Source organism: Mustela erminea, chromosome 5 (assembly GCF_009829155.1).
Source record: "Mustela erminea isolate mMusErm1 chromosome 5, mMusErm1.Pri, whole genome shotgun sequence".
NCBI classification, from domain to species: Eukaryota; Metazoa; Chordata; class Mammalia; order Carnivora; family Mustelidae; genus Mustela; species Mustela erminea.
The window spans coordinates 138,196,874-138,338,104 of record NC_045618.1 but is presented as its reverse complement, the minus strand read 5'-3'; the positions used below and the strand labels follow the sequence as shown (position 1 = coordinate 138,338,104).

Below are 141,231 nucleotides of genomic sequence, written 5' to 3'. Positions count from 1 at the left end.
CCAGCCAGCTGGAGATCCTCTCCATAGCCAGGGGTCCCTGGGACCACCACACAGGACTCATGGGACTTACAGAAGCTGTTACGTGCCTTATACAGTGACAAGCTAGAGACCATTTTGAAAGCAAAGGTAGAAGGCACACAGGACAGAGTCCATGCAGGATGAGGCAGGAGCTGGCAGCTGCCCTCGCCAGGTCACCCCAGGGACAACGCCTGATTCTTCCAGCAACCATGTGACATGGCCCGAGGGCTGCCTGCCAGGTGAACTCACCGGAGCTGGGTACCAGGTCTGTGGCGCAGGTGCTTACTCCTCAGCCCCTCAGTCTCCAGCCCCCGGGGCCCCGGGCACACAGACACACTCCCAGCAGACAGGAGTCCCCGGGGCCTGGAGGTCCTGAGGGCTGCCGGCCACTGCAGGAGCCGGAGTAGAGCCCCAACGGGACACTCGAGTGACGCCCTGGGCTCTAGCAGCGAGGGAAGGAGGGCAGGTGGCAGGTGCAGGCCTCCCTGGCCCAACAGCTCCCATCAGCTCTGTCCATCACATGCGCCCTCCTCTGCGTTCCGAGAGTGTCCTTGGCTCCACTGGCTTCTAGACCAGCTGCCCCATCTCAGGCTGGAGCCTCTGCCTGGTCTCCCCAAAGCTCCCCTCTGTTCCCCCATGAAAATTTGACAGCCATGTGTGACATGAAGGCTGCTCCTGGGACCACCCCCCCCCATTCATGTCCCACTACTCCCTGCTTCACCCCTGCTTCTCCCACGCCCCTCAATCTTCAATCCTCGCACACCGATCACCAGGGGCCCCCCGGCCTCCTTGGCCTCACTGCAGGCTGCTTCCTGTAGCTGGATGTCCCCCCGGCTGGGGACACTTACTTGTGGATGGTCAGGGAGGGTCTCCCAGAAGCCCCAGCCTCCCCCACTATGGGCTTTGGCGGGAAGTGAAGACCGAATTCAGCGGCAGGAGAAGGCCTTTCTCAAGGCTGTCTTCCTAGACACAGCTGGCACCACGCTGAGCACGGGACCACCTGGCCAGGCCTCTGACGTGTGAGACAGCGCGAGGACCTCCATTCACGTCCCAGCCCGGCTACTCGCCAGGCAGTGACCTTGGACAAGTCACCTGACCCATTCTGTCTGCTTTATCACCTGTCGCAGAGACCCTCTCCCACATTTGCAGGCTTTTTGTGACCAGTATATTAGGGGTCTAAATGCCTGGCACAGGGTAGGGGTTCACTAAATGTTTGTCCCCAGACCCCTGGCCACTCATACCAAGTGGCGCCTCCCACACGAATCCAGCCGTATCCGTTTGCTGCAGCTACTGTAGCAGATATCCAGACTCGATGGCCGGAAACAACCTGAAATTTATTCTCTTACAGTTCCGGAGGTCAGGCATCCAAAATCAGTCTCACTGGGCCAATCTCAAGGCGGAGGTGGCGGGGTGGGGGGTTTCCTTCTGGATGCCCCAGGGTAGAAGCCACCTCTTTGCCCTTCCCAGCTTCTGGAAGCCGCTGACATCCTCGTCCCACACCCCCTCGCCGTCTGCAGAGCCCACCTCTCCACGCTCTGCTGCTGAAATCCCACCTCCTCTCTGACCGTGACCCTGCCTCCCTCTCCCAGGACACGTGAGACTGCGCCGGGCCCGCCCAGATCATCCAGGGCCGTCTCCTTGTCTCAGGACCCTGAACTGGACCGCATTGGCAAAGCGCCCAGTAATACAGTCACACCCTCCAGGATTAGGACACGGGCACCTCTGGGGCTCCCTTATTCCAACCACCAAACCAGTTCTTCCGAAATTCTACCCAGACTGTGGTGGCTTGGATGGGTGGGACCAAAACCATCTTCTGTTCTCTCCTCCAAAATAGTGTCTGCTCTCCCAAAAGTCATTCTAAGGAGCGTTTGCTAAGGAATTGTGGGAAAAAAATAAAAAATAAAAATGAAAATGGAAAAAAGCCAGCATGGTGGGAAATATGACGCTAGGTTCTCAGGATTCCAGCTTCCTTGTTCAGGTGCTGAATCACCGCCAAGGTCTTCTTCAGATTCCAAGTACTCTGACACGCGTGTCAGACACCAGCCCCGCCGCACTTGACCCCCAGCGGAAGGCTTTCTGAAGCAGGCCTGGGTCCGGGGCAGGAAGAGCTCCCCCTGCAGAGTTGGGGGCTCAGCATGGGCTTCAAAGCCCCTGCCTGCTTTAACCCCTGCCTGTCCGGTGACGGACACCAGTCATCTGGAAATACTTTCTGAACTTCATCACCTAATTTCCTATGAGCCGGGGATCATTTCTTTTCTCCTTTTTTTTTTTCCTGGAAAAATGATCCCTATGAAAACTCTTAATTAGGTACAAGACAATCTAGTATCACAATCCTTGCTGTCGGTACATCAGAATTGGCTCAAGGTTTGACGGTGTTCTCTGAAGCATAACTCTGCACAATAAAAGCACAATCTATGGGTGAAGACTTCCCACTGTAGGAAAGAAAAGTAACACTTTTTAAAAAAATTCTGTAGTGAGACATAAATAGCGAAAGTGCATTGTGACTCTGGGAGAAAAAAAATCCGGTAGTTACTGCCTGTAGGGTGGGGGTGGCTGTGGGGGTGAGCTGGGAGTGGGATGAGATCACCCGGAAAGGGCCAGAGAACTCTCGAAGGCATCTGATGTGGAAAGGTGCGCCTTGGAGTCAACGGCGACATTATATATGTTTTACCTAAAAATCCCCACCAACACAACCTGAGCGCTGGTGAATGACGCGTGGGCTGAGGCATTTAGGGGAAGGAACAGATTTCCCAACAAGCTCCACAGCCTGTGCAGGGCCCTACTTGGGGCTCAATCTCATGACCCTGAGATCAGAACTTGAGCTGAATTTCAGAGTCAGACGCTCAGCCTACTGAGCCACCCAGGCACCCCAAGGCCAAGAGACTTCTTAAAATTTCCCTTCTGTCCCAAAGTATCTCCAACACTCATTGCTTAAATGAAGTGTGATGACATTTATACAACGACCAATTCAGGAAGCAAAAACTGCCTGAAATCATGCAAACGTTTAAGCTTCTAAAATAACTTCTGCTATTTCTAAAGGGTCTATTAACACAGCACTTGGAAGCTGAAACAGTAAGCCAAAAAATCACGAGGATACAAGCCGAACATACTATGCTGAAAGGCTATGAAGCGGACCTTCCATTTCATAATAGATGGCGTGCGACACCGCTGTTTGTACAAGGAGCTTTGGTGTCACTGTTCTAATCATCATAGTGAATTCTGATTATGCAGATCATTACAATTATTCAGGCTGACAGAAGAGAGCATCTTCAATTTTCCACTTGGTAAAGACTCGTTAAGCATATAGAGGAAAAAAGTATTAATTAACTTCTGCAAAGAACATTTCTGTTTCTGGAGAGCTCAGTGATTCCTTGAACACTGAGGCTCTCTGGCGACAGACAGCGTGTCACCGTGAGTCACGAGCGTCGGTCTGAGTGGGATTGTTCAGTCGGTGGCCGTCCCCCAGTCCTGCTCTCCTGGGGAGGGGTCTTACACTGGTGTTTCCCTGATGAGCTTCTCGTCGCTTCATTTTTCAGGTGAGCCCTACAGGTGTGTAGGCAGATCTAAGGAAAAGCCAAAAAGGCAAAATTGTTAAGTACCAACTACACGTCAGAGGTGAATGGGAAGAGTGTGTGTGCCGCACACTCACCCAGGGACCGTTATTTGACCGTGATATTCTCTCCAAAGGCTAAGGTTGCAACCTTGGCTCCTGGCCTCCTTACGGCAAGTCAGGGGAGACCTTGAGCCTTCCTTCCTTCTAGTGGCCACACTACCATTTGCAAAACAAGGTCACTTGGCTGAGTCCCAGCCCTGCCTAGGTGTCCATGGAATTTTAGAGCTGACACCAAGGTATTGATGGGATGCAGGGCAGAACTCAAGTCATAAAAATCCTTTCTATGAGAACGATCTGCTTTCCGATCCCAGAAGCCCCTGGCTCTGTGGTGGGCTCGGAGCGGTCGCTAATCCGACGGGGCGGTCTCCACTGCAGTGGGGCTGGGGCTCCCGCTTCCCTCTTTCCTTTCTTCTGGATCCCAAAACCTCTGGGGCAGGGATGGTGGCAGGAAGCCAGAAGGTCAACCCTACCTACGTCGGTCTGTTTTCAGAGCTTCTTCAAGAGGCACTCAAGCCGACCAAGTACAGGGAACGAGCTTCTAGAACAGCTCTGGGGAATGAGCCATCCCTCCTTCCTGTCACTCCCGGTCTGTTCATGAAAAACCGCTTTCTTCCTCCTACTTCTGCCCCCGGGAAGGTACAATTCCAACGGACGTCCGGCTGAAGGCCCTGAGAGGAATGAAGGCCTCTGGGGACCCAAAGGCACCTGGTGACAGGATGGGCTTTGCGCCCAGGACCTGTAAGGCTTGCCTCCAGCTCTGCCTCCACAGTCCTGCCATAGAAGCCCCTGGGGCACTTAGGCAGTGAAGCGACCCACTCTTGATTTGGCTCAGGTCCTGATCTCAGGCTTGTGAGATCGAGCCCCAAGTCACCTTGGGCTGGACATTCAGCTGGGAGTCTGCTTCTCAGCCACGGCCCCTCCTGCCTCCCCCCTGCTCACGCTCTAATAAATAAATAAATCCTAACTTAAAAAAACAAAGATACTGCATATCGGACGAGTATCTTCTGTGATTCCAATTATCCCTTTTGTAAAGACCTTATCGATTTCTCATGTGCCAAGTCTTTTTTTTTTTTTTAATTCCAGCATAGTTCACAGTGTTGTAGGAGCCCCGGGTGTACAACACGGTGATCCACCTTCCATACACTTCTCAGTGCTCGTCATCCCCTGCACCTATTTTCCCCATGCCCCCCAGCAACCACGGCTTGTTCTCTATAGTTCAGAGTCTGGTTCGTTGCGTGGTTTTCCTGGTTTGTCGCTCCCTGCCCACACCCCCACCCCACCCGCACTTTGTTTCTTTTTCTTCCCTTTTTTTTTTTTAAAGAGAGGATATGGAGTTTTGCACGCTTATTGCTTTTTTAGATCACAGGAACTTGAATCTGTTTAAAGATTTTATTTATTTGTCAGAGAGAGAGAGAGCTCACAGCAGGGGGAGCAGCAGACAGAGGGAGAAGCAGGCTCCCTGACATGGGACTTGGCCCCAGGACCCTGGGATCCTGACCTAAGCTGAAGGCAGATGATTAACAGATGGAGCCACCCAGGCATTCCGCCCCTCCCCCCGCCCCGCTTTGTTTCTTAAGTTCTACGTAGTAAGATCAACATAGACGAACACGTCTATTTCACTTGGCATTATGCTATCTAGATTCATCCCTGTTGTTGTACGTGGCAAGATGTCGCTCTTTTTTATGGCAGTACTACTCTATTGTGCACATACACATCTTTATCCACTCATCTATCAATGGGCACTTAGGGTGCTTCCATTGTTGGACTTTCGGAAATAATGCTGCCGTAAACACGGAGGTACATATACTCTTTCAAATTAGTGTTTTTGTGTACTTTGCGTAAATACCCAGTGGTCTGATTATCATAGGGTAGTTCTATCTTTAACTAGAGGCACCTCCATACTGTTCTCCACAGTGGTCGCACCCGTTTGCACTCCCACCAACAGTGCAAGAGGGCTCCTTTCTTTACGCATCCTCTCCAACATTTGTTCTTTCTTGAGCTGTTGATGTTAGCCAGAATTCCGACTGGTGGAAAGTGATGGCTCATCATAGCTTTGATCTGCATCTCCCTGATGTTGAGTGACGTTGAGCATCTTCTCTGCTGGCCATCAGGATGTCTTCTTTGGAAACATGTCTGTTCATGTCTTCTGCCCATTTTTTAATTGGATTATTTGTGGAATTGTAGCAATTCTCTACGTATTTTGAATACTAACCCTTTATCAGACATGTCATTTGCAAATACCTTCTCCTCCCATTCAGCAGGCTGCCTTTTAGCTTCGTTGATGGTTTTCTTTGCTGTGCGGAATCTGATGTAGTCCCAACAGTTTATTTTTGCTTTTATTTCCCTTGCTTCAAGAGACACACCTAGAAAGATATTGCTAAGGCCAATGTCAGAGAAATTATTGCCTGTGCTCACGCCTAGGATTTTTATGGTTTCAGGTCTATTTAGAGCCTTAATCCATTTTGAGTTTATTTTTGTATGTGATGACAGGAAGCGGTCCAATTTCATTCTTCTGCATGTAGCTGTCCAGTATTCCCAACACCATTTATTGAAGAGAATTTTTCCCATTGCACATTCTTAACTGCTTTCTCGTATATTAATTGACCATATGATTGTGAGTTTATTTCTGGGTTTCCTGTTCTGTTCCATTGATCTCTATTTTTATGCCAGTGGCATACTGTCATTGCCTACAGCTTTGTAATATAACTTGAAATCTGCAATTGTGATATCTCCAGTTGTTTTTTTGTTTTTTTTTTTTTTTCTTTTTCAAGATCGCTTTGGTTAGTTGGGGTCTTCTGTGGTTCCATACAGATTTAGGACTATTTGTTCTAAATCTGTGGAAATTGCTACTGGTACTTTGATAGGGATTGCATTAAATTTATAGGTTGCTTTGGGTAGCATGGGCATGTTAACAGTATTTGTTTTTGTCTTTCCATTTCTTTGTGAGGTCTTCAATTTCTTTCATCAACGTCTCAGAGTTTTCAGAGTACGTATCTTTCACCTACCTGCTTAAGTGTTACTCCTAGGTACTTTATTTTTGGTGCAAGTATAAATGGGACTGGTTTTTTTTTTTTTTTTTTTTTTTTATTTGACAGAGAGATCACCAGCAGGCAGAAGAGGCAGGCAGAGAGAGGGGGAAGCAGGTTCCCTGCTGAGCAGAGCCCGATACAGGGCTCCATCCCAGGACCCTGAGATCATGACCCAAGCCGAAGGCAGTGGCTTAATCCACTGAGCCACCCAGGTGCCTGTTTTCTTAACTTCTCTTTCTGCTGCTTCATTATTAGCATACAGAAATGCAACAGACTTTGTATCCTGAGAGCTTACTGAATTCCTTTATCAGTTCTAGAAGTTTTTTGGTGGTCTTTAGGGTTTTCTCTACACAGTATCATACACTGTATTTCTTAAGAAAGAAAATGCTGTGTGGATTCCTCTTTGGAGGCCTGCCGGTGACTTTTCCCCAGCTGACGGCAGTGCGGCTTGCCAAGCACCAGCCCTCCAAAGTGGGTGAGCAGGGTTACCTCCCCTAGCCTCAGCCACCTCACTTCTGGGCACGACACCCAGGCCTCCAACTGCACCGTCAACAGCACTCAGTGTTGACAACACTTACCTCCCCTCGAGAAATGAGACCATAGTCTGATGGCAATTTCTATGTCCAATTTAATGGAAGAGTGTAAGAATCACTCTTGATTTCTAGAAAGAGAAGGTCACAGGCATTAAACATCCTTAGTTGCTGCAGATTGAAGGTCTGTGTGCCCTCAACATTCCTGTGCTGACACCTAACCCCCAGCGTGGTGGTTTGGGGGGTCTTTGGGAGTAAGCAGATGAGAGCGGATGGGAATGGGATCTGCGCCCTTCTAAGAGGAGCCCAGAGAGCTTCCTCGCGAGGACACAGGGAGAAGAGGAGCCTACGAACCAGAGACCTAATCTGCTGGAGCCTTGAGCTTGGACTTCCGACGTCCAGAACTTGACGAAGTAAACACGTGTTGTTTACAAGCCAGCCAGTCCGTGGTATTCTGTCACAGCAGCCGGAGGAGACTGAGGGACCGACTTACCGCCACTCAGAATTAACAACTCGCACACGGTATCCCTCAGTTGACACTTTATTTTTAAAAAACAGCACCCCAGCTCCCACATCTTCTTCCTTGGCCATCATTTTTCTTAACAGAAGAAGCTACGAAAAATTGGGGGGTGGGTATTATCTTTGCCGACTGACACATTTGCAGAGGATTCATGAATAATGATGATTTAAAAACTCCTGGTTTTACTTCTGAATCACGCAAAGAGCAGATGACAATATGAGAACAGATTTTGCTGACAACAATATCATAATACAACAGTGAATTATTATAGTGCAGTGGTTATAATTATGTTCACAATCGAATATTCGCAGCCCAAACCCCAGACACAACAAAACCCCCCGACTGCTGACAAGCATGGGGACCCGTACAAGCAGCGGCCATCCAGAGAGTGAACAGCAGACTCGGTAAGGCTTTGCTGGCAGCGGCTCTCAGCGCCCACAGCCCCCTGCCGCACTAGGAGGCCCCGGGCCGCCCTCACTTTGAGTCTTGGTCTTTCTTTTCATCCAAAAGGGCTGAGCGGATCCCCAGCTTTTTCAGTTCCTCCACCAGGTCCCCATTTTGGTGCATCTGCAGGAGGATGTCACAGCCGCCCACGAACTCGCCGTCGAGGTACACCTGCGGGATGGTGGGCCAGTTGGAGTAGTCCTTAATGCCTGCGGGGAAGAACACTCAGGCGTCACTTAGGTGCTCGGAGCTGAACTGTGCATGGGGCAATCCGTTTCCTCCCGGGGTCCCCCACCGCGTCCCCTCCCATCCTCGGGGAACCATATGTCAGCCACGGAGTGGGAGCTTTAGTGAAAACCGGACCGCTATGTAAACCCTACCATTTCCGATCACCAACTGTGAGGTCGCCCCAAGTCACTCAACTGTCTGCCTGTTTCCACCCCCACCTCGCACTGTTCTCCTGAGCATTGGGGAGGTGAGGCTCTTCCCGGACAGAGGACAGACAGTGAACAAGGAGGGACCCAGGGCAGAGAACCCGATCGGTGGATGCCCTGGTCCCCCTTCCTCTGCAGTCAGGGATTCCGTGCAACAAAACTTCAGCACTATGACTTCCTTTCCAAATAGACCGTCTAATGTGGGTCCATCCAGGGAAGTCTGCCAAGCGAGGCAGGCCTCACTCAGGCTTCTTGTGCCCGTCTGGGTTGGGGAACCAAGATGCTGCATCACTGGGTTTTATTTTTAATAATATTTTTATTTTTAATAATCCTTTTGCCCAAAGAACAATCTCTTTCCTAGGGCGGCCTGCAGCCTTCACCCTCTTCAACCCCTCGGATGGGCTCTCCATGGGGCAGGCTGATGGGGCTCGGCCCAGAATTCACAGTCACTGAGTCAAAGCAAGGAAAGGCCCAAAGCCCGGCTAATGCCCATGTCCTGGGCCACGGGGTGAGAGAGACCCCCTCCCTGTCCTCAAGGACAACAACCTCAAGAACCGTGCGAACAGTTGTGAGGACACACAGAGATGTGGCACCTCCTAGAACCCCCAACCGGGCGACCACTCTGTTCAGTTCCAGACCATAAGGCTGATGGTCTTAAGAGAGGAGGAAGTAAAATGTGGTTTCAGGCTTAAGACAAAAGATTACTCTTTCTTCGTGTTCTTCTACCTCCTTCCTACAGATGAGATACGCTTTTAAAAATCCATCCATCCATAAAACACCTGTGTTGGTGCTATAAAGAGAGGCTGAGCAAAAGCATGGCGTAGGAGAATTAACCGCTATAGACCACAGTTGCTATTTTTATACTTCTATAGATAGGAAGGTATTTTTAAAAGGGCAAAATGAGCAGACAAAATAAAACAGAAAAGTCAAAAGATTTCTTAAATAAACTAAAAATACCAAAACTGGTCTTTGATATCCTATCACTTATGATCACTGATTTTCCAAATAGAATCAGCCATTTGACTCATATCACAAGTCCTAAGATAATAATGTTTTCTCCTCTTTTAAAAGTCACTACCTTCTTAAAAGAAATAGTGACTTTGCTCTAAACAGAGCACCAGAGAAGGCCCCCCACAGAGGGCTTTATCTTTCTCCTCCAGACTTCCTCTAGGGAGAAAGGGTTACAATCTCAAAGGGCCCAAAAAACGTACTGTTTTTTTAACTTTTTTTTTTTTTTGAGGTGTAATTGACATATGACATCGTAACATTTCAGGTCTACAACATGACGACTTGATATCTGTATATATTACAAACTGATCAGCACAGTAAATCTCGTTACCATCCGTGACCATAGGCAGTTACAAAGATCTCCTCCTGTGATGAGAACTTCTGAGATCTAGTTTCTCAAAAACTTTCAAATGTGCAATACAGTATTAGTAACTACAGTCATCATGCTGTACACTACACCCCCAGAAAAGGACACTTCTAAGCCACTTTGGATGTCTTTAAAAATAAATAAATAAATCAGCTAGAGGTACGGGGGTTACTAAAAAAGGGAAAATTCCATTAACCATTAGAATGCCGTTATAGTACCAAATACCTAGATTTACTAGAATTTCTCAATGAATTCAAGTTTTTATCTTGAATTCTGATATTTGGTGCAACACAGATGACTCAGCATAGAAGTCATAATTCTTGGAAACTTTCTTAAGTATCTTCTATATTGTGTGCATAAACCCTTTATGTGCATGATTTTCTATCTGGATCTTTTCCAATTAGTAATACGTTGTGTTAAGCCTTCCAAGACAACGAATATGATTCTTTCAGTGACTGCTTAAAGGAAACACAGCAAATTTATGAGACACACCAAAAATGAAAATAAATTTGCCATCTGAGGTTCACTCCAACCACATACATCCAATCCTAAAAAGTCGTTTTTTAAAATCTCTGCAAAGTTGAATACTTTGCTCTCATCAATCATGTTTACAGTCCCACACTCACTCAAAGCTTTAGGCTTGTCTCGTTCATTTAGGCAGCACATCACTACAGATCACATGTCCAGACTAGAGGGAAGAGGACACGTCACCGGAATCAACGGTCACCATTAAAACTACCAAACAAGTAAGCTTTCCAATCAACCTGAACATGGGACACAACACAGCCATGTGCGAGGGAGACAGACACCTTCCAGATCCTAGGGCCATGCTCTCTTGCCTAATAATTTGTATTTCAAGAACTCAGGAGAACCTGGCCTCAGAGCCCACAATGGCATGTGACAGTGGCTAAGGTGCCAACTAGCAGATAGTTTATCAAATTAAACTTCCCTGCTTCTTTGGTTTTATTTTTATTTTTATTTTTTTAAATTTATTTATTTGACAGGCAGAGATCACAAGCAGGCAGAGGGGCAGGCAGAGAGAGGGAGAAGCAGGCTCCCCGCTGAGCAGAGAGCCTGATGTGGGGCTCGATCCCAGGACCTTGAGACCATGACCTGAGCCGGAGACAGAGGCTTTAACTCACTGAGCCACCCCAGTGCCCCTGCTTCTTTGGTTTTAGGGGAACAAGCGTTATAGGCAGCTGATATCAAGGCAAAGAGCTCTGGCATCTTGAAAATATACTATTTTCTATTTTTAAAGGTCTGATTACAGGTTTGAATATTTAAAGAAATATTCAAGTGATTCCTATAGCACAAAGCAAGTAACTTCCAAGAATAAAAGACCACTGTTCCTAAGTTGAAAATGAAAAATGAATCCCATCAATTCATATGTAATCGTTTAAACATGGCTAGCTTCTCTTGCTTTTTCATTTTCAAGAACTGTAACATACAATGACAGCTCTTCCAAATTTCACTCCAAATAACTCAGAATCAGAGAGAGAAACTCTGAAAAATTAGGAAATCGTATCCAAGAATGGATTTTAATGGTAATCCTATTTTACAGATGACAAGTGACGATTCAATTTGGGACAAAAAATATTGACTGCAAAGTTATATAACGGGGTGACACTAGAAATTGGGAGTAAGGAAGGAGGTGGTCTTATAAAATCAGTTCTACAGGCACCTATTGCCCCACTAAAAAAATGAATATTCCAGAGGATCAAACCAGAGTGCAGGGGAAAATAAGGGTATTAGAAAGTTCCCTTCCAGAGCTTTCAAAAGGGATTTTTCAAAATTCATCATGTTTCAGAATATTAGACTTCGTCCCCAGTTTGGACAACAAAGGACAGGAGCACCACAATCACGGTTCTCCTTTTTCCCTGGAAGATTTTCACCGGAGGAGCAGCTCGGAGCAGCTCGGGAACCTGATGCAGATCAACTCTGCCTCGGGCACGTCACAGGGCCTCCTCTGGCTTCCTAGAGAGAATGACAGCACACAGGAGATTATCTGAGCTAAGAGTAAGGGAGAGGCAGACCCGCCGGGGGCCAGTGCCAGAGAGAACAGAGTGAGCGGGCTGTGGCCTGCCAGCCTGTAAAGGAATGCAGTGTCAGATCGATCTGCTACTCTCTTCGCCTCAGTTTCCCTGCCTGTGAAGTGGGAATAACTACTTCCGGATTTACCGCGAAGATGAGATGAGGTCTAACTGGTGATGGGGTTAAACTCCCCCAATTCCAGGTACCAGCGCAGATTCTGTCCACCGTGATATCCCGTACGCCATCCTTCCGTCCCGCTCCTCTGAGAAATACACACAATGGGGACGAAGGCAGAAAAAAATACGAATCCTGCGGCCAGGCGGCACGAAAACACCCATGTGCGGAGCTAAGGGTTACTGAATTTCATACTCTCTAAGAATTTTACACACGTAGCCTCACTTAACCTTTGCAAAAATCCGACAGGGACTGCATAATTTTCTCTGTTTTACAGATGAAGAAACCAAGGCTCAGGGAGGTTATCTGACCAAAGTCACAGCGCTGGCAAGTGGTGGAGCCTGGATTTCCGTCCAGGTTTCTACGAGTCCGAAGGCCGGGTTCTAGACCAACAGAGATGGCCTCTGGCCTGTGGCTGCAAGTCACCCTTGCCCACGAACCATACTCACACTGCACGTGTATCCAAGACACGGGGGACCGTCTCACACCTTTAACACAAACGGCATTGTGCCATAGTTACTTTTTTTGCAATTTACCTCATGACTAAACACTGCATTCTCTGGGACACAGTCACATGGAGAACATCTAGATCCAGCTTGTTTTAGCCACAATTTCGTTTCGGCTTTACACCTCAGTTTGTTTATCCAGTCTGCTAAGAGACCAAGACCCCCTCTTGCTAATTTTTCTTTATTACAAGCAACATGTCAATGAATATCCTTTTATCTGTCTTCTAACTCAAACGCAGGGGCTTCCTCTCTGGAGAAAAGGGTGGCCAACTATGGCGTTTGGGCCGTCTGTGGTCCACTTCCTATTTTTTTAAATAAAGTTTTATTGGGACTCGGCCACACCCACCTGTCAGGTACTGTTACAACCGCTTTCACGCCACCGTAGCAGAGCAGAATCCGTGCCATGGAGACTGTGCGGTCCACACAGACTGAAGTATTTCCTCTCTGGCCCTTTACAAAGGAAGTCTGTCAACCCCCACTCTAGACTGTGTGCCCAGGAGTGAAGCAGCTGGGTCTTCAGCCATGTTCACCTTCAACTTGACCCGGTACTGACAGTGACTCCTCCGATGTGCTGGTACCTTTTTATACTCTCATCTGTGGCGTATGACACATCTGCCACACGAGCCCAGAAACACCACTTGTTAATGTGACTTCCAACATTTGCCAGTGCCACAGATTTGTTTCTGTTGCTTAAACTCCCCGATGCTCAGCATAGTTTCAAATACTTAAACACTCGACAATAGGATAATGGCTATTCATTCTACAGAAGATGTGAACAGGCAGAAATTTCACAGTGTTTATGTTTTTAAGAGCATGGGACAGAGTTTAAAAGAGGTATATATAAAAGAAGGATTTACTTATTCATTAAAACATTCACTGAGGGGCATCTGCGTGGCTCAGTCAGTTAAGTGTCCCACTGGTTAAGTGTCTGACTCTTGGTTTCAGCTCAGGTCAACATCTCGGGGTCCTGGGATCAAGCCCTGCATCAGACTCTGCGCTGGGCAAGGAACCTGCTTAGGATTCTCTTTCCCCCTGCCCCTCCCCCTACTCATGCACATGCGCACTAGTGCTCCCTCTCTCTCAACATAAATAAATAAAAGCTTTTTTTTTTTTTTAATAAATTAAAGCTTTAAAAAAAAGAACCACTGAAAGCTCGCTCTGCATAAGCAATATACAGGGTCCTCAGGCAGTGGCATAAGGCAAGTTCCCTCCTTTCGTGAGGGCAAAATACTATGCCCAGACATGCCTGATCTCAAATGCAGTTTTAAAAAATAAAAGATTAGAAACTAGATCCAAATGTTAATAATGGTGGATATAGAATTACAGGTAATTTCCCTTTATTGCCTTCAGCGTTTCCAAGTTTCTTCAATGAGCATGTCAGGTTTACAACAGGAAATGAAAGAGATTCTTTGTTAGACCAGGATTAGGGTATGCTGACACCTGTCCACGGGACCCCGTCCCTCTGTGGCCACCTTCTGTGTTCTTCCAGGTCAGCTGGAGGAAGAAAAGACCTGAGGAAGACCTCACACTCGTCTCTGCTCCCTGGGTCACCGGCCAAGCTGTCTCCGCATCACACTTCAGGGACCCGGCCCCCAGAGCAGGAAGACAGCTTCTGCGGGTGTGCCCTGGGCTCTGGGCCCTTTGTAAAGCTCTGGCACAAGGGAAAAGGCAAGGCAGTTTTGCAGGAGCCCCTCTAGTTACAAGCGATGACCTTGGCTCTGGGAAAGGTGCACAGATGTATCTGTGGCTAGCAAAAGCAAGCATCAGACAGCCTGTCAGCTTCTCTCCGTAAAACTCAAGGGTGCAGGGAGCAAAGAGATGAAGAGTGTTTGTGTTTTTAGCGAATCTTACCCTGACTAAACTCATCCACACCGCGGGAATGAGCTCACACCACCCTGCCCCAGTCTGAGGGTTAGTACTGGCATGCACCAAGCCACAAAAGACGTGTGTGTTAATGTCCAATATATACGCAACACATTTATTGACCAAGATAATAATCTGGTATGAAACAAACTAGGAATAAAAATGATGAAACTCAACGCTCAAAAAATTTAAGGGCTAAATTTTTGTTGCTGTTGCTTGAACACCGGCACGTGAGCCTGAAATACGAGACAGGAACCTCAGCGCTACGTGTAAACCTGCTTACTTCTGCTCCTACTTTCTTCCTACACTCCAGGACACCCCATCTCCAGTTAGGTGAAACAGGAAACACAGGGCACCTGGGTGGCTCCGTCGGTTGACCAACTGCTCAGGTCGCGATCTCAGGGATCGAGCCCTGAGTGTGGCTGCTCACTCAGATGGGGGGGGGGTCTACTTGAGAATTCTCTCTCCCCCTCTCTCTCTGCCCCCTCCTCACTGCACATGCACACTCCTGCACGCGCTCTCTCTCTCTCTCTCAGATAAATAAATAAATAAATCTTTAAAAAGACTGGTGTTATGAGTTGAATTGTGTCCCCCGAAAAACTGTTCAAGTCCTAATTTCCCCTGTCCCTCCCCTCTGCGTTCCCTCTCTTAAATAAATAAATAAATTTACAAAAGATAAAAATAAACAGAATAGAAACCACAAACCAAAGACCCTCAAAACCTTATACTAAGCAAGCTATCAATGACATGACTTTTTATTAACAGCCCTCCTAGCCTGCCCCGTGGCAAGGTCCCTGCTGAAAGACTGCAGAGTAGTTTCTCCTCTCTTATCTTCGAAGCAGAGCAGCCACGGCTGGGTGAAGACTGCGGCCATCTCCCACCCCCCCACCTTATACGAAAAACACAGCCCAAGGCCTGGGCACCAGTGCCCCGAGCCGCCAGTGACACTCTAGCAGGCAAACTAACAAGGACCACGAGGCTCCTACAGGGTAACATCACACAGAGCGGGTCATGGTAACCTGCCTTCCGTCCTCCTAGTTTCCACCCATCCAAACCGAGAGTTTTCCAGGAATTAATCTGCGGAAAATATACTTCCTCTGAGAACCATTAAGTCCCAATGATAAAATACCTCCCGCGGAGTGGGTCCCTTCTGTGTTCCGGATAAAATGATGGGCACTTTCTAAAAAGATTTACTTTCTCTATTTTTCCTCATCAAATCTTTGTCAAGTTTGGTTTCATTATCATCCCATTACCGAAAAAGAAAATGCAGTAATGGGACCTGCTTAGGGTTGCCCGGCTGACTGGCTGCGGCGGGATTCCAAGCCCCAAGTCTGACCTCCACACCAGCCTGTCTGGTCAAGGAGGGAGGACTAGGACTGATCATTTCAACTGCAGAATAACAGTCCTAAGTACATAATAACAAACTCTAGAATTCTGCGTGTAGAATAACAGGGAACCTGCTGCCCGGTAAAACTGTTTTCAGAACTCTGTAACTAAAGAACAGCAGGGCTCAGAGAGATGCCAGGACCCCTACTGGAGGTCTCTAACTGGAATGCAGGATACTAAGCCACCCTCCAGGAAGCGCAGGCACCGCCTCCCCATTTCTCCACCAACTCTGACCAAGGGCCCTGGCCAAGGAGATCTATGTCCTCCACTGGCCCGTCCTCCTCCCCCACTGAGATACTTACAAGGCTCCTGGCACGGTGTTCGGCAGAAAAGGTTCTATTAGCTGTCAGGGCCCTCTCTCCTTCCCCGAAGCCAGCGACCAGCCACGGGACCTGTTGCCATCTGGCCACACACCCTGATTGGCCCCAGGTTCCCTGTGATCCACGCTGGAGTTATCTGGGGCCCAAGGGTCATTCCTCATCCCGCTCCGCACAGGCCTCTCTCTCCAAGCCCTAGACCCCCACAAATCCCTCCCTGGCCTCAAGGATCTAAAAATAAAGTCCATGCCTTTTCCTTCCACACCAAGTGATCCCAACGAAGACGAGTCAAAAAGCTGTGTCTACCCGCTCCTTGTAGCAACACAGGATAGCTCCTGACACCCGCAGCCCTGAGGCACCAGGCTAGCCTCTGACCCCACCGCCTCTGACAAGGGCAGCTCCGGCCCTTCCTCTACCATCAACAGCACCAAGAGACAGGCCGACTCACTCAACGTGTCCCCCAAAGTGCCTGCCTTCTAGTGGTTCTTACAGGATCCCTCCAGGCCCCGCTTTCCCCACCACTCTCCTCGGACCGAGCCTGAGCGATCGGGCCCCCAAAGGCCTCTCTCGGCTCCGCGCGGGGACCGCGGAACCGCTAGAACTTCCCCAGTGTCCAAGCTGACAAGAGTACCAGATGCCCAGATCCTCAAGACCCACTTCAAGTCAACGATGCCCCTACCCGACCCCGAACACAGCGCAGGAGCCGGGGCCCCGACCCCCCTCCAACCCCCAGACTGAGCCCGCGCCGCCCAGCCCCGCCCCGCCGAGCGGCCTCGGCCCGTCGCCCCCCACCCGGCGGACCCTGACCTTGCCGGAGCTGGGGGTCGTCCAGCACGTTGTAGGCCGCGTAGTCGCGGACGCCGTGCAGCCGGAGGATCTGCACCACCGCGTTGCTGAAGCCGCACTGGGGCTGCTCCGGGGTCCCCTTGAGGAAGACCACCACCTTGTCCTTCTTCACCAGCGCGTCCAGTTGCTCCGCCGAGCCGCTCCCGCCGCCGCCCGAGCCCGCCGCCCGCACGCCAGGGCCCCGCAGGCCGCCGCCGCCCGCGCCGCGCCCCGAGCGGAGCAGAGCCGCCGCCACCCGGCCCAGGGACCCACTCATCCCCACACGCTAGCCGGAGCCCTCGACGGCCCGGGCCCTCGGCTCGCCCCCCGCCCCCGGCCCGCGGCAGCCCGGCCCGCCCCCCGGAGGATCTCATTGGGCCGGCTCCGAGCTGCTCCACATGATTGGAAAATGCTAGCCCGCACTTTACTCGATTCTACCAATCATGTGGCTCGGCCGGCCCCCGACAGTTTGGAGGCCGTCCTTAACTCAGAGCCGCACCCTACGGCCTTCCTATTGGTCGCTGCCTGTCGCTTTGTCAGTTCATTGGAGAGAGTGAATGTCCATCAGCGTCACGCTCCGAGGCAAGGAGAGGCGAAACCAGGAGGAAGACGACTTCCTCCGACGGTAGATGGGCCTGCTGGGATACTCCCGGACTAGGGAAGGCCGTGGGCGGGTTTGGGCGTTCCGGGGAACGCCGGGACGGGGTCACATCCAGGCGGTGATTCCGGTTCCGGTGTAGGCGGTAGTTGAGTTGCCGTGGCAACGCGGTAGCCGGGCGGCTGCTTCCAGCGTCTGGGATGGCGGCGGGGCTGGAGCCGGTCCGGTCCGCCTTTCCCAGCCTAGGTGAGCGATCCCGGTGCCTCCGTAAGGCCGTGGCCGAAAGCGGCCGTTCGTGGTGGGGACGGGCCGGGGCCAGGTTCTCGCGGCCGGGACTCCCGGGTCGAGGCGGGGGCCGCGTGTCCCGGCCGTCCGTCGGCCCCGCAGCCCGCGTGGGAGCAGAGGCCCACACCCGGCCCCAGGGCTCCCGTCTCCACCGCACGGTTATTTCTCCAGAATAACTATTACCTTGAAAGTGTGTGAGGTGCCCTCGTGTGCGTGATCCCCTCCGGGTATGTGGCTTCGTGGGCTTTGCAGGCCTCTTAAGTCCTTGGAGCCTAAGGCCCAGGAAAGCTTTGTTGAACGGGGAGCTAAGAGGGAATTGGTTCGCGGGACAGAGGTTTCCTGGGCTGCTGCTGCGCCCCGGGCACGGTGCCAGCGCGGGATGCCCAGAGCCGGTAGTCAGCGGGGGGACCTCGAAGCGGGTGCAGAAGAGGGCTCGCTGCTTCCTCGGTTCCCCGTTGTACGCATGGCCCCTGGGCATGCCTTCATTCTCTGGTTTACTGATTTCCCTCCCAGGCACTGGAGTGAACTCACTGCTGCATCCTCACCGCGGAGAGCGGTGGTTGGGACGTGGCACGCGTGCCTGCTGGTGGAATGAGGGGTTCCGGAAGCCCGGGACTCCGGCGAAACCCGTGCCCCATCTGTGGTCTTGGAGCCGCGCAGGGTTGGTGGTACCCTGGGGCACACCAGACCTGCAGAGAAAGCATACTCCGGAGGAAGCTGAGGCATGACTGCTCAAGGGCCAGCGGTTCTATGTGCAATTTTCCTCGGATAGTCCTGGGTACTGTTGCCACGGTGATAATGACTCTGCCGTGTCGTTATCTATCCACCGACAGTAAGAGAAGCCTCGCAGTCGAGATATTGTTTAACAGACGGAGTGGTTTCTGTTGGACACTAAGTACTGCTACAAATTACTTAAATTTAAAAAAAAAAAAAATTTTTTTTTTTTAATTGTTGCTGGAGGTGACCTGCTTCTGTTTTGGAGGTTCTCAAATTTAAAACCAGAAAATGAGCCGGAGTGCTGATAGCAAGTACTCTTGGAAATACTCATTCAGCATGAAAGTTGAACCTTAGTAACAGGGAATAAATTCAAGATGCTACTCAGAAGTGCTCCTCAGTGACCTGTTTATTTCAGCCTCATTGATGTTGTGGATGTGTGATCGTTTTCTCATGAGGGACCCAAAATTAATCAGCTCCTTACAGAATGCTTTTTGTTTTTCTCCCCCAGATTCGTGGATTCCAGGTAAATCAGAGGAACAAGTGTCCTGAACAGGAATGTGTAGGAAGTGTGGGGATGCTGAAGCCCAGGCCTAGTTGCAGAAGACCTGGCCTGGGGCCCTCACGTTAGAGAAGAGATTACTTCCCAAACCACCTCACTTGTTCTCAGGCTTATGCTGTAGTAAGTTTGGGTGTGTTTGTTTGGTTATTTTAAATAAATGTTGATAATCCCTGAAAATCTCAAACTGTTCATTTCCTGCTCTAAACTGATCGAGTGGAATAGAGAGGAGCTCGCAGACTTCCCGAAGGCCGAGTCGTGGCCAGCGACGGGGAGTAAGCTGTCCCTTCCCTGGTGTGTAACAGTGCCTTGGAAGCATAGTTGTCTTTCTTAGTTATCACACATTATTTATTCAATGGCGAACAGAGCTGCTGTTAAAGGTTACAAGTAAACCTGGAGCAGGAACAGTACAGAGCCTGTGTTCTTCAAACCTACAGTAAGTTGACTTCCCGTGTGCAGTAGAGCCCAAGAACATGAGTGAAACCTTAGGATGTGGGAAAGCATGTCTGTGCCCCTTCAGGAAGCTCAGTGGGCAGCATTGATGGCAAGATCAAAGGCAGGAGGACAAATCAGGTAGTTAAACCAAAGACATGAAAACTGTAGACCTAAATTTTAAGGTTTTTTTGTTTTGTTTTGTTTTGTTTTTAAAGATTTATTTATTTGACAGAGATCACTAGTAGGCAGAGAGGCAGCCTGAGAGAGAGGAGGAAGCAGGCTCCCCGCTGAGCAGAGAGCCCAATATGGGGCTTGATCCCAGGACCCTGGGATCATGACCTGAGCCGAAGGCAGAGGCTTTAACCCACTGAGCCACCCAGGCGCCCCCTAAATTTTAAGTTTTTACTAAAGCATCCACAAATATAAAATATTATGTATGTTGAACACATTCCTTTCTGCCTTTAATCTCAAAGCCACCCTCGGAGTATTGGCATCAGACATGGTGATTGAAAGCACGTGGGTGGCATCGGACTCTTGATTTCCGCAGGGATCCTGATCTCAGGGTCACCAGACCAAGACCTCTGTCCGGCTCCACGGAGTCTGCCGGAGATTCTCTCTCTGCCCCTCCCCCTGCTCATCACACTCTAAATAAATAAATAAAATCTTATAAATAAATAAAGACGTGGAAAAAAATGGTGTTCAAAATATTTCTCTCAAAGCATCAAACTCTTATGTATAATTTGGCATTTCAGTTTTGAGGATTCTCTTTACAATTTTTATTGTAACTGAATCAGTATATTGCATACCTGACCCTAATATAACACTAAGTTAACTATGCCAGGATTAGAAGAGAAAAAAATTCTGTAATGAAAACACGATAAAAATAGACCTCTTAAGCAGTTGTCAGAGATCTGCACTTACACTCCCAAGTGTTTGGGTGTTTTGAACACGTAAGTCAGTAATCTCTATCAGTTCGTGATCTCCCACCTGGACATTAGTGAGAAGCTGCAGGTGGGAAGAACACAGGAACTTCGCTGAATCCTGGGATTTGGGTCACAGAGTGTAATTAGACCGCAAACTCAATAACCATGCCGTGTATAAACATGCTGACTCAAGCATCCTAAAATGTTTTTCTCCCTGTGCTTATTTATAGATAATGTTTTGCTATATTTGGAAGAATCTCTCCTTTCTACCCACCCCTCCGAAGGCAAATTCACCATGAAACCTATGGTTAAAAACCTTACAAATGTGAGCTCATTTCTTCTATATAACAGCCCTCAATGAAGAGTCAAGGTTGTTGAGCCTAAGACGACCCATTATTTGAACACCCAGCATTATTTGTGTCTGTACGCTGACCTCAGTATTACAGTCCCTGCTTCATTCCTGTGAAGAGGGTGTGTTTCTGTGCCTAGCACATGTGCTACAGACATGGGCGGCCCAAGCCAGCCGGAGCATTCTAGAAGAGTCATTTTAAGAGAGAAGTGGCTGCTTGGACTCCACAGGGGGTTGAACCACCCAACATTCCTGAGTTAAAATAGCATTTGAGACCCGCAGTTCCACAGACATGAGCTGGAACCTGAACCCTTTCTTGGCGTGTTTGGCTATTATCCAGTAACTTTATAGCATCACCACAATCGTGGAATTAGCTCGATTCCCCAGCTCCCCTAAGAATAGTGAAACGTGTGAGAAACCCAGGCAATGCCCAGCCTTTTGAGAGCATTTTTGCCAATCCCTCGTGCCAAGATAGAAATGCCTTTCGGGTGCTCACTCCCTCTATCTGACCAGACAGCTGGTTTTATAAATCCTGCTCTGGCCATGGGAGTGGCTTCAGTCGTGCTAATCTCTGTCCCACGGCTGGGGGGCTCCGCCTAGAGACAGGAAGGCTGGCCTCATTAGGGCCCCCTTCCATTGGTCCAGCTCTCTTCGTCTGGGTGAAAAGAGAAACAGTGTGCTGTGAATTGGGTTCGCTGAGTTTAGAACAGACCTTGGGAGATCCAGGAGGAAGCGGATTCTTTGAAGCAGCATTTCTGAGAAGCCTGGATGCCACAGCAGCCCCCCGATTCTGTCCTGGGATTTGGACGGCAGATGTGTGAGGCCTGGGTTCTAGGGCTGACATCGCTTAGACTTAAAAGTTCCTTCTCTTGGAGTTTTCCACCCCTCCTATCTTCCCCTTCCGGGGTTTGGGAAAATTGTGTTTGTGACGTCTGCAAAAGGTTTTGTCTATTCCAAGATGTCTTTCTATGAGGGCTGCAGGGTTTTAGGAAAGGTATTTGTACTCCTTTCTGCTCCCAAAGTTACCCCCCCCCAGATAATACCATCTTCTTCTTGCATGTACGGCATAGCCTGTGTTCTTGTACATGAACTCCCTTGAACCCTTCATTAACTCTAGTGGTTCCCAAATTATGTTCTCTCCAGCATTTGTTTATAACATCTTTTTTGGCAGACTAGAGCCCTTTGGGTTCCTCTATGTGTTTTGTTGCCTTCAAAGCACTTTTTTTTTTTCCCTTGCTGAATCATAGTATCATCAGCAAGCCCTGAAGAAAATCAAATATTCCTGAATTATCTTTGCCGCATGTGTATCTGGGAGATACAGATGTGATTTGTAGACTCTGTGAAACTAAAATGGCCACAATTTCAGTCCAAAAATCCTTTGGCAGGGGGTAGGGATCAACATAGCTTTTCACTTCGGAAGTTTTGTGGTCCTTGGTCCCATGCTGCTTTTCTACAGGCCCAAACTCTGCTGTAGGCTTTTAAAATCAGGCATGGGCTGCACTATGCTTTATTGAAAACTTCATTTTATTCAGAGGAAAAGAACCCAAATCATAACCTCCTCAAAGGTAATACTAAGAAATAAATGTTAATCAGGAACCATGTGAAGACTTCATTAGAAGTGATAGAATGATTGTTGATTTTTCCTCAACTGTCTGTTTAATGAAATTTTTATGTTTTGCATTATGTGGGGTGTTGTTTGTTTGTTTGCCAGGAGGTAGTTTCCAGAGCACAAACTGTTACTCTATTCCAGCAGCTTCTGAGAAGGTCCCTGGACCCTAGGGTGTGAAAAGCAAGCAGCCAGTGTTGCGTGTCAAACCTGTTATGAGATTTATCTGTTCGCAGAAGGTCTTCCTCTGATGATCACCCAGGGTTTGCAGCCAGAGGAACATTTAGAAAAGCTTCATTGTTTTCTTTTGAATGATTGCTAAGATGTATTTCCAAGGCCATAAATACTCTTGAGGATGCATCAGAATTTCACTTTGTACTTCAGCCTTTGAGTCTGAATAATTTCATGCTCTCAATTAAATCTTGCCAACGTGGGGCTCCTTTGCTCCAAGCCTTCTGCAACAATCCATCAGCTAAGGAAGGGAAATCACCCCAGTTTATCCGAGAAGGGAGGGGAAGGGGGGCCGTGGCAGGGGTTGGAAATGGGAGGAGACTTTAACTGTTTGTTTTCCTTTACAGAGAAAAGTTAGAGAATTTTTTTTTCCTTTATGGCCAGAAAAATCCCTTTTGTTAATTCTAACTTTATACTTTCTAAGAGTGTAGCCTACTGAGATATAATTAATTGATATCAAATTTCTGTAAGCTGGAGTTGGAGAGTTTTCATAAAAGACTATGTTATAAACCAATTATACTCTAAAAGAAAAAAGGAAGGGGAAGCGCTTTACAAAAATTGGGTGATCAAGAGAATTGTGTGTGAGAAGCCTTGAGGACAGGTGAGCGTATTTCAGCCCCCCCCCCCCTCGCAGATCTGCAGCCACATGGCCTTCTCTTCTGCGGGGACCTCTGTCTAGGAAGCCCTGAGTTTCTGGTACAACCCGTTGGGGATGAGAGAGACTCCTGTGGGTTCGTCTCCCTTCATCCCACGCACCTGCTGCCCTGTGATAGTTCACCCATCCTGCTGGCCGGGGACAGGGGCAATAGTATCTTTTTACTTGAAGCGACTTTTGCTCATGTGCAAAAGTAAAACATGTGTTCTTAAAGATCATTGTCTTTCGAGAAACTCGGAGCACTTCCCGAGTGTCTGCCTTTCCCGGCCGGGCCGGTAGGGGGCGCTGGTCTACTTGGGAAGCCGGGGCGGCGGGCGCCCGCCACCCGGTCGGTCCTCGGTCCTCGGTCCTCGGTCCACACACGCAGCGTCTGGGAAGCCATCCGCTTGCCGGCTTCCAGGCCGAGTCCCTCCGTCCTCCAAGGCCCCCTCTTGCTCTAGGGAAGGACTAGCTTGCTGACTTCTCTATCATGACGGTCACGACGCATGAGCCGTAAGCTCAAAAGGCTAACAGTAGGGGCAGGAAGAAGCAGGGGCTACCAGGTTACCTGGAGATTGTACAAAAGTAGAAGCGGACTCTGGGGTCTGGTTTGGTTTTGTCTGGTTTTGTTGTTTGTGTTTGGTAAAGCAGCATTCTGGAAGCATTTGATGTAAGCGGGCCAACAGCCATCACATGTCACTATGCCTTGGGCTTTAGAGCCTCCTAAAATAATTCCAAGTCACCAAGAGAAGAACAATATTCCACAGGCTTTGGTTAGGAAGTCAGGGAAACAACATAGACCCAATTGCCGAGGCAAATTACACACACATGGCTTCATTAAAGGGGTGTGTTAAAAAATAAACTTCAGGGGCCGCCTGGGTGGCTCAGTTGGTTAAGCAACTGCCTTCGGCTCAGGTCATGTTCCCCGAGTCCCACATCGGGCTCCCAGCTCCATGGGGAGTCTGCTTCTGTCTCTGACCTTCTCCCCTCTCATTCTCCCTCTTTCTATCTCTCTCTCTCTCTTTCAAATAAATAAATAAAATCTTAAAATAATAATAAACTTCAGGGGTCCCTGGGTGGCTCAGTTAGTTAAGTGTCTGGCTCTCAGTTTTGGCTCAGGTCATGATCTCACCATCCGGGACCCAGGCCCTCTGTCCGGCTCTGCACTAGGCCCGGAGTTGGCTTGGGATTCTCTCTGTCCCTCTCCCTCTGTGTGCACGTGCTCTCCTGCTCACTCTCTCTCCTCTCTCTCAAACAAAAAAAAAAACTTCAAAGGAATACTTTCCTCCATCATTATGCTAGATAAACAATATTATCCGACTTCTATTAGGTACCGCCTATTAGTTCATGGTAAGCCCCTTAGAAATACGAAGTTTAATTAGATGGGGAGGGGCTGAATGTTACTGGCATATGGTTGGATCTTTGCAAACAGTGAACCACATGTTGGGTTTGAGAGAGCTCAGCCAGCACCAGGCCTGGAGACAGCCGTCCGTACCACATCTGAACGCTGCTGTGGCGTGCAATCTGGAACGTGCCCTTAAACACATCGAAGAACATCACTGCATGTCTTACAGCCCAACCCTACTTCCCTGCTGCTGGGAGCCAAGCCCTTCAGACATTTTGTAGGGATCACAGTTTTATTTTTTTTCTCTCCTCCCTACTCCCACTAGACCATCAGGTTTTAGGCCGACAGAATTCATTATTTTGCCCCTGGTCCTTAGCCCTATACCGGGCACTTAGTATGTGCTCTGGGCATCATTCTCGAGAGAAGAGCCTGTAGCACTGTAAGCAATAAGGGACAGTATCTCCGAAATCCCAGATTGCCCAAAACTCTTACCCCAACCACAGATACCACAGGACGCGAAGACACATTCCAGCACGGATGCTAAGGGGAACACAGGGTGCATTGAGGCACTCCCACTCCCAAGGGCCTCACGGTCCTATGGTGGGGACAGATGCAAGAAAACAGCACAGCAAGTCCGTGCCTCGGGGGCCGGAGAGAGCTTGTAGAGGGGACTGGACGGCGCTCAAACTATGTCGAAAACAAGGTGAAGGGCGGCTGTTTGAAAGGGAAGGACAATCCAGGGCAGAGGCTCCGAGGCGCACGCACGCTCAGGAGAGAGGACGGCATGTGGACACAGCTGAGGGCCTCTGGTTCTCCTCCCCAGGGTGGAAGAAGGTCACAGAGAGAGCGTGAGCTGCAGAGCTTGGGAGAGCTACCCCGGCAGGCACATTTAGCAAGGTTGGTGGGGGGCAGAGTGGCAGAGGGGGGCCGGGCAGGGACTCGGATGGGCAGAGGGCACCCATGGTAGCTTCCCTTGGGACTGGCGGCATCTGGTGCCCGGCTGGAGGTGGTGAGCTGGCTGGGAAGCAAAGGCGGGGACTCGGGCTCATCCCCAGGATTCTGGCGTGGCGGCTGGTGGGTTCTTCTTGCTAAGGCTCGGGATACAAGGGAGAAGGGGGACGGGGAAGGAAGGGCGAGTCGTGAGTTGCTTTTGGACATGTTGGGGGCATCGAAATCATTCGATTGTACCTAAAATATGGAGGCACAGGACACCTGGGTGGCTCAGTCTGTGAATCGTCTGCCTTTGGCTCATGTCATGACCCCAGTGTCCTGGGAATCGAGCCCGCCCAGTGGGGAGCCTGCCTCCTCCTCTCCCCCGGCTTGTGCTCTCTTTCTCACTCTATCTTAAATAAGTAAAATCTTAAAATAAAAAACGGGGGCATATCACACTCAGATTGTTGCCTCTACAGGTCTGGGCTATAGATCTGGGCAGGGAGAGCGGAAAAGGAACAACAGGAGAACCCGGAGAACGTGTGCAGTTAGGGAAGGACAGGCCGTGGGACTGGGAGGAGGTAGGAGGAGAGGCCAGAAAGGACCCGAGTGTCGCCCGGACGATCGGGCCACTGAGTGAAGCCTGGTCGTGGGCCGAAGCAATCAGGATGTTCCTTGGACCTCTTAGGGTCTCTGGAACATGAAAGACCCAGGACAGTGGCGGTGGAAGGTGCTTCTGGCCATCACCTCTGCGTCTGTGTGCAAACCCAGGATCTGAAAGCCAAGCACACTGGGTCCAGTCCTGCTGCTGCATTCAGAAGAGACACAAACAAGCGAACATTTCAGTGCGGATGGTGAACAGCCTTGACTCCCCAGGCGTCCTGCCAGCAAGGACCTTTCAAACACCCAAGGACACAGAGAGACATGTGTGCTGCCCTCTCTCCCGCCTGTCCACTAGGCTGCTTCTCTCTGCTGAGCAAGGCTTTTCAGCTAGCCTGGAGGCGCGGTGCACGGCCTTGCCATCCTTCTCCGCGTGCCAACTCTACAATATCAAAGGAGAAATCGAAGATGAAAGTTCTTTAAAATTCCCGGCCAGGAACAGCTCCTGCCACAGCAGGGACGTGCAGCCGTCTGTCTGGAAACACCGGATCCGTGTGTCTGGACTCAGCCGTTTGTGGCAAGATTCTAACACGTTGTGGGTGAGGTTCTTGCAGGGAAAGGGTCTCCCTCTACTGGGGACTCATCTTGGGCCATCAAGAACCGTCCTCAAGAGCAGCAGGTATCCATCAGACCAGGGACCTGTTAGCCACAAGCCCCTGTGGCTGGAGCACTGCGCCCCAAGTACGGGCTTCCCCAGAGAGCAGAGCCCCGCCTGCTGGCGTGATGCTGGAGGGCCCCCCGCCCCCCCAATGCCCTGCCCAGATTCTGCCACCCTCCAGGCGGAGCTCCGAGGCCTCCTGGCTTCCTGGGCACACTGCCTATCACACAGCGTGCCCAAGACTGCCGAGCCTGCCCAAAACAAGCAGAACACAGCACAGCCGGTTTCCAAAAACACGTCTCCAGGGAGCAAAAGAATAAAGCCTCCTCTTCCTCCTCCGGGGAGAAGTCTTCCTCACTCACCGCCTCTTCCGAGTTGGCGTGGGTCCTGCAGTTGTGTCTGCAAGCATCGCAACGGCAGGATCCAATTTCCCACAGGAGCAGACATTCTCACCGAGTGGGTTTCTAGCCCGTGCTTGTTGTCCTTATCCCGGGGACACCTCCTGCGGGGACAGCTCCTACGGGGACAGCAGGGTGAAACTGTCCCCACTTTCTATGTAGATACACAGTGTGGTGGGGGGAAGCACCCGGCTCCGCCGGCTGGAGGGGGCAGAGCCCAGAGATAACCCCAGGTCCTGGTCCGAAGGGTCTCACCCAATGAGCTTTTCGCTCTGCCCACCCACCCTAGGGCCAGCAGTCAACACTCTCAAGGCTGCATTTAGGTTTCAGAACAAAAACAAACAAATAAGCCAGGTTGCTGGAATCCTGTCGTTTATTTTTTTTTAAGGGGGGGCAAGCACAAGCAGGGGGAGCAGCAGAGGGAGAGGTAGAAGCAGACTCCCCGCTGAGCAGGGAGCCCGATGTGGGACTCGATCCCAGGATCCTGCGACCATGACCTGGGCCGAAGGCAGATGGTTGTTTGTTTGTTTGTTTGTTTGTTTTTAAGATGTTTATTCATTTGCCAGGGTGGGAGAGAGAGAGCGTGCACGAGCACAAGGAGGGGGAGCAGCAGGCAGAGTGAGAAGGAGAAGCAGGCTCCCTGCTGAGCAGGGAGCCCAGCATGGGACACAATCCCAGGACCCTGGGATCATGACCTGAGCCAAAGGCAGCCGCTCAATCACCCAGATGTGCCTGAAGGCAGATGCTTAACCGACTGAGCCACCCAGGCAACCAGATATCCTCTCATTTAAACTAAGATGATGAAGCTGTAGCGGCAGGGAACGCTGTGACTGAACAGAAACCACACCCCTGGCGTGTTGGGCAGCCACGGAGAGAGTGAGTGTGGACGTGGCCTTCCAGCTACACAGTCATTCAGAAGACATGAAGCCACATTCACGATCTGAAACGCACTCAGCCAGCCCTGGGTGTTTTACGGGATAAAGCTGGAACCTTGACGCTTTTCTCGCTGCGTACACAGGTACTCAACACAACTGGAGTGCTCAGCCCTGCTGTTTACACACTCGCACCACACATATGGGGCAGACCTCCAGGCCGGTGCTCACCCTCTCCCACACACAGAGTGTACGCAGGCTTCTTGCCTATTGCTAAAGCCCATGCAGTTCTTTGCAAAGTACAATTAATTTTTCATCAATGACCTTGACCCCTAAGGAACTCATCACACCAATGAGATCAGAGATGAACATTTCAGCTTCACGTAACTCCGTATAAAAATAGAACCTAAGAAGTGGACGGGGATGGCATCATGACCAGGAGATGGTCCTCCGCGATTGCTACCAGACTCGCAGAAGCCCTAGGGATTAAACGCAGCCTGAGGCCAGGATGCCTGGATTGGTTCCCGCTCACATCATAGCTGTGTGACAATGGGCAAGTCATCACCCTCTCTGTTCCTTCATTTGTAAAATTAGGTCATAGTAGCTACCTTGCAGGGTGGTGAAAAGGATTAAATGAGTTAATATAAGTAAAAGCTTAGTGCAGTGCTTGGCACATGGTCATTAATGCTGCATTAATCAATGTTAACTGTCATTGAACACCTTCCCCCAAACACTTGGACCTTCATGCCTCCCATTTCTAGATTCCTCTAAGGTTCAGTTCTCTACCGTGCAGTCCAGTATTTGATGACAGGCAGTGCTGTCTTGTGATTCCAGCGTTATTTCAATGTTTGAGTCTTAATGCTGCATCGTTGATAGACAGGAGATCCCTGGTCATAGGAAACATGTCATTTACTTTGACTGGATTCCTACAGTGCACAGCCCCGACCTGGGTAACCGCTGGACACATCAGCACCGCTGGAGTGAGTGCCTCACTACACACAAGCAGGAACAAATCCAGTGCTCTGGCATCACATACGGGTGCCACAGGCAGCAGCTAACACGCTGAACAGGAAGACTTGGAGAGATGCAAAAGTGCCCACAGTGAACGTCTATTGGGAGACAATAGCCCCCAACTGGAAACCAACCAGATGCCCTTCAACAAGCAGATGGCTAGACAAACAGCGGTCTCTCCACTCGAAATGGCAAAGTTGTAGAAATGGCAATGGATTAATGGTTGCCAGATGTTACGGAGGGACTCGGAGCAGCTTGTGGGACCCTTGGAGGATGGGGAAGACCCACCTGCATTTTGATGGTGTCACTGTCGATGTCCTGGTTGTGGTATCCTGCTGTGTGGTTTTGCAATACATCACTGTTGGGGGAAACTGGGCAAAAGGTACAGGGAACCCTCCGTGTAATTTATCACAACCGCATAATCTATAATTGTCTCTAAACCAAATGTTTAATTTTTAAAAAGCCACTTTTGGCATTCCCAGCAGAAGCAGAAAGAATAGACTGGGTTGCCCACTGATGGGAGAAATATGGCAAGTCTCTTCTAGAAGGGTTTTATTTTTTAGGAAGGAAGTTTGTCGATTGTACTTAACATTTTTGTTTCCATTAGGACTTAATCCTTGGGACATATTAATAGCAGTGTTTAGTCATGCTAAACAACATTATTGTCTAACACCATCAGGATTCACATGGTTTTTTTAAACTGGGAGGAGTCATCGAGAGCTAATCTTTTCCGATTCTCTCATTTCACTAATAACTAGCAGCATTAACCAGGACTAGGACCCAGTCATCCCAGGATCCAGGCCTGTATTTCTGACTGCTCTGTATTTTTATTTTCTAAATGCGGCACAATGACTGGATCTAGATCAATATCCTGAATCACCCCGGTGTCCATGCTTAGGGCCTGAGATGACTCATTGCCCTCCAGCAGGGGTGCCCCTGCCCAGTTACGGGGTTGCTGCTGCTGCTGGGGACAGCAACTGACTCTGAGAATAAACCAGACTGATGGGCCCCTCACCCTACAAGCACATGATGGGACCAGAGTGGGAACCGGCGGAATAAGCCTCGGACAACTGGCTAGAAAGAAAACAGAGAAAGAAGAAGCTGGGAACAGAGCGAGGATGAGAACCAGCTCTCCGCACCCAGATCATGGCTTCTCTGAGGAGGGACCCCAGAAATGGTCACCCCAGTGTGAGCTTTTCATCACAGTGTGGCCAGTGGTGTTTATTTAAATCATCACCAAAGGGGGAAGCCAGGCTAGGGACAGAGAAATGGAAACCAAAGTTTCCAGAACACCGATTACCACCTGGGGCCCTGGGCAGGGCCCCTTCTTGCTGCTGTCTTGACTCAGTTTACCCATTCATACAACAAGGGGTTTGGATTAGCCAGGAGAGCCGCTCCAGATTTTGTCCAGAGCTCCTCGTGCGGACTGAACACACGAACAAATAACTAAAACCAGCCTGGCAAAATAAGACTCGTTCAGATCGCCAACCAAGGGCAAATGTGTAACAGACCTGAGTCATTTCCCGGGCTTATTAAATCAGACCCTGCTTCCCCATGGGTGGTGGTGGAGATGCTGGCTCCAGGGAAGGGACGCGGGGAAGGAGCAGTAAAAATTTCACTTTTTGGGAGACATTTTGTGTGTTGCACAAACAGCCCCCACTGCCAAATGAGTCAGAATTTCCAAATGGCATAATTTTAGGGCCTCCTTGTGGTTCCCTCTCTGGGCCACTTCTGAAAGGGAGGCCTCAGGGCGGGGTTTCCTGTGCTCAATTCCAGAGATGCTGGAGGGACTCTCCCCCCAACATCCTTTGCCAGAATTTTCTTTCCAGAGCAGTTTTCGTCTCTACTCCTTTCTGTAGCCGTGGGTAATGCTGAAGATAGAGGTGAAGGTGTACAGCGTCCCTAGCTGCAAACTCCCCTTCTCCCCCACTTTGATTACTCAGCACATTCCCGGTCTGTGTGGACTACTTTGGAGTGGAGGAAGACTGCCACAGAATTAACAAAAAATCACGCCCTGTGTTGATGTCAGGCTTGAGAAGAGCAACGGGAGAGTGTCCTCCCAAGTGACCAAGCCCTATAAAGCTGAAGAGAATCCTAAGGATGACAATAAATCTACTAATATTAGCACAGAAAATATTTTTATCACATGTATTCTCACCCGTGGAATATTCTTGCTATGCCCACTCAAGAGATGAGCCTGTGTTCTAAGAGGCTACACGGCTTGCTGGGGTTCACACAGTGTTGGAACACAGAGCTGGGTCCGAAGTGTGGGTCTCACAGCTGTGAGGTGGCACTGTGTGCTGTGTGGGGAGGGTTTGGGGGTTTGGGGGGTGTCGGTGGGGTCGGGGCATCTCTATGCCCACCACCGCCCGCTCGGGAGACAACCCCCCAGACACAGAATCATTGCATCGTGAGCTCATCCTCTGGCACTAGGCCTCCGTTTCTCACTCTCCATATCCCCAGGGACTCGCACATAGTAGGTGCTCAGGAAATGTCTGATGATGTGTAACAAAACTGTCGTGGCCATGCTCTGCCCAGAATAGCTCATATGAATGGGGGTCTCACACCACCAGGTGCAAAACCATTCAAGATGGATTCTTATTACTGGGCGCATGTAACCGAAGAGGAAACCAAGGGTGAGTAGTGAGCAGAAAGTCGCCAGCTCCGTCAGTTTGACACCAGCTTGAGTTCTTTACCCCAACTGTGCTAAACCATCTCTCCCCGCAGGAAGCTGGCTTCTGCTGGCCCACTGCTCCCCAATTCCAGCAATGCTGGTGGGATCATCTTCCTCCTTGTGCCAAGCACCTGACCTCCATCCTAAAACAGACTCGGGAAACTTTTCCTAACCACCTGGAAGACCCCAGCAGAGATGCCACGAGGAGATACACGTGAAAGTGTTTGGAAAAACAAAGCGCGTTTCCAAATGCCAAGTATCATCATCATTGCGCATTGCTGTCTAGACCTTCAGCTTGGCGGCTGTAACCCCAAGGGTTGTGACAGCCCCTCAGATGGAGGTAGGATGATAATGAGAAACATAATAGGGCCCCTAAAACCGGTCAAGGGAAAGCGTGGGAGAAGCCATCTGTGGGCATCTCCTACGGCCCTGTGCATAATTATAGCTTAATGAACAGAGTTCTGAGTTAGAGGGTATGACTAACACCAGCATTGTGACTCCTGCTAGGTCTACCCCAGTGTTACTTCTGGGCTGTGGCATTCTTGGGCTTTGCCCTTGGTTTGGCAAAGGCACACACACACCCCCGCACATGCATGCGTGAAGTGCACACACACCATTACTATCTGGTCCTGTTTTTCAATTTCATCTTTGTCTTCGGACACTGATTTGTTCAACCAATGAGGATAGAGGACCGGCCAACCTCACTAAGGAACAGAAGAGGAGAATACCCTCTGGGAAGCCATAGATCTGGGCCAGCTGCCTACTCTGCAGTCTTCTACCCTTCCTGTTTTCTCTGCAAAATGGGCATCACCGCACCTGCATTGTAAGGACTGGAACCCCCCTGGTACCCAGTTCCACCAGCTGTGACCTTAGCGGCTCTTATCCCCATGCACAGGAGACAGAACCATGAGCAAAACATGTAATTAGGCTGACAAAGATCAAGGCTGGGGTGGAGAGACGGTTCAAAGGGCCTTGGTGTGCCGGGAGCTAAAAGCGAGGGGGGAGATAAGATTCAGACGGTCTGCGGCAAGGCTTGAGAGTTGGTGGAGTAGCTGAGCGAGGGTGAGAGGACCTGTCTTTGGGGTGGGAGTGCGGCGCGGGGAGGAAACGGAGACACTTCGCGGGCCTTGCCTGGGTGGAAGGTCCCAGTTATGCTAAGAATTCACATCCCTTGCGGCTCACTCACCGTCGCCCCCTCTCGGCATCCCGGAGGGCCCCCATCTGAGCCTGGGGCCCCGAGATCCCGAGCGGTGGCTCCAGGCCCTGGGTGGGGGGAGGGACCGGATGGGGCGCCCCCACTGTCAGGCCAGCTGATAGGTGTCACTTCCTTCTCGGATTTCTCGCCTCCGGGAGAAGTGCCCTGCCGTTAGCCCCACCGCGGCTCTTGAGGGGGCAAGACCTGCCAGCCCCCGAGACTTCTCCCCCAAATCTGGACGCCAGAGGAACTCCCTCCCCGATCCAACTTTCCCCGGGGGAGAGGCAGCTCTGTGTCATCCCCAAGGATGAGACCCCGGCAGAGGCAGGCAGGGGTCCGGAGATCCGGGTGGCTCCCGGGCGGGAGTGCGCAGCCCCGGGCGCGGGGCCGGGGGTGAAGATGGGGAGCCCCCGCGGCCGCGATCCCTCCCTCCGAGGGGACTGAGATTGGGCGCCGGGCGGCTGGGGCCGTGCACCGGGGGCCTCGGCGGAGCGCGCGGAGCCCGGCGCGTCCTTCCCCAGCCCTGCCGGGTGGCACTGCCCGAGGGCGGCTCCCGCGGCGGGTCCCCGAGGGGACTGGGCGGGGCTGGGGGCGAGTGTCCGGCCCCGCCCCGGGCCCGCCCCTCTCCGGAGCCGCCCGGGACGCAGGGAGGAGGGCGGCTGGGCCAGAGCTGCCCGCGGCGCCGCGCTCCTGCACGCTCCGGACCGGGTAAGTGGCACGGGACCCGGAGGCCGAGCCGGGGCGGGGAGGGTCGGGGCCGCAGCCCCCCGCCCAGCCGCGACGCGTCCCCCAGGGGCACGGGTCGCCGAAAGTCGAAGGGACCCGGGGAGGCGCGCCGGACGCGGGGGCGGGGGCCCTGGCGTGACAGCTGCGGGCGGGCGGGTATTTTTAGTTTAAACCCAACCGTTCCCTGCCGCCTGCGAAGTCCCCGAGCCTTTCCGCTCCCCGAGCCGGGAGGTGCGGTCCCCAAGAAAAAGCCCCTAAGCCCTGAGCAGCGTGTCCCAGGCGGGCCGGGCGCCGCCTCCCGTCTTCGCTCAACCTCCGCTTGGGGCCAAGGGACCTGTCACCGCGGACACGCGCCGCCGCGTGTCCCGGGCCTGGGCAGTAAACGCGGGCGGGAATCCCCGGTCGCGGCGACCACGCGCTCTCCCCGTAGTGCCTGAGGCAGCCCAGAGCCCGCGTGCTAGGCGGGGGAGGTCGCCCCAGGCTGCCTCGGTTTCCTTCACACACCTACCTCCTGCCGGCTGTGCAGCTCTGGGCGAGCCCCTTGGCGTCTCTGAGCCTCATCCTACATCTCTCAAGGAGGGCCTAGCGAGCCAAAGATCTCTTGCATGGCCTGAGCGTGCCCCACATGGATGCTGACTCCCCTCAGGGTTTTCAGATCTTGACTCTAGAGGGGGCACCTGGTGGGAGTAACCAGGTGGTCCACCCAGGAGCAGGTGAGGGTCCCATGCAGCTCAGCTGACCTCTGCCTCAAAACTATAAGGCTGCAGTGGGTGATAATGAATGTTCTTATTTTATCACTTTGGTCCTAAACCTCTGGCTCAAGGCTGCCCTGGGACCCTCTCCCAGGTCTCCGCAGGGATCACTTCCTCCTGGCACCAGTGGGGGAGCCCGACATGCCCTGGAAACATGCCCCAGCCCAGGTGAGAGAGGGCAGGGGGAGTCATGGGGGAAAAGAGACCGTCCTCCCACAAAAGGGAGGATGCCACAAAAACCACAGCCCTTCTGAGCACGGCGGGACAGCCTTCTTCATCCGCCAAGGAGAGAGAAAGCAGGCCGGGAGATGAGGAGTGGTTTGCCCAGAGCTGCAGGACGGAGAACAGAAGCTGGCTCTCTCCAAGGGTCAGGCCCTGCCTCCTGCACAGCCAGCAGCCCCCGGGGGTCAGGAGCTGGGAGGCGGGAGGGACAAGCTGGTGCCAACGGGTTGTTTTGCTCTGTTTCCTGTAACCGTGCCCCAGCCAGGCTCTCTGACACGTGTGGGTCTGCACATTCCTCAAGCAGGACCTCGCTGGGCTGCCGACAGTCACAGCTGCGCCAAGCCTGCCGGCCCCAGGGCGCTGTTTTCAGCTAGGGAGGCCCCTCTGGGGGCAACTGGAGGGGGGGAGTGGGCTAGGGAGGCTTATTTCTGGAACTTCTGCCTTGCTGGGGGTCCTGAGGAGGCCCGAGGATTTGCTAGTGGCCCTGAGGGAAGATCTGAGAATCCAGACTCTGGTTTCTGCCCCAGGGTGCAGGCTGGCCCCCTATGGGCACCCGCTTTGGGGTGAGTTTGAACTCCTTGTGTCTCCATGGGAACAACCAACCCTCTCCCCCAGCTGCTTTGCATGTTCCGTAACCGCTGAAGACCTGTCCTTGTCTGTGTGGCAGCGGGGCCTCGTCATGCCACAGCCTGGGGCCAGGACAGCTGGGGGATCCTGGCGTGGCTGCAGGGTGACCTCTGCTCTGGGGAGGTAAGACTGGACAGGTCCAGCATGAGCCCCTAAAAACGGTGGAGCCCCTGAGAGCCAAGAGGGTGATGGGGCCTCCCGTGTGGCCCAGCTGTTACGAACAGAGGTGGCCAGATTAGACCCAGGCTGCCTTGAAAAGCCGAAGATCGTAGTCCAGTCCAGCTTTGGCCATGAAAAAGTCACTTCACCTTTTAGAGCTTGCATTTTCTTCCCCACGAGACGGGGGGTGACCATAATGTCCCCATCTTGGGTGCTGTGAGCGTTAAATGAGGCATTCTAGGAACAGCATTTTGCATTGGTCCGACAGAGCCCATGCAAACAGCTGTCACAGTTTACTGTGACAGGGTCCATGGCAGGGGGATACCTGAGTCCCCTCTGCCCACCACAGCTCTGGCCCTTTCCTCTCTGCCTTGAAAACCCATGTCTGTGCAGTGGCAGGAGGCCCTGGAGCCTTTACACCCCTGAAAGCTGGTCTTTAACCCAGGAAGAGAGATTAGAGGGGGCCTGCCAGGGGACCCCATGTGTCTGTGGGCTCTCAGGAAGCATTTCCCATCTCTCCTATGGCCCTGACCACAGCCGAGGGGACAAATGAAGAAGCTGGGAGCGGCAGAGTCAGGATTTGAACTCGGGGCCATTGACTTGCTGCTCTTCATTACACCCCACAGCGAGTCTCAAAGGAAGGACTGTGTTATCCGCGGACCCTCAGGAGAATAGTATTGACGAGGCAGGACATTGGTATTTGCTGGAAAAGAATGAATTCTGAACTTTTTCTCCTTGCAACCTCGAAACGTAGCTCAACAGGGCCCCCCGAGAGAAGAACCTGGGAGGAGGAGATGGGAGTTCTGGAATTATCTGCTGACCCTCTCCATGCCCCCACCCCCCCCCAGCCAAGGAATCATAGCCTTGGGATCTGGGGACAGCGTTGGTGGGACTAAGCAGCAGGAAGCAGATGGGAGACAGTCCCAGCCGCCCAAGCCTCGGTTTGGTCATCTCTAAAGTAGAGATATGAGGCCCCCACACCTCCCTGTGGGGTTGCTGTGGGGGATAAATGAGACAATGGGGGACAAGGCTCAGTAGAATGCGCCGCAGGGTGGGGACACATCGGAGGACTTGCCGTGGTTTTATCACTACTAATCCTAGTGTAACCAGAACAATGTGCGGCGGCCTGCCCCTCTGGCCTGGATTTCTAGTTTGCATACTCTGGGCAGGGAATCCCAGCATCTCTGAAATGCTTTGAAAGGCTGGGCAGAGAGCTGCCAAGTAGGAACGAACGTCAAAACACAAATGCTAACCGTGAGTTGTTTAGCGATGCGTATATGGGAAGTAGAGCAATGGCGAAGTGGGAGAAGCGATCACCTTTAATGAGTCAGAGATGACCATTGCAGGGGGCATCGGGGCGGAGGGTAAGAGGGGATTGGGAGGGTCATGGGGTCTGCGACAGAGGAATGTCCTCTGTAACTATTGGTAAGGACATGTATGTTTTCTGTGCTCCTCTCTACATAGATCCTGTGCCATAGATTTAAGCAGATTTTATAAAAGGCAGGGGAAAACCAAACCCAGGGTAGTTATCTTCGGAGGGGAAGAGGGCACAGGGCAAGGGAGATGCACCCTTGCTGGCATCCATCACGTTCTGTTTCTTCTGTCAAGTGGTATGCTCGTGGATACTCTTTTAAAATAGTTTTATGCTTCTTCGTTTACAAGTATGTATCTGATTACACACACACACATACACACACACACACACACACATATTCCATTGTGGATTTCAAATCTTACATGCCAATAAAATGAAAAGGTAATATGAAATATGAAACATTTCAGGAAGCCCTCTTAGGAAATCAGACTCTTCCCATGGATTCAGATGTTAATCTGGCTGGATTTAAGAAATAAAACACAGACAAATCCTAGTGTGGGACAGACACATGGTTTCCTCTTCTGGAGAAATCATCTCCCTCTTCTGAAGTCCTAACAGCTAGAAGATGGCGTGAACACAGCAATCTCAGGTTATCAACAGGAGTTTCTAAAGTCTCCGTGTAATGATTTATGCTTATGAATCAGAAAGTCCTGAAATGTTTGAGCCGGGAGGGACCTCGGGTCACCTGGACCAACCTGCTGGTTTTATGGCTAATGGAAGTGCCGCGGCCAAAATCAACATTAGGCACATAAGCAGGGAAGACAGCTCGCTCTGGGCTCCCACACCTGTGTGACTCTCATCAGGGCCCCACCTGCCACACCCAGGCCACCATGGTGACAAGGGTCATGGCCACCTCCTCGGGACAGGCAGAGAAATGGGTGGCATATTCAAGACTAAACTAACATGATCATTTTAATTTTTAAAAAGTCAGAAAGAAGCTACAGTGTGCCATGACCACACACATGAGCACTTCTAGAACTTGCATGAACACAGACATGATCGTGTCCTCCAAGGGTGTTCATAAGCAGTACCCACACCCTCCGCTGCAAAACCCTCCTAGGACAGCGCCTCGTGTTCCTCCTGGTCTTTGGGGGGCACACTTGATCTATTCGTAAGTCATCAAAACAGCTTATTGCCCTGGGTATGCGTACCCCCGTTTTTCAGTTGGGGAAACAGGATCAGCGAGGTTGAATGCCTTCCCCCAAATCCCAGGGCAGGTAAGGGCTGGAGCCGGGGTCCCACCCAGAGGAAGAACTGAAAATACAGGAACTGTTTTGCGTGTGTTGTGTTGTGAATGTGTCCTTCGCTCCCCAGAAGCTGCAGTCATGGGACATGCCCTGGTCGAGCGTACCTGGGCGGTGTCTGCCCACCTGTCAGATCGCAGAAGGCTCTGGAGGCTGCCAGCTCTAACGCTACTTCTTCCTGCTTATGGGGGAGCAGGACAGCAGTGCACTGAGATTTGGGGAATCCCTCCCATTTTTGACCCTGGTGCTCCCTTCAATTCTGGGCCACCTTCCTTCTGCCCAGATCACAGCGGTTCTTCGGGCCTTCCCTCTGCAGAGGCCAATGGGGCTTGAGGCCCCGGGGGATGGTGGTGCAGGACTGATGGGTTTGGTGGTGGTTCTCCTGATCTGCAGCTGGCGCAGAGGTGGCTGTGTGTCAAGCCCGTGTGCGCTCACCTGTGCGGTCGAGACCAGGGCCGGTCCCTCTCCCTGCCCTGTTTCCTGGGGCCAGTTGAGGCGCCGTGAGCCCATCTGTCATGTGCCTGTCGGGGCTGGTGGTGCCTCCCCACCGGGCAAGGCTTATGCCCCAGCCAGGCGGCTTTCAGAAGCTGGGAAACAAGCCCTGCCTGTCTGTGCCCGCGGAGATTGTGTGTGCAGTGTTCACGAAGGGTTTGCAAGAGACAGCTGCGGCGGCGAACAAGAGCCAGCCCAAGCCTTGTCTTCATCTCCTCTGGGTCTCTGATTTTCCCCGTGGGGAAACAGAGTCTCAGTGAGCGGAAGTGCCTGGCCCAGGTCTCTCTGGTGCCTCGGGGCCAATCTGGGATGTGAGATTGCGTCTTCTGGTCCCTGGCTGGTACTATTCCCTCGAAGCCACCTTCCCTAAAAGTCTGTTTCATCTGCATTCGTGCCGTAACACCAGGTGGGCTGGGCAGACGATGTAGACAGCCTTGTCTTCGGGGTTAGGCCATCTGGCTCTTCACGAGGCCTGCATAGAAGAGGTAAGGCCCCTGGAGTCACGGGTGGTCCTCTAATTAAGCCAGGAGCTTTCTTTGAGGCCTGGAAAGGGCTGAGCCCCTCCCTAGTGACATTTGGTGAATTAATACAGCAGGCTGACTCACTGGGGGTAGCCTCTTTCCTTGTTCTTTCAAAGAGCTGGCCCTTCTGTGATGATGGGAGGGGCTGGCTGGTCCCCAGGCACACTGACCTTCACTTGGGCCAGTCTTGGCTCCCTGCCCTTCGAAATGGGAGGCTGAAATTAGGAGAGCTCCCAGGTGCCTTGAAGTCTGGATGTCCTCTCATCCAAGAGCCATGGCCTCCAAGGAGGTGTCTGGGGACATCCGAGTCTCCCGCTGCAATCTGCCCACCGTCGGGGAGACCAGGTTACTTAAGCAGGTGAGCCCATGCCTGTCCCCTCCAGGGACTCCCCCTTGCTTTGAGGACTAAGTCCCAGGCCCCAGGCTGCCCGGCTGGCCTTCTGTGCTTTCTACCATCTGGGCTACCTCCCGGTCCCACGAGACCACAAACCCATCCTGGACTTTCCCTGCCTTTAGACCTGTCCCCCTCCGCCAGCTCCTCCCCACCAACACCTGCTAGATATCTCCTCCTAGAAGCCTGCCTCGGGCCACCCAGCGGGGTTGAGGGTTTGTTTTCCTATTCCTAGTGTACTTTCTTTCCATTTGGTGTTTGAATTTCAGCTTTGGTGTCTGATTTCGCAAGGATTGTGACCTCCGTGGGGACAGATATATGAGGTTTTTCATTCCCTCATTGTTATTTTTTAATTAAATGGCTCTACACTTCAAAATCGCATCTTACAAACTCTAGGGGTGCTGATGCCACCCTAATGAGCTCCCCCAACTGGAGAGGACGGGGCAGGTCCTAGTAATTCCCAGGACACGGAGGAGAAAGGTGTATCCCCAAGGCTGGGGAGAGAAGGTGGGACACTGGTCAACTTCCTTTGTGGCCTTCTTTGGAGACTGTCTTCTTGGAGAGCTGTCCATTTTCCTGAGCTCTCCCAGGCCGGCGCCGGACCTAGGGCCTGTCTGGGATCCAACACGTCTTAGCAACCCCTGGGGCTCACATCTGACGCTCATTCCCTCTCTGAGTCTCCCTTGCACTTATCACTCCCTGAAATCACCCGACCTCTTGGCCCCGGAGCGTATCCTCCATCTCCGCTGCTGGCGGGTCAACTCCGTGAGGGCAAGGATTTTTTTTTCTGTCCCCAGAGCCTCACCGAGGTGGTAGGTGCTCAGTCCCTACTTATGGGATGAATGGAAGTAGAAACTGACAAGGGGCACCGACTGCCCCCCGAGGGGTCCGGCACACTCGATCCTGATGGCTAACATCTGCTCAGCACTCAGGAGTGGCTACGCTGCCCCAAATACCAGCTGCGTTTGCCCCTCTGTGTCCTCCCAGCAGCCCAGGAGGCAGGCTCTGAGGGTCTCCTTTTACAGAGACGTTCAAGACCGGACCCCTTGACTACTTTGCAGCGGAGTTAGAATTCAGCCTGACCCTCTGACTCCACAGCCCGTGCAGGGGACCCCCAGCCTTCTGTGGCCTCTCCACATTCGGTGCGGGGCTTGCACTGGGCTGGCCGCAGTGAGTCACACCTAGAGCTCAGGCCTCCTCCCCAAGCATCGCGTTCTGGAGTTCTTCCTCGGCAACCCCCAGAGGCGCTCAGGCTGACAGGCCATTCCTCAGAGGAAATCCTTGCTGTGGGGCCGATGTTACATGCGTCCAGGAATGCCACAGGTTTTCCAGAGCCAGGGCCCACCCCGGGGCACCCCACCCCGACCACGCCCTTTTGTCCCCGAGGTCCTGGAGCTCCGCCTGCGGCGTGCTCACTCCCTGTTGAGAACTCGGTGACCACAAGCTGGCCGAGTTGCCGGCTGGGTGTGAGCCAGTTGGGGCTGTCAGGTTAAATTCCTCCATTCGGGACTGAGCAGCAGTGAAGCCTGGCTGATGTGATTTGCCTGTTTATCTGTTTGCTGGTTTCAAATGCAGCTTGGCTCAGAAATGAGTTTGGAAAATGGGTTTGTAGGAAATTCCATCTGTGGCATCTCTTGTCCCCATTTCCTTCCAGGCAACACTACCAGAATGCCTGGGCGGGGGAAGGGAAGAGGCTCCCAGCAGTCTTTGCTGCTTCATGGGCTCCTTTGGCCTGGTGAGGGGGTGGCCCTGTAGGTCCCCACGCTGGTCTCCTCTAGGCAGCGGCGGGGTTGGTCACGCGGCTCCTCGCTGGACCCACGTTGCATGGAGAGCCAGAGAGACCCGAGTTCATGGCCAGGCTGTAGCTCTTCGGTGCTGGAAGTCGTGTGCCAGACGTCCGCTGAGCTGGAGTGGGGAGGAAGACTCCAGAGGCATGTCTGTGCCCTGTGCAGTCTTGTGGGGGAGTGCCATCTTGGTAAGTCGCGTCACCTGCATGGGCCGGGCCGATTCACCTGTTCATGGGGCTGGTCACGCATTCCCTGCAGAGTGGCCCAGGTGGACAAGGGATTCCCAGCTCTGAGTGAGTGCGTGGTCCCAGCTGCCCTGGCTCTTCCATTTCCAGCTTCTCTGAGCACTCCCCCTTCCCCCCAGGGTGCTCCTCAGCTGGGGAAGTGACTTTGGTGGCAGGGTGGGTCACGTGCAAGGGACCTGGCCACTTCCGCCCGCCTCTGCTGGGGAAGTCCCAGTGGCTGGATCTGCATGTTGCTGATTAGTCAGCTTGGCTCAGGTGTTCCTGGCGGGGGCCCATTCTCCGGGGGGGCCCAGGGACGCTATGGGTGGAGCTTGCCCCCCAACCCCGGGAATGCTCTTCTTGGGGTGTATAGGGTGCAGACTGTGTATCTTGATCACTCACATTAATGAGGTCCGAGGTCTGAGTTTGGACTGGGGGCTACTGATCACAGACAGGAGGAATGTGGTGACAGGTGCTCAGAGCAGGTAATGACCTTAATTCCCTTCTCCATCTTTCTATCCTCCCCTCTGACTTTTCCCCTTTAACCTTCAGATTATGCAATGTTCTCCTAATCACCTGGACTTAGCTTTAGGTCAGTGTACAAATCTGGACCCAGGGCTGCTTACCTGTGTTTTTTCGAAGCTCCCTGAGCGATCCTGCCACATGGGGTTGTTTGAGAACCGCTGGGCTCTGTCTCGATGGGGTCCCGTCTGGATTGAACGCTTGCCCATCCCTAACGATGAGCAGCCTCGGGCACAAGCTAGCAACAGCTTCAGACGGAGTTAAGTAAACGGTGTTTACATGCACTGTTTATCCCTTATGAGGTTCTGTACGTGGTAATCGGTCCTCACTCTGGTTGTCTCTTTGAGGTAAAGATAAAAATTCTCCTTTTAAAAGAAATCTGAGTGTAAGTGGGAATAATAAAAAGCAAAAAAACACTAATGAGAAAAAATAATCAGAGCGGGCATCCCTAGATATGGCCCGGATTGCAGATGTGATACGCAGATGGCTGAGGTATATAAGAACTGTGACTGTTGGCCTACAAGGGCCCCTCCAGGCCCCACGTCCTGATGGATCTGAGAGGCGCTCCCTGTGGATGGCCAAGCAAAACGGGCAGATGGCCCAGACTGTTCACACCAGCCTCCTGGCCCCTGGGGAGCCAGGGTTAGCAGAGTCGGGGGTGAGAGTGCCTGTGGTGTCCCCCTCTTGCTTTACTCAGTGACCCTCTCCCCCGAAGAGGCCAGCTGGTTTTCTCAGTCACAGTGGGTTTCCATCTCTCCTGGATCATAGCCGCAGCTCGGGAAGCCCCCTGGGACACACTCAGGGGTTTTCTTTTCCCCCCGAGACATTGCTGCATAAACCCAGTGAATGCAAAGTTACCAGGATCTGACTCCATAGGACCCTGGCACCCTCACTGGCACATGGGAGAACCAGGTCTTGGAGGGATGTGAGAAATCTGCTGCTTCAGACCTTGACTTTGCAGATGGAGGAGGGCCCAACCCCCGCCCTCAGTGCTTCAACTCTCCAGAAAGGACCTGGAAGTCGAACTCCAGGAGAACAGACCCTGCCTGGCCCCAGCCCACTTTTCCTGCTTGCATCTGGGGGAGTCACCTCGTGCCACGGGGGAGCTGGCCCATGAGCCCCTCTTTCCTGACTGTGTGAGGTTCCTGTTGTCTTTTAACTGGTCAGCCCGATGTGGATATCAAGGATTGCAGACTTTTGGCTGAAAGGAATAGTATGGAGTCTTCTAGATTTCCACACCTCTCAGGAATGCTGTGCTGATCGGACTGGGAGGGGTGAGGTCTTTGTGTGGAGCTGATAAACAGCATTGGCAAACCTTTTCTGTGACAGAACAGATAGTCAACTATCTTTGCCTTATGGGCCACACAGACTTTGCTGCAATGATTCGGTTCTCCCGTTGTATGCAAGGCACCGTGGCTGTGGCCAATAAAACTTTGTTTACGGAGGTTGGAATTAGAATTTCATGTCATTTTTACCCATCATAAAATATCACTCTCTCAGTTTTTTCCCCCAACCATTTTTTTTTAAACAAGATTTTATTTACCGAGAGAGCATGAGCAGGGGGTAGTGTCAGGCAGAGGGAGAAGCAGACACCCTGTTGAGCAGAGAGCCCCATGCAGGGCTCGATCCCAGGACCCTGCGATCATGGCCTGAGCTAAAGGCAGATGCTTAACTGACTGAGCCACTGAGGCACCCCCTCATTTGAAAACAGAAACATCATTCTTAGCTGGAAAGCTGGATACTGCAACAGGCAGTGGGTGGTGGTTTGCAGGCGCCTGTACTAGAAGCCCCTGCTGCTGGGGACCATGGGTTTTGCCAATTGGAGCGAGTTGTTGTTCTAATCATTTTGGTTCTGGACGCTAGTTCTGAAACAGGTCTCAGTCTTTGAAACCTGCTGCTTAAAATAGAACCTTGGGTCAGTGACTCAGTTCCTGCATTCAGCTAAACCTCGAGTCTAGTGGCGGGGAAGAGAGGAACCTGGAGGGAGAAAACTTGCCCTGTGCTGGCTGTGCAACCTTGGGCAAGTGGCTCAGCCTCTCTGAGCCTCGCTTCTTCCATCTGGAGAGGCACGAATAGTGGGACCTACCACAACAATGGAATGATCAGTGCAAGGCTTAACACGTACCACACACATAGCACACTCTCCAGGAAGGTCAACTGTGTCCTCTCCCCCTGCAACGAGTTCAAGAGCACAGGTGCCTGGGGCAGCTTTTTCCCTTCAGCCAGCAACCCTGCACAGTAGATCTTACTTGGCACTTTATGGAGAAGGAGGCCCGGAGAAGTTACAGAGCTCATCCAAGGCCACAGCTGATGATAAACAGTAGAACTGGAAGGCTGTGTAACTTGAAGGACCTAGCTCTTTCCATGCAATGTCCTTCCAGTGGACCAGAGGGGGGATTAAGTCTAATTCAGCTAAGTACTTGCTGAGCAGTTAATGTAATCAGCATCTTTCCCTTTCTAGTCAGGCTCTGTACTGTGCCTCAAATTCTTTGGGGATGAGCATCATTTGGGGGACCGTACAGACTTCCAGCAGCCCATGGAAGGCTCCAGGCTGAGGGTTTTCTATAAATGTCTTAGGGGGGGATCTTTGTCATTCTGCAGGGAGTTCTGGTTTAGTAGTCCCAGCCTGGAAACAGGCATCTGGAGGAAGTCTTTAACTTTACCAGACTCCCCTTGGGCAAGAACATCTGTGGTGTCTGAGTCTCTGCAGGGTTAGTGGGGAAGGCTCTAGAAGGTTCTAGAAGACTGGATTCAGGGTAGCTGCATATGAAGAATGGAATCCTTGGGGTCTTAGGAAACAGATACTGGCGGTAAGTTCCTAACCAGTGTCAGGCCTCGGTTTTCCCATCTGTAAAATGGGGATGGAAATGTCATTGTTAGTGGCCTGTTGCCTGAGCATGTGTTTGTCCGGGCGCCTGCAGTGGGCCTTGCTCTGAATGCACAAAAGAAGGCTGGGGAGGAAGCCTCACCTTGGACTGTGGAGGCCGCTGGAGATAAAGCCCAGGCAAGGGAGACCGTGGAGGTTAGGCTCTGAGCTGGGGGAAGAGGCCAGCCAGGGTCTCCTGCACTCCTTGCCCTTGTCTGAAAGCGGACACACAGACATTGGGCTCGAGGTTCAGCTGCCCTGCCCGTAACCTGGAGCATCTCCCTCTCCCGGCTACCTGAGGACAAGTGGCCTGGACACAGGCTGTGGAAACCCAGCCCCCACCTGTGCGTGGCTGAGAGGTTGGGGTATGGACAGGGGCGTCAGGACTGGGGGAGGGGTCTTGGGAGAGAAAGATAGATGGGCACAGGTGGGACCAACTGTCCCCAGTTTGCCCTAGATGGAGGAGTCTCTTGGACTACAGGACTTTCAGGGCAGAAACAGGGAAATTGTGGAGCAAACCAGAGCAAACCAGAACAGTTGGTCCCACTTGGGTCAGTCGGTCGCACCGTCCCAGCTGCGGCGTTGGGCAGTCTGGGTCATGGCTGGGCGGTGCAGGAGGGGGTCAGCTCTCCCCTGAGCCTCAGTGTCTGCTCAGAGCCCCTGTGCATGAGGAGTCACTGGGTCTGTGGCACACGACGGGAGACACCAATCCCCCCGCCTGCTCCTGCCTGCCTGCCCCCCACTGCAGGTCCCCAGAGCACAGAGCACTCCATAAATGCTGTGGGGGGACTGGCTGGGGCTCAGGGTCTCCCTAACACTGGGGCGAATGACTCAGAGGCTCATTCAGGCTTTGCTTCTTTGTATGAGTTCTCCTCCGACCCTTGCTCCTCACCACAAGCTGTGTCTCCCAGCCCCACTGTGCCCCTCTGAGCTGGACCTCACTCAGCTCCATCACCGGGCTTCTGTGTTTCTGCATCTCTCTCCCCATATACTGTGAGCTCCTCAAGGGAAGGCCCCCACTGTCGTGTCTCCTCTGCTGCATTTGGCACCTGGAGGCCCGTGAAGGTTTCTTGGAGGAAGGAATGACACTGAACACGTAGAGCAGAGAGTCATTTATTCCTTGCTGAGGACCTACTGTGTGCCAGGCATGGTCCCAGGAAGTGGGATGCGAGCAGTGAACATAACTGGCAGAGTCTCTGCTCTGATGGAACATACATTCTGGAAAGCTCTAGAATCCTCTAGATTCAATAAGCAGGCAAGAACGCCACGGGCCGGACCAGAAGGTTGCACGTGCTCTGAAGAGGGTGTGAAGGAAGAGGGGAGTCGCTGAGCTCCTGCCGGTTGCCAGCAGGCCGGGGATGGAGTACAGGCGGTGCCTTCCCATGGAGGCAGAAAGAAGGCACTTTCCCCTGGGTGGTGGCGGTCCTCCTGTGCAGTGTGGTCCACTCAGGCTTGGTGGCATGTGGGCCCTCAGTCCCTTCAAGGAAATCTGTGAAAGCCGGCATTGTGTGAGAGCAGGGGACAAAACACATTTTAGAAAGTCTGATGGTGTCGTGTGCCTCGTGCGGCAGCTCAGTATGTGTCTGCTCCTCTTCTTGGGGTGGGAGCACCAAGTGCCAGGCTCACATGTGGCCCACCCTTGTCCCCCCGCCCCATTGGGTGGGTGACCTTGCCAGGGCAATGGCCAGAACGGACATGGGCTCACAAAGGGACTGGTGGCAAGAACCCGGGAGCCCAGGCTTTTCCAGGAGGAAAGTCTCACTCCAGCCCTAGGCAGGGGACTGCCAGGGAGAGGGTCAAGGGGGATATGGAGGGTGACAACGTCATCAGATGCCATGGGTTGTCCTTGACAGTGGAGGACTATCCTGTGGGACTGACGGGGCACCCAAGCCCAGACACGGGCCCCTCCAGGAGGGGTGTAGGGTCATAGTGTCCTGGGCCTGGGACACACACCACTCCCCTGAGCCCTGGAGGATGGCTTCTACCTGGTGCTGAGGTCCAGGCAATCTGGGTGGGACCTCTACACCTACAAGGATGTCACTCTGGGGGTCACACCCTCCTGTTGAGATCCCAGAGCAGAGAGGAACGGCAGTGGGCCCACAAGCCGGGTGCCCTTGGCTTCCCACAGACGTATCCTGAACCTGGCATCTTGAAGCCCTGGCAGGAACAGGCATGTGCTAATTATAATCTGCACTGCCTGTTAACAGTTGACCTTGGACTGCAGAGAGGTGAAGGTTCCCTGAGGGGAACATCTCCAGGGTGCCGTGAGGCTTGCAAATACCGTCGCAGGGGTTAACAATACAGGGTGTGGACTCTTCTGACTGTGGAAACCACCTTGCCATTTCAGCAGCACCGGGACGATTTTAAACCTCTTGGGCTCTGCTAAGATGAAAGAAGATGGCAGCAGGATTACTTGCTGTGTAACCCTGGGCAGATTATTACCATCCCCCTGAATCTTGATTTTCCTATAAAAAAGGCAATCAATCCTTCCTGCTCTGCGTCCGAGAGTAGGTGGGAGACATCAATGAGCTGAATGTTCATGAACACTGAACACAGTGCCGGACACCTAGTAGGTATTTAGCAATGTTAATTCCCAGCCCCGCTACCCATTGAAAAATCCTGGAGAGCTTCCTGGAGGCAGTGATGGGTAAATGGAGCCTGGGAGAGAAGAGCATAGAGGGGAGGGCCCCGCCCAGGAAGCTCCTGTTACAGGGAAGGAAGTGGGAAGTGAGGAAGGTAAGGCTGCAGAGATAAATGGAGAAGGACTTTAGGTGTCCTGTTAAGCACTGAGGATTTTCTCAGGGGCTGTGGAGCACTGAAGGGTTTAAGTCCGGAAGGCCCTGACCCCAACCCCTTAAATGCCCTTTTCTGCCAAGAGGAGAGGACTCTGGTCCTGCAAACTTTCTCCTCTAGAGATATCTGAGGTGGTCCTGGGAAGTATGAGTGTTATGTAAAGGACTCTAATCTAAGCTTCTGGAATCTTGGATTTGTTCAGATGTGTGCTGTTTTCCACACACCTGTCGTTTATATTCCCAGTATTGTATTCCATTATGTAGATGGGAATTTTTATCTTTATTTATAAGCCAGCTATCTGTGGACCGTGCGCTCTATTTCTGAAACTTCTGGGGCGCCTGGGTGGCTCAGTCAGTTAAGCATCTGTCTTCGGCTCAGGTCATGATCCCGGGATCCTGGGATGCAGTCCCGAGTCCATTGGGCTCTCTGCTCATCTGAGAGTCTGTTAGCCTGCTTCTCCCTTTCCCTTTACCCCTTGCTGGTGCTCGCACTCTCTCGCTCTCTCTCTTTTTCTCAAAATAAATAAATAAAATCTTAAGAGAGAGACTGGCGGGCTTCTGGGGGAGGAGTTGAAGCACTCTGATGCCTAAGGAGAACAGGCATGGCTTTGGCTCTGTCTGGCCTAGGGTCTCCCCAGGGTTCAATAAGCACAGCCCCCAGGGTTCCCTCCAAGAACTCCCATCTGGAATGAACACTCCCTTCCTGGGGCTGTTCTTCCCACAGCTGGAGTGCCTTTTCTTAATTGAAAAGTGATGGTCAAGTTGTTGTTTTCTAAACCAAACCTGAAAACCACAGCAGGGCATTTTTCTTACCTGGAAAGAAGGCCCGGCTTTCTAATCTGCCTTGTTCTTGATGATGACACAGGCCCAGGGGCAGAGGGATCTGGCTCACGTGGATCCTTGTAGGTCCTGGTGGGTCTGAGAGGCAAGCCCTACTGTGCCCCAGGCTCAGTGCCAGGCTTTTGTGTGCTTGTGGGTGCCGTTTTAATTCTCACTTTATAACTGAGAAACACGGAGGAACAGAGAGGTTCATAAACTGGCCCAAAGTCACACAGAAAACAGACAGAGCCGGCAAGTTCAGTCCCAGACCCACCATACTTCAAAGTCTCTACCTGTTCTGGGCAGCATAACGTCCTCGTTGGGCTTAATGCTCACGTGAACTTGTTTGGAAAGTCTAACAGAACAGCGAAATCTCTTAATGTGTTATTAGAGTGCGTTACATTAAAGCCCTTCAATTTTTTTTAAAATTGTGATACCACCTTAAGGAAATCGAAATTACAACAATGTACCTGTGATTGCTCTGCTCTAAGAGAACCCCTTGTCTTTTTCCACATCCCTTTCAATCTGTATCTCTTTTTTGTTTTGTGTTGACACAGCTTTTGCATAATTTACCAGCAGGAGTTGGCAAACTACAGCCCCCCTGGCCAAGTGCCAGTTGTTTTTATCAACAAAGCTGCTGGAACCCAGCCATGCTGGTGGTTCACGCGTTGCCCCGGCTGTGTTGACACCACAACTGCCGATCTGAGTAGCTGTGACAGACACCATATGGCTGGGATACTCCCGATCCTTTCCAGAAAAAGTTTGCCGGCCCTTGGTCCAGAATGGGTGGGGTCTCCCGGACTCTGCCTCGGTGGGAACCGTCACATGTTTTAATTGTGAATGGCCCAGAATACTCCGCGAAATGATGCCACAAACTTTTCTCCATCATTTCCTCTTTGCTGCACTGTTATATCGCGTCTTGGCTTTTGGTTTGTTTTGTCCTTCCTCCCCCCATTTGTCAACTTATTATTTATTTAAAACACTTATGTAACCCTTGCTGTTTACCTGCGCTGTTCTAACCGCTTCACAACAGACCTCGCCTTTTTCTCAGATCAGCAATAGGAAGTTCATATTATTGTTATTACCCCAACTTTAAAGATTTTTTTTAAAAAAATTATTTATTTAAGAGAGAGAGAGAGAGAGAGAGAGCAGGCAGGGAGAGCGGGGAGGGGCAGAGGGAGAGGGGGAATCTCAAGCAGATTCCATGCTGAGAGGGGGGCCCAGCGCCGGGCTTGATCTCACGACCCTGAGATCCTGACCTGATCAAGTCAGGAGTCGGTGGCGTCACCAGCTGTGCCATCCGGGTGCCCCGCTTCGTCCCATTTTACAGGTGAGAAAGTGAAGTCAGAGAAGTTAAATCCACTTAGCTTAGGTCTGAATCTGCCAAGCAGGCTAGCTCCGGAGGCCGGGCTGCTTTGAGGAAGTGTCCAGAAGAGGCAGGCCTTTGTGCCTGGGTGTGAGGGGGCTCTGGGCAGTGACTCACCAGGACGAGCCCCGCCCTGCCCCGCCCGGCCGCCCCACATCCTCCAGATTTGACTGTTCTCTGGTCTTCCTTGTCACAAGCCAAGGGGACAGGGCCCTGTGACCACATGTTTTGTTTCTTTGTGGAAAAGGGGGCTCGCCGCCGATGCTGGAGAGAAAGAAAGGGCAGGGCCAAGAAAACGATCTGGAAAATACCATGTGTATGATACCAGCAAGAGTCGATCAGAGACTCAGTTGTTAAATAAGTGATACATTTGCCAATTCTCTAGTCAAACTGAGAACAACTCCACCAACAATGCGAAACAGAATGGCTGAGGATGGTTGTGGCATCCACCTGTGGAATGTTCTGGATCACTTACAATGAGAACTGTTAATGGTTAACACCATGGGTGGTATGGGATAGGCTCGGTGCTCGTCTTCCCCAGTCAGGGGTCCTCGTGAGACCTGCAGACCTCACCAGGAGGACAGGCAGGCCCAAAAGGCGACATGAGGTTCCTAGCTCAAGGAGCCCTCGTGCACCACCCCTGAGGGTCTCGGGGGACAGATTAACATCCCTGGTTCACAGAGACATTCTGAAAGGTGAATTCAGTGAGCGCTTCCCACAGGACATGTAAACGGGGGGTTGCAGAGGGTCTCAGGTTGAGAAACGCCGTGTTACAGAGATCGGGGGTGGGAGGGAGGCCGTGGGAGAACGGCGAGCCGCGTGCCCATCTTCCAGAAGCAGAAAGACAGACTGAGCTGTCAGGCCCCCCAAGGGTGCAGGACCTCGGCCGTTCTCTTCCCTTCTGTGATTTTCACGCTGACCCACAACCACAGCGTTTGGTGGAGAGCAGGTGTTGAAACGAGATTTGCCATGAAAGGGACCAAGCCTCTCCCAGGCTTCGGAATGGAGGGGAAAAAAGCCTGGTGTGGTTCTCGCTTAGAAGATGAAATGAGTCCAACCCGAGCACCTGCTTCCTCCCTCCCGGTCCTTTGAGAGCCTGACCTTCGTCTAAGCGTCTGGGAGGAAAGAGAAGGCACAAGGCGGGAGAAGGGGGGAGCCGGGTTCTTCTCAGCCTTGGTCTTCTGGAAGCGCCGGCCCAAGACCCCTGCAGCTGGGACCGGTGACCTCGTCTGGCCATACAGCCAGGACACCTGCTGGGGAGGCGTCACCAGGCCCAGCAGCCGTCACCTCAAGCTATGCAGGCTTCTCTCCGGCTTGTCCCCATCTGAGCCGCGCCAAGTGCGGGGGGCTGGCCCCGGCCGGGGAGCCGCTGGGGTTCACCCCCAAGCTTGTGTGCCTCTGTAGTCAGTCGGGTGTGTGATGGGAAATCCTGTTCTGACTCAGAAAGGAACCCCCCTTCTCTTGCCTTCCTGACTCACTTCCTCATTTTGCTGGCCATTCTGCAGCCTGGCACGGGTGCTGGGGCAAACGGGCCTGAGCTCGCTCCCACCTCTGTGCCTCGGCCGCCATCTGACCTGGGCAGGACAGCTGGTCCCTCTGAGCTTCTGTTTCCCCATTGGAGAAGGGGCGCAGTCACTCCTGCCTTGGTGTCGGTGGGTACGGGATGCCCAGCACCTGCCCAGTGCCCGGCCCACGGCAGGGGGCCTCCCTCCCGCGTACGAACTTCTGCTCCCATCTGTCCCAACCCCATGAGCCTCCTTGGGCATCCAAAGGTCAAGGTCTCTGGTAAACTTGACACCCACCCAAGGGCATTTGTAGGTCATAGATGAGCTGGGTGAGGACAGTAGAGCAGGCAGGGCACCTGTTACCTACCAAACAGCATTGGCCACGGGGCGTGGCCGGGTGCTTTGCTGGCTGAGGGCCCACGAGGACAGGCTTCAAGCACAGACGCTGCTGGGGGCCTGGAGGCCGCTTTCTACAGCTCATCAGACGTTTGCACATTTGATCAGTTGTCCAGTAAGATCTTTTGACTTGCACCCTTGCCCTTATGAGGGGTGCGTTTGTGATGAGAAGGGGAAACGACACGCCAGAAGGCATTTTCCAGCATGTGCCCTGAGGTGCCAGGTTGCAAGGAACCTGCTCAGTCTGACGTCGTTTCACAGGGGTGGGCAGATGCTGTCCGCTGCTGGTGGGGCTGCCCCTGACTAGAGGATGCCACTCCCTCACTCACGGACCCTCACTGGCTCCCTATTGCCTGCAGGGGACAGTCAGTCCACCCCTTCGCATCCCTGCCATTCAGACCCCGGGGCCTGCCTCTCTGACAACTGCCTCCTCTGTCTCCCTTTAACAACTCCCAAGCCCTCTGCAGCCTGCACCGGGCCTTGCCATTTCCCACCTCCTCACTTTTCCGCCCGCTTCTCCGTCCACTCGTCCTGCTCTTTGCCGCTTTGCATCTTAGGCAGAGCCTGCTTGTCCTCGACGTCTCAGCCACGGTGGCCCCTCCTCTCTGAACCCCTCCCGGGATCTCCCATCGCTCTGTTCTCTAGGCTCCGAGAGCTTCTGGTGTGCTTCTCCACTTGGGCACCTGTACCGGCCCCATTCAGGGTTCGTGCTCGTGCAGACCACAAGCCCTGTAACCGGCAGGCCATGCCAGGCTCAGCGCCGGCCTCCGCACTGGGCACATCTGGGTCTTGAAGTCAGATGAGCTTGGATTTGACCCCTTATCGCCCAACTTCTAGCCTTGGGCCCCCGTGCAGGCCGTGCAACTTCTGTCTCAGCGTCTTCATTTATAAACTGGAACTGGGTGTTGAGAGGCCGGCTCTCAAGCATAACAAAATATTTTTATGATTAACTCAGCAGAAGCTGTCACATCAAGTAGCTTCTCACAGGGAGGGTTTGCTCCTCCCAGGAATTCCCAGTACCAAGTGATGTGTCCTTGAGTTGCGAACCCTGGCAAGCCTGCTGGAATGCTTCCCCGGGCCTCACTCTGCTCCGCAGAGTCTGCCCAGTGTCAGCCTGCCGGCCCTGGTGACGTGGTCCTGGCCGGTTGCACCGCCTGCTCCCAGGCCCGCGCTTTGCTCAGCCTGCCGGGCTGCTGCCTTCTGCCCCTCTGAGGGGTGGCAGAGTTTGCTTTCTGTTTGTTCCCGTTTCATGCCGCTTACATAGTGTCCGGAAGCCCAGTTTGGATGCTGGCGAGGTGTCAGGCTCTCAGAAGCAGTCTGGCCCGACTGGCTGGCTGGGTTGCTGCTCTGGAGTCTGAGAGACCCAGGTTCAAATCCCAGCTGTGCCTCTTGGGCAATCACAGTGACCAGTTCTGAGATTTTTTTAATTTTATTTTTGAAAGAGAGAGAGCGCGTGTGTGAGAGATTGAGTGGGGAGAGGGGCAGAGGGAGAGAGAGAATCTTAAGCAGGCTCCATGCTTACTGTGGAGCCCAACAAGGGGCTTCACCCCACAATCCTGAGATCATGACCCGAGCCAAAATGAAGTTGGTCACTTTACCAACTCAGCCACCCAGGTGCCCCTGAAAGTTTGAAGTCAAGTTATTTCACCTCTTTGAGACTTAGTTTCCTTATCTTTGTCGTAGGGGCTATCATAAGAACCGTCAAAGTTACCTTAAGGGTCAGGTGAGGCCATGTGGGCCAGGAGACAAAGAGGTCTCCTGGTACCTAATAAGTGCTCAATGGATGGAATGTATAGGTTCACCATTTTACAAAAGATCTCAGGTAGCCCGTTAACTCCTCATATATGGGCATACCACTGGTAGGGTATGCCCACAGAGTTTGCCCAGTGTCAGCCCGCTGGCCCTGGTGATGCAGTCCTGGCCAGCCGCACCGCCTGCTCCCAGGCCTGCACTTTGCTCAGCCCCGGAGGGAATCCTGAGCTTTGTAAAAAGAGGATGGGCTGCTGCGAATAGGTAGTGAGCCACCCATCACTGGAGGTGTGCAAGGGTCTTGGAGGCCTTTGGATGGGTACATTTTTAAGGAAATTCAAACAAAGATGGGTGCTTAAACTAGGTCTCTTTGAATGGCCCTCTTAGTTTTTGGATTCTGATCGTTTCTTAAAAAGCTTTATTGAGATATAATTCACAACATATTTCACCCATTTAAAGTATGCAGTTTGATGCCTTTTAGTACATTCACAGAATTGTACAAAAGTTACTATGATCATTTTTAGAATATTTTTATTCCCCCAAAAGGAAACCCTACACCACCCCCATCTTTGCCCAACCCTTGCCTTAGGTAACACAAATCGACTTTCTATGTCTATAGATTTGCCTGTTCTAAACATTTCATATCAGTGGAATCAGGTGGTGTGTGGTCCTTTGTGATTGGCTTTTGTCATTAACATCATGTTTTCAAGGGACATTTATAGTATGGCTTTATGATGACTTCATTCTCTTTTCTTGCTGAGTAATATTCCATGGTATGAATGTAACACATGTATTTACCCATTCATAAGTTGACGGGCGTATTGGTTGTTTCCACTTTTTTGGCTATCATGAACACATGTGTACAAGTTTTCAAGTGGGGCCATGTTGTAATTTCTCTTGGGTAAACACTCAGGGATTGCCGGGTCCTCTGGTAATTATGTGTTCATTTAAGGAACCAACAGGCCATTTCTCAAAGTGCCTGCATCATTGTATATTCTCACCAGCAGTATCTGGGGTTTCCCTTTTTCCACGTCTTCGAGCATACTTTGTTATTGTTTATCTTTTTGACTCTAAGGGTCCCAATGAGCACAAAGTGGTATCTCATTTTGGTTTTAATTTGCATTTCCCTGATGGCTAATGATATTGAACATCTTCTGATGTGCTTATTGGCCATTTGTACCCACATCTTCTTTGAAGCAATGTCATTCAGATCCTTTGCTCATTTTATAATTGGGGTTTTGTCTTTCTAGATAGACATCCCTTATTAGATAAATAATTTGCAAAATTTCTTTCGTTCTGTGGGGTTTTCTCTTCACTTTTTTTTCCCCAAAGATTTTATTTATATTTATTTGACAGAGAGAGAGAGATCACAAGTAGGCAGAGAGCTAGACGGGGGGGGGGGGGGGGGGGGGGGGCAGAGAGCCCGATGTGCGGCTCGATGCCAGGACCCTGAGATCATGACCTGAGCCAAAGGCAGATGCTTAACCCACTGAGCCACCCAGGCACCCCTCTCTTCACTTTCTTGATAGTGTCCTCTGAAGCACAGAAGTTTATAATTTTGATTAAGTCTGATTTATCTAATTTTCCTTTGTTGCTTGTGCTTTTGGTGTCATATCCAAGATAACAGTGCCCAGTCCTAGGCCAGGAAGATTTATGCTCATGATTCCCTCTACGAGTTTTATAGTCTGGCTCTTTACAATTTGACCTTTGATCTGTTTTGAGTTACTTTGGTCTATGGTGTGAGGTAGGGGTCCAAGTTCTGTCTTTTGTCTGTGGATATAAAGTTGTCCCAACACTATTTGTTGAAAAGACTCTTCTCTTCTCATTGAATTGTCTTGGCACCCTTGTTGAAAATTAACAGTAACTATGACACTAATTGTTTCTTTATCAGTAGGTCCCCTTCCTTTTAGGAAAAAAAAAAAAAAAGAATTGAGCTGATAATTACCAAGTACCAACTTAAGTGACAGTGGGAGTAAATACTATTCTCTATAATTTCCAGATTTACCTGTCTGTTCACAAATATTTGTAACACCAGCCACGTCTCAGTGTCTGTCCCAGGTACCTTGATCAAGGGAGCAGCGATCAAGAGAGGCAAGGGCCGGGCTCAGATGCAAGTTCACGTTCAAAGGAGCTCAGTACGGTTGGGGAAGTTGTCGCTTTTCATCCCGTGGCAGCCACTGAGTGAGCTGAGTTGCTGAATTGTGTGTGGGCATCCAGGTCCCTTTTGAACTCAGCCCGTCTGAGAGCTCCAGGAGCACAGAGTAGGGCACCCCCCAGAACCCCTGTTTCAGAGCTCAGAGAGACCGTCACATGCTACATGCTTCTGGCTGTTGGTTCAAGGGTTTTGGCCTCAGAGAACCACCTGTTCAAGGAGTCAGCTGGCAGGCCCCTTGGAATTGGAGCAGATTCCTGTTGGCTGTGTGTCCCCCTGTCACTTAGCTCCCTACTCCTCTGGCCTTCAGCCCATGGCCAGGCTGGGAGCTGAGCCAGGGACAGCCTGAAAGGAGGAGGAGCCTGGGAAGTGCTCTGCGGAGCCCGGGAGCTTAGTAAGGGCGCTCCAAGTGCAAACACAAGACAATCAGGTGGTTGGCCTTCTGGACTGCAGATTAAAAGTCACAATAAACTATCCCGGCACACTGATTAGAAGAGGCTAAGATTGAAGACCTGGCCGTGGGGGGATGTGCGGGAACCAGAACCCTCACACACTGCTGTCAGGAATGGCTGGGGGTGTGGCCGCTTTGGAAAACAGCCTGGCAACTGCCAGGCTACCAAAAAGTGTAAACATCACACCAACCACATGATCCAGCCTCTCCACTCCTACGTATTTCTGCAAGAGAAATGAAAGGGAATGTCTGTACACAAGTGTTCTGAGCCACTTTATTCGTAAAAGCTGCAAACGGTCCGTCCGTGCTGTCTGCGCAGAATGGGGCTGTTACAAAGCGCAGGAAGGAATGAGCCATTGAGACGAGCATCCGCATGGATGTATCCCAGAGGAGCTGTGGCGAGGGAAAGGAGCCAGGCCGGAAATTCATACACACATACATAGTGCATCATACGATTTACGTGAAATCCTCCAGAAAAATGCCTAGTGCCCTGCAGTAACCGCGCACACATCAGCGTTTGCCGGCGTTGGGGTGTGGACAGAAGGGAGGGACCGGACGTGGGATCAGGAACCCGGGGCGTGATGGATGTGTTCTTTATCTTGAGTGAGGTGATGGCTTTATGGGTGTACATGTCAAACCCTATAAATTGTGCCCTTTAACAATGCCTTATTCATCAGTTATACTCCCAGGGAAGCCGTTGGAAATGAAGGTGACCCCATCTCCAGTCAGCTAACCAATAAGATGAGTCTGACCCTGCCTTCCTTCAGAGAACTCCTCAGCACAAAGGAGCAATGGAACAGGAACAGCGCGGTGCAGCGGCCGGGTCCCATTCTGGGCCCGTGGCTTACTAACCATGCTGTGCACCTCCCCCCCCCAAGCAAAACCCAATTTTCTTTCCATGAGATGGAAACCATAATCCTAACTCCCTCCTAGGTGGGAAGGAGAACATGGGGAAATCCACAGATGGTGCTTAGTAAACCCATCATCAACAGCAGGGTAGAGTGTCCACGAGCTGCTGAGGAAGGAAGGGTGGTTGGGCAGGGAGGGAGGAAGCTGGAAGGTCTCCGCCTCTCTCGGTGGCTCTAAGTGGATCTTGGAAAGGACATCAGAGAAGTGTCTGTTGGAAGGAGGTGCAGAGGGGTGTGGTAGGAAAGGACTTACCAGCCAGAACTAAGCTGGAGGAGGGGGCAGCACCCAGACTCAAAGCTTCTGGAAAACCCGACAGTGTGCCTTGTGGTGCAGCAAAGTGGAGCTTGGGTTAGGGGGGAGCTCGGTCCTTGAGGGTCACGAGGAGCCCTGGCCTCATCCACCAGTCCAAGCGTTCTCAAATTAGGACCTGAGGGAGGTGTTTCTGGAGGCCACAGGTTGTATGCCAAATCTAGTCTAATAAAAACAAATAAAAAGTTAAAAACTGTACATGTTGGGGAAATGCTCTCAGATTGAAAGGCCAGATTTTCACCTAGCCGAAAGTTCTCATTTCTGAAATCCGTCTTGGTGAGAGTGGGCTCTGAGAATACGTTACATGCAGCCACAGTTTCTCCTTTAAAAAAGTTTGCCATTGCCTTCTTCCATGGGGGAGCCGCAGGAGGCGTGGGGCAAGGTGTGCGTGGTCGCTGTGGCCACACTTCCCGTGGGCTATGGTGCAGACCCTGCACGGAGGGGGCTCCAGTTCTGGGGGAGGTGCTGTGGGAGGTCGGACCAGAGGCCAGGCAGGTCTTGTGGGTTCGGGGATGACTGTGGGATTTGCTGCTCCCTGGGGAAGACTCCCCCACCCCACCACCTCCGAGAGAAGGCGTGAGGCACAGGGGACCTGGTAGATGCCTCAGCTTTGCAGGGCCAGTGAGAGGCCTGGAGGAGGGGCGTGGGGATGTCTGTCACCACCATGCTGTCACAGATCACTTGGGAAGGGAGGCCAGGGCAGGTGCAGGGACAAAGGGCTGATACCTCATCCTGGCTTCCATCCCATTGGGCCAGATCTTCTCAGGACGGGGCCATGGAGCCTGGGGCAGCACCTGCAGCTGGCCTGGATGTCCTCCCGGCCCGGAGCCTTAGAGGGTGTCATCACGGTGTCCTTGGGACTGTGAGCCATGTTTTTACTGCCGGAGCCTAGATTGAGTCATGACCCACAGTGTGAAAAACCAACACCTACCTAACAATCTCTTCTGAATCAGAAGCCAGTAGGACCGCCTTGACCGGCCTGAGCGACCTCGTGCCTGTGGTCTAAGGCTCTCTGTCCCAGCCAGGTCGGACTAGTACTCTGACACCCTGCCCAGTGCTCTCTGATCTGCATCTGACAGCCAGTCCCTGCCTCCTGCCTGGACTTCTCACCGCCCTGCCCACGCTGCCAGGAGCCGGCCGTGATCCTGGGGCCTCAAGATCCCTACAAGGAGCCCACCCCTTTGAGGCCTCTGACTGGTCCCCGCCTGCCCCCTGCCCCCCTGCCCTGCCTCCAGCCGGCAGCTGGAGCCCCGAGCACACCTGTGCCCCAGGAGCCTCTGCCCTACCCCAGGGGTGCATTCTCCCCGCATTGTCTCTTAGTTGCCCTGTGCATTCTCTCTCCATTCCCAGATGTTTGTATTTGACCTTTGAACGTGTTCACTGAGGGTAGCGCTCCCTCGGTAGAAATTGTGGCGTCCTCCGCGCTGTGCCTTTTGACGGAGAGCTTGGCTTCAGTCGATTGAGAGGACTGGGAAACGCTGTTTCAGAATCAGAGTCTGGGGCAGGAGCTGGGCCGGAGAACAGTGTTCACTGCCAGCGGCCGTTTATCCGTCACGGGGGCTGTTCGAAAATCGTTCTCAAAGCCCTCGTTGTGAAAGCCGTCACTGGCCGGTCCCCTCTGGGCTGGAATTGTAAAGTGGACCCCACAAGCCTGGTAGGATGAGGGGGTTTTGGTATCAGCAAATGCGGTGGGCAGAGGGTAGGTTGCGGTGGCCTGTCGTCTGTGTGGCTTTGGGGCTGTCCCTTAGCTTCTCTGAGCCTGTCCTTCCCTCTGAGATGGGACAGAGCCCAGCGATTGTCCCGGCTCTGGATTCGGGCTCGTAGAGGCTGTTAAAAGATGAAATAAGGTCTCTTCCTGCTTTGCTCTCAGAATCACCTTCTGGGCATTCTGGGCAGGAGAGAACTGCCCCAGGAACGTCCTGGTGCTCCAAACGACACTCTTGAACGGTGGCCTGGCCACATCATCATCGCCACACGTAAACAAAAGAGTGCATTCCCAGAATCCACTTGAAATAAACTTTGGGATTCAAACCAGCTGCCTGAAATTCCATCTGCATCCATGAGAGCAGCGGGAATGAGTAAGGATGGAAACTGTGGCAGGGCAGGAATGAGTCACGGGGAAGCTGGGCGAGTCACGGAAGGGGTGCGCGCCCCGTTCCCCGGGCTCAGGGTCAGTGTGTGGTGGGGGCCACTGGCCGGGCTGGCAGGGCAGGCACAGCGGGCTGTCACTCTCCATAGGGTCTGCCACGGTCCAGGGATTACTGAGGTCTGCGTGCTGAAGGCTTCTGGGTTCCAGAACGAATGCCAGTGGCCCCGCCCTGCAGGACTGTGGCTGCCTGCGGCAAGGGTAAGATCTCTAAACAGAGGCCCAGATGTCCCCCCGAAGGAGCCTTCTTGGAACTTTGATGTTCATCAGAGAGGATCCGCGGGATCCCCGCACTGCATGGGCAGCCCTCGCTGGGGTTGGGCAGCTGGGGGCCACGGACAAAGGCATGGAAGCTTCGTAGAACTGTGGTGTTTAAGAGCAAAGGCTTTGGACGCAGGCCAACCTGAGTTCAAGTCCTACACCTTCTACTTAACATCACTCTGACTTTGGGTGACGTTCTTAGTATCACGGATCCTTAATTTTCTCAGCAATAATGTAGGGGTAATGCCGAGTCTCTCACTGGGGCTTTGTAGGATAAATGAGTTAATAGCCATAAGCCCTTCATCCTAGAGTTAGGCACACACACAACACCAGACCCTTGTTGCCTATCGCAATTATTACCCTCAACCCTGCGTCCGCCCCTTGGGACAGGCTCATTTACCTTCCTGGGTCTGTTTCCATCTTTGTAAATTGGAACCAATAATGCCAGCCCCATGACAGCCACTCTGTGAACCTGGCTTTGCCCTTCTCTCTGCCCGGGAGGGGTTGGGTGTCCTGGGGTACCGCGTTCCTCATTGGAATTGGGCGAGGTCCTTAGCAGCGTGACGACAGCGGCCAGATCCCCAAATGGCACGTGTTACAGTGTGTGCACGTTCCCAGAGGAGGCGTTGGAAGGACTGAGCAGGGGACTGTCCCAGCCTGTTCCTTAGGGAGTCTGGTGGCACCGCAGAGCCAGGAGAGGCCTGCACCATACCGCCTCAGCTCTGCAGGTCCTGGGAAGGGGAGGGGGGTATGTGCACCGACTGTCAGGAGACGGGCTTTGAGCCCCGGCGGGCCGTCAGTAGTCAGAGTCAGTGGTTTTGTTGCTGCAGTACTCGGTCCCTGCTGCTCAGTGGCTCCAGTTGCGTGGAGAGGGGGGCCGATCCCCCGGTTCCCTCTGGTCTCCTGGCGGCTTCTGGGCTCCCGCACCCCTGCGTCCGCTGGCCCCGGAGGTTTGCCGCTGGACTGAGTGGATTCGACTCACCTGATAGGATCCTGTCCAATATGGGGTCACTGCCCGCCCTGGGGCACGTCTGTCAGATGCCCCAAGGGGCAGCGAGCTGGACTTGGCTTTGGAGACAGTGTGGTCCGTGGGACGGGCACAGACTGTGGAATCTGACAGAATGAGGTTGAGCTCTCAAGCCTGAAGCCGTGGGTCTGTGTGTCTGGTCTCAGCGTTTTTTTGTTCTTGTTTTTTCCCAAAGATTCTATTTATTTGTCAGAGAGAGAGAAAGAGAGAGAGAGAGAGCACACAAGCAGGGGGAGCAGCAGACAGAGGGGGAAGCAGGCTCCCCGCTGAGCAAGGAGTCTGATGTGGGGCTCGATCCCAGGGCCCCGAAATCATGACCTGAGCCCAAGGCAGACACGTAAACGACTGAGCCGCCCAGACCTCCTAGTCCCAGTGTTCTTACCTGCGAGGGGAGAAGTGAGGGGGCAGCACTGGCCTTGGAGCACCTGCTCTCCTGACGAGTCCCCACGACATTCTACGAGGAAGGTGCTGGTGGACGGGGGAGACTGGGCTGAACTCCCGCCGTGGGGCAGCATGAGTCTGCCGCCCCCTGTGTCCCCTCCCTCTCAGGTCGTGGTGGAGGGTGCCCTGGGCCAAGTGCCTGGCGCAGTGTAGGCCGTGTACCATGGCAGCCCTGTTCGTGCCTTTCTCTTCCCTTTGGGCTACTTCCCGTTTCCAGCACCCTCTACCACAGCACACACTCAACCGCGTTCGGGCCCTCACTTTGCCCTGAGCCTTCCTCCTCAAGCTCTAGTTCAGCTCCCCCCCCTTTTGATCCCACAAGTCCTGCCAGCCTCCTACTAACATGTCAGCCTCTCACACTTAGGGGTTGTGACCCGGGTTCCAGCTGAGCCCCTGATCTGTCCTGCCTCGGCTTTATGCCTGCGCCCTGGCCCAGCTTGTCTGTCGTCAAGGCCGAAATGTCATTTCTCTTCCTGCCATCATTTGTGGTAACCACACAGGAGGCTGGAAACTGGGACGGTTTCCTTTCACTCTCTCTCCTCCTACGGACCAGCCCCGTGCTTGCTCCCATAGCCTTCCCTCTGGGGTCCTCCTGCCCCTGCCCCTTTCGGCCTAACCCCCAGCCTCCGCCCACCCCTGTGAAGGCTTCCCCTCTAGACCCTCCATGGCCAGGGTCACCTGCCCCAAGCTCAGAAATAGTCGTGTAGTGAAGCCCCATTGTTAGCTCTTGTGATTTAATGTGTTAATAAAAAATGTGTGTTTGTGCATGTATATCTCATTGATTTAGTCTTTTGATAACTATGGGTTTTTTTTTTAAAGATTTTATTTACTTATCTATTTATTTATTTAGCGAGCTAGCACAGGAAGGGGGCAGAAGGAGAGGAGAGACAGAAAGCCTGAAGCAGGTTCCCCTCTGAGAGCAGAGCCCTACGCGGGGCTCGATCTCAGGACCCTGAGATGGTGACCTGACCCGAAACTAAGAGTCTGATGTTCAACAGACTGAGCCCACCCAGGGCCCCTGATAACTGTGTTTTCAGACGATTGGTTTTCTTTGTAATTCTTTGCACTCTATTGTTGCCATTTCAAGCCTTTATTCAGAGAAAGCTCTGGAAGTTTGGAGCTGTCCCGCTTCCCTCAAACCACCCCCACGCCGGCCCCGAGCACATTCATCTGCAGCCCACATGCCTGCTCAGTGTGCTGCTTCTCTCCCATGAGCTTTTTTAATTTTTTAAAAGGATTTTGTTTACATGAGAGAGAGAGAGAGAGCCGTGAGCACAAGCAGGGGTGGGGTGGGGGGGTGGAAGGGAGAAGCAGATTCCCTGCTGAGCAAGGAGCCAGACGTGGGGCTCCGTCCTAGAACCCTGAGATCATGACCCGAGCCAAAGGCAGACGCTTCACCGAGCAAGCCACCCAGGCGTCCCTCTCCTGTGAGCTTCTTGAGACAGGCCTCGCTGCAGGCTTGTGTTGAGTTCCCGTGCGTGTCATGGGGAACGAAATGGTTGCAAAACAGGCTAAGATGCCTCCGTCTCCTGAACTCCTCCTGGGACTCCCCGAGCCCAGCCTCGTGAGGTCCCTCAGTGGAGGCCGATCCAGGGGTCTGAGGCCCACCTGAGCCCCGCCGTACCCCACTGCACACCAGGTGTCCCATGTAATGTACATCGTACAACGTGTAACGTGCAGTGGACATCGGGGTCTCCAAATCACCCTGCCTTACAGGCCCTGGGCATTTGCCGCCAGAAGGGCTCTCCCAAGCCTCTCTCGGGCCGTGTGGCAATGAAGAAAGTTCTTGCCAGCGGTCCTGCCCCCAGAAACTCTGGGAGACTCCTTTCTGCCCCTCCCCTGCCTTGCTTTGTAAAGTTACGTAAAAGCTGAACTTTCTGGAAGCCAATCAAGTCCCACACTAGGCGGGAGATTAAAGACACAATGAACCAATTTAAGCGCCCACACATTCTACTGTGCTTTACAAACGGAGCATTCAAAGACAGGGAGTGGCTTCAGGGAACTTATTAAATTGTTAGAAAAAAAAAATCAAAACAGCTCTGAAAGGAAAACAACAGGCTGGGACGCTGAGCTCCTAACTGCAGGCCCAGGTCCCCCGTGCGGACCGCCTGCGTCGGCGGTGAAGGCCCGTCCCCTGCACGCTGGGGACACAGCCCAGCCTGTGCCGGCCCTGGGTGGGAGCTTAGAGCCTCAGGCCCTCCGTCAAGGCTTGTTGGACCACAAGCTGATGATGGAGGACAGAGCCAACACACAGTTCAACCTTGTGAAGAAACTGTTGTGTTTTTTAAAAATTTTTATTTTTAAAGGGGTGGTTGCTCTTTCTAGAAAATTCCCAAAGTGCCTGTGGAAAAATAAGGAAACCGAAGCTTCCAACTCTGTGTTTCCACCATCCACAGGCCAACAGTCTCTACCCGAGCAGCCTCCAAGGACACTGTGCCAGGAAAAGAGAGGCCTGAGGTCACGTGGGATGTGGCTTCAGCCACTGTGGGCCACGCCCCCTGCAGTCAGTCACGTGGACCCGTCGTGGCCCGACTGCCTAACCTTTCCCCAGGAGCTTAGTTTTTTGTGGCTCTGTTTGCTTTTAGTGTAGTGTTGTAACTACTAAACATACAATTTTGCCGAACGTTTTGGTGTTGTTATAGTGTAAAGATTCTCCGTCATCCATTCATTTTAAGCGTACCTTTCTGGGCTGCATAATATCCTAAAGGCGGGGAACCCTGCATCCCTTCACTAATGCCCACTGCTGGGCATTTGGGTTTTTCCAGTTTTGCTTCATTTGCCATTTTAACCAATGCTACATTCGTTTTTCGGTGCCTTAAACTTTATACCAGTTCTGGGCCGTCTCAACATTGGCAGAGGCGTTATGGGAGGTTGGGGATAAGCTACACACAATCCCCTCACGTAAGATGCAGATATAAATAACTTTAATCCGAAGTCGGTTATCGTGGTATAAGCAGACAACTAGAGCTGGAATACAGAATAGTTTTGCCTGGGTTTAGTGGGATTCTAGGAAAGTTAACGGGTGAAAATCTGAGCCCTGGTGTCTGCCGCTGAAAGGTAAGGGCGAGGGAGTGGGGGGCACCGTAGGGAGAACTGCTTTAGCTCCGGGATCCAGGCTTCAGGGCTTCCCTTAAGGCGGCAGAGCAGGTGGGTCAGTTGAATGTCTGTGGCCACCACAAGCTAGGTGGTCTGTGGCTCAGCGGAAAAACACCAGTGATTGTCCCCCATGGACCCAAGTTCGTGGAGAGCTAACAACAAGACCCCTGGCGGATGGGGCCCGTCCCCAGCCCCGAGACGGTAATATTCAGGTGGGATTCTGGGGCTGACCTCAGCTTGCGTGATGCCAAAAATTATTTCTCAGGGTGAGACTACTCGATCCATTGAGATCATGATTCATTATGTGTCATGGACATCTCAGACTGTATGTGTTTTGGGATTCTCCTTTGGAGGGGCTTCAACCCACAGAGACAGGAGAGGGTTGGTCCTGAGTCCCCAGCCAGGGTGAGCGGGAGGCAGGGACGCTGAGAGGCTGGCGCCCAGGGCCCGCTCTCCCATAGGAGAGACCCGGGGGGTCTCCTCTGTGGTCCTTTGGAGGACTGTGCAGCCGAGTGGGAGCACCAGGAGGGGCGCTGGTGGGCTGTGGGTCTGTCCCCAGTGTCGGTTCCATCCCCACCAACACTACCCGACGTTCTCACCCGCCGGCCTGATCTCATGTGGTCCTGCCTTCAGCCCCCACAGGTGCCATGACTCAGCCGCCCCAGGAGGGCTTCGACAGGAGCGTGGAGGACGCCCTCAAGTGGATGAAGTCCGTGCAGGAGCGACTGCAGGTCAACGACAACACCCAGGGGCCCCGGGCGGCCCTGGAGGCCAGGCTGCAGGAGACCGAGGTATGCAGAGGCCGTGGCTTCCGTGGCCCCGTGGCCTTGGCTGAATCCCTCCCGCTTCAGGCCTCAGGTTTCCGGGCTGATAAATGGCAGGGGTGTGTCTCAAACTTGGGTGTGCTGGAATCTCCCAGGGATTTGGGTTGGAGTGCTGATTCTGATCTGGGAGGTCAGGGCAGCCCCCCCCCCCGGGCCCCCCTCCCCGCCAACGGTATTGCTAACATGATCCGGGTGACGCAATTGCTGCTGGTCCTGGGACCATGCTCTCTCAGTGGCCGTCTGGTTCTTCTGCACCGGCAGAGGCTCCATGCGGCCAGGTGGGTCTCTAGCATCCTCCTGCTTCCCTGAGTCCCTGAGCCGGACGTCCCTTCCAGGTCTGGGTGGGTCCAGATCGGCCTTCAGGAGGTTGGTTCTGCCCAGCGAAAAGTGACCCCAGGGCCAGGGTCTGGCCTTGCTCCCCACAAGGCAGGGCTCAGGGTCTGTGGTGCTGTGCCTACTAGAAGTGCTGGTGCCCGGGACCTGGCCTGGCACTGCGCTGCCCCCATCCACGGGCATCTGCTCCGGGCCTGGGGACAAGGCAGGAACATCAGCATGAATCAGAGACCTGAGTTAGACTCTCTATGCTGATGCTAATGTGCTGTGTGACCTTAGTCAAGTCCCTCTCCCTCTTTGGGCCTCAGTTTCCCATCTCTGAGCAAAGCCGTGACGGACACGTCTCTCAGGTCACCTCCATCGGAATATCCTGCAGTTCTAACTTGTCACCTAACAATGGTCACTCTTAAGGGCAGCTGACCTTCTCCGACACAAACCGATCTCCCGACCAGGCTAGAAGTCGAGCTGACCCCACACCCACTGTCCTGGGTTGCTTTCTTTTTTTCATGCAGTCTTACTGATTTGGTGTATCTTTCTGAAAATATCTAATGCTCTTTTTAGAAATGGATGGTCGAAATGAAGAAATTTATATCACCTTTGTAAGGCTGATCATTTAAGGTTCAACACAACATTGTGAAGGAAGAGCCTCAGTTATATATGGGGAAACTGAGGCCTAGGTCATGTGACTCGTCCACATTGGAACCGTCTCTGGGTGGGACATTCTCTCCTGGAATTCGAATCTTCTGAGTCCTTGTCAGATGGGCTTTCTGCTTCCCTAGAGCGTCCTGTGCTCCTCTGATGACCAGAGATGCTATTCACAATAAAACTGTGCCCGGCAGGGCAGAAAGCAGGGCGTTCTGGTTCCTCCGACATTCTTCCCATAGAACAGCTCACTGGATTTGAGTGAGGCCAGGCTATGGAGTCTGGACATCTTGGGTTCAAATCCCAGCTCGGCTTCTTGCTTGGTTGTGTGAGCACCAGCCAGTCATTTGACCCTGTTGGGCCTCCATCTACTTCCCTTCTAGAAAGGGATGGTGCTAATTATCTCAGAATGGTGCTTCTCCTTCAGTGCCTGACTCTGGTGGACCAGAGACCTGCCCTTTTGAGTCACATTTTTTCACTAGCTTCCCCTGCGGCAGGCCTCAGACTATGGCCTTGGGACTCCCAGGTGATCGAATGTCCTATGATCAAATGCTTCCCAATTGGACAGTGAAGTGAGCGGAGAACCCGGGGCTCTTGAAGAACCCCAGGGAGGTTGTGTCTCCCAGCCTGGGAGATCAAGAGCATTCTCTAGGGACAAGCGACTTTACTGATGAAGCTCCAGTACAGAGGAGGTAGTAGAGTGGGGGACTGCAGGGGTGAGGGTGGGGAGGAGGGGGCTCCAGGCAGAGGGAACAAGTAAGAAAGGCCTGGAGGTGAGCAGAGCCCGAAGCCCACACTTGGAGCCCTAACAGGGCTAGTGTTAGGACAGTACCGAGTGTCAGGCAGAAGCAGGGTATGGGGCCAGAGAGGTGGTTAGGGGGTCAGTGGGGGACAGTCTGGAGCACCAAGCTGGGGGGGCTTGGATGTCTCTTCCGCAACAGGGGGGATGGTGGTTTGGAAATTCAGAGGGTCGTGGATTGAAGGACTTCCCCACGGGAGGGGAGCTGGCAGCCCGAAGCCCCTTCCCATGTCAGACTTGGCCTTCCCCATCAGCAGCACCGTGATTGCCACCAGGAGGCACGTATCCAATGATTCGTCCTCCCAGATCCCTGAGAGCGGGGCGCGACCTTCATTCACCGCCTGTCAGTTCCTCCGGGCAGCGCTCTCCGCTTTCACGTTTATTTTACAAAAGCCCTGTGAATGCTGTTTTACTGTGCCCACTTGTCAATAGCAACATGTGATTCCTGGACACAGTGATGAGCCAAAGCTCCAGAGACTGACCTCGTCGGGGCTTGAACCCAGGCATGAGTCCTGAGCGTCGCTGGCCATCCCCATGCAGGGGCCTGGGGCAGTGGAGGCAGGCGAGGTCCACCTTACCCCAGGGCCCACGACCTAAAGGGGGACAGGTGTGCCCAGAATCCACGCCACACAGGGTGTCCTGATGTTATGATGGGATTCTCCTCCTCTAAAACCTTCCATGGCTCCCTGTTGCCCACCAAAGAAAACCCAGACTTCACCTGGTGTCCAAGTCTGCTCTTGCCTACTCGACCCTGCTTTCCGGCCTCAGCTGCTCCAGCCGTCAGCCCGAGCAAGCACATGTCCTCTCCTGTTGGCAGACAGCCTAGATGTCCGCTCAGCAGGCCTCTGGCCTGTGCTCTTGCCTCTACTTGGAACACCCTTTACTGAGTGTGGGTGTGGGTGTGCTTGTGAAATGAAACACCGCCTTCCCCACCCCGCCTCTCCACCCGCAGCCCAGCTCCTGATGCTCTCAGTCCTGGAACACTACAGCCCTGTATGTACCCGCTGTGTCGGTACTACCCATCCCTTTGGACCTGGTACCCGTATACCGGCAGGTCATCACCCTCTGGTGGTGTGAGGCGGGGGTGGTAAGCCGAGGAGGGGGTCGTCCTGAGGAAGAGCCTGTGCCCACCCCTGGAGCCTAGGGGGAGGGGTCGTGTTCTGGGTCCTCCATCACCGGCTCTCCCACGGGGCTCAGGCATGCTCCGTTCTGGGCTCTGACATTTCAAAACAAATTTCGCAATAAGAAAGAAAACATTTCTCTCCTGCCATCTGGGGAAGGGAGCTGCTAGGGACTTTACCACCTCCCCAGTCCCTGGGACCTCTCTCTGGGGTCTCGGGGTCTCCCTTGTGGGCCCCCCCACCACCCCCAGCTCAGTGATCTGTGTTCCTGGTAATCATTTTCTGGAGGGGCCAGGGTGTAAGTTCCAATCCAGCTGTGACACCTCATAGCTCTGTGGCCAGGAGTGAGTCGCATGCCCTCCTGCAGAGTGCAGAGAGGGTCCTCTCCCCCTCGTGCAGCTCAAGGACCCCCAGGGTGGTGGAAGCCTTCTGGGAAGGGAGACTGGAGAGTGTCACTCTGGGAACTAGGGCTCTGGCAGGCTGGGGTTCGAATCCTTGCGTGGCCTTGGTGCCTCGGGAGAGTTTCTGGAACACCTGGGGCTTAAGAGTGTTGGGGTGGAGGTGGGGTGGAGGGAACAGGGAGGCAAATGGCTTACTGGGGCCCTTGGCCAAGTGCAGGCCCCCTGGCAGAGCTGGGCCGGTGGGTGAGGTAGTTTCTTGTGGTTTCGATGCAGGAATGGGTGCGTGCTGACCTTCCCTGCCTGTGCCCGAGCCTCCAGGAGCTGGTCCCCTGGTGCCCAGCATCTCCTCTCTTTGCCCTCTGGTTCCCAGCCTCCGTGGCCCTGCTCTGGGGCCACGCCTCTGCTGGGCTGCTTCCTGGCTGGCTTCCAGACCCCCCTGCCCAGCTGTGGTCAGAAACAGGCTTCGTTCCCTAGGACTTGGCTTCCAAGTGCTGGACGCACTGTGCCTGAACACCTCGTGCTCCTCTACCTCTGCTCAAGCCCCCGTCGCAGAAGCTTGCATGTCACTAAGAGCTGGCGCCGGTGCCACCTCCTCATAAAGCCTCCTTGGGTTTCCCCACGTCCCTCCTTGGAACTCTGGTCATTACCTTGTTGTGTCTGTGGCTCATTTACAGTCCTCTGTGCTCTTGGCTGCAGACCCCACCACACCCTGCAAGCCCTGGGCTGTATTGGTTCATCCTGGACCCCAGGACCCAACACAGTACCCAGCAGAGTACTGAGAGTAGTACCCAATATAGTACCTAGCATCGTACCCAGCATAGCACCCAGCATAATACCCAGCACAGTGCTCAACTCAGTATCAAGCATAGTACTCAACACAGTGCCCAGCATATGCCCAGCGTAATACCCAGCACAGTACTACACATAATACCCAGCATAGTACTCAACACAGTACTGAGCACAGTACCCACCATAGTGCCCAACTTAGTACCCAGCATAGCACTGAACATACTACCCAGCACAGTGCCCAGCACAATGCCCTGTATATTACCCACTGTAGTGCCTGGCATAATACTCAGCTCAGTGTCCAAGTCAGTACCCAACACAGTATTGCACACAGTGCCCAGCATAGCACTAAGCATAGTACCCGGCACGGTTCCTGTCTCATCCTGGCTGCATTGGTGAAAGCCCAGACTGACCCTGTTCCTCCAGCTTTCCTGTCGGGTTGTTCTCCTCTTCCCTGAGGTTTTCGTGCCATCCAGCCCCCACCAGACTGTGACTCTCACTGGCTCCTTAAGCAGGATCATTCTGTAGCTGCAGGTCGAGTGCCCCTTCCCAGCTGGCCAGCGCCTCCTGCCAAGCACTCCTGGATCTTGCCTTTGATCGGCTGTAAAAGAGCTTCCCACCAGCCAGAGAGCGTTGTCCTGACAGCAGTGAAGGAAGGTGGAATCAGCTTCTTAAATCTTAGGCCCAGCCTCCCGGCCCCAGGCCAGGAACTACCCGACTGGGTGATATTTTGGTTTGGGGGCAGATGTTTGTGCTTTGGGCCAGGAGGGGCTGGCATTCTGTCTGCCTTGGGCTTGGCCAGCTCTCCCCTGTTTGGTAGGGAAACCTCAGAGTCCCTCCCCTGCAAAGGGCAGAGGTTTGAGAGGGCTGCCGTGTCCCCTCCATCCAGCCTGCACCTCTCCCAGCAGAGGAGGCAGGAGAGCAAAGGGCCAGAGGCCTATAGGAGGTCACACCGTCAGGACACTAGGTTGTGGGAAAGGGGCCATTGTTTCCTGGGGACTTTCCAGGCCTGGTTGGCGCTCTCTCTCTCTGGGGGTGAGACTGAGCTCAGCGTCTGACCCCCCAGCCACTGGCCCCTTGGGTTTACAGAGCCAGATTCTGACGGAGACCCATTTGGGGGGCAGGTATGAGGAGGCCGCTCCCACTGCTGTGGAGAACTGTCCCGCAAGGCTCCAGGTTTCTGTGGGTTCCCAGCGCCCTTGCCTATGAAACTGCCATTAGCGGGGCACCCCTCTTGTGAGCTCAGGCTGTGGGCATTCCGTCTACTCCTCAACACTGCGGGTCAGAAATTTCAGGTCCTTCATCAAATTAGATCTCTGAGATGACAAGAAATTCATCCTGACCTTCACTGCGGAACCCCTTCTCCTGAGTGGAATGACATGGTCTGTGCAGGGGGTGGGGAATCTCCCTCAGCCCAGAACGTTCCACAGGGGCCCCCAGATCTTTAGTCCACGCTAACTTCTAGGGGGTCTTTGTCTTCCACATCACAGCCTGATACTGAGAGGGACCCAGCAGCTCTGTAGGGTTCTTTGGGGTCCTGCTGTATCCCCCTGCTTGGCCAGGCCCCAAAGCAAACAAAACCTCTTTTCCCCTCTTGGGGTAGCTCCCTGCTCTCCACTCTGCCTGTACCACCGGCCCCGATGCTCACAGACCACAGAGAGCCTGAGGAAGGAGCTTGTTTAATGTCACTCTTTGAAAATACAGGCAGGAGGACAGGCCTCTACCATCGTGATCACCGTAACTGGTAACCATTCTCCTAGGAGGTGACAAGGGCTGACACCTCTGCCCATTTGCACGTGTTGGAAAAGGCCCTACATCATATCTCAACCTTTTACAAAGTATATTAACCCAGCAATGTTTTAAGTAACTCTATTTGTTTAGATTAATGGCCTAACCCTATGAGGTAGACCAAGTGGGGATTGTTGTCACTATCTCAGGGTGTGAAAGGGAGGCCCAGAATGATCCGTTGACCTGCCTGGGGGCACACAGCCATCAGTGAAGTGGCATCTGGCGTCCCTCACCAGGTCCCAGTGCCCACCGCAGAGAAGGGTCCCAGAAAGCCAGCCCCCGGGGGCTTCATGCCGAGAAGGCTGGCAGCCAGGGAGGCAGGTGGGACAGCAAAGCTTGAGCGGTAAGCAAACGTGCTGTCACCGAACAGGGATCAAAGGTGGGAAAAGTCAGAGCTAACAGTGGACAGTTGGTAGCTGACAGTGGAGCATGGTCAGGTGATGGTGTGCCCGGGGCTCTCCCTGCATCAGGGAGTGTGACCATGACCCTGGATGGCGTCAGGCTCGCATTTTACAGGCCTGGAGAGTCTTAAGTACTGTGATGAAAGTCACGAGGTAGGAGGGAGTGGCTTTGGAATTGGAATCCAGTTGTACTTTTATTACAGAGACCACACTTTAGTGGCCACAGAAGTAAATAATGCCAGTTAATAAGGAGACGATCTGCTGTTAATCAAAGGCATGCTAATTGCTACACGTGGTGTATTAATCTGGGTCCTCCAAGAGGCCAGGGCCAAGGTGAGATAAAAGCTCAAGATGGTTTAGTACTGGGAATCCTGGCCTCAGCATCAGGGAGCAGAAAGAAACAAAAGGCACCCAAACTGGCAAAGAAGAAATCACTCTGTCTGTCTTGGCAGATCACATGATTCTCTATGTAGAAAACCTGAAAGCCTCCAGCAAAAAATTGCTAGAACTGCTACAGGAATTCAACGAAGTCACAGGATATAAAATCGGTGCACACAAGTCAGCTGCATTTCTATATACTAACAATGAAGCAGAAGAAACAGAAATCAGGGAATCGACCCCATTTATAACTACATCAAAACCCATAAGATACCTAGGAATAAACCTAACCAAAGAGGTAAAGGGTCTATACTCTGAAAACTATAGAACACTCATGAAAGAAATTGAGGGAGACTCAAAGAAGTAGAAAAACATTCCATGCTCATGGACTAGAAGAACAAACGTTAAAATGTCTGTGCTACCCGAAGCAATCTACATGTTCAATGCAATCCCTACCAAAATACTATTGACATTTTTCACAGAGCTGGAACAAACAATCCTACAATGTGTATGGAATCAGAAAGACCTCAAAGAGCGAAAGTGATGTTGAAAAAGAAACCGAAGTTGGCGGGATCACTATTCTGGACTTCAAGCTCTATCACAAAGTTGTAATCATCAAGACAGTATGGTACTGGCACAAAAACAGACACACAGATCAGTGGAACAGCATAGAGGGCCCAGAAATGGACCCACAAGTCTGTCGTCAACTCATCTTCGACAAAGCTGGGAAGAATGTCCAGTGGAAAAAAGACAGTGTCTTCAACAAATGATGTTGGGAAAATTGGACAGCCACATGCAGAAGAATGGAACTGGACCATTTCCTTACCCCACACATAAAAATAGACTCAAAATGGATGAAGGACCTCAATGTGAGACAGGAAGCCATCAAAATTCAAGAGCAGAACACAGGCAGCAACCTCTTCGACCTCAGCCACGGTAACTTCTTGCTAGACACGTCTCTGAAGGCAAGAGAAACAAAGACAAAACTGAACTATTGGGACTTCATCAAGATAAAAAAGCTTCTGCACAGAAAAGGAAATAGTCAGCAAGACTAGAAGGCAGCCTACAGAATAGCAGAAGATATTTGCAAATGTCTTATCAGAAAAAGGGCTAATATCCAAAATCTAAAAAGAACTTATCAAACTCAACATTCAAAAAAACAAAAAAACCAGTCCAGAAATGGCCAGCACACTTGCCCAGACAATTCTCCAAAGAAGACATGCAAATGGCCAACAGACACGTGAAAAAAACCATGTGCTCAACATCATTCAGCATCAGGGAAATACAGATCAAAACCACAGTGAGATACCACCTCACACCAGTTAGAATGGTGTGTTAATAAAATTAACAAGTCAGAAAACGACAGGTATTGGTGAGGATGTGGAGAAAGGTGAACCTTGCTACACTTTTGGTGGGAATGCAAGCTGGTGCAGCCACTCTGGAAAACAGCATGGAGGTTCCTCAAAAAGTCAAAAACAGAGTTACCCTATGACCCAGCAATTGCACTACTAGGTATTTATCCAAAGGATACAAACATAATGATCCAAAGGGGCACATGCCCCCCAGTGTTTATAGCAGCAATGTCCACAATAGCCAAACTATGGAAAGAGCCCAGATGTCCATGGACAGATGGATGGATAAAGAAGATGTGGTATATATATTCAATGGAATACTATGCAGCCATCAAAAGAAATGAAATCTTGCTGTTTGCAACATTATGGATGGAACTAGAGGATATTAGGCTAAGCAAAATAAGTCACAGAAAGACAAATACCACATGATTTCACTGATATGTGGAATTTAAGAAACAAAACAGGTGAACATAAGGGAAGGGAAGGAAAAGTAAAATAAGATGAAATCAGAGAGGGAGACAAACCATGAGAGACTCTTAATCATAGGAAACAAACTGAGGGTTGCTGGGGGCGGGGCTGGGTAACTGGGTGATGGGCATTGAGGAGGGCATGCTATGGAAGGAGCCCTGGGTGTTCTATGCAACTGACACATCACTAAACTCTACTTCTGAAACTAATAATAATACATTCTATGGTAATTACATTGAATTTAAATTAAAATTTTTTTTTAAATCTCAGTATGTTTGATAGGGAAACATTTATGAGAGAAAATGAGTTGGGAGCCCCATCAGGCTGGGAGGGGCAAGGTCAGTCTGACGGAGGTCCGACCCCCCAGTCCAGGGGATCCGGGAGTGTCTGGGACTGCGGTGTGGTTCTAAGGGAGCCTGGTCAGGCCGCGGGGCCTCCCGGACCAGGCACCCATCAGAGGAGCTTGCCTTGATGTTCCTGCTTGGTCCCTGGAGGGAGCAGCTGAGAGCCCTTGGTCAAGCCCACCCCCGCCAGTAGACCTGAGAGACAGATTCTCACAGCCCCATACACCGTGACATGGACCTTGCGTTTTCTCATTTTATACTGAAAAACAACAATGAAAGAAAAACTGGGGAGCTAGTTACTATAAATGACCCCATTTTACAAATGAGAAAACCAAGTCCTGGGCTCCTGGGCGCTAATGCCGCTTGTCTGAGCTCACAGAGCTGGAAATGGCCAAGTGGGAAAGGGAAGGAACTTATGACGCCATCTGACAGCTCTGCGGGGGCGTGGTCAGCTCTGAGGCTCCCTGCTTCCAACCTCAGGGCCGCTCGCTGGCTGCCCACGGTCATGGGAGAAGGAGGCAGGGGCTATGGTGAGAACCCAGCCCCGCTGACCTCCAAGGCCTGGCTCTTGCCATCATGCCAGTGTCTTGCCAAGGTTCTGTCCACTTGTACTTTCTTTGTCTCACCTCTGGAAACTGGCTTTTGTGTCCATGACAGAAACTGTGCCAGCTGGAGCCGGAGGGACGTGTAAAGGTGGACCTTGCGCTGCGGGCGGCTGAAACCCTCCTGGCGTGCTGCCATGAGGACCAGAAGCCCCCAATCCTGGCCCAGCTGAAGGACATCAAAGCCCAGTGGGAGGAGACGGTCACCTACATGATTCACTGTCACAGGTAGGGTGGCTGGGGACCCTACTGGGGACCCTCCTTGCCCACCACTGCACTGTCCTGGGGTCCTCTGCCCAGGAGACATTTCTCCAGTCCTAGGGTTGCTGGGAACAGGGCATTCTCTGGGGATTTTGGCCAGTGCTGCCTACCTCTTTCTAATTATAATCAAACTTAATGATGATAATAGACAGTAGGAGCCAGTCGTGTTTTGCCAACAATTAGTTCTTAGCAGACTTGCCGTGTGTTCGTCCTTCAGCAGAATGGCAGAGTGAAAATTAACTTGATAGCAATTTAGCCTAGATTGTCCGCCTAGACCTGGGAGCCAATGAGGGGTGGGGGATTAGACAGACCTGAGATTGCCCCTTTGTTCTGCTGTGGTGACTTGCTGTGTGGTCTTGGGAAAGTTACTTGACCTCTCTGAGCACCAGCTCCTCCCCTGGATCAGGGTGTAATCAAGTGATCCTTGAAGGTGGTTGAGAAGAGGGAAGAGGGTAACCAATGTCAAGGGCAAGGCACGGTAGGCCCCCGGTACATGGGAGCTAACAGCGTCCCCTCCATCTTTATGAAACCAGACTGGTGAGTGCCTGGGGTGACTTGGCCCGGTGCTGTGGGCTTTGCAAGCCCCTTCACTTAGAATTCCAAAGTAGTTCGATGTTGGATAGATGCTGCATAGATGAGACCATCTCCATGTTACAGATGGGGAAACTGAGGCGGGTGAGGAGTCAGGGAGATGCAGCCAGTTCATGGCCCCTCTGAACCCACATGCAGGCCCCCAGTGCGCTGCCCCCCCCCCCCGGAGCCGGGGACAAGCCCCCCTCATACTCCCGCACTCTGGACGGTATTGGATGCGGCAGTTCACAGCTTCCCGCCGCTCTGTCCGCAGCCGCATCGAGTGGGTCTGGCTCCACTGGAGCGAGTACCTGCTGGCTCGCGATGAGTTCTACCGCTGGTTCCAGAAGATGACGGTGGCACTGGAGGCCCCCGTGGAGCTGCAGGTGGGCCTGAAGGAGAAGCAGTGGCAGCTGAGCCATGCCCAGGTGCTGCTGCACAACGTGGACAACCAGGCCGTGCTCCTGGACCGGCTGCTGGAGGAGGCGGGCTCCCTGTTCAGCAGGATCGGGGACCCCAGCGTGGACGAAGAGGCTCAGAAGAGGATGAAGGCCGAGTACGGGGCGGTGAAGGCCAAAGCCCAGGTGCGTGAGGTGTGGCGGGCTCCAGCTTCGCCCCTGCGTCTTTCACCCCTGCCCTTTACCCACACAGCTAAGCACTCGCTCCCTGCGCGTCCGCCCCCCACCCCACCCCACCCCACCCCACCCTGGACATCCGCTCATGTACTCACTGTCTGCCGTGCGGCTCCCCAACACCCACTCATCCGCTGGCCCCCCGCCCTGCAGCGACCCGCCCCTGCGCCTACCCACTCCCTGTCTGTCTCCTCCCTCACTATACTACCTGACCTGCTGTTGGCTCTCCTGCCCCCCACCCCGCTGCCGCTTGCCCCGCCCCCCAGCCATGTCTCTGTGTAGGTGCCCTCCTGGCCGTCTGTTGACTCACTTCTCCGCTCAGTCGTCTCCCACCAGCCTAACCAAGCTCGTGTTCCGTAATCCCCACCTCTCCATCCGCGCACGCCCCCATCGGGGATCAGCCACCTCTCCGGACCTTCCCCCTCAATCTTTCTGCCCATTCTTTGTCCCCACCCCCACACATCGCTATATCCTTGCCCTCTTTTTAGTACAGATTTGATTGATTGATTGTTTGATTGAGAGCGTGCAAGCAGGGGGAGGGGCAGAGGGAGAGAGAGAGAATGTCAAGCAGACGCCCCGCCGAGCACGGCCCAATGGGCCCATATATTCTTGATTTTTAACCAGTCCGTTGAATTACCAATTTCAATTAGTATTTTTAAAAGAAATTGTAATTTTGTTTTATGATCTCCACTGTTCTTTCTGCCATCGTGTAAATGTTGCCCTCCGTCCGGATCGGGGCTCTATCTGTCAGCATTCTCACTGCATGCAGTTTGCAGTCGCCATCACGCAGTTCGGGTAGCTGAGGTTCCAGAGCCTGACGCTGCTGTGCGTTGGGTCTCCTGAGAGGGCAGATTATTTCCTTGGGGACTTTGTGGTTTGGAGCCGTGAGCTCGCCCCAAGCGGGACTCTGTCAGCAGAACCCCTGTGGCTGGGGCCTGGCCCCTAAGTGGCCTGTGTTTGCCTCAGCCAGGCTCCCCTGGGAATTCACCTGCGTGATTCCTCTGTTCGTGTCCATGTGTTCGCTGGGGAGTTCCTATTTCCAAACTTGAACCCCAAGCCAAAATTATTCCAGAGGCTCCTGGATCTATACTCTGAAAGGTGATTGTTTTTTGTTTGTTTGTTTGTTTCTATTTGTTTGGTTTTATTTTTATCCCAGAGCCCAAGAGGAAACCCAGACTTCTTTCTTGTATTTTGCATATGGGGAGATTTTTCTGGTTCACCCTTAAGGGTTCTGACATTGGGCATTTGCCTCCGCCTCCTCTGGGCCCAAAGTCCTACTTCCTCTTCCAGCCTTTGCACTAACCCAAGGCACACCCGTGGGTTTAACAATCTACAATCTTTGCTTGGGGTCCACGTGATGTCTCTTCCCTTGGTGTGTGCACACACGGGTCTGCGTTTAAACAACGCTTTGTTAAATTGTATGTGGCGTTTTGGGCCGTCGGTCCTGAGGAGGTATTCAGGTTTTCTAGCCTGCCATATTGCTGGGTCCTTCTGATCACAATTTAAGGACAACAGTCCTATAACTGACAGGAATCCTGGAATACCGTATCAAGAACAGGACTCCTGTCCCCGAATGCTTGGGAAGGGACCTGGGTTCCCTCCAGGCTCTGCTGCTTCCCAGCTGCGTGGCTCAGGGCAGTTCACCCTATAAGCAGCCGGGCTGAGGACTGAATGAGTTACCGGTGAGCCCTTTGCAAACTGGCAGGTGGCCTCCTAGCAGGAAGGACACCTCTGCTCTGCTTGCAATAGCAGTGAGAGTAAATAGCGACCAGGACCACTACCACAATGGAGCCTGGGACACAGCGGGGGCCAGAAGGTGTTTACAGAGTGAATGAGAGCCCCGCCCTTCAGCCTGTAGGCACACGAATCCCAAGGCCCCCCAGAGGGAAGGGACAGGAGGTGGTGGGGCAGCTGTGCCGGGGACAGAATGGTCAGGCGGGCCAGGCAGGCAGGGAGCCTGGTTCTCATATGTGAGGCCAGTTGGCCCTCCCCAAGTCCCGAGCAGCAAGGGCAGTGACTCTCCAGGTCTGCCCCTGGGGCCCCAGCAGAGAAGGCACCAGGCCCCGGGGCCTCCTCATTGTGACTTTACAGGAAACAGGTGCTGCTGTCACTCAGCAGACAGCCTCCGTGGCAGGCAGAGGACAGGAAATGGAACGTTAGGCATGGGGGTGTGTGTTTGTGTGTGTGTACGCATGTGTGCGTGTGTGTGGAGGGGGTGTGCCAGGGGCCCCGGGTGAGCACCAGACCACGGGTGGAAATGATCACCTCAGAGATCCTCATGGTCACTTCAGGGGCCCTCCCTCTCACTGGATCTGAAAGATCATAGAAAGCACGATTCTTCTTGGCGATGTCTGTCTTTTTCTAAGTCTCTTCATGTCTTTGGCCTCACCGGGTCCTTCCAGCCTTCTCTGTGGTAAATAGAGCAGGTTTGCCTGGGCCTGTTGTGCAGACTTAAACAAACAAACAAACAAACAAAAAACCCAAGTGGCAGTCCCCACTGTCCCTCTAGAAAGACCCAGAAGGTTCTAGGTGATGATCCAGCTAGGCTCTACCCCCAGCGGTGCCTCAGGTCCTCGCCCTGCACCCTTCAGGTGACCTTCAGGGTCACACGGAGAAAGTGGCAGGCAACAGCGAGTGGGAAATTTGGAGCCCCTGAGGAGGGAGCACCATGCTTCCCGCGGTGTCCAGGAGGCAGAGAGCAGCTATCAAGGTCTGTCGAGCAGAAGCTTGGGGGCTCCCATGTTTGCAGGGTGACCTGGTCCTGCGTGGAGAAGTGAATTTACCTTGGCTTCCAGCTGCTGGCTGAAGCTCACAGATGCTGGGTTTTCACTTCCCGGCCACCAGAGCCTTGGCAGCTCTGTTCCCCTGTCAGCCCGTGGTCATGGTTGGGGGAAGCTGCTGTCTCCCCCACAGTGGGCCACAGCGGACCAGAGGTGCAGGCTGGGGAGGGCCAGGGCGGTCTCGGCGAGCCGTCCGAAGGTCTCTGCAGACTTGCACGAGTGCATTGGCTGGGGCAGGAGCTGTAGCTTCTTCCAGATTCCAGAGGGGCCTGACCTCTGGAACACTGAGAATTTTTTTTTAAAGATTTTATTTATTTATTTGCCATAGAGAGACACAACGAGAGAGGGAACACAAGCAGGGGGAGTGGAAGAGGGAGAAGCAGGCTCCCCACTGACCAGAGAGCCCAATGTGCAACTTGATCCCAGGATCCCAGGATCATGACCTGAGCTGAAGGCAGATGCTTAATGATTGAGCCACTCAGGCGCCCCAAGACTCAGAATTTAGTGAGCAAATCCAACTTTGGTGCTGTCCTTAGAGATTTAACTTCCAAGCCCAAGGTCCTTGTTAGTGAAATGAGACAGAGCCCCCGCCACACAGACCCCAACCCCTGGGGCACACCCCAGCCTTGCAGCCCTAGACCACAGGAACATTCCGGAACTCTGTGCTAAGCAAGGCAGGCAACACTCCATGTCCTGGGGCCCCTGAGGCTCCTTCATGGTCCAGATGCCTCCTGTGCACCTGCCGCAGACGTTGGACAAAGGCTTCTCCTTGCATGAAGGGCTCTCCCAAGGCAGATAAGAAAGCCGTCCCCGGGCGGGCCGCTGAAATGCTCCTAACCCAGGGACAGGACGAGGCCGGGTCAGAATGCCCAGGGATCCAGGCCTGTGCTCAGGGTGGGCCTATGCGGCATCGTCCTCGTCCGCTTAGGCTGCCATCACACAACACCACAGCACAGATGTATTTCTCACAGTTTTGTAGGCTGTGAAGTCCAGGATCAAGGCACTGGCAGGTTTGGCTCCTGGTTAGGGGCCTTTCCTTGGCCTGCAGATGGCTGCCTTCTCGCTCTCATGGCAGAGAGGGGCACAGTAAGCTCTCTGCTGTCCCTTCTTCTAAGGGCACCAATCCCATCCTGGAGGCCCCATCCTCATGGCCTCAAGTGACCCTGATCTCAACGGCCCCGCCTCCAAATACCAACATGTTCAGGGATTCGGCTGCAACCCGTGAATCGGAGGGCACAGCTCCAGCTGTAGCAGACCTTCTTGCGTTAACACCTGCCTTGCCCCAGTGAAGGGTCCATTTCAACTTTTCTCAAGCTAGTCAGCCGCCCGTTGCTTTCACCCTCTGAAAATCCGTGTTTGACTTCCGATGCGTTCATTAGCAAAGCCGCCGGTGTTGAGGAGGACAGGACGACAGAGGCACTGTGGGGGCCACTCAGGGCTGTGGCCTTTGCGACCACCCCTGGAGGGAGACCCCGGACTCGAGTCACGGGCCAAGCCCTGAGGTGAGCCGTGGGGCGCACGGCCAACCCCAGCCCTGGGGAGTCAGGAAGAGAGCAGGCTGGTTGCCAGCGGGGTCCTGCTAGTTTACTACGAGGTGTTTTTTTTAACCACCCTTTATGTTTTGTGAAAGGGCCAGGCACCCAGCGGCGTCCTCCTCCCCCGGCTTCCCCAGGCGGCTCTCGAAGGGGGCGTGTCTGTCTGGCATCTGGCCGTGAATCAGAGCCATTGGCACAGACCTACAGACATCAGTCCATGCTGCCCTTGTTAATTGGTTGGGTTTTGACATTCCTGACAGCCCCGCCCGCCACAGATGGTTTAATTGTTTGGTCTGATGCGGGAAGGCTAGGCAGGCCCCCATTTGTCACCCTGTCGTCCAGCAGCGGTGCCTGCCCGGCCGTGGCTGGATGGTGCTCTGTGACCGTCTGCCTGGCACAGAGCAAGTCTGGACGCCTGCCCTTCTCGGCCGCGCTGGGCTCTGGGCGCCTGCTCAGTATCACGGAGACTTTTATTGCCTCTGCCTTCCGCGAGCGTTGGCCGGCACCTCATTGCTCACCCGCAGGGCCGCCGGCCAGCACGTTCGGGGAAGGGGGGGGGACACTTGTCACCATCGGCATCAACCCGCATTTATTCTCTGTTTGTTATTCCTGACCCAGTTTCAGAAATGAGGCTTTCCTGCGGACGGGGTAGCTCTTGGAGGGTTTTGATGGAGGCACACGATCCCGCGGGAAGGAGGAGCCAGCAGGGGAGGTGTGGAGCGGGTCACGGTCTCTTGGTCCACATTTGGAATTCGGGCGCCCATTGGCCGCTGCTGGTGATGCACCGAGCCTCGGTCCGTTACTGGGAGGCTCCCGGCTCTTCCCTGAGGGCCTTGGTCCCGTGCCTTAGTTTCCCCATCTCCAAAATGGGGATAGCTCTTCCTCCCTGCCCTGGTTGTTGCAAAGGTCTAAATGAATTACTATTCCCATTCCCAGGTTTGGTGAGGACTTTCTCAAAGGGCGGGGAAGTTTTCCGAATCCACGGGTCTGTCCACACTGGCCATTTGGGAACTTATGACTTTGTTTCGGACAGGGTCAGTGCCCTCCTGGACACTGCCTGCTCCCTGGCCGAGGAGGAGCTGAGGCCAGCAAACGAGGGCCTGTGGGCCCAGTCCGACCCATCTCCTGAGTTTGTACGGCCTGCGAGTTGAAAATGGCTTTTACCCGCTTCAAGGGAGGAAGACAAAAAACAGAATCTTTCAGGACATGTGAAATGTTACAAAATTCATATCCCAGCGTCCACATTTGAGTTTTATTGAAATACAGGCTTGCTCGACGGGTGTGTCTCTGGCGGCTGGTGAGCCGCAGCCTAGCGCTTACATAACTGCCCTACCAGATGCCGTGGCGCGGACAAGCCAGAAGACATCCAGCATCTAGTCTGCCCACCTCCGGATTGGAGCCAGGATGTTGGAATCAGGCACTGGCCGTTTAAATCTTGTCTAGAAGGCCCTTCTAGAGTTACGTGACCTCCCAGCATCAGTCTGGACGTCTGCAGAATGGGCGGGCTGGGCTCCGTAGGGAAGATAAGATCCCGCGTGTCCTGTTCCAGGCACTTAGTGGGTGCTCAGGAGAAGGAAGTCCCTCTTTCGCTCTTCTTGGCTTTCCTTGAAAACATCCCTCTGCTGGCCATACTCTATCTATGTTGATTTCTTCCTGCCATTAGGGAAGTGTTCATTCTCAGAGCCACACTGTGCGGGGCCTGGAGAGGAAGTCAGCCCGGGGCAGCCTGGTGTGTAGGGAGCCCGTGGCTCGCGGAGAAGGTGACAAGGGTGGACAAGGCCAGGGGGGAAGCACAGGACCGAGGGAAGGCCGCTCATTCAGCCTGGGGGCGGCCGGCCACGGCAGAGAGGAGGTGGGGCCTGGAGGTCGGTGTATCCAGACGGAGCTGCTCTCTTGCCCACTCCCGCTCCGCTGGGTGTGACAAGAGCACAGGGGACAGGAAGTGACAGGAGTCAAAGGCTCACGGGCATTAGGGGCTGACCAGCCACCCAGTGTGGTTCTGGGGTTCTGTGAGCTCGGAGTCATTTAACCCCACTGCACCGCAGTGAGGCGGGGACAGTCACTCACCACATGTATAGATAGGGAGACTGAGGCAGGAGGCAAGCCAGGGTTTAGGTCATGAGCAGGGGGCTCCTGAACACAGGGTGTTGACCTCAGGGCTACAGCCACATCGTGGGGTCCTGCCCTTGACCCGTAGGCTATGGCCATGAAATCTGGGCCTATGGGCAATGGGGAGCCATGGAGGGCTTTAGAGAAATGGGGCTGTGATCAGGGGTGTGTTTGAGAAAGAGAGTCCCTGGGCACACAGGTCTTACAGCAGGGACACTGCTATTTCCCTGATGACAGCCGCCCTCAGGACACCGTCTTGTCCCCGTGTGGTTAGAACAAGAGTGGGATTGTCTGCAAAGTGAGGTAACCGCAGCCCATGCCGGCAATATCACCGTACCCAGAAGGAACTGGGGGAGCCTCTGTTTATTAGCATGCCTGCAGACCCCGCTGGCCCCGTCTTGCCTTCTGGGTTTGAACCTTGACGCTTTCCTACCCAGGTGACCTTGGGCATGCGCTTTCTGAGGCGCCCCTCTGTGCCTCAGTTTCCCCATCTGTCTAGCCAAGATAAAAATAATAATAATAATAATGTCAGCTGCTGGGGTGATCAGGAGAGCTCAAGGAGATGATAATGCCCGTGAAAGTTCCTCGAGCAGTCCCCGCACCTCAGTGAGTGCTCCCGTGATGGTTCTGTGTAGTAAGAGTTGTTGTTACAGCATGCCTGTCTTGAGGGCCACCCCCAGGACATGGCAAGACAAAAACTCCTGTAGAGTTGACAGGCCCAGTGAGGACGTGCTTTGACCAAGAGTCTCTTGGTTGCTCATAAGGTAGAGGAGAGCATCTGGGACCTCTTTGCCTTCAGCAGAAGGACAGAAGGTTGGCTGCATCTCGCACCCCCTAAACACATACACACACACATACACAGAAGCAGGCAGGCAGGCCTTGAAGGCCACAGGCAGCCTGCCCAGGGGACCTTCGTAGGGGGTGACTCTCCTCCCCTCCCGCAGGACAGAGTGAATCTGCTGGAGCAGATGACCCGGGAGCATGAGCGTTTCCAGGCAGATGTGGACGAGTTCCAGCTGTGGCTGAAGGCGGTGATGGATAAGGTGAGCAGCTGTGTGGGACGCAGCTGCAAACTGTCCACCCAGCACCGGCTCTCCATGCTGCAGGTAAACTGGGCTGTGTCTCCATCGGAGGGGCCACGGAGGAAATGCTCCAGGACAGGGGTTCTGTCTGGGTTGTCATATCTTAAATAGGATGCCCTAGGGACCACAGGAGATACAAAACCCAGGGTATGCAGACCCCCACATGGGGAGGAGCTGCTTTCTGGAGATCTCTGAACCAGCAGAGCATTTGGAAACCCGAGGCCAGGGCAGCGTGGCCTCTGGACCAGTGGGTCTCAAATAGGGGACATCCCAGCGATGTCTGGAGATGGTGCTTAGGGCTGGGGGTAGAGATGCTATTGGTCTGGAGGGTGGAGGCCAGAGATGTTGTGATGCATCTTGTGTTACACACTGCAGCCCCCACAAGAGAGTGACCTCCCCCCCTGCAGGTGTCAGAATGCCATGGTAAGGAACCCTGGCATAGGCATCAGGCCTGTGGTGGTGAGAGACGTGGTCTGTTCTGGCCTTCCTGAATGGCCGTGACCTCGAATGAGCTTCTGACGTCCTCTGTAAATGGAGTGTTGGATCACCGTCAGAAATTCAAGAATCGCATTATAAGTTCTGCCACAGATCTCCAGCACCTGTACCATTTATTTCATATTTGTACTTAAGGTGACTCTTTAAAAAAAAAAACAAACACACACACACACACACACACACACAATGAACAATGACTCCAAAAAAATGTTACATGACCAGTATGAGAATATTTGCCAGACCTTATTTGTAATAGTCCCAAACTGAAAGCAACTCAGATTTTAGTCAGCGGAGTATTAGATGTTGTGGAACAGGAGAGAGATATATATATATCTCTCACAATTTAAAAAAAGAGGGACTCCTATATACAACATGGAGGACTCTAGAGGTATTTTACCGAAAGAAGCCAGTTTCCAAAGCTGATATAGTCTGTGACTTCAGATATGTGACGTTCTAGAAGCTCTGGGGATATTAGAAATTGTGGGAACAGTGTGGACCACACGGGCATGAGTGTTTCTCAAAACCCTCAGAACATTCATGCTTACGATCTGTATACTTGACCCCATGCAACGACATTTCGATAAAAAAGTAACATATTCGGAAGGCACTTTCTTTTTTTTTTTTTTTAAAAGATTTTTTATTTATTTATTTGTCAGAGAGAGAGCGAGTGAGAGCGAGCACAGGCAGACAGAGTGGAAGGCAGAGTCAGAGGGAGAAGCAGGCTCCCTGCGGAGCAAGGAGCCCGATGCGGGACTCGATCCCAGGACGCTGGGATCATGACCTGAGCCGAAGGCAGCTGCTTAACCAACTGAGCCACCCAGGCGTCCCATGGAAGGCACTTTCAAACAAAAGAGATTGAAAGGTGTTTCTATAAATTTGTTTTTCGTTAAAAGTGAATGAACATTGTATTTGAAAGGAAAATGGAGCTCATTGTCGTGAATGGAAGGCCAGCGCTCGCTCATAATTAGTAGATGACCATGCAAATGAATATAATGAAACCAAACAGGTCACTAGGCTCTGTTTGCCCTCCTACTTCTGAGGCTGCCTTTGTCCTCATTAAAATCGAAGATCAACAAACACCAGAGAGGGTTAAAGACAGAAACACCCAACAGATTTTCTCCTGGACTTAATCAAATGGGTATAAAAGGCAAGGGAAGGGCATTGCGAGTCAACCCCATTTAAGGCAGACAGCGCACTCCTTGGAAAGGCGTCCTGGACCCTAACCTGGGAGTCTAGGGATGGGCGTTTAACGTGACATTCCCAGGGGCTCTGGGAAATGTGGCAGATCCTCTCTCTCCCTGCTCATGTCTTTCTCTGCCCGCTCCCTGCTCCCCCCTCCCCGTAGGACATCGCTAATGAGTTCCCGAGGGCTGAGACATCCTTGAGGCGGCTGGAGGAGCAGGCTGTGGGCATCATCCAGAACACGTCCCCTCTGGGTGCAGACAGGATCGCCGGGGAGCTGGAGGACATGCGCAGGGTTCTGGAGAAGCTGCACGTCCTCTGTGGGGAGGAGGAGGGCCGGCTGCAGGGCCTGCTCAGGTCCATGGGAGCCTGTGAGCAGCAGCGGCGGCAGCTGGAGGCCGAGCTGGGAGAGTTCCAGAAGGACCTCCAGAGGCTGGCCGAGGAGGGCCTGGAGCCCCCCACGAAGGCGGGAACCGAGGACGACCTGGTGGCCCGCTGGAGACGCTACTCGGTAAGCAGAATTTGGCGAAGATATGGACCATCCGGGGGCTGTGTGTGCCTCGGGGCCTCACCTCAGGGCCTCACCATGTGGAGCTCTCTTGCCTAGGGGGGAGAATCAAGCTAAGCCTTAAGCACACTCACTCTGATTTCCCTGGATCTTCGGGAACCTGGATTCCCTGGGTGTTAATACACAAGTTGGGTGTTTGTACCCATTTTCCAGATGAGGAAACTGAGGCCCAGAGAGATTTCCCCTCTCCAGCCCCGACCTCCCCAGGATCACACGATGACCCAGAGGCGGACTGGCTTTGAGTTTGCCGCTCCGTTGCCCAGTGGTGGGATGTGGCATGGGCTTCCTGAGCCCGGAGCAGGGAGAGTTAGGTCAGAGGGCACGTGCTTCAGTGTAGAGATGCTGGGGTCCTGGGGAGACCTCACAGACAGTGCCTATCCTGGGAGGGTGGGCTGGCTTCCCACCCAGCCAAGAGTGTGCAGTCGGAGTGCATCCGCCTTCCTCCCGCCCGTGTGCGCACTCAGTGGGTCTGACTTCCGCCCAGAGAGACTTTTTTTTTTTAAAGATTTTATTTATTTATTTGACAGAGAGAGATCACAAGTAGGCAGAGAGGCAGGCAGAGAGAGAGAGAGAGAGGAGGAAGCAGGCTCCCCGCTGAGCAGAGAGCCCGATGCGGGACTCGATCCCAGGACCCTGAGATCATGACCTGAGCCGAAGGCAGCAGCCCAACCCACTGAGCCACCCAGGCACCCCCCCAGAGAGACTTTTAAAGGATTCCCACGTCCCCGACTCCTGTCTTCACTCACTCACTCACCGGGTCCGCGCCGCGCTAGTGCCGTGGCGGGAAACGTCTAACAGAAAAGCTGCCCACATCCCACCTCCAGTCTGCATTGTCGCTCGGTTTCTTTCTCTTCCTCTTGCCCATATTCAGACATGTTTTTGTGTGGGGAGAAACAAGACACATAGGCCTTAGGGCTCGTCGAGCCTCGTAGCAGAGCAGCTTCCACTGTGGCGACCAGCTCTGTCCAGAGGGAACGGGTTCCTCTTTAGGACCATTTGCCTGGCACAGGTGGAGGTGGCGAGTGCAGGGGTCAAGGGTGTGGGCTTTCGGGTCAGACTGCTGGGGCACAGATCCTGCTTTCTCTCCTTGCGTGGTCTTAGGAGAAGTGCTTTAACCCTCCGTTGTATGCAGAACAGAAATGACCAGGTGAAAACTTAAAAAGTGCTTAGCATTCACCTGCCAACGCCAGTGCTCAAGGAGGACCAGTTCGGGAAGAAAGGCCTAGAAAGCCCTGCCACTGTCCTATCATGACAGCTCCTTGCCTGCGCCCGGCTGTGTGTCAGGAAGCCTGTCCCGAGGCAGGAGCCTGACCACCTCCCTATGAGCTCTCTGCCCCACCTGGTTCCAATGTTTTCTCAATTACAATCAAGTCATGACTCACCGAAATCAATGAAAAACGGAAGTTTGGAGTTTATGACTCAACACGTCTGTTCTTGAGTGAACACTCACACAGCTGCTGTTTGACTTATCTGTATTCTGTAGGAAGGAGTAGGCACACACACCTGACCTGCTCCACGCCAACCATCGGAGTTGGGGGCGCAGAGGGGGCCTCTGCCACGAGGCCCATGGAACCCCCCGGGTTTGTCCGGGAGCCACCATGGCCCGGCAGAGCACGTGAAAGGTGGAGGACACTTGCACCCTGCACCAAGAAGGAAATGTGGACTGTTCCCTCTCCCGAGAAACAGGCAAACTTCAGAGAAGCACAGGGTGTCAGGCCCCAGGTGAACGGGGGACGTGCTCATCTTCAAACCGATGCGATGTAGTCATTGCTTACCTGGCGTGCTGAGTGCTTGATCTGCTTTTATAGGTGGGGAAACCGAGGCTATTCAGGAGTTGAAGACTAGCCTGTGGTTGTGCACTCTACAGGTGGAGGCAGGGATTTGAACTCGAACCTAGACAGTCGGACTCCAGAGCACACGCTTCTAGCCCTCAACTCCCAGTTTTAGGAAATTAGCACAGTGAGAGACAAGGACCAGGAACGAGGACACTGGAGCTCAGATGGGCTGGGACCGCCTGGCCTCTCTGCGGGCAGACCCAAGACCCGTCCCCACGGAGAACGGGGGCCGGGAGTGGTCTGCCGCATCCCCAGGAGGACCGGGCGGGACCGTTCATCCACTTCAGGGAGACTTTTAGCAGCTGAGGTTGAAGTCAGAGCAGTTTCGTGTCTAACCCAGCCTTGACCACAGCTGCTTCACACGGCCCCCCTCGTGGGCATCCCAACAATGCAGCCACTAAAGATGCCCACCTCATGGGTGCAGAAAGGGCACGGCCCCCTTATTTCACAAGGAGGGCAGCTCTGTCTAACGAGGAGCATGGCTGAGCCAGACCAGCGTGTGGGCAGGCAGCCTCCACCCTGGGTCCCTGCTGGTCCGTCCCTGGTCACTGGATGTTTCTGTGACCTGCTGGGCCCCACATTGACTCTTGACTGTCGTGGGGTCTGGACGGGCCTTTCTCTCGAAGCAGCCCACGGTTCTGCTCCTCACTGCAGACCCCTGCCCGGCTTCGGCCAAGGCTCTCTTGTCCGCAGGCCGGCCAGCCTTCCAGGGAGCTGGTGTGCGGGGCTTCCTCGTGACTGGCTCGGAAACTGCGAGTTCACACACACCAGTTGTATCTTCCTCTTCTATGAAAACATGCACAGATTTCGTTACATTTGCTTCGTAACTGAATACAGACAAGAATAATTTGGAGCCTGAGTCAGGCTGCCCAGGCAGATTCCGCAGCCCACTGCCTGCACAGCCTTCCCTCCTGCCCCTGCCCTTGCTCCCTTGAGCTCCCTGCAGGTCCCAGGTCACTTGTGGTTCACCCAAGACTGAGGCTGCCTGGAGCTGCTGCTGGTCCCTGTGAGTGAACGATCTGGACCAAGGCTCAAGCTTGCGTGTGGGGCAGCTGGGGAGCGGCACGGCTAGACTCCTGCTCTGTACCCAGTGCCTGGTCCAGTGGGTGTCCCCATTTTAGCAGTGAGGGAACAGCCCGAGGTTGCCCAGCTAGGAAGGGGCTGAGGGGGTTTCCCAGACAGCCTGTGCCATGCCAAAGCCCAGCACTTTCCACTACCCCATCTCTTCTCCTACTGAGCATAGGCCCAGCAAGCATCAAGGTCAAGGTCAGTCTGCCAATAACGAACCAGATCCACAAAGCACCTCAGACTGTTGTTTTCCTCTAATGCTGCAGAGTCTCAGAGCTGGAGGGGCCCAGCTCCCATGTCAGGTCCACGGCTTACTGGCCCCATGACCAGCAGAAAACTCTTAGCCAGAGCTTCCCTTGGCTGTTCCGTGGGGACCCAGATAATTACTTCCCAGGGCCTTTGCCCAGCTTCAGTGAATGGGACACCCAGAACACTCGGCGGGTGCTGCGTTCCCAAGGTATTCGTTATTGGTGTTATTAGGTGCGGGTCCTCACGACAACACTGAGGTCAGTGATGATAGAGACAAAAACCAGGGTGGTGAGAGCAAATGCCAAAGTCAGGGCCCAGAGCAGGAGAGCAAAGGCTGAGCTTCTGGAGACCCCAGTCCCTGCCCCGGGTGACGGGCTTCTCCCGCCGGCCGCACTCTTCCTCCATCGCTGACTCTCCCGCGTCCCTCTGGTTTGGTCTGTGTGCGCAGGCGACACGGATGGCCCTCGCGGCCGAAGAGCCCCGGGTGGCCCGGCTGCAGGCCCAGCTGAAGGAGCTCATCGCCCTCTCCTGTGAGCCGCAGCCGCTCTCCGACAGCGTGGTCGCTGCCCTCCAGGAGTTCCAGAGGTATCCGCACCGAGGGAGGCGGGACTCAGGGAGTGCCTTGAACCCCACGCGCAAGGGGGGCTTCTGACTGCATCAAAGGCCATCGCCGGGAAACGTGCTTGCTTTCTCTTACAATCTGGGAACTCTAACATAATTCTGGTGCCCCTCAATCCCTGGGACTTTGCTCCCAGAAGGACTGGGCTTGGCTTTGTTCCAGGAGGCGTGGCTCATTCACCGATTTCCATCCTGTCTCCGTGTAGCTTCGCCCTGGGGAGGCGTCCCCCAAGTCATGGCCCAAAGGGAGGGCTTTTGGGTAGACAAACACCACCTCCCTGCCTGCAGACGGTGCTGACTCAGCATCCGAGCCTGTCTTCAGACTAGCCTCTACCTCCCCCTCGGCCCATGGGCTCAGGCAGAGCTGGGGCTCCAGTGTCCTAGCTCAGCCAAGACCAGCAGATCAGAGCGCACCGCACGCTGGAGCCGAGCACAGTGCCAGTTTGCAGCCTGTAGCTCTTTTTGCTCCACGAGCCTCCGAAGGGTTGTGAACACAGCACACTGTCCACGTATCCACAGCACCTCTCTTACCTCCACCTGACACACAGGCTCCTTCTGAATGAACTCAGGGGCTCCCCACTTGCTGTACATCTGTACCTCGGAGCAGGGGCCTGGGATCCCCTGCGGGAAGCTAAGGCCGTGGCAGGGCCGTGGACTTCTTCTGCACCGCTAGCCGAGGGACTCCCCTCCAGCTTCTCCTGCTGAGGTTTTACATGCTAGCTCTCTGTGATTGGATGTCGTAGTTGAGAGATTATTTCTAGAAGTTATTAGGGCCCAGGATGATGGTCTCTCACTCAGGAAGGGATTTTGCTTTAGCTTCCACAAGGTGCCTGGGGTTGAGCTGGACCAGGCCAGGGGCTCCATGATTCCTCTTCAAGGCTTGAGGTTCTTGGGTCGGGAGGCTGGGCTGCAGGTCTGTCTGAGAACTGGCTTCCCTCCAGCGCACATTAATCCAGCCGAAGGCCCCATAGCCACGCCCAGCAGGCTGCGGGAACGCGTGCGCTGGGCTCCCCGGGAGTCGCCTCAGTTCTGAACTGACCCCACTCTCTCCTCTTTCCGTGTCTCCCCTCTGTGGCCCTCACAGCCTGAAGGGGCAGAGCGCCAAACTTCACAATGCCACGGGGCTGGAGCTGTGGCAGCGTTTCCAGCGGCCCCTACAGGATCTGCAGCTGTGGAGGGCCCTGGCGCAGAGGCTCCTGGACATCACCGCCAGCCTGCCAGACCTGCCCGCCATTCACACCTTCCTGCCCCAGATCGAGGTAAGCAGGTCCTGCCAGGACGGCTGACCAGTGCAGGGGGGAGGAGGGAGGCCACACCCACTAGGCACGACACCACAGCCCTACTTCCAGTGAAAGGCGTGTTCCTGGGTGCTCCAGGAATCTGGGCAAAGTTCATCGTACCCCTGCCTGGCAAGTTCTAAGTAGACACAGGAAATGTCATCAGCGACCAAGGTCATCCTCAATTCTTGGGTAGAAGGCAAAGTCTGGTAGCTGGTGTGACCACAGGACTTTGTACCGACTCTCCCACACCCCTTCCATCCTGGATCCTCCTGCAGACAGTCCTCTGGGGGAAGCATGAGCAATTTTGAGGGAGGGCATGTGAGGCCATTACCTTTACTGCATGGGCATCAGTTAGGAGGCATGTGACAAGTGACAGAAATTCTGACCAACGGCAGCTTAAAACCCAGACACTTTCAGGTGGTTCAGGACTGGCTTGACAGATCAACAGTATCTTCTGGGACCCAGGCTCTTTCTAGCTCAAAGCCGCATCTTCGCTCATGGCCCCAAGACGGCTGCCACCACAGCAAGCTTGCATCTTCCCATGAACAACATCTTGTTCAGGAAGGAACAGCATGGGGACAAAAAGGCTTTCTCTATTCACCATTTTGAACAGGGAGGCAAACCCTCCTTCCAGAAGCCCCAGGGGATTCCTTACAGCTCAGTTGCCAGATCACATGACTTTCCCTGGGCCCATCACTGGTTGAGAATGATGGGTTTGCCAGGACTGGTTTATACCAAACAGACTGTTTGGTATCAAACGTGATTAAAGAAGACAGTTGAGAAGAGACAAACCAACTTTGTTTAACGCTTCATGAAGCGGACAGCCTCCTTTTGGAGAACTGCAAAATGGGGCAGACAGCAGGAAGGTTTAATAGGATAAAGAATGAAGAACAAGGAAAAGACAGATAGAAAACCTCTGACAGGCTGACGGTCAGCCTTGTTTGGGTTGAGAAGGCCAAGAGTTGGCTTGACGTTTGGGGATCGCAGGCTAGATACACTGTGTTTCTGGTCAAGCTGAGCATTTACGGGGAATCAGAACTTATCTGAAAGTTTCACTTTGTTGCCTTGGCATCCAGGGTGAAGGAAGACCCATCTTGGCCCTAGAAACTTATTTCAGCACCTGTAACCGGGCACTTTGCCATCCGGACACAATGCTGGTTGTTGGGTGAGCAAGAAGGAGGAATGAGTGTTGGGCGAGCAGACCTCAGCGTCTACCACAAACGCCTGTCAACATGGCAGCTCTGATTAGCCCGTCAATGCTGCCCGATGGTACCCAGTGGAGCTCTGAAGTCCATGAAATACTTTCAAGCATTTTAGTCCATAAAATACTAGGTCCGGGGAGTCTAAGACACACTGAATGGGAGGAGATGCAAAAGAATGTCAGATACAAGCCTCACCTTATATTAATTTTCATTCTGGTTATGAAAGTCATGCCTGCTTGGAGATGTGAAGATTTGTGAAGAAGGAAGCAGAAAGCGTCCGCAATCCCATGCACCCTAGGACCACTCTTAACACGTGGAGGGACACAACATCACATTTTCTATCCAACCTGGTATTTCTAGAGGCCCTTCAACACACATAAAATTCACTTGGGGAGGCCTGAGGATCTTACATGTGTTGGAAAAATCAATTTTAGGTCAGACAATCCCAAATAATAACCTTTATATCTGTTGAAAATCCATCTAGCCATTTCTATGCAGTATGGTCACCATTAGACAGAAGCCTTAAATAATACATGACAATTTTTGTGTATTTGGAATCATGTTTTATAGTTGTGTATTCTGATATTTGTAGTTGGCCCATCTGAGCTTTCTCTTGGCATCATTTAAAATGGTTCAGGGAGACCCATGATAATCAGAGTGTCAAAACTTTAAAGAAAGAATCTTAAAAGCAGCAAGAGAAAAATAATGTGTTACGGATAAGGGAAACTTCATGAACTATTGGCAAATTTTTCAGCAGAAACTGGGCAGAGGGTCTGAATGGCGTTTTTCCAAAGAAAACAACCAGATGGCCAACAGGCATATGAAAAGGTACTCAATGTCGCTCATCATCTGGGCAGTGTATCTCACCACCACAGTGAGATAGTACCTGTCAGAATGGCTAGCATCAGATGATGAGAGATAACAAGCATCAGTGAGGATGTCAAGGAAAGGGAACCCTTGAGCACTCTCAGTGGGAGTATAAATTGGTGCAGCCATGGTGGAAAACAGTATGAAAGTTCCTCAAAAAATTAAAAATAGAACTACTTTATGATTCAGCAATTCCACTTCCAGGTATTTATCTAAAGAAAACAAAAATACTACTTTGAAAAGATATCTGCATCTCCTTGTTCATGACATCATTATTTACAATAGCCAACGCCTGAAAACAACCGAAGGGTCCCCTGATGGGCGAATGGATAAAAGCAGATGTGATAGATAGGTCCGAGCATACATGATGGAATGCTACTCAGCCATAAAAAAGAATAAAACCTTGCCACTGAAAGTAACATGGATGGATCTTGGGACATTACATTAAATGAAACAAGTCAAGCCAAGAGAGACAAATACCACACGATCCCATCTCTATGTGGAATCTCAAAAAAAAAAAAAAAAAAAAAAACAAAACTTGTAGATATAGAGAACAGAATGGTGGTGGCCAATGGGGTGGGGTGTCGGGAATAGGCAAAATGGGTGAAGGGGGTCAAGGGGTATAAATTTGCAGTTACGGAATAAATAAGTCATGGGCTGTTAGGTTCAGCATGGTGCCTATAGTCATTATCGTAGTGCATAGTGAAAGTTGCCAAAAGAGTAAATCTTAAAAGCTCTCATTGTCAGGGTGCCTGGGTGGCTCTGCCTTCTGCTCAGGTCATGATTCCAGAGTCCTGGGATCGAGCCCCGCTTCGGGCTCTCTGCTCAGTAGGGAACCTGCTTCTCCTCCTCTCTCTGCCTGCCTCTCTGCCTACTGTGATCCTTGTCTGCCAAATAAATAAATAAGTAAATAAAATCTTTAAAAAAAAAACCATTGTCATAAAGAAAAAATAATCATAACTTTCTGTGGTGACAGATGGTGCTAGATTTCGTGTGGCGATCATTTTCACAGTGTACACAAATACCTAATCACTATATTGTGCATCTGAAATTAATATGTTATAGGTCTATTATACTTCAACTAAACAAATTTTAAGGAAAAAAGATAAAATGTTTCCAAAAAGTCATCACTTTAAATGGCTGCATAATATGCTTTTCCTTTCTTACAATATTTAGGTTGCTTCCAGTTTTCCTTCTCATCATTTGTATATGTTGAATATCCATGTACAGATTTTGGTCTCCATTTCCATCATTTTCCTCCTCATGTTGCTGTTGAGGGACCAGAGCCAGAGAGAAGTTAGGGTGTTTGTTCAAGGTCAGGCAGAGGCACTCAATTTCAAGGTCACTCGAGAGGCAGAGCTGAGACTAGAATGGTGGATTCTAGCCTCTTATGTTCTTATTTCTGCTATTACTTGGGTCCTGGGAAGATATTTGTGAAGCAAGCAGGACAATTAAATCATTATCCTTTGACTGTTAAGGAAACTGTGTCCCAGAGAGGGGAAGGCTCTTACTCAAGGTCACACAGCAACAGTGTCAGGGCTGGCTTTGATTCAGCGACAGGTGCTTTTCCCACTAGATCCCAGTTGTGTTTCCATCTTGTCCATCTCCCTGGGGCAGAAAGCTAACCAGGACCTATGCCAGGCCGGGGGTGGGGGTAGGTACCGTCTTCCTAGAATGTGATTCAGGACCCCCAGGCCAGGAGTTTCATAGAGCAGTCTATTGGAATATCGGGCAGGACTGTGGTTTGTCCGTGTTTAAATGCTGTTTGCTGGCTGCGAACATGTCTTAGATTGCACTCACCAGCCTTTCCCAGGAAGCATGGGTTTCACGGGCCAGGAACAGGCTGCCAGCCCTATATTTCTTGACTCAACTCCTACACTGAGCCTCAGAGTAGCCTATGGAACCGCAAAGTTCCTCTGAAACCGAGACACCAGGCCCCAACATTGGACGTGGCTGAAATACTTGTTTTCGGGGGTAATTGTAACAAGTCCCCAAACTTGGTATATTAGAGCAGCAGAACCTCATTTTCTCATGGTTCTGGAGACAGCAAGGCCACGATCAGGCTGTCCAGGGGGTCATGCTATCTCTGAAGCCTCTAGAGGAGAAGGCTTCCCTGCTTCTTCTATCACCTGGTGGTTGCTGGCGGTTGTTGATGTCGGCTGGCCTGCAGACCCACCCTTCCAGTCTCAGCCTCTGGGGTCACGTGGACAGCTTCTCCCCTTCTCTTCCGTCTGCGCATGTGTATCTGGGTCCAGAGTTCCCCTTTTAGTAATGCACAGGTCACCCTGAATGAGGGTCCCCCTAATGACCTCATTTCAACTTAGTAACCTCAGTAAAGACCCTATCTCCAAATACAGCAACATTCGGAGGTAGTTGGGGATGGTGGCTACCACGACTTCCTATCTTTTGGCGGGGGATGCAGCTCATCCCGGAAGAGCTGGTGTACTGACCCCAGCTGAGAAGGGCCGTGTGCTAGCGTGTGCCCGCTGTGGGCTGTGCACCGTGTTAAATGCTGGCTGGGTCTCCCCTCATGTCAGCCTCATCCAGCCCCGTGAGTTGGGTGTGACTTCGCCTATTTTACAGATGAGGAAACTGAGTCTCGGAGCTACCCAAGGCCTCCCAGTTAGTACAGAATTCACACTCACAATGGCGACTCCTCAGCTGGAATTTGTGACCCCTGTGGTATGGTGTCCAGGTTTGCTGAAAAGGGAGTGCCGGTCACCCCCTCCCTAAAGAGGCTTGTCCTCTGTGTGGCCGATCACCAACCACAGGCCCTCGTGGGAAGGTTACACCAGTTCAGCTGTGTCAGCCGTGTTTGTGCTGCCCTTCCTCCAGGGACCCTCGCTGCCCTCCCAGGGCTGTTGGAAAAACTGCCTCCTCTGGGAGCCTTCTTGGATTTCCCCAACTAGGAGTGTTCAGCTCTGCCTTGAACACCCAGATGGCTCTGTAGAAACTTGTGGGGAAGTGATCACTTTCTCCTTGGATTAGAGTTACCTACCGGGCCGGGGGGATCTTCATTCTTCCTTCCCAGCTCCCTGACTAGCTCAGTATCTCAGTAATGTCACAGGTATAAAACGGAAGGACTCTGCCAGCTAACACCAAGACCCCTGTGGGGGCCCTCAGAGCCACAAGAGGTGCTTACCCCAAACAGCAAATTAATCAGCAGGAACCTGAGGTTTGGCCCAGGGCTTTGGGGCAGGAGGAGGGAGCATAGGCTGGGGATGTGGTCAGGGCAGGCTTCCTGGAAGAGGTGGGGCCTGGGCTGTGCCGGGTCTGGCTGCAGCTGCATGGGAGCCAGCTTCTCATCACATGGGTCTCCTTTAGGCCCTCCCTCACCTGGCGAGCTCCCACACAGCGAAATTCCACACTGTCGTCACCTCTTCCGGGGGAGCCTTCCTGAATTCCAACCGACCACGCTCCCCGAGGCCCCCTAGACCTTCAGAATGTCCTAAACAGCGCCCAGGGGGTAGGCCCATTGCTGTCAGTGATGAGGTTGGAGGGGGCGGTCATTGAGGAAAGGATCACTGGACCATGGCAGTGGGGATGGCTGGAGAGGAGGTAGACTTCTTGCCCAGGTTTTGGTGATTAGATGGAAGTTGGGGGGGTGAGAGCGGATTGCGGTGACCCTGAAATGCAGGGCCTCCCCAACGTGTTCTGACATCCCCTCCGCTCCCGGTACGAAAGGCGCACATCCTATGGGGCGGGGGCGCGGGGGCAGCAGGACAGCCTCCCAGTGAGCACCTGCCCTGGCCGGCCTCTGGGGTTACCGGACGCCTCGTCTGCCGTAGGCGGCGCTGGCCGAGAGCTCGCGCTTGAAGGAGCAGCTGACGGGGCTGCAGCTGAAGAAGGACTTGCTGCAGAGCATCTTCGGCCCGGACAGAGCCACGGCCCTCCTGGAGCAGGTGGCGAGCTCTGTGCGGGACAGGGACCTGCTGCACAACAGCCTTCTGCAGAGGAAAAGCAAGCTGCAGGTGGGTGTCCCGGGCCACCCACTGGGCACCAGCCCATCTGGGGAGGGAGGGGGGTGGCCTTCCTTCCTGCCTCAGCGGCACCACCAGCTGCCAGTGGCCTGCCCTCTCCCTTCGTCCCCATGGCCTCAGCTCCTCATCTGTACACCGGATGTGATGAACGAGCGAGCCTTCTAACTGGTGTCCTGGGCACCTGCCATTCCCTCCTCTGCCCCCCAAACCCGTCTACACTGCTGTCACACAGAACTGGCTTCCCCGGGGTTGGGGTGCAGGAGTGTCAAAGGAGATTTCTGTACTAGAGAGCGGAACAGCCGTCATGTGAGGACCCCCCAACGGTGATTCCAGGGAGGGCGTCCAACCTCCGCAAGGGCTCCAGGAAGCCTTCCTGGAGGGGGTGATGCCTGAGTGGGTGTGAAGCAGCCAGGAGAAGGCTGGAGAAAGAGCCATGCGGGTGTGAGGGGCAGGTTGTGCAAGGTGTGTGTGAGGAAATTTAATTTCTGTGCTGCCCGTTATGTGTCTCTGCAGAGCTTGCTGGCCCAGCACAAAGATTTTGGGGCTGCTTTTAAGCCCCTCCAGAAGAAGCTCTCGGACCTCCAAGACAGGGTGCAAACCGAGAATGGGCTTCAGCAGGACCTTCCTCGGAAACAGGCCCAGCTCTCGAGGTTGCAGGTAAGGGCTTGGTGGGGCCCGAGTGGCCCTGCTCAGGGGCTCTGCTGTGCCCAGAAGCAGCTCCCCTCCAGCCGCCACAGAGCCTCTCACCTGAGCTCAGACCTTCCTCTGAATTTCTGCTGATTTATCTGGTGGCTTCCGGCCTCCGAGAGACCTTTAGTACCTGCAGACGGCTGATTCCCGAGCCCAGCAAAGTGGTGTTTACTCTGTGATTCCAAAGTCTACTGTGGGTATTCAGTTTTCCTTAAATTGCTTTGCTAAGGGTTCCTAATGAGTTCAGCGGGCTTCAGTTAATTGGGCTTTTGAAAGTGAAAATAAATGTTTTAAAACATCTGCAGGCTGCGCACAGACTGCAGGTCGATAATTATCGGCTTGATAAGGAGCTGATAAGATTTTAACTGCACGTGATACAAGGATCCTTTTAAAACTCCCGCAGAGCTCATACTTCTGTTGAGAGGGTTCTTAGGAAGACATTAAAAATGGTGCATTTGGGGGCTTTGAAACTCAGGTTGGGCTGTGATTCTTCTCCAGGAGAAGTGGTCGTCAAGTAAGAATTCACATGGGAGTTTGCTCCCCAGAGAAGCCTTCCAGGCTGGTGTCCCAGAATTTTTTTTTTAAGATTTTATTTGACAGAAAGAGCACAAGAAGGCGGGTGGCAGGCAGAGGGAGAGAGAGCAGCAGACTCTGTGCTGAGCAGAGATCACAACACGGGGCTCGATCTCAGGACGCTGGGATCTTGACTGAGCTGAAGGCAGATGCTTAACAGACTGAGCCACCCAGGCACCCTGTCCCAGAATATTTTTGTCTCCTTTTAAAGATCTTACCAGCTCTGAGAGGGGAACCTGTCAGGTGGCCATAGGGTGCAGCCTCAGGGGTGGGTCTACTCAGACTCTCCCCCCCCCAACCCTGATCGGCTCCCATGACAAGAGGCAAACAGGACAGCCACACTTGCTTTTCCTGCAGGGGCTTCAGGAAGAAGGGCTGGACCTAGGGGCACAGATGGAGGCCCTGAGGCCTCTCATCCAGGGGAACCCCAGCCACCAGCACAAAATGGACCAGCTCTCCACCAACTACCAGGCCCTGCAGAGATCTCTGGAGGTAAACCAGGCTCCCGGGATCCTACACTCCGGGGTTCTTCCTCTGCCTTTTCTTTCTATTCCTGCCTTTTCTGCCTATTCCTTCCAACCTTTCTGTGTTTCTTTTTCCGTTCCTATCTTCTCTTCCTCATTCACCCAGCAGATGGTTATTGAGCACCTCCTGTATGCCAGGCAGCGTTCTGGGGCGGAAGGCCGCACCAGCCAGCCAGCCAAAGCCCCTGTTCCCCGGGGGATTGTATTCTCGTGGGTGGATGGACCATGAGTCAGCAAAATAGCAAGTTCAGATATAATTCCAGGTGTGCCAGGAGGCGGAGGAACAGAACGGGCTGCTCTGATCCCCACAGCAGCCCCGGGCGTGCAGTGTGCGTTGGCTGTGTTAAGGGCAAGTTGAAAGTGGCGCTGCAGCTGCCGGGGCTTCCTCTGCAGCGCCCTCTAGTGGCCGCCCTGGGCTCTGTCGGGTCTGCACCCTTCCACCGGCCCCTTGAGCCCTGGGAATGGGGCGGGGTGCACGCTTCTTCAAAACTGGCCCGAGGACAAGTTTCAGTGACTGATTCAGATAGGGGCCCAGGTCTGCGTTGGTCACATGTGCCCAGGGGATTGTGGGGCCGGCCCTCAGGCAGCCATTCCTCAAGAAAACAGTCTAAGGCGGACTTCTCCTCGCTACGGGACCCGGCCTATTTTAATATCAAATGTTCCCAAAATCCTGTGTCATCCCAAAATTCATAGAGAGTCTAAGTGGTCCATGCAATGTAAGAACGGCATGTAATGCCTTTCCTGTGATACGAAAGAGAAAAGGCAGTAGTTCGAATAAAATGCTTTTGGCATGTAAGTGCGGAAGGTGGTCCCAGGAAGGCGCGCCCCGTGTGGGTGGCCGCCCCCAGCACCTCTACTTATGAGATTCACCGAAAATGTGAACATTTGGTGAAGTTTCAATCACACCAAAGCACAGTCTTCCATCCGTTGACGGAGTAGAGGTATTCCTGGAAAAATCAGCCTGTTTATTAGGACTAGGAACCTCTGTGTTTGTCCATCAGCTGGGAAACGTGTCCGAGCTAGGGTCATGATTGGCAGGTTTCTCGGCACTGCGAGTTCAAGCAGGGCACGAGGAAACCTTGCAGGCCGTGGAGCAGCAGGGTGGCCACACCTGTCGCTCTCACTGTATCTGCAGGTGCCACTCCTGCCCCATCACTGTCACAGCAACCAAGCCCCGCCCCCACCCTGCGAGCTTCCAGGAAACACGGGCCCACCTGTAGATGCCCACTGATCTGCGTGGCTGACTTAACTCCACTTAATCAGTTAGTGTCTAGGGGTCTCAAGGTGGAGGCAGGGGGCGTAGAGAAAAAGGAATCACTGTCCCTGCTGGTTGGGAGCCCACAGAGCCACGGAAGCAGCAAGCCTGAGCGCTAATGCTTGTATCATGTGATGAGTCTGCTTGATCGTGATAATAATTAGAAGCATTAGCTGAGCCTGATTAGCAGCGGGGGAACGCGGATTTTCCAATTGTCTCATGCTTCTTCATTTGTTGTCTACATCTTCAAAGAAGTCATGCCCCCCCCTTTATTACTGGGGTACTCAGGGCTTTTTAAATCCTTTAAGTGCAAATAAGTCCTTCCCCCACAGCCCAGGTGACCCTCCTGTCTCCTCCTGGGGTGGGGGGAACCTACCCCAGTAGGCGACCCGAGGCCACTGAAGGCGTTGGGTCTGAAGGTGCCCAGGGGACGGGAGGGGCAGGTGTGGTGACACTGCGGAGAAGCGGAGTCTTAGGTGACTGTTCGGGCTCCGGTCACTGGTTTGTGGCAGGAAGATGGGTTGCAGCGTCTGTGTGTCCCCAGCTCTAGTGGGCCTGGCGTCTAGTGGTGTCAGCCCGCATCTGGAATGCAGGAGGGCAGGGCCGGGGGTGGCCTCAGCCAGGTCTCGCAGAGAGACCTGGGGGTTTGACTGCGCTGTGGTGGGCCGACGGGAGGGCTCAGAGGGGCCCAGGTTGGGTGACCAGGAGGACAGACAGGTGCCCTCCTTTCCTGAAGACAGAGAAGAACAAGGCCCAGCCTCAGAGAGCTGAGAGGAGGGGCAAGAAAAAGCAAGACCATTTTCAAAAACTATCAGAATATAATCCTATCTAGAAAAGTAAATGTCTAAGGGTGCGGTTGGATGAATTTTTAAAAACTCTGCACGTGCCAGCACCCAGATCATGACAGAATAATAGTGGCTTCCACCGGCCCCCAGAGCCCCTCATGCCCCCCACAGTCACTGCCCACCACTCCTGGCACCTGAGGGTTACCCCGACTTTCAACTTGGAACACCATGGATTGAGTTTGCCCGATTTTAGATGTTATTTTAATTGAATCCGACAGAACGTTATCTTTTGTGTCCCCTCCCAGCTGCCCACAGGTTGGCTGTAAATTCATTCACAGTGTTGCGTTAGGTTCTTGTTTAAACTGTTCATTCTAAAATATCCCCCCTCTCTGAAGATAGCTCCACATACGCACCCGTGCTTCTGTCGCTGGGCACCTGGCTAGCTTCCAGGTTGGGGCTCTCACAAGCAGCACCACACGCGGGCGTGACTTTTGGTGAAGATGCTTGTGTCTCTTACATTTACATCCGCAGTGAGATGGTTGGGGCACAGGGATGCCTGTGTTCAGTTGTAGTAGACACTGACCTTTGGTTCTTCCAAGCGGTGTGTGAGGGTTGTGCACACAGGTGGTGCGGGGGAGCCCTGATTGCCCGCACCCTCATCCGGACACGGTGCTGTCTGTAAAAGTCATGCCGGACTAAAGATACTTTAAACCACAGCTGGTCTGCCCAGGGCAAATTCCCTGTACTGGGCAGAAGGGAGGACTTGCCTCTTGTTTTCCTGCTGGGTAGGGAGCCCTAAGGGCCATCTTACTGGGGGGCCTGTAGGATATGGGGGCGCCCAGGGTCCCAGCCCCCTCTGGTGCTCAGACCATACTGGGCCCCCCGGGGCTGTGCTGCAGGACCTCACGGACAGGTGCCAGCAGGGCGTGCGGGAGCACTGTACCTTCTGCCATGAGCTGTTGGAGCTGCGGCAGTGGATTGCCACGGTCTCCCAGAAGCTGCGGTCACACCGAGAGGACGCGGGCCCCTGGGACGCCCCATCCCGAGAGGTCGAAGTCGAGGTAAGACGGCTTACCCAGTTCCCTCCCTTGCCTCCCAAGAAGCAGGCTTGGGAGGCCAAAGATCCCACATGCGGGGACCGGAGACCCCCGCCCCGACCTCTCACTGTGCGGGGCCGTGTGTCCTGTAGAGGCTGCTGGCTGAGCTCCCGGAGAAGGAGGCCCAGCTGCCCCTGGTCGAAGCGCACGGCCAGCTGGTGATGAAGAAGTCGTCTCCAGAAGGGGCTGCCATGGTCCAGGAGGAGCTGGAGGAGCTGGTGGCATCGTGGCAGGCCCTGAGGCGGCTGGAGGAAAGCCTGCTGAGGTGAGGGTCCCTGGTTCGGAGCCTGGTCTCAGGCAACACCCCCTTCCCATGCAGGGGAGAGCCCCGGGGTGCCCTTAGAACAGGAGGCTGGGGTTCCACTGGGCGCCAAGCATGATGCCAGGCGCAGCTCTGGTCTGTCCCAAGGGCAGTGTCCCAGCCTGGGGCTGAGCCCCCAGCCGGCGCTGCCTGGGGCCTCCCCCTTGTCCATGGGTATCTACACTTTAATGACAAGGTCACGTGGGTCTCCAGTAGGAAACTGGAAATGCATGTGCCAGGGGAGCGTTCCGGCAAACCCGAAGGATCAGCAACCCAGAGGATGGGCTCCTACCACGCGGTGCCCCGGTTCTGTTACTTCTGTGACCTGGCGAGTCCCCGTCGCATCACCGCGGTGACTGGCCCGTTTGTCTCCTCAGCCTCATCAGAAACCGGCAGCTTCAGAGGATGGAAGTGGACTCGGGGAAGAAAATGATTTTCACCAACAACATCCCAAAGGCCGGGTTTCTCATCGATCCCGTGGATCCTGTCTCCAGGCGACGCCATCAGGTGCGTCTGACTCACGGGCCTCCCCCGGGGGGTGGCCGGGGCCGGCGTCGGGGATGGGGGATGGTCTTCAGCCACGTGCTCGGCTCAGGACTCAGCTGGGTCCCATCCTGGATGCCCCTGACCCTGCTCCTTGTGCCACGGTACTGAGGGACCCAGAGACCCCAGACCCAGGCCCCAGGGAAGGTCAGAGGCGTCCCTTGTGGGGACAGGTCCTCACCCCTCGGATGCGAGATAGCCTGCCGGCCCCGCAGGGCGGAGGGCTTCCTGCTGGCCCCTGAGTGCGAAGTGCAGTCGTGCAGGGTGGGCCCCTCTTTGTGCCCTAAGCCATGTTTTGTTCGGGAGATCTAGCCTAACCACCTTGCGGTATCTGTCCCTTCTCTTGATGGCCAAGGAAACGCATTAAAAAGACGTTCCTTCTTGGTTCTTCAGAAACCAAGGCCAGCTGTCATTCTCCCTGTATTCTTGTACTGTCCCTTCCCAAATGACCTGCCGGGGGTCGCTGTGACCGGTGGGGGGCTTAGGGTGGGGGAAAGGTGGTCTGCACAGAAAAATGGTCCCGGCAGACTGGGACTTCGGGCCCTCAGAGGGCCACACCCACAGCCTCGCTGACGATGGCCTTGCATTTGAGACATTCCCTCTGGCCCCAGAGCCCGGAGAGGGCCAGGTGTGGTGCACAGGTGACCACTATTCCAGCCGTCCTGGTAAGGAATGGTGGCGGCTGCCACTAGGACACCAGCAGGTGGCCACGATGACCCACTGTCATAGCTCCAGCAGCTCGGGGCTGAAAGTGCCGTGATCCCACGTGCCCTGCAGACACCCATCCACGAGACCCCGTGGCACAGACCTGAGGGGCCCAGGGCACCCTGAGCACCGGCGGAGGCAGACCCCTGGGCCACCCCAACCCTGCGGGACCCCGGGACCTGAATCAGAATTAAACTCCTAACATTTCCCGCCCAGGCCTCCCTTCTTCCTTCTGTGCATCCCCATCCCCATCTTCTGCCTCAGTGGAAACCCCCAGGGTTCGGGGCCGATGGGCTGTTTCACCTCTGATGCCTTGACGGTGCTGTGTGCTCTGCAGGCAAATCCGCTCCAGGATGAAGGCGGCCATGAAGGTTTCTCCCGGCTCCGGAGGGACTTCGAACAGTGGCTGGAGGGGGAAAATGCCAAGCTGGTTAGAATCGTCGCCATGAGAACAGCCACCGCCGAGGATCTGAGGACCAGGGAGACAAAGCTACAGGTTAGTTCCCACAGAAAGACCCTCTGTCCACAGGGTTTCCCCCCATGGATGTGCTTGCCACCAGGGAGGTCTTAAAAAAAAAAAAAAAAAAAGAGAGAGAGAACGCACTTGGCTTGTGAGCCATTTTTACTTATGTATAAGTAACAGTTCTTAAACTTTTGGGGTTCACATGTTTCAGAAGAACTCTAGAAGAACCATTCATTCCTTCAGCCTAGGGAACTTGGAAAATATCACTACTAATCTCAACTCTGATATCAGTTAGCTGTTGCTGTGTAACAAACCATTCTGACGGGTTGTGGCTTCAGACAGCCCGTTTCATTTAACTCATGATTCTGAAGGTTGGCAGTCTAGGCTAAGGCCATCTGGGCAATGCTTCTGGTCTCAGCAGGGCTCCCTGATTTGCTGTCAGTTATCGGTCGGCTGGGCAGCTCTACTGGGGGTTGGCAGGCTGCTGGAGATGAACCACGCATCGGCTCTCCTCCTGTGGGCAGCCCAGGCTTCTAGTAGCAGAGCCATTACCTGAGAGGGTAAGTGGGGGCGCCCTTCTGAGGCCTAGAGTAGGAACTGGTACATGACTTCCCCTGTATTCTGTTGGACAAGGAGAATCATAAGGCCAAGCCAGATTCAGGTGGAGGAAAAAGCATCTCCACCTCCTGATGGGAAATACTCAAGGCCATATCACAAAGGGCATGGATATGGCTGGGGGAGGTGTACTGGGAGGATCGTAGCGATTTTTACAATCCTTCTACCACCAATCTTCTTTCTCCTTCACTTCCATGTCTAAACAATCCCCAAGCCCTTCTGGATTCCACCCCTGGGTGTGTTTTGTTCTGTGCCCGCTTGCTACCACTGTGTTAATCTAGGTAGTTGCCACTTCTGACCTTGATTATGGTGGTAGGCTCCCAGCTGGCCTCCTTCCTTCCTGTTGGGACCCCATCCAGGTCATAGCTCAGATCTGCAGCCAGAGTGACCTTTAGCATCATAAACCTGCCTTTGTTCTTCCCTTGACGAGAACTTTTCAGTAGAGAATCCAACCACATCTGCACCCTAAGCATATCACATGAGGTCAGCTCAACCAGGCCCCAGCCTACCTCTTTTCTTCCTTGTTTCTCTGCAGTTTTACTGGTATATGTTAGGGTTTGGGTTTTTTTTTTTTTTTTTTACATTTTTCTTACCTGGAACTCATCTGGATTCTGGAATCTGTGGTTTAGAGTCTTTCTAGAAAATTCTGTGATACTTTATCATATTGCCTCTGTTTATTGCCTCTTAACATACTGTCTTGTTCCCCTTCTCCTCTCCTTCTGTGATGCTGCTGAAACATGGTCTTCCTTCTCACTGGGGGCTCTATGTCTCCTCGCTTCTCTTACATCTTTTTCATCCTTCAGTCTCTTCCTGTTGCATTCTGGAGACTTTTTATAGCCTGCCTTCCAGTTTACAGATTCTCTCTTTAGCTGTGTCTTTCATTTTACACATGTCTGTTATGCCCTTACCTTTTGATACATATTCCCCAGTTCTGTAGTTTCTACCCAGTTCTCTTGAAATAACCACTCTGTCACTTTCCATAGCTTCCAGAACCCTGCTGATCTTCTTCAGCCTGGTGTTTAATCCTTCGAGCCTAGTAAAGAGACCTGTCTTACCAAGTGTGTCTAATAATTCTAGTATCTCAAGTCATCTTAGGAACGTTTCTTCTGCGTTTGTTTCTGCCTGTTCTTGTTGTCGGTGTCTTGCAGGCGTGGGGCTGCTTTGCTTATGTGCTAGGCATCGCATGTGGTGAAAGAAGTATAGGGCTAATTTGGAATTGAGGATCATCTCTTCTCCAGGGAGGATTTTGTCTGTGGCTTCCAGGCAAGGAGGGCTTCATTGTTCTGAAACCAGGGAATCCAAGTTCAATGTTGGAGGCTCCCTGCGCCCCCTGATGACTTGGAGCAGACTTCAGTCCACACAGGGTGTGAGTTTATTTCTGATTAACCTTTAGGAAGTCTCAGCATCAGGGGGAGCAGATTATGAGAATCTCCACTCCTACAGAGCCCAGACCTTGACCTTTGTCTCTGTAGCCCTGTGAGGCTTCCAAAATCATGATCTGCTTCACAACTCTTTCTTCCAGATTGGCAAGTGTCCTGCAGGCAAAAGCAGGCCTGACAGTGGGCTTACTTCTCTGGGCTTCATCATTTCCTGGGTTTTAGCCTGATGTGCCTCACTCTCTTGCCAACTCTTGGAAGCCTTTTCAGTGTTTTTAGTAGTTTGTTCTCGGCGAGAGGTTTTGTCCAGTGATCTAGGGGACAATGACCTAGTGGACCTCCTACTTCACATTCAGCCGCAATTCATTTCTTGATTTCTTGCCACCACTGCCCAACCCCAGTTGTATCACAGACAACTTGCGACTGCCCCAGGGTAAGCCTCACTCTTGTCCAGCTCACACTCTCGTGGGTTCTGAGAAGCTAGGCAAACTGCCTGTGTCACACTGTGAGTAGGATGGATGAAAGCAAGGCTACAAAGCCAGAATTTAGACCCATGTGCTCTGATTTGGAGCCCTGCTCCTACACCCACATCACTATAGCCCTAGAGTCCTGAGGATTATCTGTCCAATCCCCATAGCCCACATCCAGGCTTACCCATGCCAACAGAAAAGCATGTTCAACCGTGGTAGCTTTTTATAATGAGGGCAACTCTGATGCCAAGCCCTCCAGAGGACTCGGTTCTAGAACATTAGAGATGGAAGTAACCATGGAGATCATTCCGGATTGTTCCCAAAAGTGACTGCCTGGCCTAGGCTTGAATTTGCCTGAAGGGGTTCTCACCTTACAGGTTCTGCCAGATGCCTCTCAAGTGAAATTTGATTGGCTCCTGGTAACCGGCCAAGTGGGGTGGTCTGGGCCATTTAGAAGACTCACAGGACACTGCCCTTTCCCCACAGGAGTTGGAGGCTCGGGTGCCAGAAGGTCAGCATCTCTTCGAGAACCTCCTTCAACTTGGGCCAGCAAGGGGGACCTCCAACGAGCTGGAGGACTTGCGGTACCAGTGGATGCTGTACAAGTCCAAGCTCAAGGACTCCAGCTACCTGCTGGTAGGTGCTAAGGAAGCGTGGGTCCCAGGCCCTCAGGATGGGACTCTGGCTAAGCCCAGGCTCACGTAGGGAGACGAGCTGGGCCACACACATTCTGCCCTGGGCCTCCACACTCCAGACTGAGGCGACCACTCCAAGAGAGCAGTGCTCGGTTACAAAATGTCACATGGTCGTCTTGCTGCCCTGTGTGGCTGGCGCTCTGGGAACGATGGCGGGAGCCATCACGGTTAATGTGTGAGGACAGCTTTGCTGCCTACTGAGCTAAAACCTTCAGGACGCTATTCAGTCCTGTCTCCAGTTTCCAAAGCAGGGGCTGAGACACAGAAGTGGAACTCTCAGGGTCATAGAGCCAGGAAGCCACAGAGCCAGCATTCAGAGCGCCCCACCAGGGGAGGCATGATAGAGGGGAGTGCGGCCTTCAGCCCTGGGATCCAGCCCTGCTCCCCCACCGATTTGCTCTGCGATGTGGGACAAGCACCTTCCCCCTTTGTGTCCCCATGTCCCCTTGCACAAAAAAGTAGTAATAGTCATGAGAGCCTTTATGAAATGTGATATCCATGTAACAACCCTATAAAGAAGGTGCTGTTGTTATTCTCTGAGATGCGATGGGGAAACTGAGGCACAGGGCTAGCCGGAGGTGAGGGCCTTTGAGGTAGCCTCGGGGGGGCCCTATGTATGGGTCCTCAGACCCCAGACACCAAGCTTTGGCGCTCCTGCTCCGCTGTCCCTGCAACAGCCAGTGCTGGCCACTAGGTGTCAGCATAGCCCCGGCCAGGGGCCCCCTGGCCTGAGCGTTCCCAGACAGAATCCCACCTGGGCCTGAAGTGCGTTAAAAAGCTCATTAAATCGAATCACCTGCTGGTTCAGCCTATCCAGATGACCAGAAGTTTTAAAGAAACATTCCCCTGACAGAATGAATATTCCATTACAGGCTCTGTTGGGATTTGAGTTTCACTCACTTAATGTCTTTTTTCCCCTTTTCCTTTCCTTCCCGAAAATAACAGACACAGAGTTCTCCAGGGGAGCCGACTGGATTCCAAAAGGTACCGTGTCTGCCATCTGCTCCACACGCTAGAGGGCAGGGTGTCTGGAGGCTGGTAGGCCTGCGATGCTGAAGCCAGACTCCTGGGCTTTTTGGAAGGTTCCATGAGGTGCGAGGCACATTTTGTGGGGAATGAGCTCCGGGCTGCCCTATGTGGGGCCCCGGGGCCCTGGGAAAGCCCCAGGAGGGTACAGAATGTACTCGGTTGTGACACACCCATGATAGAGGAAGGACCCTGGAGTTTTTCACGCAAAACCAGGATGTGATGGGGAACGGACAGGGACACTGTTGGGAGTTATGTGGGGACAACAGGTATACACCAGGACTGTCCCAGGAAACCTGGACCATTCGGGCATGCTGGATCGTGGGGCCCCCTGAGTGGTGGCTGGGTGTCCAGGGCTCAGGGCAGGGACAGAAGGGGAAGGGGGAGTCGTGCCTTTCCTGTTCTACCAGCAGGTGTTTCCGCTTGGGCCCATTGAGAAGTGCCAAGAGCCCCTCCCGAGGTGCTTGCGGGCCAAGACAGTCACAGTGACAGCAGTAATAATCTTAATGAGTAATAATTATTATTGCCCTCGATGCTAGGTAGTGACTGTCCACTGTGTGCCAGGAATCGTGCTAAATCATGATCAGGGCATCTCATTTAACTGTCCCATCAACTCTCAAGAGGCATCATTCCCTCCACATAAGCATAAGGAAACTGAGCCATGACCGGATTGGAATGACTCGTTCAGTCCAGACCATGCAGCTTCTGGGTGGTCTTTGGCCTCTGGCTCCAAAGCCCACATCTTGGCTTTCCATGCTGTGCCTTGGAAACGGCATCCCGGGGGCCCAGTGGGTATCCCTGTTTCGGGGAAAACCCAATGTAAATTGATGTCACCTTTTCCAAGGAAACACACTTGTTTCCCTGCCAAGCACCGGCCCGTAACGAAGAGAGCCTTCAGCGTGCTCTGCTCCAGATAGCTCTGGGTTCCTCAAGATCCCTAATGCCATGGAATCTGTTTCCAGGTGCTTTGCGCACCAGGATATCTTCTTGGTCTCTGACTGGGGCTCACATCTCACATCTGCAGGGGAATAGGTGTCCCCTGGACGGCATGGGGCCGTCACAAGACCAACACTGTGCTTTGGGCCAGGCGTCAACTAGCTTGGATTGAGTTGCTTTGCCTCTTACCTTCCCCATCTGTAAAATGGAATGATCAATGATCAATTATCAATGCTGACTTTATTTCCTTCGGAATGAGTATGGAAGATCATGTGAAAAGTTATTTGTAGAATTTTTCAGAGAGACTAGAGGTCTGGTTTTACCCCCAATTTGGAATAACAGAGGGTCTCCCCAAGAAATGGGGAGGAGCTTCAGGAAGAACAGGGTGTCTCCCAGTCTAGCCTGGTGACTCCTGGTGGCCTCAGCACTGTAAGCCCCTTCATGGGGAACCCTCTTCTGATCTGGAGCTTCTGGTTGGACTCCATGGGAGTCTTGTCTGGGTCCCTGATGCCTTGCACACCGTAAGTGCTCACTGAATGTTTCTGTGTAGGGGGACACGTGTCTGGGGCACCAGGCCTCCCGAGCAGGTTCAGCATCCCGGCAGCCTGTACTGGCTGAATGTGGAGTGTCCACAGCCCTGTGTTCACTTGCTGTCTCCCACTCATTCACTCTTCGTTCATTTCACAAGGGTTTACTGAGCCCCAACTTTGTGCCACTGGGAAATTGAGATCCATGGGTGAGCACAAAAGTAGAGACCCGCCCCCGGGGACTGGGCATCCCCTCGGGGTGGAGGGCGCCTGGGAGGAGGGCTCCCACGTCCAGCTGATGGTGCTCAGGGCAGTGAGCGTCTCTGGGGCTGGGGCTCTGAAGGGCAGCAGCAGACTGGGGTCTTTATAGCAGGGATTGTCTTACCTGCAGCCGGCAGACGTTGGGCACAGTTTTGTAGGGTTTGTAAAACAGGCAGGCTCTATGTGGCTTTAAAAAAAAAAAAAAAAAAGTGCTTATTCGGGCTCTGTAGAATAACTAAGTAGGTGAACATCTGAGTTCGGTGCTGGCTGGCTGGCTGGCTGGCTTTTGTGAAGCCGGCCGCAGGGATGTAAGCGGCCTACAAGCCAGTGTGCAGAGACCATTGTGGGCTCACTGATGTGACAGCTGAAGCACAGACTTCTGGGTCCCACTCTGCGTGTCTGATTCACAGGGGCTGAGATGGCCCAAGAACCTGCGTTTCTAGCAGGTTCCCAAGTGATGCTGAGGCCGCCTGGGGCCACACTTTGAGAACCACGGTTCTGTGCCCCAAATTTGAATCTAAGACCCGCCGTTAGCATGTGTGCCTGTCCACGTGTCCCTCAGCCACAGTTTTCCGCTGAACAGAGTGAGGGTCCACCGAGCTAACGGTCTGCAGAGTTCCTGTAACAACCCGCATACAGTAGGTGCTTAATTGCCCCATCAGTGAGGCCCCCGTAAGACTTCTGCGGACACGGCCCCTGCTTATCTTTCCGAGAACAAAGGGAGCAGTGACGCTCCTGGGGGTGGAGGGATTTCTCCCTTTGGTTCGGTTCTTGAGTGGTTTGCCTGTCTGTGTGTGCGCATGCGCATACCTGCGCCAATGCGCGTGCACGTGCACACGCGCGCGCCCAACTGGCAGAAAGCAGACTCTTGTCTTCAGGCGTTGTAATCTTGCCAACTTAAAAACCTTTCGTATGTGATTTTTAGTCCAAAAGGAAGGGGGGGGGGCTGCCCCGAAGCTAATTATTTATGAGCAGTTGGTTCTCTGCACTTTTTTTTCCCTCCATGCACCAAGTCATTGAAAGCTCCAGCGACGTCATTGGCTTCAGCCTGCTTGTTTGTATAAACACAATAATTAAGATTTATTAAATTTGCAGCTGCCTACACACTTGGCAGCTCGGTGCCACCGGAGACGCGTGCCTGCAGCATTCAGACACAGGACACATAATTGCTTTTTCAATCGCAACTGGGCCATGAGTCGACTGCATTTTTGCAGGGGCGTGGGGAAGAACACATTGTTTGTTGAAGAACAGATTGGCAAGGGTTTCTGGTTGCCTGGGTCGACTGGGGCAGGGCCAAGGCACCGGTTTGCACGACTGGAGAGCAACCCCCACCCCCTTCCGTGCACAGTGTGGCCCCTGTGGGTGTAGCCCCAGACCCGAGCCACCCAAAGTTACATTTTATTTACTCCGTCATATTGCATAGGTCTTAAGACTCGTGATTTTTCACATTTCTGGAATTTGGGCGACTTACTAGGATCTACTGCTCTCCGCGAGGATTTGGGCTTGCTTTCCTCCACCACCCAGGATGCTCACCACCTGAGATTTCTCTAAATGGAAAATCTTTGCTTGCAGGTGGTGTCTTGTTTTGTTTTCCTTCAGCTCACACTGATTGTGTAAACTCAGAGCTCTCCCCTCCCCGCACCCAGGAGCTGTGGGTCACATTCGCAGGGAAGAGGGACTCCCCTCACTTTACCCAGTGCCAAGATAATACCTCGTATTTCTTTGTTTCCCCTTACTGGGAGGTGGGATGACTTCTCGTTTCCCCTGACAGGGAAGGCGAGGCCCCTTGGGGCCCAGATTTAGGTGGAGTCTCCCATCAGATGCCCCATCTTCGTTGGTTGTGTCCTTTCTGAGTGGTTTATAAAATAATGACACTCCTCACGGTCGGTGTCCTAGATCAGGGGAAATACTGAGGTGTCAAATATAAGGAAGCTTTAGTGAGTTCTCTATGTTAGATAGCAACTTTTTAAAAAATAATCTTTTTAAAAAAAATCTTTACTATGCACTGGGCATGACACTGTTAACACTCGGGTGCCAGCCTTTGTCGCTTGTGACCACCTTCTTTGTAGTGGGAGGAGCATAGCCTCTTGGCCTGTTTTCCATATGGGACAAAGAGCCCAGTTGGGCTGGGGACAGAGAAGATGTAACGTGGCTTTGTCCCGCTGTGATTCCCTGTGCGATTTTGGGGGCTAACTTTGCCTCTTGGTCAAAGGGTTGGGCTTTCTGGGACTGTGCAGTCTCTGACCTTGAAGAGGAGAGAGCTCAGGCCGGGCCTCCCGCCATGTGCTGTGTTATCCCAGGCCCCTGTCTGTCCATCTGTCCACCAAGCCCAGAAGCGACAGGCTACCACCGATGTAGGAAAGAGTCTATGCTAACTCTTCGGACATCAAGATTTTAAAAATTGTCTTTGACTTCAGAAATCCAGACAGGTTCTTCTCTATGTGCCCTATGTCCTCAGCTCCCCCTACTCCCCGTCACGCAGCCCACCTGCCTTCTGCCCACTTCCCCACTCCTCTGAAGTTCACCCCCAGCGAAGTAATGGTAGCTTCTGCTTCAGTAAGCCTCGTGAGCGTGTCTCTGGCCTCCTGTCCCTGGCCTCTGGGCAGTCCAGGCTGGTGACCGCGCTCCCCGCCCACAGCTGCTCTGGTGTCTCTTCTTGTGCTGGGTCCTGGGTGCCTCTGTCTTCGTCTTATTTTTTCCAGTGAACACAATCAGTGTCAGTAAGACTCCGTGTGGGTGAAATTCCATTACTTAATGCAGAGTCATTATTCAAAATCTTAAAGCTGCCTCGATAGCCTTTTAAAAAATTAATAGACTTTTTTGGGGGAGCAGTTTTAGGTTGATAGAAAAATCAAGCAGACTATAGAGAGGGTTCCAGCTAGTCCCTCTCCTCAACCCTTCTCCCACTTCTCCCTTATTATTAGCATCTTGCACTGGTATGGTCTGTTGGCCACAATCGATCTGTCACAATATCAACACATCCCTGTTAGCTGAAGCACGGAGTTTACATCAGGGTTCACTGTGAAGCTTGTTCTATGGGTTTGACAAATGTGGAATGGCACATATCCACCTTCCTCGTGCCACGCAGAACAGCTTCACTGCCCAAGAAATCCCCATGCGCCACCTACCCAACCCTCCCCCGCCGAGCTCCTGGCAACCACGGATTGTTCTACTGTCTCTGTAGTTTTGTATTTTCCAGAACATCGTAGAGTTGGAATCAGACCGTATGGAGCCTTCTCAGACTGGCTTCTTTCAGCTGGTAATATGCATTTAAGGTTCCCACCTGGTTTTGGGGTTGCTTGAAAGCTCATTTCTTTTTGTCACTGAGTCATATCCCATTGTTTTAATATTCCACTTCTGGTCTTTTTTGTAGACCTCTTTCCTCCGTGCAGGATCCAGTCCAGGGTCACCCACTGCATTCAGTTGGTACATCTCTTTGGTTTCCTCTAGGCTAGAACTTGTCTTCTGTATTCCTTGACCTTGACCTTGAGTCCAGGTCAGAGATTTTATAGGATGTCTCTCAAGGCACGTTTCCCTGGTATTTCCTTGTGATTGGAGTCGGGCTGTGCATTTCTGGCAGGAATGTTGTGAAAGGGTTGCTGTATTCTTGGTGCCTTACTGGGAGACCCATGATGTCGCTGGGAACTCATGCTCACTCGGTGACTCAGGTGACTTACCTTCCCCCCTCCTCGAGACACTGCTGATAGCAGTGCCACCAGGAGGGCCTCTCAGCTGTGTGGGTTACAAGAAGTCTGGTTTTGCAAAGTCAGTGGCAAAGGGCTTTGGTGAGTGAGAACACTTGAGCTGGAGGCATAGGGTCAAGTGTTATCAACCTGGAGGAGATCGTGTGGCAGGAGGTGAGGTGAGTCAAGTGTGAGAGCTGGAGAGTCAGAAGTGTTCAGGTCAGAACCTCCCAAGAACACCCACATTCAGCAATGCTTCCTCATCACCACCATCATGGCCATTGCCATCATCATCCTCACCTTCCTTACCACCATCACCATCCTCACCATTGTCATCATCACCACCATTGTCGTCATTGTTATCCTCCTCACCACCTCCATGGTGATCATCACCACCGCATCACTATCACCATCGTCACTATCATTCATCACCACCACTGTCATCCCCATCATCCTCATCATCATCACCATCACCATCACCACCATCTCCATCATCTTCACCTCTTCCACCATCATCATCACCACCACCACCACCACCACCACCATCCTCATGCTATCACCATCACCACCATCACCACCACCATCATCATCACCTCTTCCACCATCATCATCACCACCACCACCACCACCACCCTCATGCTATCACCATCACCACCATCACCACCACCATCATCATCACCATCTCCGTCATCTTCACGTCTTCCACCATCATCATCACCACCACCACCACTACCATCCTCATGCTATCACCATCACCACCATCACCACCACCATCATCATCACCATCTCCGTCATCTTCACGTCTTCCACCATCATCATCACCACCACCACCACTACCATCCTCATGCTATCACCATCACCACCATCACCACCACCATCATCATCACCATCTCCGTCATCTTCACGTCTTCCACCATCATCATCACCACCACCACCACCACCATCCTCATGCTATCACCATCACCACCATCACCACCACCATCATCATCACCATCTCCGTCATCTTCACGTCTTCCACCATCATCATCACCACCACCACCACCACCATCCTCATGCTATCACCATCACCACCATCACCACCACCATCATCATCACCATCTCCATCATCTTCACCTCTTCTACCATCATCACCACCATCATCACCATCCTCATGCTGTCACCATCACCACCACCACCATCACCATCATCACCACCACCATTACCTTCATCGTCATCATCATCCTCTCCATCACTTCACTGTAGCTCTTGGTTCCTGGACAGCGACCCTTTGGTTCTTCGAGGACCCAAGAGATACATTCTACAATAGTAGTCCTACTAATATACTTTTTAAATTGGTATATAAATATACTTTGCTTTGACTCCTCTCTAGAACCTGACAAATGGGGGTAGGTGTTTTATCCCCATCTAGCTGAGACTGAAATGGCCCAGAGAGGTTACTGACTCTGCCAAGGTCATAGAGATACTGTGTGACAGAGTCCACATTGGACCCTAGTCAGCCAGGTCCCTAAGAGCTAGGCCTCTGCCCTGCACTGTGCTGTCTTTGGGCCATGGGGCCTCTACTTCGCTGAGTAGCCAGCTCTTTGGCCTGCACTCTTTGGCAGTGAGGACATCCCACAAGGCCACAACCCAGCCAGTGCCTCTAGACTTTGGGAAATGTGTTTTGGCAACTTTCATGGGTATTATAGCAAGACTATTGATTAGGCTTTCGGACCCGTGTATCTGGCCTTTGGGTGATACTGGCAGTGTCGATGGTGACGGTGGTGATGCAGAAGGTGGAGGAGAAGGGGGAGGAGGTGGTGCTGGAGAGCGTGGCGCCGAGCACAGCAGTACCTTCCCTACCGTGACTGCCGCGAGAAAACCGGGGATCCTCATTTCCGGCAAAACGGACATTAGCCCCGCTTCCCAGTCAGGCAAACTGAGCCCCAGCTAGTCAGCCCAGAGCCGCTGTTCGCCTAGCGTCCCCCTCGCCCTCCCCACCCGCTCAGGGCCCCTGAGCCCACTCACACCTGCCTTTGTTCTGCAGACTCCGCAGTGGCCGTGGCGGTGGCGGTGGCGGTGGCCGTGGCAGTGGCGAGACCCCTGCGCGCTCTTCCGGAAGGCGTGCCGCGTGGCGCTGCCCCTGCAGCTGCTGCTGCTTCTGCTGCTGCTGCTGCTGTTCCTGCTCCCGGTCGGGGAGGAGCCCCGCAGCTGCTCGCTGGCCAACAACTTCGCCCGCTCCTTCCGGCTCATGCTCCGCTACAGTGGCCCGCCGCCCACCTAACCCGTGGGGGACGCAGGGGACTCTCCTTCCTGACCCTCCGCCGGCCCCCAGGCTGCTTCCCAGCCGCCGGCGGGGCCGCCTCAGTATACATACTGTATTAATGCGCCCCAAAGAAAACCACTTTTTATACGGTGTTGTCTTAGTCTATTTATACGGAAGATGGACTGTGCATGACCAGGGAATACCGGATGGACTTTTATATCCTCTGTGCGTAGATGCTCCGTCTGTATTGTTTCATATAGGACATCTCTTTGTAGGGGGACATGCCTAGCAGTGTGCGTGTCTGGTGGGATGGGGTGGCATTTTTGCCCTGGTCTGCGGTGCCCCCATCCCTGCCCCACCCCAAAAGTGGGAGCAATAACATGTCACTTACGGCCACCGCTTACCCAGAAGCCAAGCCCTGAGCCCCGACATCAGTGAGAAGACCCCCAGCTGTGGACGTGAACGAGCCACACAGGCCCTCGCTCAGCGCCCAGTTACTCCTGCTTTGGGTACAGTGAGGACAAAGAACAGCAGCTTAGACGCTCCGTGTTGGAAGCAGAAATGGTGATGATCGAAGGCGGGCCAGGTGACAGCAGTGACAAGTGACAAGTGATATCTAGGAATGAAAAGAAGGGCTGGAAGGAGCAGCCCCAGCACTGAAACAGCACATAGCAGAAGGGCTCCGTGGGGGCGGGGAGGGGGTGTGGAAAGCGCAAACCCCGCCCTCCGCCTCCCATAACACGGCGCCGTGCTGGACGTCTGGGGCCGCGACGCTGATCTGCCCGCAGCTGAGCCGGGGCTCCACGTGTTCTATGCAAGGAGAAGAGAAAGAAAGAAACCTCATCGCTGGGGTCTTCGTGCAGAATCGGGAGCGCTGCGTGCTGGACCCCTGGGGAAGACGTGTCCCGTCTGTCACCATCGGGTTGTTTTTTCCTGGTCTGCACTGGAGCTGAAGGGCCAGAAGGGGAGCAGCCGGCATGCCAGGCACCAGGGATCTGGGATCCAGAACAGAGATCAGAGATGGACTTTGGAGCTGAGCCTGTCTTGGGGGGCTCTGCCTCTTCCTCCTCCAACAAGGAACTTCAGAGAGAGGCGGGTCTTCTGGGCCCAGAGTGTCCCACAGGTGTCCTCAGAAGGGCCGGTGGCCGAGACCACCCCAAATCCCAAACGAGGGTCCCTCTTGGCAGGGCTAGGCTGTTAATCTCCCAGCACCCCCTGGGGAGGAGCGGGTTGGGGGGGGGGGGACTCCATGCTGGGCCCTGAGGCCGGAAACATGTCCCTTCCTCCCCAGGGAACTCTCGATGGCTCCTAAGTGCATTATAACTGGATCATGTTTTCCCCTAAATCAACACTAAGTGGCCTTTTAGAAAATGCCTCGTGCCCATTCTTTACAAACTGATTTCGTCTGTTCTCCTCTAGGAGGAGACCCAAGGGGGGTGGGGTCATACAGGCCTTTGGGGTCATAAAGTGTCCAGACTCAGGAAGGCCCTCTAAAGGGAAGGAAATTGAGGACCCAGGAGGGTCCTGATTGACAGCACCAAGCCCCGCCCCACAGACCTACACACATGGCCTCTCCCTGTCCAGTGGCCAAGGGCCCAAAGCCAGGCCTCCCTGAAGCTCGGAGAAGCTGGACATTCACAGGCAGGAGAATGATATCGCTCAGAAGAGGTCTTGGTTTGCACTCGGAAAGCACACTTTTCTCCGGATACCAAGAAACCGAACCACAAGACTATTCGCCAGGACCACTACCGTGGACACTCAGGGCTGAGGGAACCAAGGCCTTGGGCCCAGGTGGCTGAGCCCAGATGCTCCCTGGGCCGTGTGGGTCCGGTGCTGGAAGGTCAAGGTCAGAGTAGGGCAGGGCCTTCGAGCAATCTCCCATTTCCACTCTCCCACTTTGCAGGTGGGGAGGCTGAGGCCCAGCAAGGAGAGGAGCTTAGCCATGGCCACACAGGGAGAGGCGGGAAGGCCAGACAGAGCCGGCACCCCTGTCCCCAGGCTCACGGTGACAGGACCCCGCCCCCACCATGTCAGCAGCTCCACAAGGAATAGGCACTCCAGGCGAAGGCAGCTGTGTCCCCTGTGGCCCCCATCAGGGAGGGGGAGGGGAGGGCTACAATGTGCAGGGCTGGCGGGGCGGGGTGGGGGGGATGTCTCTGCATATTTTTTAAACGTTGATAAGGAGGCCATAGAGCCTGCTTGTTTGCATAATTTTTTAAAAAAAGAATTGATATTTTCATTACTTTCTTATAAATACAGTTGTGAAATAACAGCTTCCTCGCTGGTGCTTTTCAAGTGTAATCTCTTCTGCTTCAAGTGGATGTAGACAGTTATGACTTTTATGACTTTCCAGCTTCCTGAACAACCGCAAAGAGCTTTCAAGTGCCATTTGAGAAAGGTGCCCCAGTGGGACCGGCGTGTGTTTATTTTTCCTCTGTCCCCGGAGTGAGAGTCGTGGAAAGAGATGTGAATATCCCAGCCCAGCTCCACAAGCGGGCTTCTGCGCGCGCGCGTGTGTGTGTGTGTGAGACACAGAGAGAGAGAGAAGGAAAGAGGGAGAGAAGGAAGAAGAGGGGAGGAAGAGGAGGAGAGGGGAGTATAGGAGGAGGCAGGAAGAGAAGGGGGGCAGAAGAGACGGGGGTATGGGAAGGGAAGCAGAGGGAGAGGGGCAGAGGGGAGCAGGGGGAAGAGGAAGGCAGTATGATCAAAGGTGCTGGTCCCCTCCTCAAGTGGCCCTCAGCCGGCCCTTTCCCCAGCCGCACCTCCGTGGGGAAAGGCCCGGGCATGCTCCGACGGTAAGGGGTGGGATGTGCGGCTGCGGAGGGCCGAGGTGACTCTGGAGGAGCTCCGCATCGGGGCGCGGGACGAAGGCATCCTCCCAAGAGTGCCTTCTGTGTGGTGCGTGCAGGTGCCGGGCCCTTGCTCGGTGCCCGAGGAGCTGTATTTCGTTTGATTCCTACGACAGCTCTCGGGGACTCTGCCTCCACTCGAAAGACAGGAGAGCTGAGACTTGAAGACGTAGAGACCCTTGCCCAGGCAGAGGTGGGATTCGAATCCGGGTCTGCCCGTGCCAAGCCCACGCTGGCAGGAGAGGAGGGGTCTTGGGGCCGGCCCTGCGCGGTCCCAGGCATGGCTGACGTGCTCGGTGCCCAGCACGGGGTGGGGACTTCCGCTGTGCTTATAGCATCGCGTGAAAAACCCCAGAGGTGAGTGTGTCTGACACCACAACTCCCCTCCAGGACTCAGAGGAAGCGGTTCCCGGTGTATGGGAGCGACTCACTCTGTCGCTCACCTCCTTGCTCTGTCTCTGCTCTCACCTCTTGTGGCCGTGGATGTGCACACCCTCAGATCTTCCACATGTATTGTCATTTTTTTTTTAAAGATTTTATTCATTTATTTGACGGAGAGAGATCGCAGGTAGGCAGAGAGAGAGAGGAGGAAGCAGGCTTCCCATGGAGCAGAGAGCCCGATGCAGGGCTCCATCCCAGGACCCTGGGATCATGACCCGAGCTGAAGGCAGAGGCTTTAACCCACTGAGCCACCCAGGTGCCCGGTGTATTGTCATTTCTGTTCCTGGCACAATGACTCACCTGCAGTCATGGGCCATGGTAAAAATTTGTGGGTGGAAATGCCAAGTGGAGAAGCCCACTTTCCCCCACTGGAGGTTTCCTGGGTTGGAAGTATAGACAATCTAGTGATTGGTTTGGCCAAGGAAGGGTCCACACCGCTGCAGAGCTCCCCCACCCCCACCCTGGAGGCCTCAGCCACCTCCCTACAACCTCTCTGCTGTCAGCCAGGTCCGCAGGGGCAAAGCTGCGCCATCTTTGCAACCTGACACTGACCAGCTGTTTACACCGATGGCCGGTCTGGTTAATGCGGTGTGGACGGGTAGAATGGGTGTGTGTGTGTATGTGTGTGTGTGTGTGTGCACGCATCACGTAAGTGGGTTTTGGCATCAAAGGCAAACTAACTTCACTGTTTAAAATGTTCTGTTATGTAAACAGTATTCGCAGGGACCATATCCACTCTCCTCATATTATTTGTGATTGTAAAACACGCGTTTGCAATAAATGAAGCTTTCTGGGAAGGCAAGCCGTACCAGAGCCAAGTGAGTGTTCTGAAACGTGTGTGCTTTATCTCGGTTCACATCAAGCCCACAGCCGGCCTAGAGCCTTTCCTGCTCAGGAGGGAGGGACGCGTAGGCTCCTCTGCCTCGTCTCCGTGCTGCGTTTCAGAGTCCCTTTCTGTTGCTCCGGTTGGAAGGAGCTGCGTTCCCGAAGTCTGGCTTGTTTTTGTTGTTGCTTTATGTGTTGAAAAATGTATCTGCTTTATGTTTGGAAATAAAAAAATCTCTATTTTGGTCTATGAAGCATTGTGTGGTTTGGGACATCTTTTTCTGAAGTTGAGGGGTTTTATCTGAAGGGGTTCTGAGGAGAAAGCGAGTAGGTGGTGAGGCCTGGCTGGTTTTTAAATTCTGACTTCTGGGCGGAGGCAACTCTGGTCAGGTCGACCTCTGACCTCAGGGCAACAGCGGCTCTCAGCTCGACCGGAATGTCGGGATCACCCGGAAGCGTGCTCACAGACATTGCCAGCATCTCCCCAGAGCTCGTGGGCAGCCATCCCGGGGGGGAAGCCAAGTGGATTTTGAAAATTCCAAATGCACTGAGGAGAGAGGCGGCCCAAAACAGAGGCAGGCACCAGGCAAATAACAGAAGGCCCTCCAAGCACTTTGCTCTCACCCCTTGGATCAAAACCCCATGTTGATGGTTTGTTTAACAAACAGTTCTCAGGTCTGAGGGTCTGGTTTCTGAACCCACAGGGCACTGGGCGCTGTCCCCAGAGAGGGCACAGATAAGGAGAAGGGGGTTACCATTCGACGGGAGGTCTAAGAAACCAGCAATGAATCCTAGACCCACTGCCTCTTAATGACCCCTCCTCCTAGCAATGGCCCTGGCTTGCCAAGAAAAGGGGAATTTGTGTCTAGAATCTTCTGTTTACGAAGTATACCCACTTCCCATGGGAAGGCTTTAGAATAGAAAGGCTTTGCCTTTTGTGTTATTTACTATCTCCCCCAACCTCAAATTTAAAAAATGCTCTGTTAACTTCAATACTGCTTGTCATAGTCTTCCTGGTCTGTTCTCTGAAGAAACCCTCATCACTTCCTGAGAGGAGAGAGAGCCAGGCCTGTCAGGTGAGAAGAAGGTGTCTGTAATCTGTCCGCCCTCAAGGGCTGGTAGAAGGTTGAACCAGGTTTTAGACTCTCTGTTCCTCTAAGTGGTGTCCAGAATTGTGAGTGAGAATGACTTGGAATCTTCTAGATGCAGGATCCGGTCCCAGAGCACGTGCCCTGACCCTCAACACCATTCCGATTGCTCTCTGAGTCCCTGACTTGAGTGGGAGAGGCTGCTGTGTTAGAAGGGGGTCCTCGGTTTCCACAGGCCGACCTACCCAGCAAGGGAAGCAATGAAGTCCCCAGTGTGTCAGCTGGTAGGAGCTGGTGGTGAAGGACGGAACAATTTTCTACTGTCGGACTAGAGCAAGAGCAGTGTTTGTTCGCTGCAAGGATATCCTGGAAGAAATGTGTCCACCAGGGATCCTGGGACCCACGGGCTAATGCCTTAAGGGAGCACTCAGGGCCTGCAAAGAAACTCTCATGATTCTTGTGGCTCCTTGACTTCTAATTGGCTGTCCCCCAAAACAAAATATACGTGGTGAAGAAAGACAGAACCCCATCCCCCGGGGTGCTGTGCCCTTTAGGATTATGTAGGTCCTGGGATTGGTCTGTGTAGTTGCTTCTAAATGGCCTTAATCGGTAGGACGTGAGAGTATGCCGCATATCGTTGATGGTAAGCATGGGGCGGACGCGCTTGTTTCTACAACGGAGGCGTCAAACCCTGGGTCAGGCATTTCGGTGTTAGAACATCATCTCGGTGTGAAAACCATCGTTTCTAAATCTTAGCGGAGTTCTCACCCTCCTGGCTGGGAGATCAAGTCATTATTATTTTTAAGAGAGAGAGAGACACTATCTCTTCTTTAAAAAAAGAGATTTTCTTTTTTCTTTTTTAAATTTTATTTATTTATCTGAGAGAGAGAGAGCAAGAGAGAGAGAGCGGGGGAGAAGCAGGCTCCCCATGGAACAGGGAGCCCAACTTGGGACTTGATCCCAGGACCCTGAGATCATGACCTGAGCCAAGGGAAGATGCTTAACTGACCGAGCCGTCCAGGGGTTCCAGAAGAGGCTTCTCTTATAGAAAGTTTTTCTTAAGCTAAAACAGATTTCATGTTCTCCATATCAGAAAGAGTATGAAATGCAAATGTACCGACTCCCTCCCTGCCACCCCTTTTGGGCCCCATCAGTCCCTCGTTCTCACCTGGAAGCTCGTTCAGAGCAAAGTCTGCTGTGCCAGAAAAAATGCCAATGCCAAGGTGAGGAAGCAGAAAAGGAGAACTGCTCCTATCACGACTGAGTTCCCAGCAGCCCTTCCTTCGAATTCTTCCTAATGGTGGACAGAACGGATTTGAGAAGTACAAGACTGAAAAGGCAGGGGGTTGTTCCCATGCTTCTCACCTATGTCACTTTGGGGAACTTCATTTCTTGGTTAATCTGTTTACCCATCCGTAGAAAGAAAACAATAATACTGCTGAAACAGAGAGAGAGAGGGAAGTGGGGGAAGGGGCAAAGCGAGAGGCAGAGAGAGAATCTTGAGCAGACTCCACACCCAGCACGGAGCCCAAGGCGGGGTTCGATCTCACAACTCCGAGATCATGCCCTGCGCTGAAACCGAGAGTCAGACACTGCACCGACTGAACCACCCAGGCGCCCCAAGTCATTTTTTGCAACTGTGTGATCCCCCCACCCCCCGCCCACAAGCAGCCCTGCTATGGAAGTAATTATCTTCCCTGTTTTCATCTGTGGCGACCCAGCCCGGCCATGACACATTTAATTGGAGAGATTCATCATCTTTCGTGGAAACCCCTGGGCGCGAACGTTATTCAGCTACTTGGCCTTGGCCCTTCCTGTCGCCGTCTCGCCAGCCCCGGCCCCCACCTCGCCTGCAGTGACCTCTCCCCGCCCTGCTTCCTTCGATGAGGCCGCGAAGGGAGGACCCCAGCCTGCTCGGGGTTCCCGGGGCGGGGATTCCGGATGGCGGTTGCATTTTGGCACATGCCTCCTGCTCGGCCACTGCTTCCAGCTCCCGCTGGGTCTTCGCCGTGGCCTTCTGCTGCCAATTTCTAACAGGGGGCCTCCGCTACCGATGGACAGCAAGGGAAATTGCTCCAAATTGTCCTGCGACCGTCTCTCTCACACGTGAGTGTGGGTTTCCCGTCCTTGAGCATGTGCAAATAATTGAGGCCCTTTTGCTTTGGAATCAGGTGACAGGATGACAAAAAGCGAAGTTTTAAAAAGAAAAAAAAAAAAAAGCTAAATGCAATTTGGTATCCTGGACCGTATCCTGGAACAGTAAAGGGACATTATCAAAAAACTCAATGAAACACAAATGTAGTCCGTCGTCTCCTTAATAACATCGCACGGGTGTGAATTTCTCGGTTTTGACAAGTGTCCCGTGGCTATCTAAGATGTCAGCATCAGAGGAGCCCGGGGGCATGGGATCTGGGAACTGTGTGCTTGTTTTGCACCTTTTCTAAAATGAGCCCAAATTTAAAAAATTGTTTTTAATATAGTTTGGGTTTTGTGGGTTTTTTTTTTTTTTTTTTTTTTTTGGCCCTGGGAAAATCGTAAGACTAATCTTTTGCCCTTAATTGCTCCCCTAAAATGGGGTTGGATCTGTTCACGGAGTAGACGCAGAGTCAGCCTGATCTGTGTGTGGCTCCCAGCAACCATATCATCAAGGTCCGGACCTTGGGGGAGTTCTGCAGTATTCTGGAATGATATTCACCACGAGGGGATGAGGTTAGGAGTTCAAGGGATCATCCGTGGAAGGGGCTGGCACCATACTTGGCACAGAGTAAACACGGAGCGATCAGGAGTTACTCATGCAACCCTATCCCAGCCAGCTCCTCCGTCATGTCGGGCAGCTTCAGCAGACTCGTCTTGTTGTAGCCGCCTGAACTTGGAGTCTGTAGGGCACTGAGGTTGATCCCAAAGGGCTGCCCCGCTACAGCTGCTAGGAGTCTGGGGTGTCCCCTTGGCCCTTACAAGGTCCTGGGGATCCTTGTTGCAGAGGGGCGTTCTAGAATCAGCCAGGGTTCCACCGAAGACTGTAGAATCCACTCTAACTCGTTTAAGGAGAAAAGAACAAATTTCGGGGTATCGAGTGGCTCACAGAATTGCTAGAAGAATTGAAGGCACAGAAAGGAGCCCGAGATCCAGAATAACTCTGGCCCAGGACCACTCTGCAGAAAGTCGCCAAACCAGAAAACCAGGGCAGCGGCTGCCTAAGGAGTCTCGTCTCCACTGCCCCCGCCCGCCGTGGCACACAGGTCCCCCACGTCAGGCTGTCTCCTGGTGTCCCTCCCTTCCATACTGCGCATCCGTGCAGGAGAATCTGGGCGGGCAGAACCTAGCGCACATCAGAACCTGGCTGCAAAGGAGTCGGGAAATGTCCCTTTAGCTTTCCCTCTCTGCTTTACAGGTGGGCATCTTGCAAGGCTTTAGTAGGTGATGAGGGAGCACCCCACCGTCCACACCTATCAATACATAATATCCATGCACACCCCTATTTCTGCATCTACACCTCCAAGTGAAAGCAGTAGCAGAAACAGCCGGCTCCCACTCCTCGAATGCACTTGCTTCTCCTGTAGAAACAGGTGCACACTGAGCCCCGTGTCTCACGGGTCACTACATCCATTTCCATGCTCTGTCCCTCAGGTTCATTCACAACCTTAACTTAGTATCCCGAAGTCTGTAAACTGAATTTTGAGGTTAACCACCCAGTTCCTGCCCCCGTTTCAATGTTGCCCATGAACTGGCACTGGGGTGGCTGGGGAAAGAGGCTGTGGGATTGCCCGTCAGACTCTCAGGAGGCTCCTCTGTATAGTCAGGCTTTGGGGGAGCTGAGAGCCCACACACACCCCTGCGTCTGAGATCTACTCCAAAAGGGCTGCCCACAAGCCTCTTCCCCAAACCTCCATGTGATCAATCCCCAAACTTGACCTTTTCAAGCACTTGACCTTCCTTAAGTCAAGAATATGACTAAGCTCCTGTGATATGTCAGGTACAGATAAGATGGTGGACAAACACAGTCAGCCTTCGCGGAGCTGACTTCCCAGTGCTGGCCACTGCCCAGCATCCATGTAGATCGGTACCGCCAGCCACGTGTCCTTCCAAGGGCCAACGGACAGCTCAAAGTCAGCCCATAGAGGGGCTTCGCTCCCTGCTGTTTTTCATCCCAGCCTTCAGCAGGACTCTCCTTCTGGCTGGTTCCACCATATCATCCAAAGCCATGTGGAAACTAGGCTCAAAATCTTTCCTCTTCTGACAGCTGGTCATGGGGACTTCCAGGTGAGACCACAGGCAGGCTGAGGGGGCAGAGGCTGTGCGGCAAGCGTGGGTGCCCTGGGACATGAATCTCCTAACCACGGAGCTCACAGGGTGACCTCATGAGACGAGAGGCCAAGACTTCGCACCTGGGCACTCATCCAGCAACTGGACGTGGTGCTGGGACTGGGCAGTGTGAGGTTCCCACCCATGGGAAGACTGGACGAGCAGATGGGGGTCCTCTCAGCCACCCCAGCTCCTGACCCCACTGGAGCATTGTCCACAACACGGACTTCTGTCCATGTGCTCCTCGGGGTACTGCTGGGAGACCCTTCCCTGCTAACAGGCTGTGACTGAACTTCTTACACCTGCAACGCCGACATGCCCTCCCCCTCTGCCCTCCCCCCAGGCTAATTTATGACCATTGGTTTGCACCTTCTCTTCCCCAGCTGCTCTTTGATTCCTGCTCTATCCTTTCGTCCCCTGGCTTTGACCATAAATCCAGAGCTATTTGGTTGTTCACATCCTCTAGGACTGGGCTGGCCAGCAAGCCAAATCCACCATCACCTGTTTTGTGTAGCCCAAGAAGATAACCATAATTTTTAAATTTTTAAACGGTTCTATGTTTAAATGGCCACATATCGAGTGGTTGTCTAAGTGCCTACATAATAGCTTCAACTTCGCTTCTTAGCCTACAGAGTCTTGAACAACTTCCTGCTTGGCCACACAGAGATGCATTAGCAACCCCCGCTCAGGACGCTGCTTAGGCAACTCCCCGCCCAGCCACTGCATGTATCCAAGCTGTTCACCCCTGGATCCCAGCCAGATCCTTCGGGAAGACCGACTCCCTGTCGGCTGGTTCTGATCCCTGCTGCAGGGGACCCAGGAGCAAGCCTGTGGGACTGGGTGTCGGGAGAAGTTGCTTCCAGTCCCTGCAATGGCCACCACCTCCTTCTGTGCGTCCAGGTAGCTCTGGAGTGGCCGCTCTGCTCCTCCACATCCCTCGCTGTCACGTGGGGTTGGATGTGAATCGCTCTGGAGAATTCCCGCGGCGGTGTCCATCCTCTTTAACGCACCCTGCACGCGGCCGCCAGGAGCACGCAGAGAGGACAACACACTGGCAAAGCCGGGGAAGCTCGAGAAGATCCTGCGCAGAATCCTTCACTCGGGGGCACGTGTGCAGAGCCAGGCTGGTGCACGTGCACACTGACACAGAGGCACACTCGACACACGGTAGATACACACGCTTGCACACACACACCGGACACACCTGCACACATTCGCGCTCCCACCAGATACAAACACACCATCTCCCCACACACACTGTGCACAGGTGCACCTCATAGACGTAAGGACACCTGCACACGTATGCACACGTCCCACGCATGCACAAAGACACGCACACCCCATGCAGTTACCTTCCCTGCAAACCAGGCACAGAGGCGCACCCGCACACAGCCACACACACGCATGGCTCGCTGTCAGGCGTTCATGACTGCTTTTCCTGGGGGCATTTCCCCCAGCAGAGTTCTGGGGCCCATCCGCGGGGGGGTTCCCTCTTACACTCTTGGCTGATGAAGTCTCTTCAGAAACCAGAAAATTAAATTTGAGGCCATTTTTTCTGTTCCAGATATTGTGCATAATTTGAGGATTATTGTGGGCCAGGGAAAGAGAATGGACATTTCTCGCTCTCTCTCTCTCTCTTTCTCTCTCTCTCTCTTTTTTTTTTTTTTTTTTTTTTGGAGAGATATCACAAGTAGGCGGAGAGGCAGGCAGAGAGAGAGAGAGGAGGAAGCAGGCTTTCCATGGAGCAGAGAGCCCAATGCGGGGCTCGATCCCAGGACCCTGGAATCATGACCTGAGCTGAAGGCAGAGGCTTTAACCCACTGAGCCACCCAGGTGCCCCTCGCTCTCTATTTTTTAACTGAGCTTGGAAAGAAAAAAGGCTGTTGTGTGGGTTAATGAGCCTTTGGATGGGCAAGGTCAGGAGAAGGTGGGGGCCCCCAGAACAATCCAAGCCAGCATCTGAACACGCAGCAAATCTTGCCTTTCGGGGTCAGGGAGGGGTCAGTAATTGCGAGAGCTATAAAGAAGGAGATTGCATTAATTAAAGAAACATCTTCTTACGATCATGTTTGTGCTGAAAGGCATGTCCGACCCCGGACCCAAGGCCCAGGAGGCCAAACACAAAATGTGCAGTCTGGATTGCCAGAACCCCTCCCCCAAGCTACGTTTGCGCATGTATCAAAACCCGAGTTTATCCGGGAGTGGGAGGAGACGTCAGGGAGAGAGTCGTTTATTTTATGACTAATACACACTGGGCTTAATAACTTGATAACCTAGTATTCACAGTTTGCTGGGTACTTATTTCATTTGGTTCTTACAATGATGTCAAAGGCATTACTGTATCCCACCCCCAAGACTATTTATTGGGTACAGAAGAGAGAACAAAGCCTCAAGGTGAAGACTACAGCCGGGCTGGAGAGCGCGGAACAAAGTCACCCAGTGCGAAGGTACCTGCTGGGTTCACCTGAAGCACCGCCCAAAGCGCTGGGTTAAGAAGGACTCCGAGGCTTGAACTAAGCCAAGAGCTCCAAGATCTCATGGTGAAGCCCAGGGCAGCGGTGGGGGGAGGGGCATATCTGGATTATCTTCTCTTAGTCTTATTTGTCTCGAAAAGTGAGAGGACTGTGCTCCATCGGGGCTCACAAACTCACATCCTCACGGAACCGAGCCGGGAAACGCAAATAAAGACGAGACCACGTGTGAGAAAATTATCAGGAGAAAAAGGATTGGGGCGGGGCTGCCGTTTGCCGCCATGTGATTGTGGGACCCTTGGGTAACTGAATCTGACAGTTCTGAGATCACACAAGATGTCAGATTTTAATATTAGAACATTTCTTTTCTTTTTAGTAGATTGAATAACTAGAAAGTACCTGTACAAACTGTGTGTGTGTGTGTGTGTGTGTGTGTGTGCGTGTCTTGAGGCTCGATGTGGCCCATGGGCCTTTGCTTCGCACCCTTTAGTCTAAATAATGCCCAAGATTCCTTTCGGTTCACATTTCTAGAATTTTATGTGGGACCCAGATCCAGAGATAGTGCTCATGTGCTAAGTTCCTTGGTGGGACCCACAGTTCAAAGCCTGGTCACTCGCCCGCTGGTCCCGAAAATGGTTTGCACACCTGCTATGAGCCTGTCAGCAGCTCTGACACACTGTCTCACTCAGGCTTCGCGGGACTTTCAGCTGGCTCTTCTCGTTCCTCATGCAGCTGAAGACACAGGCTCAGAGAGGTTAAGACTTGCCCAAGATTGCACAGCACACAGCCAAATCGAAGTTGACTCCTTGGTGATTTTTCAAGCTTTCCAGGGTTGTGGGTAGAAATTCCATGACAATCAGCACCAGAGAAAAAGACTCCCTGAACACCAATAACCGCGTAAAGCTGAGGAGGACTTGAACCCCATGCAGCGTCTTGGTCCACTGTGGCATCCCCAGTGTGCCAAAGGTTGTAACTGGATCCTCTTCAGTGGATAACCCAGTAGGCGTTCTCAGGGGCGGCTGGGCCGGTCCCTGACGCCCCTGGGCAAGCAGTCCCTTGGCTGCCCTCCAGCCTGTAAAGTGTCCTCAAGGGCCTCCTGGTTCGGCTGTTGGGGGAAGGTGGGAGAGGAGAGGTCTTGGAAGGCCACATCTTTCCCATCTGCTCTGCATTACGACGCCATTAAATATTTCATGCTCTCCATTGTACCAACAAATAAAAGCAGAACTAATCTCTTTGTTAAAGTTTCCCTGACCGACATGGCTGATGATTTAGCATCATACTTATTTTCTCACAACTGGAGGGGGCTGGTTCTGCGGGAGGTTTGGGAAGAGAATGGCTCTCACCCACGAAGTGAAGTGGGGAGTGTCCTGATGCTGACGGACAGAAAAGAAACGACAGCCCTGGAGATGCGGGGGAGAAAGATGCTTTTTAGTTGTCTCAGCCAGGGAGATGAGAGCCTGGGAGACGAGACATTCTGGTATGTATCCATCCATCCATCTGCCCGTCCATCCATCCCCTGTCTGTCCATCCATTGTCCATCTGTCCATCTGCCCATCCATCCATCCATCCATCCATCTCTCTGTGTGCCATTCATTCATCCATCTGTCCATCCGTCTGTCCCTCTGTCCATCCATTCTTTTACCCCTGTTGCCAGAAGGCAGCCACAAACCCAAAGATGCACATGGCCTCTAGGAGCTGGAAAAGAGAAGGAATGAATCCTCTCCTAGAATCTCCAGCAAGAACACAGCCCTGCTGATAATCTCAATTTTAGCCCCATTTTGGACTTCTTATTAATGTATTTTTTAAAGGATTTTGCTTATGTATTTGAGACACACAGTGAGAGGGCACAAGCAGGGGGCAAGAGGGACACAGAGGGAGAAGGAGAAGTAGGTCCCCTGCTGAGCAGGGATCCCGATGTGGGGCTCAATCCCAGGACCCTGAGATCATGACCTGAGCTAAAGGCAGATGCTTAACCCACTGAGCCACCCAGGCGCCCCTTCTTATTAATCTTATTAAATAAATAAAATTAAATAAATCTGTGTTATTTTGAGCCACGGAGCATGTGGCAGTTTTGTTACAGAAGCAGTAGGAAACTAACACACTGCTTCCTAGGGTCACTGTGGGCATTGAACGAGCCAATATTTCAAGCACTTAGCCCAGTGCCTGGCATACAGGGGGTGCTCAGAAATCGTCTTGCTCTTGCTTCGATCACCACTGCTGTTCCAACATGCAGTAGGGACAGGGAAATAATGATGTCTTTTTAATTTAAAATGTAATGCATGCTCACTGAAACAAATTTGGTAGGCAAAGAAGGTGCAACGCTGTTACTTTCTAAAAGGATCCCTGTGAGAGACGGATTGATTATATTAATCACCCCAAATCTTCACTCCTCTCCCCCCACTTTGGGCAGGTCACCAATCAGGACCCCCTCTGTCTGGGTGGGTTGCTCCCCACGCCTCGGTTCTGGGCTCAGCCGGGTGACTTACTGGACCACTGGCTTGACCGCAAGCGTGACAGTAAGCAGAGGCCTGGGAATATGTGTGCCTCCGCCCCCTGCAAGAGGACACGGCGAGGCTAGCCGGCTGGAGGAGGGGAGTCCTGTGACCCATCCATCCGTCCATCCGTCTCCCCGTGTGCTGCGGCTGCAGCTGACTGCCAGCCGGTAATGGACCTGTGACCGAGCCCAACCAAAGAGCCGTCCCACCACGCCCAAATCGCTGACATGCATATTCATGGACTAAACAAATGACTCCTTTGAGTGGCTGGACTTGGGGACTGTCTGTCACACGCACTATTGCTTCGACTGGTGTACAAGAATGCAGCCCTCCGTGGACTGGCGGCTCGTGACGTGCCGGGCTCTGTACAAAGTCCTTCAGAGACACGAGGGTTTCCTGGGGACAGACTGGGGTGAGAATCACCCGGAAGCTTGTCAGAGGGTCCCAGCGTCCCAGCGCAGTGTCACTTCGTCAGAAAACCGGAGGAGCCCGAGAACCTGCATTTTAACCATCTCTCCCTTCACTCTTGGCACCACCGCCCCTGGGAACCACCAACACTCATTCGCTCGTTTCAGCTTAGCAGCCTCCCGGTAAGGCAGAGGGCCTCGTGCCCATTTTACAGACGAGGTAAGTGAGGCTCAGGGAAAAATGTTTGCTCCTTGGAGGTGGGGCCACAGCTTGACCCCAAGCGTCGTGATGGTCAAAGACAAGCTCTCGGTCAGTCCCCGGACACTGTCCGCTGTAGTCTGGACGAAGCTTCACCTTCTGCCTGACATTCTAGGCCTCTGCCCCCCTGCCCCCGGCCACCCCGGCCCATGTTTTTCTGGGCCCACCTGAAGCCGGGCCTGCTCCAGGCAGAGGTGAGAAGTGTCTGGGGTACGATGAAGTCGGGCGTTCTTTACTAAAATGGAAATTGTTGTTAAATAAGAGCATAAATATTTAATTACCCACCAAGACTTCTCTTTTCATAACAACTTTGAGTCCAGATTCAATAGGAAATGGGCTTAAAGTAAACACAGGTTTAAGGTCCCACGCCTCCCCTGCCGAAGTGGCCTCCGCGGGGCCCTCTGGCCAAGGCCGGCTTCCCACGGTCGGGACTGAGGAGAAGCCTTCTGTTCCGTGCTCGCCCGCTCCCGTGCTCCCTGTCCACGGCCTCGGGCACCACGAACAGCTCCAGCGTGAAGAACCCCAGCCCTTTGCTGTGAGGCGCCCTTCGAGGATGGCCCCACGACCTGGGGTGTGCGGTGACAGTGGCCCTGTGGGGGGCTCCTCATTGTTCCCCAAACAGCAAGCTTCAAGAAACAGGTGGCGCTGTCTCTTCATGACTCACACCCCTTCGCCTAGATTTTTCCCTCTTTTAAATTCAAAGCAGGAGCAAGGAGCCCTATCGCATCCCCCCTCTAGTGGGCATGAAGGCGGCACCCCGCAGCCTGCCAAGGCTTTTCCAGGCTGGTCCCCCGCCATCCCCCTTCTCTGGGGGGTCCTCCTCCCCGTGAAACGGTCAGTGGCCACGGATCACCTCTCTGGACAGCTCCCTGCGGGTAGCATGTCGTCACCTCCTTTGAGGTCTGTTTCCAGGGGTCCTTCCTCTTCAAGGCACCAGACTCATTCTCCATCCAAAGGCTTTAAAGATGACATCAGCAGAACCTTGAAACAAATCCCGGGGATGTCCCTCCAGCTGGGGGGGAATCTGAGACGGTCCAGCCTCTGAAAGGCACGCAGGTGCCTGGGGATGGTAGGAGTGTGGGGGCAGGGCAGAGGCGGACAAGACACAGGATGGGGGTTGGGAAGCCAAAGGCCGGTCATGAACAGGGAAGTGACAGGAGGGATGGTCACACATGCTGATTCTCACGTGGCGGTCACCGTATGTCAGGCGTGTGCTAACCCCCACACATAACCCCCACATCACTCCCGTGAGGCGACAACAGTTATTATCCCCATTACACAGATGAGGAAACTGAGGCTGCCTGGGGCCCCTGTCCACAGGTCCTGCCTGACTTGCACCCAGCCCTTCACGGGAGGGTCTTCCTTCTGAGCGCCCCCCGCTTTGATTAGACCCTCGAGACTCATTCCCACCTCCACTTAAAGCCTACATCCCACGTTTGGGCGTCCGTGGTTCTCTGTTGATCCTGAGCAGCCGACTGCTCCCTGCCACCATTACCACAGGCCACCAACCGTGTGGCCCTCGCCCCACCACCCACAGTGCATCCGCCCCACCCACCTGCCCGCGCACGGTGCCGGCCTCATGCACTGGGCCTGATGGCACCCAGGTCCTGGCCAAGCCCAACTACCGTCGTTCCGCCAAGACACAAAATAGACCCCCACCGAGACAGGGGCTTCTTGCCCCCAGGACAGTGTCCAGCTCAGTCCCAATGCCGCCCACCCTGCTTCCTGCTGCAGCCTTTCAAGTTCCAGGCGCCCGGAGGCCCTGTTCCCTGGGGCTCCGGTGCGGAGGCGAGCCTGGCAGTGGAATGAAAAGACTTGGTGACCCAGGCCTAAAAATAAAAATATTATTCAATTGTCATGTCTGACAGAGTGCCTGACGCAGAAAGCAAACCCATGGCAACGGGATAAACACACTGGAAACCTTTCCACGCGGGTGGATTAGAACAGATCTCAGCTGGGCCTTCTGGAGACCGAATGAACGGGCGTCTTCGAAGCTCTCTGGTTTCTGGGCTCGGATGGGGTGGGCTGGGGCGTGCGCGAAGACGAGCAATGGGCCCCCCTTGGCTTCCACTGCCTCCTTGGATGTCCCCTGCTCTTCGGGGGAAGCAGCCTTGGAAACGATTTCTGCCAAAATGGGGGGATCCTGGAGGGTAACTATGAATACCCCATTTGCATCCCCAATTAGTAAGATCTTCCCTCCTTTTGTACCCATGGGAAAATGTGGGCACTGAACTAGACAGACTCTTCTTTGACCTGCTCTGCCCTCCATCCCTGTGACTCCAGCGCGCCCGCCGATCCTGTGCCCTGGCCAAGGGGGTGGTCACGTGACCCAGGCCTGGCCAAGCAGAGCTTCCGGTCTTGCGGCCATAGGCAGGTAATCATACAGGCAATGCGGGGGACTGAGCAGGACCTATCTCCTGCTGGGACTCTCAGTACGGAGGGAGAGAGTGAGAAGGTCTACCTTCAGTGTGACTGAGCTGGGATGCCAGATGCCGGGATTCTGTGCAGCTGTGACATTTTGTCTCCTTGGGGACAAAAAGAAGAAACTCACCTACAGCAGGAAAAACTAGTTCTATACACAGAGGACCCTGGAGAGGCATGTTGGGTGTGTGTGTGTGTGTCTGAGTGTGACAGACAAAGGGAAACTGAGGCCAGTGATAATATTTTAGTCTTCGGGCCAGCCCCATTCGTGAACTTCCCAGTTACATCGATCAATAAATCCTCATTTTTCCCTCAACCAGTTGGGTTTGGGATTCTGACATCCACAGTGAGAAAGTCCTGTCCAGCCCAGGAGGGTTGGGTGACATGAAGCTCAGACAGGCCCGAGAGAGCAGGCCAGGGCTCCGGAGAGGTCCCAAGGGAGAGTAAGTGCATGCGCCACAGAGGGCCTTGTCTGGAGGCTGTTCAGTCTAGACCTAAAGGTGGGGCCTTTTCAGGAATGCCTGTCTGGACATCCATTTGAGGCCTCAAATCCTTCCAGGAACCATCACCTTGCCCTCCCTCGCTGGGCTTTTGCCCATATTACCATCGTGGGAAATGTGGAGTAGAAAATGCTGGTTGATTTGCTTTCTGGAGACAGACCCAGAGCACAACGGGAGGGACTGGCCCCAGACGAGAGGAGTCACGCCTTTCGTACGACAGATGTGAGAGAGGGACAAGGACCACTACTGGACATAGGCTGCAGGTGTGCAGAGACCGATGGCTTCTCCTCCGTCAACCTGACTGAGCCACGGGGTGCCTGAATCTTCTGGGTGTGTCTGGGAGGGTGTTTCTGGATGAGGTTAACACTTGAATCCGTAGACTGAGTCAAGCAGATTGTCCGCCATAATGTGCTGGGCCCCCTCTAGTTGGCTGAAGAGCGGCACAGAACAAACCTTGTAGGCAGGAATCCCACCTGCCTGTCTGCTTGAGCTGGGGCGGCGGTCGGTCTTCTGCCCTCGGGCAGGAGCTGACACCAGGCCCTCCTGGGTCCCTTCGGACTCGGACAGGAACGACAGCCCCGGCTCTCCTGGGTCTCCTGCTCGCCCACTGCAGATCCGGGACTTTTCAGCTCCCTCCGTAACTGCGTGAACACGTTCTCTGTGCCAAGGCCCATTCCCGCCACGCATCATATCCTGTTGGTTCTGTTTCTCCCCGGAAACTTGACTAATGCACCAGGCGGGAGTGGGACCCACCCGGGAGCCCTCCCTTTCTTTCCGGGAATCAGGTGTGGAGTCCTCTCCTGGGATGGAGAGCCTGGGAGGGGAGGGAGCTGGCCCAGATCGCTCAGGTGGGGCCCTGGTGACGTGGAGAAGTCCCGACACATACAGCGCAGCGGGCGGGGCAGGGGAGGTGAAGGGGGTTGGCCCCTGTGGGCAAGGACTCAGTGGAGTCCTGAATAACACAAAGGTGTGAGTGTCCTGAACTCTGGGGGAGGGGGTCTGGGGAGGGACAGGCAGCTGCACCAGGACCCCAGGACAGCCCCTCAGTGGACCTGAGTCCCCAGCACCACCAGGCGCACACCCTCCCCTCACCGGAGTCTCTGCCCCCCTGCCCCCTTGTCCCAGAGGCCTTCCTGACCATGCTTCTCACAAAGCACTCCCCCACCCCCGTTGAACAGCAGACCCCCAGCCTTTCCTTAGTCTGTGGGTTTCTCTTTGGGCTGTTGGTGTCTCTGACCTGCAGGTTCACCTGTTGTGACTCTCCATCTCCCCGCCAGATTGTAAGTCCCAGGAGGACAGGGACTTCGGCCTGTCCTCTGAGTGCCCAGCGCCTTGCTCAGTGCCTGGCATGTACCAGGCCCCAGGCTTTGTTCTTGGGGGACTGGCGGGAGGTAGTATGGGGCCCTGTAGGCTGCAGGAAGGGTTGAGGTCTCCCACACTCTAAGCCTGAGCCATGGGAGCGGTTTGAGCAGGGAGCAGGGGACACGTGATAGGCTTTATGTTCTGACAAGGTCCCTCCGGCTGTTGCTGGGGGAGATGGCATGGCCAAGAGGAGAAGCAGCAGGGAGCTGTTAGGAGTCCTGGCCAGAGAGGACTGGGGTCAACTTCAGCTCTGAATGCACAAGAGGCAGACTCACAGCTGAAGGGGCGGCTGGGATGCCTGCAAACCCTCTTTCCAGGCCAGAGGCCGGGACTAGACCAGCCTCCCTCCCAGCATGTGCAGGGGCCCAGGGCAGAGCTGGGCTCAGGTGCAGCCAAGAAAATGTAAGAGGTGCAGGGTGGGGAAAGGGAGCTCTGCCCCCACAAGCCCAGAACTAAGGATAGAGGCAGGCGGAGGGAGAAGCAGGTTTTGAGGATGCAAAAATGGGATCTGACTCCTGGACACTTGAAGGCAGGTCCTTCACCCTGTCTTTTGCTGCAGAATTATCCATGCTTCGTGCCAGATAACGATTCTTTTCCTGGGTGCCTCAACCTTCCGTTTAATCATATGAGAACTATTGGATTGTTCAGATTCCTTCAAGCCAGAGATGAGTGAGCTGCTATAAGATTTCTCGCTTGTCCCCAGCACCTCCGGGGACAGCTGAGACTAGAGATGAGGCGGGCGGTCCCGGTGCATACACCTTCTCTAGGTGGGGGCCATGGACTCAGATGTCCTGGCCCAAGCCCTGTCTTCACCATGGTTGACCCCAACAACCCTCGGGAGCCCCCACTCCCTCACCTGTACCTCCCTGGGGTTGCCTTAAGGACTGGAGGGAGCTCCACCGGGTCCATGGAAACTGACCAATAAATGTTAGTTTCCTCCCTGCTCAGCCTGCCTTTAGGAGCTGGGACGGGGGGCGCCGTCGGTGTAGCAGCTGCCTTCGGCTCAGGTCATGATCCCGGGGTCCTGGGATGGAGCCCTGTGTCAGGTTCCCCGCTCAGCGGGGCGCCTGCTTCTCCCTCTGCCTCTGTCCCCTCACCCCTCCTCTTCTCCCTCCCCCACTTGTACACATGCTCTCTCTCACTCTGTCTCAAGAATAAATAAAAAATCTTAAAAAAAAAAAAAGCTGGGACTGTCTCGGCACAGCCTGGTGCCTGGCACACAGAGAAGGAACTGAACAGCCCTCGGTGAACTGAACCCACTCGGGGAAGCAAACCTCCCAGACAACATAATTTTATAAACTCATCTTGTTTTGGACCTCCTCTTCCCTAATTTTAGGAAAACCAAGATAATGAACTCTGATGACCCTCCTGTCTTCCCCAAGGGCTGTAAATTCTGCCAACAAGTTCTCAGATAATAAATGTTCTGCTTGTGGAATTTTCGGATTCTCTTGAACACTGGAAGTGACCCTTTGGCCTCATTTATCACATTTCATGACAGAGTCAGGCCCAAATGATGGGCTGGTCCGGAGGTCATAGAAATGCCTAGGCGAAAGCAGAAGATAACACCCGCTCCAGATGAGGGCTCCACTCCCACCACGGATGCACTTCCTTAGAAACTCAAATCTGATTTGGGCCCCACAGGGGAAAATTAAAACCAGAAACTGAGACACCGATGCCATATTTTGTTCCACTTTTTGTGTTGTTTTGTATGTGCATTTTAAGAGAAAGAGAAACCCAAATAACTTCCTGTTCGGATTCTACTTTCAAGAAGGTTAAACTCCCTGAGTCATTGTTCCCAAGGGCAGAAATTGTGACTTTAGAGGTTTGGAGATACTTTTATAGGTGCGGATAAATTTTCGATGTTATGGGCAGGAGAAGAGAACTGGAATTTCCCTGAGTACACACACTATCTGTCTTGTCTGTTGCTAGGGCCCAGCCCAGGCCTCTCCCTAACAGATGCTCACCCAGTATCTGCCTCAGAGATGAATGAAACCACAATCACAACCCACCTCGTCAGTCTGGGAAACACTGTGCTTTCATCCCTATGTCAATAGAAGGCCCAGAACAGCTCAAGCCCAGTACGTGTGGGCTTCAGAATGGACATTTGCATAAAGAACAGTGCTTTGACCCTCCCCCCATCTCCTGTAAGGCCCCAAGTTCCACTGGACCCATAGCTAGACAGAAGCTGCCTCCTTAGAGGGCTAGTTGTCTTCTCATTTCTCATGGAAGGGATGTCCCATACACAGTGACACAGGTGACTTCAATGTATTCTTTTTTGGTTACCTCTGCAGGCATCTCACCAGCAGAAATGTCTCTGAAATTCCTGCAAAGAATTTCGAAGTCAGAGACCATACATTTCCAGCTCTGTATTAGAAAGAGCACAGGACTGTTAGAAAGGGGAATTAAATCTGAGTAATAGAGGAACAATACGAGAAAAAGATAAAAGTCGGGCAGGAGGAACAGTCAGGACACTCAGTCGGACACCTTATTTTTAAATATTGCATGAAAACAACAGAAGAAGGAGCTCTGTGAAGTTAGGGTTATCTGAAACAAAACTGGAAAAAGTTCAAGACAATTACCTGAATATTCAAATGAACACTCAAAAATTATAAGGGACAATCCTACAGTGAGTTATTATAAGAAAAGAGGGGGATGCCTGGGTGGCTCAGTCAGTTAAGCGTCTGCCTTCAGCTCAGGTCATGATCTCAGGGTCCTGGAATCGAGTCCACATTGGGCTCCCTGCTCAGGGGGTAGGGGGGAGTCTACTTCTCTCTCTCCCTGCCTGTGTTCCCCCTGCTTGTGCTTGCTCTCTCTCTTTCTCTGTGGAATAAATAAATAAAATCTTTAAAAAAAAGAAATAACATTAAAAAATAAGAAAAAAGGGAATAAGAAGCAGAATCATAAACCCACAGACAACAAGGTATACCAGAAAGACATGCTCACAAAAATTGATCAAAATGGAAACCTACTATTTTTTTTAAAGTCAAAAGTCATTAATAATATGATACAAGTCACATAAAAACATATGAAGTGTATCTAAAAACAAAAATGAGGAGACCAAATTCAAGAATTGGAAATAAAAGAAAAAATATTTTAGAAATGAGGACAGAACTAGAAGAAACAATTGCATCAGCAGCACAGAAAATGCCTAAAGAGAAACAGAGGATGAAAGGCAGATATATTTTAAAAATAAAAGTAAAGAGATGAAGTTTGAAAGGCAGTGACAAATGTGAAAAATAAAAAAAAAAAAAAAACAAGATCCAACATATGGATAATGGGACACCCTTAAAAAGAAAACCAAAGCAAGGAAATAGGAAAAAAAAAAAAAGAAGAGAAGAAAAACACCTAAAACCGTAATTCAAGACCACTTTCCTGAAAGCAAAATATCTGGAGCTTCATCCTGAAAGAGCCCACTGTGTACCTAAGAACATCAATCAGACAAGTCTACTAAAACCACAGACTTTAAGGAAAAAGAAAAAGTCCTTTGGGAGCTTAGGGACAAAGAGCATGTAACTTATAAGGGTAAAGAAAGTGACTTGCTATAGAAAACTTTTCACATCAATAGTTTATACCAGAAAATGTAATCACCTAGTCAAGATACACAAGAAGAGAAAATGAGAGCCAAAGATTGTACATGCAGGAAAACCCAAGTTCAAACCCGGAAGGTATAAAGATGACACAAAGTGTTACCCTCGTGCAGGAATCAGGAAATACTGTCTGCATCATTGCTCCTGAAGAAATCTACTAGAGAACGAGCTGTGATCACAAGAGTAGAGAGGCATCCACAGTTGGTCGTGGGGAATGGCGCACGTACCTACATCTAGATGTGCTGGCCCCGTGGTCTGATGAGGGAGCTACGGGACAGCAACAGAACAGTGGGTAGAGGAGAAGGAAGCATATGGAAAGCATTTTTAACTATGGTCAGTAATCAAAATTGGTGGCGGTTGTGTGAATATTAGCATGGCTGATGGGTCTATGAGATCCCATAAATGATTAGTTACGGGATATTTGAATGCGGACATCCGGGTATCCTTGATAAGTGGGATGCTCGGTGTGGAAGGAAGAGAAGATGTGATAGAGAAGTTAACTAATGCAAACAAACAAACACAAAAGCACCGTGGTTTTTTTAAGATTTTATTTATCTATTTGACAGACAGAGATCACAAGTAGGCAGAGAGACAGGCAGAGACAGAGAGATGGAGAAGCAGGCTCCCCGCTGAGCAAGGAGCCTGATGTGGGGCTCGATCCCAGGACCCTGGGATCATGACCCGAGCGAAGGCAGAGGCTTTAACCCACTGAGCCACCCAGGTGTCCCAACACTCTGTGGTTTTGATTTGGCTTAGAAATAGCAGTATGAACTCATGAGGCACGGTCTGCATATTACAGATATCCTAGCACTGTTCACGAAATAGGGCAAGAAGCAGTCAGTACCCACCACCGTACACAGACATTAGCTCAAATAAATCACAGACCTAAATGTAGGATGGAACACTGTCAAACTGTCAAAAAAAATAAAGAAGAAAATCTCTGTGACCTTGTGGGTAGGAAAGATTTCTTAGGATACAAAAAGTACTAGCCATCAAAGAAAAAATTGACCAATTGGACTTACCTACATTGAAACATTTTGCTCTTCAAAAGAAACTGTTAGCTCAGGAGGTATATGGGAAATTTCTATACCACCTACCTGCTCAATTTTGATGTGAATGTGAAATAATAAAGTCTATTTTAAAAAGAATTTCAGTCAAAGAAGAGACCAAAGCTTTGCATCATTTTATAGAAAAACTTAATTATTACAATTTTGTATTCAAATTATAGTGACATTTTAAGGGCTGGCAGAGTGCAGAAAGAGAAGTTTGGGACATCAGTTAATGGGATATTTTGTGGCCCCTCCTCTGAGGGGGTCCCATCTCACCGAGGAGACGTTCACTTTCAAGCAAGGTTGGGTTCTATAGTATCTTGGTTCCCCAAAAGGATTTAAGGATATAATGTTTTTCCTAAAGCTGTCTTGCTAACACACACTTTCCCACCACCTTACTGTCCACTATTCCCCTATTTTAATGATTCGAAAGTTCACAATCCTTTCTATGACTAAAATGAACAACTCTGACACATGCTTGTCACAGCATATGTATGTAAGAACAAATGTGCATTTTTCCTTCAGCTCATTGACATCATTTCAACACATAAAGCACAGAAGAGATTCTCACTCCGAGCTGCATCTAGGAGGCCTACGGATACTTCAGAAAGGATGTTTAACAGTTAACAAATCTGAATGCCATGCCTTGTTCATATCACTGCTCTCGTTATGATGATTAGATAGGAGACAATCACATGATTGTTGACCACACACAAGTGCAGGGATGCCAGAAACGACATTGAAGTTGGCATCGACTATTTGACCTTCCAAAAGCCAACCCAAAGCTAAGGCTAAATACCAGAGTTTGGCTCCCTACCAAAAAGCTGAAGTTGACTTCCAGTGTGTCACTTACTTTTTCTTGACTATAGTGTTTAATTTTTTTAAATAAGAAGCATGTATTTCTTTACGATTTTGAGCAGATATTTCTATTAAAATCACACATTAGAAACACTAGCAGTCTCCCACTCACCCAGGAAAAAAATAAGGGTAAGAACGTTGGATTGGATCTCTAAATAGTTTGCAACATTTTTGGATGCTGAAAGGGAAAAAAAAAAAAAAAAACCCACACACCATTAATGTGCACCAAAAAGAAGTATATTTTTCGGTACAGAAAGTATACTATGATAAAGTCATTAATAATTTTTTAAAAGCAAAAAAGAAATTTCTAGAAGGGACTACAGCTCTTTTCTTATTTGTAAAAGCAACAACAATAAAGACACCATTAAGAAACTGAAAAGGTAAAGCATAAACTGGGAGAAAATATTTGCAGTGCATGTACCTGATAAAGGGCTTATATTCAGTACACACAGGGGACTTCTACAATTCAACAATCAGGAAACAAACAACCTGATTTTAAAAATAGGCAGAAGTCTTGAAGAGAAGCCTCACAAAAGAAGATATGAATGTACAGTACAGATGAGATACACAGCTAAAATAAAAATTTCTA

The 141,231-nt window shown here is 52.8% G+C and overlaps 2 protein-coding genes and 1 non-coding gene across 5 annotated transcripts; 2 read left to right on the top strand and 1 right to left on the bottom strand.

Moving 5' to 3' along the window:
• Positions 1–7,717: 7,717 nt before the first annotated feature.
• On the bottom strand, positions 7,718–17,394 carry GLRX5 (glutaredoxin 5). Its single transcript, XM_032345183.1, has 2 exons — positions 17,048–17,394; positions 7,718–8,363 (listed from the first exon to the last, which is right to left on the bottom strand). The coding sequence occupies exons 1-2, from the start codon at positions 17,340–17,342 to the stop codon at positions 8,185–8,187; spliced, it is 474 nt and encodes a 157-aa protein (XP_032201074.1). The 5' UTR covers positions 17,343–17,394; the 3' UTR covers positions 7,718–8,184.
• A 1,189-nt stretch (positions 17,395–18,583) lies between these two features.
• Positions 18,584–18,857, top strand: LOC116592244. The gene has a single exon (XR_004286408.1).
• A 14,377-nt stretch (positions 18,858–33,234) lies between these two features.
• SYNE3 (spectrin repeat containing nuclear envelope family member 3) lies at positions 33,235–115,926 on the top strand. 3 transcript variants are annotated; one of them, XM_032345180.1, is made up of 18 exons: positions 33,235–33,790; positions 65,043–65,200; positions 74,704–74,876; positions 75,754–76,063; positions 83,480–83,641; positions 85,458–85,805; positions 89,463–89,599; positions 90,717–90,891; positions 96,770–96,952; positions 97,475–97,618; positions 98,582–98,716; positions 101,688–101,849; positions 101,978–102,150; positions 102,564–102,693; positions 103,772–103,930; positions 106,845–106,994; positions 107,999–108,037; positions 115,510–115,926. In XM_032345180.1, exons 2-18 carry the CDS (start codon positions 65,057–65,059, stop codon positions 115,744–115,746), a joined length of 2,961 nt encoding a protein of 986 aa, XP_032201071.1. In that variant the 5' UTR covers positions 33,235–33,790; positions 65,043–65,056; the 3' UTR covers positions 115,747–115,926. The 3 variants fall into 3 exon arrangements, with proteins under 3 accessions (XP_032201071.1, XP_032201072.1, XP_032201073.1); XM_032345181.1 differs by lacking the exon at positions 33,235–33,790 and adding an exon at positions 34,707–34,728; XM_032345182.1 differs by lacking the exons at positions 33,235–33,790; positions 65,043–65,200 and adding an exon at positions 74,502–74,576.
• Positions 115,927–141,231: the final 25,305 nt, after the last annotated feature.

Coding starts and splice junctions, on each gene's coding strand:
- GLRX5 (XM_032345183.1), bottom strand. CDS start 17,342: ATGAGTGGGTCCCTGGGCCGGGTGGCGGCGGCTCTGCTCCGCTCGGGG. Junction 8,364..17,047: donor CGACCCCCAGCTCCGGCAAG/GTCAGGGTCCGC, acceptor TCTTCCCCGCAG/GCATTAAGGACTACTCCAAC.
- SYNE3 (XM_032345180.1), top strand. CDS start 65,057: ATGACTCAGCCGCCCCAGGAGGGCTTCGACAGGAGCGTGGAGGACGCC. Junction 85,806..89,462: donor CCCGCTGGAGACGCTACTCG/GTAAGCAGAATT, acceptor CTGTGTGCGCAG/GCGACACGGATGGCCCTCGC. Junction 106,995..107,998: donor AGGACTCCAGCTACCTGCTG/GTAGGTGCTAAG, acceptor CGAAAATAACAG/ACACAGAGTTCTCCAGGGGA.